This window comes from Zingiber officinale, chromosome 1B (genome assembly GCF_018446385.1).
Source record: "Zingiber officinale cultivar Zhangliang chromosome 1B, Zo_v1.1, whole genome shotgun sequence".
In the NCBI taxonomy this organism is placed as follows: Eukaryota; Viridiplantae; Streptophyta; class Magnoliopsida; order Zingiberales; family Zingiberaceae; genus Zingiber; species Zingiber officinale.
This window is the reverse complement of record NC_055986.1, coordinates 76,873,309-77,017,487: the sequence shown is the minus strand read 5'-3', so window position 1 is coordinate 77,017,487 and position 144,179 is coordinate 76,873,309. Positions and strand designations below refer to the sequence as shown.

Below are 144,179 nucleotides of genomic sequence, written 5' to 3'. Positions count from 1 at the left end.
TAGGTGGCGCTACGAGATACTGAAGAGGCACTAGTACGGATGTGAAGCAACCGATCCCTAATCGCCGGCGCTGGTACATAATAGGTACTTGAGGGGCACAGCGCCACGATGCCGGTGTAGGCCGGTGGGCGGTGGTGGTACTAGCAAGATCGAGCTGGAGCTGGTGTCGGATATGCTAATGGTATCCCTGGTGGTACCGGAAATACAGGCGCAGTGGATACTGTCGGTGCAGCTGAGGTAGGCACCTCTAAGGGAGCCATCGGAGTCTGAAGGCCCGCCGCACTCGCAGTATGCTGAGTCTGTCCCTGACCGACAGGCTCAGCCTCGGTAGGCATCTCTGGTATATCCAGAGATCCTGCAGTCCTCGCACGTGCTCGTCCAGCACCACGTCTCGCGGCAATACGCGTAGATCGCCTCATATCTGTTAAATTATATTACAGATATTACTACAGGTATAAACAATTACCAAAATGACACCATACCTAATTGCTGTCTGGAGATGTTCCGTCGCTGTCCAGCCCCCAAATTGACCTCGGAATTCCGTACGAGAAAAACAACACTGGAAATCCATATAAATCAATAACGGAAATGCATAACAAAATCGAAACGGAAAATCCGTGCAACCCAAAATAACTGCCCAGACTAATCTGTCTCGCAACTAGGGCTAGTATAAAAATGTCCAAAATACCAAACGCAGGTATCACACCCTGCTCTGATACCAATGAATTGGTATCAGATAAATACCGAAAATCCAACACACGGGAATCAAATAAATATCGCCAAACTTTGGCGCATTGATACCCAATAAACTGATATCAGATTATTCAAAGTATCCATAATACGAAAACAAAGATCGTATAAATCCAGAACACAAAGCAAGTATCGTATACCTGCTCTGATACCACTAAATTGTCACGCCCCAGAGGAGTCTCTGTCCGAAGAAATTTCGGCAGCATCTCCCCTGTACGGCGGACAATATGAAACTTTCTACATATCATATATACATCAGCCACAAGCGGCTGAAATGATAACAAAAATAAAAAAAAATAAACACCACGCAGTTTATAAAGATATTCAGCCTCTGGCTGTCACAACCACGCAGTTAATAATAGTAATCAATAACAATAGGACTCTGACTCGAAATCCACCCTACTCCACTACACTCATAAAGCTCAAATCCAACGAACTCACCTCTTCTGCCGTCCAGGCAGGCACGTAGTAGAATGAAATCCAATATCATATCAAAAATCCATCAAAAGGTATCACTCCATACAATATCCATAGGAAAAATCCAAACACAATACTAAAACAAAGTCTGATATAGAAAAAGGCAAATAAAAACAAATAACGAACTAGTAGAGAACTGGCTCTACGTGCAGATGGGGGGCCAGCGACTGGAACTGCTCCGGACAGCCTCAACCTGAAAATATCAACAATGGAGGCGGGGTGAGTCAAACACTCAGCAGGTACAACTGATATGTATAATAAAACAAATAACAGACAACACTAATCATGCGTACAGTCTCCTGAATACGAGAAGGAATAAATGCAACTGAAACGAAACCAGGAGATAACTGTACTAACCGGAATCAAGGTACAAAGGTAACAGGTCGTTAGACTGAAGAAATCATAATCCTGTATGCATGTCAATCAAATACATCCATACAAATGCAGCATATAAGTGCAGCAATCACAACAATAAAATGCAATAAATGCATATGGTGACCGTGCACTCGGACATCACTGCTCCTGACAGTGACTGAGTGGACGGAATGCTGTCGGAGTACTCCTGTCCTCTGGCCCCAAATCATAAATGGGGGAGCTCAATGCTCTCATCTCCCGGTACACAATGACGGGGAGGAAAAATCTCTGCCGGCTACCACGCTGAGTCACACCGTCTGCCGGCTACCACGCTGCTACACTAAATGCCAACGGAGCCAAACAGAGTGGAACTGACTGCCGGCTACCACGCTGAGTCACCTGACCAACGGAGCCAAACAGCAGAACCGCCACACACCTGCCTGATATACCACTAATCCATAGGTGGTGGTGGTGTGTGCAGTACATGTAACTGGCGATGGGCTCAACCATAGTGGAGCCGACAATCGCACAGCATGCAAACATGATGCATGATACTAAGCATGACAATCTCATGAATAACATAGCAAGATCCATACATAAATAAAAGGTGTACCACAAGTCAATGTATCAGATGGAAGGTACACAAACAGATAGGGTATTATATAAACCCTAGGTCCTGAACATGATGTATCACATGGTTGGGTCACTACCGAAAGCATGTATGGTCAGATAAATAATAACATGCAGTGCATAATAAATAAACAAACAACATGTAACAGATCATGTAGTGACCAACCGAAATCAAATGGAAACACAATTCTTGCTATATGTTAAACACTTTATTATGCATATCAAAAGACATAAGTCAAAGTACCCGCCTCCAATAAAGTGGTCCAATCCGGTAATCAAGATACTCGTCGAGATACCGTCCCGAATCAAAGTCCTGTGTCGAACATATAGATATATTTTATTTAGCTACAATTCAAATGAATTTAAATAGCTTAATAAAATCCACGAAACTAATATCAGGGAAAGCCCTAATTAACATCACCAATTGCCTACCCAAAATTAATTCTAACCATTGACTAAGGTTAATGGTCTTAACCCTAATCGTTCCATTAGATTCATTTAAAACCCAACTCAATCTACAATAAGGATCCGCCATCAATGTATCATCCTATAACCAAATTATGTATGTATCATTTCATACCTAAACAACATGTATCAAAAGCGTGCCAACTCAATCCATAAACTAAACCCTTACCTTACTGCCGCTGGACCAAGATGCTGCTGGAAAACAAAACTTACTGCTAGCAAAGATAAATTGCTGCTGTAAATCAAAGGGTTGCTCAACCACAGTCGCTATGGCTCAATAGCAAGGATCGTTGCTGCTGAAGCTTTAAAAGCTTTGCTGCTAAAATCCACTTCACAGATTCTGTCCAGAACAGAATCAAGAACGATCAACCATTAGTTGGGAATGATTTACACTATTCGAATCAAGAACAGAAAATGGAAAATTCGACATTCCAAACTTACCTCAACCGGAACCTAGGACACAGAAGAAGGCTCGGCCAAATTTAAACCAGACACGACACAATAAAGGAAGAAATGGTGCTCTGCCGTGGGGAGGAAGGGAGGCTCGGTCGTCGGCACAGAGAATCGGAGAGGGGCGATGGCGCTAGGTTAAACCTAGTGGCCGGCGAGGTCTCGGGAAGAAGAAAAGAGGGAGTCGCGGTGGCCGGCGCTGCTTCGATCCAGAGAGGGCAGCGGCGCAAGAGGGCACAGCGGTTTCGGCAGGGCTCAACGACGGCCGGCGGATCATGTGCGGCGGCGAAACCGTGCGGCGTCGGTTAGGGCTCGAGAGAAGAAAAGAAAATGCACAAGGAGAAGAGGCTCGGGCGCAAAGACTTCGACGAGGAGAAAAGAAGAATATAAAATAAAGGAAAAGAAAAGTAAAAAGGAAATGTAATTATAAACATTTCCTCGCTTAAACGGGTCGCCTAAATAGGCTTTTCCGGGCCCCGTATTTATCCCCACTAACTCGTCCGTACGAGCTCCGAAAACTTTCCGAAAAATTTCCAAAAATTCCGGAAAATTCCCTTATTAATATTCGCCTATTTTCGGTATTTTACAAAAGTTACAAATTCATTTAAGAATTGTGAGTTGGTTGAACCGAAAACAATATCGTCAACATAAACTTGGGCTATGAAAATGTCTGAATTAAAAGTTTTTATAAAAAGTGTAGGATCAATTTGCCCTTCTTTAAACCCTTTAGATTTTAAGAAACTAGACAATCTTTCATACCAAGCCTTAGGTGCTTGCTTTTTTAGCTTAAAAACATCGGTTGGGTTTTCTATATCCTCAAAATCGGGTGGTTGACTTACGTAGAATTCTTCCTTAATGTAACCATTAAAAAGGCAGATTTAACATCCATTTGGTATAACTTGAAATCTTTAAATGCTGCATAGGCAAGCAACATTCTAATTGATTCAAGCCGGGCAACCGGGGCATAGGTCTCATCGTAATCTAGTCCTTCGACTTAACTGAACCCCTTGGCTACTAGATGTGCTTTATTTTGTAGAATTTCACCTTGATCATCTAATTTATTTCTAAATACCCATTTGGTGTCTATATTTGTTTTTTTTTTTTTGGTGGAGGTACTAAATCCCAAACTTGGTTGCTTTCAAATTGATTTAACTCTTCTTGCATTGCAATAATCAAGTCAGGGTCTACTAATGCATCACTTATGGTTTTAGGTTCAATTTTAGATATTAATGCTATTTGACTTAGATTTTGAAAGGCAGATCTTGTTTGAACCCTTAATTCAGGATTTTGTATGATTTGATTAACTGGATGATTAGGGTTAGATTTTAATATTCTTGGATTAGAAATTTCAGGTTGTTTGTTTTTTGTTAATTTATCTTCTTCTTCTTGATTAACTGGATGACTAGAATTGGATCATGTTCATTGATTGAAATATGATCATTTTCATTAAAGGTTACATTGGTGGTTTCTTCAATTTTCAAAATAGATTTATTGTAAACTCTATAGGTTCTACTTGTAGATGAGTACCCAAGAAAAATTCCTTGGTTAGTTTTTGAAGTAAATTTGCCTAAGTGATCTTCAAGATTCAAGATGTGAATATTACAACCAAAAACTTTAAAATATTTTATGTTAGGAATTTTATTAAAGTAAATTTCATAATATGTTTTATTTTGGTCTTTGTTAATTATAATTCGATTTTGGACATAACAAGCTGTATTAACAGCTTCAGCCCAAAAATATTTTGGTATATTATATTCATTTAACATAGTGCGAGTAGCTTCTTGTAAGGTTCTATTCTTACGTTCAACTAAGCCATTTTGTTGTGGAGTTTTAGGGCATGAAAACTCATGGTGATAACCATTTTCTAAACAAAAAGTATTAAAGTTTTGATTTTTGAATTCACCTCCATTATCACTTCTTATTTTCTTAATTTTAATTTCTTTTTCATTTTCTACTTGTTTACAGAAATGTTTAAATGTTTCAAAAGTTTCACTTTTATTTGATAAGAATTTTACCCAGGTAAATTTAGAGTAGTCATCAATGATTACTAAGCAATAAAGATTTCCATTTAAAGATTTTATTCCATGAGAATCAAATAAATCTAAATGTATTAGTTCAAGTATTCTATTTGTTCTATTTTGATTTGTAGGTTTATGAGTTGATTTAATTTGTTTTTCTTGTTGACACGAATTACAAAATTTATTTATAGGATTTCCTAGTTTTGGCAAACTTTTTACTAAACCATTTTTGCTTAAGTTTAATAAATTTCTAAGGTGGGTATGAGCTAATCTCCTATGCCATAACCAAGTTTCATCATTATTAGTTAGAAAACATTTGGATATTGTTTTAGGTAGATGAATAGAGTATATATTTTTATCTCTAAAGCCTTTTAGTAATATATTAGTTGAGTCATTGTAATTTATTAAGCATTCAGAAGATAAAAATTTAACCTTAAATTCTGAATCATAGAGTTGACTTATACTAAGCAAATTGTAATTAAAATGTTCAACAAGTAAAACCTTTTTAATTGAAATATTGGACTGCAATTGAATTTCACCTGTGCCGATTACCTTTAGCTTGCAATTGTTTCCAAAGGTAACTGATCCTAAGTTTTTGAATTCAATGATGATACATTTGTGTTGATCCCCAGTCATGTGTCTGGAGCAGTCGATGTCCAAGATCCATTTATCCAGAGCTTTGGATGCCTACACAATGTAGGATTAAACCAAAGTTTGGTTAAAGGATGAAATTGAGTTGTTTATGAAGTTGGTTGAAGTGTATTTATGGTTTTAGATTAAATAATTTTTAAGATGATTAAGTTTAATAAGTTTTAAAATAATTTTTAATAAGTGTAAAATAAGTTTGAAATAATTTTTAATAAGTGTAAAATAATTTTTAATAAGTTTAAAATAATTTTTAATAAAGTTTGAATTTAAATTTGAATTAAGTTTGAATTAAATGAGATTAGAATTAATTAAGTTTGAATTAAATTTGAATTAAGTTTGAATTAAATTAGGTTAGAATTAATTAAGTTTGAATTAAATTTCAATTAATTTTTAATTTATTGAACCCATGTTAGATTCAAACTTAGCTTTGGGTTAATCAAGCAGGCATCCTAAGGATAAGTTTCAGTTCAGTGGCGAGGCATATGACCTACTTGAATATCATTAGACCACTTGCTGAAGACTTTCCAAACTGCTTCTGCCCAAAAAAACTTAGTACTAAATTTTGGTCTAACTAGCCCATGTTTGACTGGGGTAGCTTCGGTCATATCCACTAAGTCTAGTGCACCAGGTAGAATTTCATATTCAGCCTAGACATGCCTTCGACAAAGTTTCCTTGACGTACTATCATCCCAATTCATTCCGATGCTATGTTGTAGGGTTTGGTAAACCTTTTTCATCTAACCGTTCTAAGCAGAAAAATAATCCTAAGCCTAAGTATTGAGTTTGGTTTAATCAAGTTGGTTGGATTGATTTTCTATTTGCTCCCCCTGAGTCATATCTTAGATAAGGTCTATCTAAGTGATGGATTTAACTCTTAGGGACCAAGTAGAGGTTTGGTTCAATTTGTTTGGTTAAAAGTTTTGTTTGAACCCATGCTTGGAGTTGACTTCTAGTATTTTGACTGATTAAGGATAAGTATGATTTGTTTGTTTGTTTGGGTTTGTAACCAAGTCTTGATTTGTTGTACATGGCTCGTTGTGATCCAAGTACCATATTTAGACATTTGGATCCCATTTTGAACCTTTCCAACGTTTTCTTGAGTCGCTCGACTTGACCTTTCAAATCAGAATTTTCTTCCTCAAGTTTTTCAACTTGAGTTGAAGTTCCGATTTGAACTTGGTTAGTTAAGTCACTCAAGTTAACTTGTTGCTTAAGGTGGTCTATTTCCTTAAGTAACAAGTTATTTTATTTTTCTGATTTTGATAATTTTTTAAACAAACATTTAACTACTTTAAGCAAATTAGACTTTGAATAAATCGTTACCATATTTGAATCTTCCGATCCGGGGTTTTTCTCGGACTCGATGTCGATCTCAGATTCGTACTCTTCGTCGGACTCGGACCCGGAATCTTCGTTTCTTGCCATAAATGCAAGGTGGCTCGAGTGCTTCGTTTGCTCCTCGTCGGAAGAAGTTTCGTCCCATGTCGCTTGAAGAGCCTTCTTTCGTCTTGTTGATTTGGGTCTTTCTTCTTTCCGATTTGGACATTCATTTTTGAAATGCCCCTTCTTGTTGCAGACATAACAGATCACTTCTGATTTGTTTTAGATCTGATTTGGTGGGGTCTTTTTGGTGCTTCTTCTAAACTTCTTTTTAGTCAACAACCTTCGGACCATGTTGACTAATTCTTCTTCGTTTATTGAGTCTGAGTTTGGTTCGCTTTCTGACTCGATCTTCTTTTTTGATTTTGTTTTCTTGCTTGAACCTGTATACAAAGCTACACCTTTCTCGACATGGCTTGTGTTAGACTGTTCGTGTAATTCCAATTCACAAAATAACTCATCTAAATTAAGAATTGAAAGATCCTTGGAAACTTTGTATGCATCTACAATTGATGCCCACAAAGCATTCCTCGGAAAGCGTTCAGAGCGTACCTTATTGTGTCGCAGTTTTCAAGACTATGCCCGATCAGGTGGAGGCTGTTTAAGATGTCCTTCAGTCGAGCGTGTAGTTGCGAGGCCGTCTCTCCGGGAAACATTTTTATATACAATAAATTATTTAAAAGTAAATCTCGGTTGTTTACCTTTGAGTCGTCAGTTCCTTCGTGTAGCTTGACTAGCGAGTCCCACAATTCTTTGGCGTTGTCGTAGGGACCAACTCGGTTCAACTCCTCCATAGTAAGCCCGCATTGAATGGTGTTGATCGCCTTGTAGTTCAATTGTGCCTTCTTGATCATTTGGGGAGTCCATTCTTCTGGTTCTAGTGTTGTTCCTGTTAGTTAGAGCCCTAGAGCCAATCATTTGATGATTGTTGTATGGACTCGTTGTATCATATTCTTGTATATAAATAAAGGCATTTGTTTTCGGTTATTATACTAACTTGTATTGGTGCCAAATAACTAAGTATAATAGCGTCCTTAAGTAGAAGGTTCTTACCTATATCAATCGGTTAGTTGAATTGATAGTGAGATGATATAGGAAACACTACTCTTAATCATTCCTAGTCAAGTATTAGCATTCAAGGACAATGTTAATGCGACGAGACTAGCATGTAGTTCAACTCGATGACTTGATCTCACAAGTCATGGATATGGAGATATCAAATTGACACATGGGTATGCATTGGAGAATGTATACTGAATGACCCGCCATGAGAAAGTATCATGGATCATTATATGAGTGTCATATACTTTCTCATGTGGCTATTAGTATGACTATTAGTCATTGGACCTGAAGTCACCATAGTTCCCTACATAATGAGTTACATACTTTTGCTTCGTCAAACGTCACCCATAATTGGGTGGACTATAAAGGCGATTACTGGGTATGTAACAAATTATGCGGAGGGATATGAGTGATGTAGATGTGATATATCCCTCCTATATGACGGGAGTGACATTGATATTCTTGATAGAGTGAGACCACAAAGTGCATGGCTATGCCCAAATGAGTCAATATGAGATGTTGAGCTCATTTGATTGAGTGAGTCTACTTGGGATTCAAGATTTAGATTGATTAGAGGATGACACAGTCTATGCCTCACATTGATCAATATAGATGTCAAGGATAGAAGGGCACTTGTCATATATTGTGAAGAGTCACAATTAGTAGTCACAATTTGATGTTGGATCTCAACATTCTTATAACTTGGGTAGTAATGATGTGTTGCTAGATACCGCTCATTACTTATGCTTCTAAATGGGTTTAGGAGCATTGCCAATATTATAAGAACCTATAGGGTCACACACAAAGGGCAATTAGATGGAGATTACGTTCATTTGATGAACCTAAAGGATTAGGTTCATGTGATGAACCAAATTAGATTAAGAGTAATCCAAATTGAGCTAATTGAGTTGGACTCAATTTGGTTCATGTGTTAAGTGAGTCTAATTTGGACTTAGACTCATTTAATTAATTTAATTCAATGAATAGAGATTCATTAAATTAAAATTGACTTGAACCAATGGTTAGATTAGATCAACCAAGGGAGAGAAGTGGTCAAGTTTGACTTGACTTGAAAGGAAAATGAAGGGTCAAGTTTGACTTGACCATTTGCCACCTCATTGGTGAGTTGGCAAAGAGTGGGTCAATGATGATGCTCTACATCATCATGGTTGTTTAAGTGGGATGCCACCTCATGGGAGTTACCAAGAGTTATGACTCTTGGCATTCCATGGAGGTTATAATCCCTCTTAATGTGGCCGACCACATCAATTCAGGTGTAAGTTTCATTTTGTGTTGAAACCTCCTTCTTCTTCCTCAAGCTCTCAACCTATCTCCCTCTCCTCCTCTTTGGCCGAACCTTTCAAAGGTGCTAGCACACCTTTTTGTTAGGTTTTTCCATCTCTTGCTTGTGTGGATACACATAGAGGAGCATCTACTTTGATACTCTCGAGATCCGGCGAACCTTGGACGAGCGGGATTAAGTGAAGGGCTTCGCATCAAGGGTAAATTCTTATCTTGTAGATCTAAAGTAGATCTAGGCTTAGAAAACTCGTACCTGAAAGTTTTTATGAAATTTTAATCTTCGTACGGATCCGGTGGAATGGGAATTTCAGGGTTTTCGCAACACAAAAAGCGGTTTTTACGGCCCGAAAAATCCAACAGTTCCGTCCTTTGTTGGGGGAGTATATCCTTTCAAAACGGTGAACTAGAGCTCGATATCAGACTTCAAGTAACACTCCATCCTATTCTTCCAATAACTAAAATTTTCTCCTTTGAATAGTGGAGGTCGGATAGTACTATTATCCTTCTTGATACGAGTTCGTCATCCTTGCAAGACAAAAATTAAAAAATTATTTCCAAGACTTTCGTCTTGGGATTAGTAGTCCTTGAAGAATAAATAATAAAAATATTCTAAAGGAAAAGAAAAGAAAGTTTTTAAAAAGATGCTTTGAAAATCGGTTAAGAAATTTCATAGCTAACCCGTTCTGATACCAATTGATAGATCGATTTAAGCGATAGAGGGGGGGTGAATATCGCGCGTTTAAAAACTATTCTTTTAATCTTTTGAAACCAAAGTCGTGCAGCGGAAATAAGAAAAGAGACAATGTTTTTTTACTTCGTTCGGAGCCTAGCTCGACTCCTACTCGAAGGCTCGCGGTCCTTGACCGCACCGATGGGCAAAACACTATAATCTTTCTTTCCGAACTCCTCGGAAAGAAGTGAATTGTACAAGTACAGATATATAAGATAGTAACACTTCTACTATCTTATAGAATTAAAGTACAGTGCAAAAAGTAAAGCTATACCGACAAAAGTAGTAGTAAATCGTAGCTCAGTCGGCAATCGTATGAAGTTGCTTGCAAAGTTGATGATGACTTGTCGCATGAGCAGCTTGTAGAAGTACACAGGAGTCGATCAGAAAAGTTCTTATTGCCTCTTACTTCGAGCCTTAATTTATAGGAGTATGAATGTAACGACCCGACCCTTTTATTGCCTCTTGCAATAAAAAGGCGCCTTTTTATTGTAACGACCCGGCCCTTTGGCCTCTTGGGCGGCCCTTGCAGCGGCCCAACTGGCGGCCCTTATGTCATCGGCCCATTTAGCGACCTCTCATGTCGTCGACCGATGACTCTCGGCCGTGCCGTTACTCATTAGAACTTCCCACCCCTGGCCAGTGAATTTTTGCCTCCCCTAGGATTCGAACTCTAGACCTCCAGGCTTAAGTACTAGAGTTTATGAATCCTGGTAGCCAAGTGAGTGGCGCTCAATGCAGAATCCTGGCTACCAGGATTCATAAACTCTAGTACTTAAGCCTGGAGGTCTAGAGTTCGAATCCTAGGGGAGGCAAAAATTCACTGGCCAGGGGTGGAAAGTCCTAGTGAGTAACGGCACGGTCGAGGGTCATCGGTCGACGACATGAGAGGTCGCTAAATAGGCCGATGACATAAGGGCCGCCAGTTGGGCCGCCGTAAGGGCCGCCCAAGAGGCCCAAGGGCCGGGTCGTTACAATGAAGGTTCGGTCAACTCAAATTATGGCACCAATAGGTTTTGGGTTCCTAGGAGCATTTTCTCTACCCCATAGATGAGTTAGAGAGTGTCAACTCAAATTGAAAGGGTAGTAAACCTAATCATGATGAAGTTGACACTCAAGGAGCATTTTCAAGGTTATTATTAACCTTTGAAAATGAAAAGGAGTATCATTTACTCTTAATTGGAGTAATATGTGCCATAATTTGAGCATTTGGATATAATTATAATTGGCACAAAAAAAAATCAAGTCTAAAGAAATGCCAAGTTGGGAGTTTGACATTTTATTAGAGACTTAAGGGCAATCTAGGACTTAAATTTTAAGTTAGCCAAGGTTTTAGGATACTTAGATAGGTAATCTAACTATTTTATTTATGTTAAAACCTGCCATGATTGTTTGCCTTTTATATGTCATGACATCATATTTATTTACTTTGACATTCATGCTTTATTATGAAAAATACCATGTCATGTCATACATACATCATGTAGTCATAAGAAATTTTCTTTAGAAAATTATTTATCTTTGATGTATGTCATAACACATCATGCATTATTTTAATTCCTTGCAATTAAGGACCAAATGACATTTGTTAACAAGTAACACCCTTGGTGGATGTTCACAACCTCAAAAATGCTAGGTAGATATGCATGATCCCTAGACTAGGGCAAAATCAAAATTTTACATCTCACACAAACTATAAGGTGACTTGTGTGTGTTTTCGTACACATTAGATACAAGTGAGATGTTAGGATGATGAACAAAACTCAAGATGTTGATTTAATGCATTCTTTTGAGTTTTTAGGTTCATCAAACACATAGTTATGTGTTTTCCAATCATTGGGAAAGCTAATGTACAAGTCATGTGCATTGAGCCCAAGGAACATGGTTGGATATTGGTTTTGAAAATCATTTTAAAATACTTTTGGAAAACCTTGGTGAAAGCTATCTTTTGATAGTAATCATCATTGAATAGTTGTGCACAAACTTGAAGAAAACACTGAAGTGTTTACAAGTTTTCAAGTTTGTGTCAATTTTTGAAAATATGAAGTATTTTCTTAGAAAACTATTTTCCCATGATACTATATGTCATAAATAATGTCTACAACGATTTTTATGATTTTTGGAATTTTATAGATTTTTCTAGGGGTTTCTGAAATTGACTGAAATGGAATTTTAACTTTTTCAGAGCTTCAATCGATCACTCGATCGATTGAAGGGTCTCAATCGATCGGGCGATCAATTGAGAGCAAGCTTCTCGCGAACAGATGCTTCCTGGATCGATCCACCGATTGATCCAGCCCTCCTGAATCGATCAGTGGATCGATTCAAGCAGGTTCAATCGATTGGGACCCAACTCCAATCGATTGGGAATGCTGATTTTGGCTGGTAAAGCCTGATTTAAGCATTTTGGACCATCTTTAGTCTAGGTAACCATTCCTAACCTCTCAAAACATATTTATACACATTTAAGGGGAGTTTTCATGATGAGAACAAGGATGGATTGGTTAAGGAAGACTAAGTCGAAGTTTAGGTTGAGGTTTGGTTTCATTATTGAATTTATGAACCTTAAAACTTCTAATTTTGGGTTTCCTAAAGGTTTAGGGATTCCAAGTCATTGTTGGTGCAATGACAAAGGTTTCGTGCATGTCTTTAGGGGGAGTTACTCTTTAAGGACATGAAAAATACTTTTCATATACCTTGGAAGGTGGTTAACCTTCTTTCGCGGAAATGCTCAAGGTTGAGCATTTGAAAATAATGGAGAGTGGATATTTTTGTTATTCAAGGGGTGTCTGTTCAAGGATGAGCATTTAATGATAGTGAAGGGTGAAGGGTATGAGACCTTTGTTATCGGGTTGTGAGCAACAAGTGAAGTTGTGAACAACGTTAGGTAACTCTTTAGGGGGAGAGTTTGCTTATTTTGATGTGTGCCAATAGGAGGAGAATGAAAGAGTTTAAGTTAGGCCTTCATTATCTAAGAGGGAGTTTGCCCTCTTAGGGGGAGAACGTAGGATTTAACTTACGCCTTCATTGCCTAGTGGCATGAAGGGAGTTGAGGCTATGGGATTAACCTAACTTAAATGTGGTATTGTTAAACATCAAAAAGGGGGAGATTGTTGGTGCAATATTCCTCAGGTCAAGGTTGACCAAGTTGACTGAGCTTGGACTAAGTCAAGCTCGAGTCTTGATGTTTGGGTTTCGATGTTTGACAATACATGTAAACAACACATGGAGATTGCAGGGGCAATTGTTCATGTGGGGAGATTGTGAAGAAGAGTCAAGTAGGTCAAGGTTGACTGGATACTTGACTGGAAAATCCTGAGTGAAGCCAGGTGAAAGACCTAGTGAGTGAAGCTAGGCAGTATGGGAAATCCTGGTGAGTGAAGCCAGGTGAAAGACCTAGTGAGTAAAGCTAGGCAGAAGGAAAATCCTAGTAAGTGAAACTAGGTGAAAGTCCTGGTGAGTAAAGCCAGGCAAATGAGAAGTCCTAGTGAGTGAAGCTAGGCAGAAGGAAAATCCTAATAAGTGAAACTAGGTGAAAGTCCTGGTGAGTGAAGCCAGGCACAGGAAATCCAGATGGATCAAGTTTGATCAGACATCTGGTGTTAGGAAGTCCAAGTAGGTCAAAGGGATTGACCGAATACTTGGCACGAAGAAAAGTCCAAGTGGATCAAAGGGATTGACCGGACACTTGGTGAGCGAGTTCTAGCAGGTCAAGGGTGACTGGATGCTAGGCATGATGTACCAACAGGTCATAGGTGACCGGATGTTGGTTTAGGGGGCTTTAGGCTTGATTTTGGGCAAAATCAAGGAGCTGGATCGATCAGCCGATCAATTGGCTCATGCCCAATCGATCGGCCGATCGATTAGGTGAGTCCCCGCGACAAGCTTCCTCCCAATCGATCAGTGGATCGATTGGGAGAGGCTCGAAATCGCACAGAACAGCACTGGATCGATCAACCAATCGATCCAGAGCTCCCAATCGATCGGGCGATCGATTGGGAGGTGCGATTCTGCGCAATAAGCCCTGGATCGATCTGTGAATCGATCCAGGCATTTTCCTAGAGCACAGAGGCGCTCTGGATCGATTGACCGATCGATCCAAAGCCTCCCCGATCGATTGGGAGCAATCCAATCGATCGGGATCAAACCGTTGGCGCAGGATATAGCTATTGGCGAGCGCTTCTCTCGAAAAAACTCACGGCTTCCATCTCTGATCCTCACAGTATCTCCACAACATCTCTCTCAGGTTTAGATCGCCAGTTCTTGAAGGTTCTTGGAGGCTTGTGCTGGTGCACGTCCAAGTCAAGAGGCGAGGAAGAAGTTAGGTTAGGGTTTCGTGTGCAAACTTGTAAGCTTTTGCTTGTATCTTGTTTTCCCTTTCCTTCTTTTTGTACTGAGAGCTTGTAAGGCTTCTCCGCCTTCGGTAGTTACCGTAAAGGAGGGTTTTTATTAGTGGAGGGTGTGTGAGTGTGTGGATCCATGGATTAGTCACCTCTTCTTGAGGTGGATACCAAGTAAATCCTTCGTGTTAGCGTTGTATGTTTTGTTTCTTGTATTTCCGCTGCATATCATTGAAGAAACAATCAACGAAGAGCACGAGGAGCATGCCGAGCTATTAACCCCCCCTCTAGCTACATATTTGGTCCCAACACTTTATAATGATCAAGTCACAAAGACTAGAGCATAAATTAATTAGTCACAAAGACCAAATAAGAACATCCTTCATTTTATACATTAGGGAAAATGGTTCGTGTGACAACAAGCACAGTAAGCATTCAATTTCTAAGAAGATTGTCACACTTTACGTAGCTTCTCCACTGAACGAATCAAAGATATCAAAACTTGCTTTTACCCCATATTAAATTATTTACATCAATATGAACATCTCTAATCCCTCATATTTACTATTATGTCAAGAGCATGTTCACTATCTCCAATCAAACATAGTATTCACAATTACATATTATGTACTGAACTAAAAATATGACTGGTATAGTGAATAAATGTCACAGATGTAAATCAATCTTAATCTTCCTTTTTACTAGAATCTATTCATTGTAACCAGTCACTTTCCTAGTTATGCTCTATAGACCGAATCATCCATAGCCAATAGAAAACAAGCTAAAGTAGCAGACACTAATCAAAACTTCAAGTAGATAGTTAAATAGTCACTTGGGGTAAGAATAAAATTAACTTATAATCTTAAAGGTCACACATAGTAGAGAAGCAGGGATCCATTATTCTACTACCCTTCTTGTTGCCATAGCACATATGGTATAAATTACATGCTACGATGTTATTCTCTTTACTTAAAAGAATGCATGTTTTTTCAAAATTGAACATCGTACAAATTTCGATCTAGACATACCTAATATCTAATCCTGAATTCAACAAATGAATTCCAATCTGGTCTTAAGCAGATTCAGTAAATAGTTGGTGCATTTACTCTGATCATTACATAAATGATCTCATCTTGACACAATTATCAAAGCAACCTTAACTACGGGTATGTCTCTATTCATAGCTACACAAGTTGTCCCATAAGCAACTATCTTACCTCTATTTGTACTTAACAAATAGAGATGATTGTTCATGTGAGTGGATCAATCTCAATCTACTAACATGCTTATCGAGACTTTTATTCAAATGTAACAAAGACAAATATACTGAATAGATCATGACACTTTTCATTTATCAAAATGTTTATACAATAAGTTACATTCTTCGAAGTCCCAAAGACTTCACATGTCTATGAAATGACTCTTTAGTCAATGGCTTAGTAAAAGGATCAATAAACATATTTCATATAGGGATGTACTCAAGAATTATCTTTTTCTTGTCAACAATATCCCTTACAAAATTATACTTAATTTCTATATGTTTACCTTTGCTATGATATTCGGGATCCTCGAAAAAAGTTATTGCAGCTTGGTTATCATAGTATACACTGTAACAGGACTCCCACTGTCCTTAGCAATCTTCAGATGCTTCAGGAACTTTCTTATCCAGATAGTCTTGCACAACCACTGCACAAGTCACATACTCAGCTTTCATTGTCAACAAGGCTACACAAACCTACTTCTTGCTGTTCCATGAGATGGCGCCACCACTCAGCAAGAAGATATAGCCAGATGTGGATTTTATGTCGTCAAGGTCCCCTTCTGAATCTGTATCTGTGTAGCCACTTAGGCTCATATATGATCCTTGGAAACAGAGGCAATAATATGTTGTTCCTTTGAGATATCTAAATATTGTCTTCACTGCTTTCTAGTGTCTTGATCCTGGGTTTGACTGGAAACGACTAACTAAGCCAACAACATAGCTTATATCAGGATGAGTACACAACATAGTGTACATTAAACTACCAATAGCACTGGCATATGGTTTTTTCTTCATTTCGGCTATTTCCTCAGGAGTCTTGGGATATATACTTTTGCTCAAGACAACACCTCTCACTATAGGCGTCTGTTCAATGTTGCAATTTGACATATTATTATGTTGTAGCATCTTAATGATATAAGCTTCTTGAGACAAACCCAAAAGCTTTTTTGATGGATCTCTAATGATCTTCACTCCTAAGATATACTCTACTTCTCCCATATCTATTATGTCAAATTGTGATGAAAGCCAGAATTTGACTTCTATCACATATTTTATGTCACTTCCAGCTATTAGCATATCATCAACATATAATGATAAAATGACAAACTTTCCTTTTTCTTTTCTTAGGTAAACACAATGATCCTCATTGATCATTTCAAAACCATAAGATAAAATAACTTCATTAAATCTTATGTTCCATTGTCTTGACACTTGCTTTAGCCCATAAATAGACTTCTTAAGTCTACATACTCTATTTTCTTGGCCTTCAGCAACATACCTTCTGGTTGTACCATATAGATTTCTTCGTCAAGATTACCATTAAGGAAAACCGTTTTTACATCCATCTGATGTAATTTCATGTCAAATTGTGCTACTATAGCTAAGATGATATGTATTGACACAAACTTCACAACTGGGGAAAATGTCTCTTCAAAATAAATACCCTCCATTTGGGTATATCCTTTTGCAACTAATCGAGCCTTGTATCAATTAATCGATCCATTTGCTTTCCTCTTTATTTTGAAAATCTACTTATTCCCAATAGCCCTTCAGCCTGAAGGAAGATTGACTAAATTCCAAACTTGATTCTTTCTCATTGACTCCATTTCTTCATCTATTGCAACTTTCCATTCTTTTCTAATTGATCATCTCAAAGCTTCCTTAACTATTCAAGGTTTCTCATCGTCAATTGGGAGAATCATCGATGTCTCATTCTCAATATCAAACATCCTCTGAGGAATAATCTGACGACTACTTCTTCGTATGTTAGACTGTTAAAAAACTGACTCATTCAGTCGCAAATTACTCCCATTAGGTTGACTAGATTCAGGCATCTCCCGATTTGTTGATAAAGAAACATAATCCTCCTCCTCTATCTCATATAAAGGAATTATCTTATCAACTTTACCTCATGTTGGGAACTCAGTTTAAAGAAAAGTAGCATCTCTTGACTCTATTTCAGAGATGATTCCATCTTGTCGCTCACCAATAAAAACATAACCCTTAGAAGTCTCAGAATATCTTATAAAGATACACTACTTACCTCTGGATCCTAATTTTCCATGTTCATGAGTCTTATCATGAACATAGGCAGCTGACCCCCAAGGTCTCAAATTACTCAAATCCGGCTTTCTACATGTCCAATGTTTATATGGGTAGATGGAACTGACTCTGAAGGCACTTTGTTAAGTATATAGGCCGCAACTAATAATGCATCTCTCCAATAGAAGATTGGCAAATTAGCCTGTGTCATCATATACCTAACCATTTCAAGAAGAGTCATATTTCTTCTTTTAGCAACCCCATTTTTCTGTGGAGTTCCAGGGATAGTTAGCTGTCTAATAATCTCTTTCTCATTACACATTGTCTAGAACTGATCAGACAAATATTCACCTCCACGGTCAGTGCACAAGGTTTTAACCTTACGTTCCAATTGATTCTCAACTTCGTTCAAGTATGAATGAAGCAATTTAATGCTTCAGATTTGTGAGAAATCAGATACACATGACCAAAGCGTGTGAAGTCATCAATAAATGTAATGAAATAAGAACTCTCATTTCTAACCTTCAGTTCATTAGATCACAAATATCTGAATGAATTATTTGCAATGGTGATTCATCCTAATAGCCTTACCAAATGGTTTCCTAGTTGTCTTTCCAGCAAGATAATGTTCACATATAGACAAGTTAATCTTAGCATGAGTGCCTAAAAGGCCCTCCTCCGTAGCTAATCTATTCATTCATTCTTGTCATATATGTCCTAGTCTAGTATGTCAAATTTCATCATTAACATCAGCATTATTAGTAAGAGAAATGTTTGAAAAACAACCATAATTATTATTTGGTTCTACATCAAGAACCATAAAATCATTTGTTACATAACCATTCCCAATTAACACTGAGTTAATTCGAAGTTCCATACAACGGCTATAAAAATTTACATAATAACCTAAATCAAGAAGACAAATGATAGAAACCAAATTTCGTCGAATCTCAGGAACATACAGGACATCATGTAGAAACAAAGTACACCCACCACGTAGGTTGAGCTTGCAAGTGCCAATTCCTTTGACTTTAATTTTTACATTGTTTCCTACATATATCCATTTGTTGCCAGCTAGTACCTGACAGTACTCCACATATGTAGCTCGATCACGAGCTACATGGTTCGTTGCTCCTGAATCTACAATCCACAAAGGATAAGAATCAGTTAACAACACTGAATTTGCAACATAATGCTCATGGAAAGAAGTTAAAGATGGATCTACCTTTTTAGGTTCAGTACAGTCTCGAGCAGAATGACCATTCTTGCCATAGTTGAAGCAAGTCAACTTGCTTCTAAGTTTTTGTCTATATTTCTTTCTTTTCTTCTTGATTTGGTTTTTAACAGCAACAACACTAGCCTCCTTTCCTTTCTTAAACCATCTATTCTTATTCTTGGAACCAGAACCTTCAGCTACAAAAGCTTGACCAGAAATCCTTGCAAATTCAATCCTCTCCCCTCAAGTTCTACATGGTGTGAGATATCAGTGAAAGTCTTGATACTCTCACTGTGGATCAGATTCTATTTCATCATTTTTCAAGAATCAGGAATGGAACAAATAACTACCTAAACTTGTTGTTCATCGGTCAACGCATGACCAGTAGTCTTAAGCTCTCGAACCATGTTACACATCTCCCTGAGATGTTGGGTCATTGTAACATTCGAGCATTTTTTACAACTATCAAACTTGATTGTTAGCTGATGAAGCTTACTCAGACTTACTCCACTGTACTTCTCTCTAAGGACTACCCAAACAGCATGAGCCGATAGTAATGGCTCATACACAAATACCAGGTCATCAACCATTGAACTAATTAATATTCCCTTAGCAATGGAATCCTTCCTTTTCCATGCCTTATAGGCATCAAGGTCACGTCTGTGCTGTGCTATAGAACCATCAGCCGGTTCCTTTATGATTTGATTTATAACCTCTAGAACTTCTTGTTCCTCAAGAACGTATTGTATCTTGATATGACAGATTTTGTAGTTATCCCAATATAATTTCTCTCCCTTATTGAGTTCAGCTATGATATTTTTAATTTCCATAATCTACAATAAATAAACATATTATTTATTATTTCAGTGTAATTCATATGCATGTAATTAATTATTGACTCACTGTAAATTAGAATTAGTTTACAAAATCAAGTGATAACTATGTTTCCATTCATCATTTGTATGTTTCAATCTAATCAACATTGATCAATTATATTACACACATCCCATCAAATGATATGAACTAATCATATGGATATATGAACTAATCATATTCACTTGAACTAAGTATGAACAAGTTAGTTAACACATAACATAACTATTTTTATAACATAACTCTATTCGTACATAACGACAGAAATTATTACATGACTCAAAAATTAAATGGACTAATACTATTCGTACATAATGACAGTAAATAAAACACTAGTAACATAGATAAGATAGCACCACTCCCACTAGGATAAATGCTAGAGCAATGGGAAAATGTATTTTATTTATCCCGAACTTTATGATGGGTGGATCAACCTCAGATATATCCATCAGATTCATTTCTAGATCTTCTATACACTCTTCAAGATCCTCCTCTGACTCTTCCAGATATATCTCTAGATCCTCCTCAGGATTCATCTATGGATCTTCCTCAAAATCTTCAGGATCCATTCTGGATCCTCATCAAATTCTTCGAGGTCCATTTCCGAATCGTTCTAAGATTCTGCGAGACTTGGATCCTCCTCAAAATCTTCAGGATCCATTTCTAGATCCTCCTCAAATTCTTCAGGACCATTCCATTTGAAGTAATTATCTGCACATCTCTGAATATGAGATGTGCCCTTCAGAACTATCCCATAGCAAAAATGCTATATCTACCTAAGATATTTTGATAGTGAATAAACCAGAACCCATCTTCTTTCTTTGTCCTGGACTGAATACCTTTCTTGCTTGAGTTTCCAGAACAGCTAATTGAGCCGACCAATAAGCCAACCGACTCCGTGATTCGTGTCATATTCTAGCTTATTGATCTCCTCCCAAAGCTCATGCTGTCATTTATAGTGGCCAGTCATCATGTATATTGTTTGTGAAATCTAGAATTGAAAATCGATCATATTCAATTCTCATATATAGAACAAATATATACAAAATACACAAGCAAATAAGAAAAACAAATTTTCTTTATTTAGGGAGTCTCATGTGACTGACACATTGGATCTTTTGACCAGCTCCTGTGATCGGTCTATTTTTCAGTCAGAACTAATCTAATTGGAAAGGGATGTTTTATCTATGTTTGTTCTGACCCATTTAAGTCAATCTCAGACTTATTGATCAAACTTAGGTCCGTTTGATCAATCCAATGCCTATTGGATTAAGTCTAACTCATTAGAACAAATCTAATCTTTTTGATCAAATCTGACACAATAGAACTAATTTAGTCATATTCGATCATCCCAACTTATGTAATCAAAATCACCCCAACTAATTCAATAATAAACCGAATTGGTTAAACCAATAAATAATTTGAACCAGATCTAGGTATCATTGAATTAAATTGATCTGCTTAAATCAACTAATAATTTAATTCAGACCTGAGTTTGATTAGATAAGTTGATCTTATTCAATTTTTAATTAATTAAATATATATTTATTAATTAATAATATATTTTTATATACATTTAATTAATAAATAAATATATTTAATTAAATTTTAAACATGCAAAGTGTTCATGCATGGTTTTTCTCAAAACACACTTAGTGTTCATGTCGTTTTTTTTTCTTAATCGATTGAAATAATAGATTAAGATTTTAATTATTTTCTCAAACAGTATTGGCAGATAAACCGTACTTAATTCATTTAATCGATTACTTTGATCGATTAAAATCTTTTAATCGATTACAACTATACTTTAATTGATTACATCAATCGACTACTTACTGTGCTTCATCAGTTTAATCGATTACACAGACTTTAAATCGATTAAGATCTATTTTAATCGATTAGTTTAATCGATTAAACTTCTTCTCCTCTGTCGCGACCGCGACACTCTCTTCCTATGCCATGACGAACACGGTTGCTGTGATTGTCGATTGTCAGCCTCACGACATGGTCGTCGACACTCTCCGGCCACAGAAGCCGATAGCCAGCAACTCTCGGGGCTCGACAATGGTAGCAAATCGCGACCTAGTCGTGATCTTTCCTAGCGACGGTAGTAACAGCAACAGAGGCATTTTTCAGATGAAGAGACAAGTTTCATGCATTAGACATCGCTCTGATACCATTGTTGCCTATTATGTGCATGAAATAAACAGGAAATAAAAGCGATAACAACTCACATTGATCTCCCGAGAAGAAATCGAAGAAAATGTCAATGGATGTCGCTGTCGTCGGAAGCGCGATCACAGATAAACCGAAAAGCTCTTCAAGTTTCATGAGCCAAATCTCTTTCCTCTCGGATGTTCTCATTTGTTCACCATCGCTTCCGCTGTGCACACTGATCACCGTCGCACACACCCATCTTCCTTCCTTCCTTCCTTACTGATTGCTCTTGGACGCCATTTTAAATAGGAAGCAAACATCGGTTACTAACCGATGTTTTAATGGCTTTCAATGGAGAAAGATGAAGGTGAATGAACACCCCTTCATCTTCCTAAAGTTGCTATTGATGCAATCTCCGGCCTACAAGTTAAATTTATAAATTAGTTTACTTTAGTATTATATTATTATTTAAATAGATGTCTAATAGTTTGGTTTTAATCGGGAAAGTAAATACTTACCTAAATAAATTAAAATGGGGGCATGAGAGAAGAAGAGAGATAATCAAAACATAGGATGGTATATCAAAATTTATATCGTATATTGTATATTGTATATTGTATATTGTATATTGTACTGAAATATTCAGTATATAAAAAATATATCGATACCTTACTAATATTTTGGCATACTGAATTTTCAGTATGGTTAAGTTGTATACCATTTAGAATAAAATTTCGATATCAATATCATATACTGAAAATTTTGATATAAATGTTTATACCGATATCAAAAATTTAGATACGATATTATATTGTATTGAAATTTTTGATATATTGTCAAATCAGTATAGTTTAGTACAGTAAGTACGGTATACTGAAAATTTTGATATTTTTCCCAATCCCTTAAAAGAAAAATATTTTGGACTAAATCTTAAACTCAAATATTCTTAAATATACGAAAACTTGAAAATCCTAAATGACGCGAACCAAAAATATAATTGAACCAAACCAAAATCATCTAATTGGTTTAATCATAACTTATCCAAATCAACACGAATAATTTGATTTGATTTAACCTTAACTTATCCAATTTGAGTTTAATTTGAGCCCAATTTGATTCAAAACAAGATTTAATCACTTTCTAATGTTTTGATTTTTTTTTTTTTGAAATATAATAGAACCAAACTGTTACACGGTCCTAAACTTGTCTAAATTGGAAAGTCACATAGTGTGTGTGTGTGAGAGAATTTAGATCAATATAAGTCCATGTAGTTGTTTTAGGCAAAACTTATGCATGATTCTAAAACTAGTCTAAATTGGAAAAGAAGGGCAGTCTATAACAACTTTATAGGGTTTAGGGAAAGCATAAAATTATTTGTTTGTGAATTTAAATTAATTTAGATTCATAAGATAGTTTTCAATAAAATTATTAGATGTCTCCAAACTCGTTTAAAATAGAAAAAGAAAACATATACTAGCTCCGTAAATCCATGGAATAGTGCTTGTTCGTAAATTTATAGTAGTTTAGGTCCATATAGCAATTTTACCAAAAACTACTAAATGGACCTAAATTGGTCAAAATTTGAAAAAGAATACATATAACACTATTTCTTATGAATTAAGGAATATATAAATGTATTTATTTGTGAAATTAGACTAGTTCAAGTTCATATAATAGTTTTGTCCAAAACGGCGTAATATATCCAAAATTGAAAAGGAATATAATCTTTTGATAATTATTTTAAAAGTTGGAAATCATCTAGTAGTTTTTAAAAATTGATGCTAGAATTTATATCACTTTGTTATTTATTATCTTAATATATATATTTTTTAAAAATTTACAAGTTATATAGTAATGTCAGTCAAAATTACTATATGAGTTTATTTAAAGGCATGTATTAAATCAGCTAGATATTAATTAGAGTGAATGAGTTAAGGGTGGCTGCAATGTTGAGTTTACAAAATCCAAAAAGTTGGATTTTGTAAATTCAATAGCATTGCAGCTTTAGTAAATTTAGAACCCAACATCTAAAATTGGATGCTGGGTTCAGAATAAAGGCGGTCAACCACTTTTTTTTTTTTTTTTTTTTTGTTGTCAGCCATTTTTTTTAATAAATAAATATAATAAATAGAGATAGTAAATATAAAATATAGATAATGATGTGTGAATTAGTATGACCCAATATAAAATTACTTTTGGGTTTATGATTGTAAGATGAGATTTATAGATGTTATGAGTTTTTTATTTTTGATGTGACGATGATGTGACATGATAGGTCTCATAATAAAATTGGGTTTATAGATTCAGGATTATGATTATCCTAAGATGCCATGGATTTAAAAGGATAAATTTGATAAAATCAAATGAAACATTTTAAGTTGAAATTTTAATGATATATAATGTCGCAATTATTCTTAAAAAGAAACCTTTTGATTTTGAAAAAAAAAAATCTACATGAAGAATCTGCTTTCATTGTCGAAAATCTTAATATAGGAGCATGGGGCGTAATTAGCAAGTGAGTTGGCTGTAAACAAAAAACAAAAAACAAAAAAGTTTGGTCCACGCGTATTCTGTTTATACCGGGGATTTATTGTACTTTTACCATACTTTATAAAAGATTATTCTCGTGATTCTAGCTTGTAACTTTTAAATAATCTTATAATAATTTTGTTATTAATTATTTTATTTTTTTTTAATTAGCCTCAGGTATCTTAGTTATGTCTATTTGATTTCATGAAAATTTTCTATTAAATATCAAGATAAATCAAGAAGTGCTCGTAATGAATGATCCATCAATAATATTCTTAGATCAACTGTCTATTAAAAAAAATAAAATGATTAATTCATCAAAATTTAAATTCAATCCTTAAATATCTAAATTGAGAAAATGTCTGTCACTGTACAATTTCCCAAATAGTGATTATTGTTCCACTTTGAATCTAATTGTGATGTTTTAATTGTGGGCCTTGTGTTTGCCCAGCAATAACTAGAAATCTGGGGGCTAATAAAGGCTGGAAATGAATTCCAAGTATAACTCTAACCACAACAACATATTTTATATATATATATATATATATATATATATATATATACACGCGCGAGACACACACGAGGAAACCAACTTGTAATGAATTCCATGTCTATCTCATAATTCGATACTCCACCTTCATCGTTATTTTCCTCTAAAGTATTTCCCCCTTTATCGATGCTTATCTCTGATGAGCTTTTTTTATCTTTATCTTTTGGTAACTTATCATTAGTGCAAGTCCAACGTATGCTTCGATCTCTGATTTGAATGGCGATGATTACGTCACCTTATAGTTCTTGTGCTTCATTTGTGTTAGCATTTTGCCCTTGTCTTTTTCCTTCAGTTTTGGATAGTTGTTTTTTATGTGTCCTTCATTGTAGTTGTAACACTTATTCTCCTTTTTTCTTGAAGAGGTTTCTTGGCATGTGACTTGTTAAAACTATTAGACTTAAAAGAATTTTGAATATTTTCTTTTTTCTTCATCGAGGGATGTGTCAGAATTTAGTTCGTCCTTCTTGCTTGTAAAGTTAGGTTCTGATTTGGCTCCTTTCTTTGTCGTACACACCGAGACTTGTATAATTTGAAAGTAGAAAATAGACTTTCTAGAGTACTTACCTTGAGATCCTTGAATGTATAGTAGGAGTCTACTATAGACGTCCATTCCAGTGTTCTCGAGAACATATTTAAGGCATACCTTTGTGAGTCCCGATTAGTTATCATTGTTAGGACCAAAAGTAGCTAGAGGGGAGGGGGGGTGAATAGCTCGTCGCGTGCCCGGTGCTTCGCGTTGCTTGTTTCTTCAAGGATGCGCAGCGGAAATACAAAGAAACAAACACAAACACGCTAACACTTGGATTTTACTTGGTATCCACCTCCAAGGGAGGTGACTAATCCAAGGATCCACACAACGCACGCACCCTCCACTAATGAAACTCTCCTTTATGGTAACTACCAAGGGCGGAGAAGCCCTACAATACTCAATACAAGAAGAAGAAAGGGTAGTAAAGAAATACAAGCTTACAAGCTTACAATGAGTGCACAAACCCTAACCCTAGTTTCTTCTTCTTGCTTTGATCCGCCTCTTGACTTGGAAGAGCCTCCAAGAACCTTCAAGAACTGGCGATCTCGAGCTTGAGAAGAGCTGTGGAGGAGCTGGTGAAGATCTGAAATGAATCTGTGTAGAGATGCCGAAGATAACGCTCGCCTGCGGCTCAAATACGACTCAACGGTCGGATCTCAATCGATTCGATTATTCCCAATCGATCGGGGAGGCTTTGGATCGATCCACGGATCGATCCAGAGCGCCTCTGTGCTCTGGAAAAATGCCTGGATCGATCCACGGATCGATCCAGCGCTTATCGATCCACGGATCGATCCAGCGCTTATCGCGCGAAGCAGCAGCGTCCCAATCGATCCACTGATCGATTGAGACCTCTGGATCGATCCACTGATCGATCCAGAGGCTTTCTGTTCGCTGGGAAAGGTCTGGATCGATCCAGCACTTGGTTTTTGCCCAAAACCAAGTCCCAAACCTCCCAAATCAACATCCGGTCAACCTTAACCTGTTGGTTCGTCATGCCTAGCATCTAGTCACTCCCTTGACCTGCTAGGACTCCCTCACCAAGTGTCCGGTCAATCCCTTTGACCCACTTGGACTTTTCTTTCATGCCAAGTATCCGGTCACTCTCTTGACCTACTTGGACTTTCACCTAGCTTCACTCACTAGGGTTTTCAATCTGGCTTCACTCACCAGGATTTCCATCTGCTTAGCTTCACTCACTAGGACTTTCACCTGGCTTCACTCACCAGGATTTCCATCTGCTTAGCTTCACTCACTAGGACTTTCACCTGGCTTCACTCACCAGGATTTTCATCTGCCTAGCTTCACTCACTAGGACTTTCACCTGACTTCACTCACCAGGATTTCCATCTGCCTAGCTTCACTCACTAGGACTTTCACCTGGCTTCACTCACCAGGGTTTCCTTCCAGTCAGGTATACCTACTTGACTCTTCTTCATTCACACTGATCAGTCCCTCATCAGAATCTTCCCATATGAACAACTGCACCTGCATTGTCCATGTGTCTACATGTATTGTCAAACATCGAAACTATGACCAAGACTCAAGCTTGGTCAAACCAGTCAACCTTGACCTAAGGAATATTGCACCAACAATCTCTCCCTTTTTGATGTTTGACAATACCTTTAAGTTTGGACCATTCTGAGTTAAGCTAATCCCATAGCCTTAACTCCATTCATGCCAAAGTATGAATGTTGGTTCCCTTCATTCTCCCCCTATTACCTCCCCCATAGGTAATGAAGGCCTAACTTAAACCACACATTCTCCCCCTATTGGCACACATCAACCCATCTTTGAGCACACATCAACCCGTGCCTCAATTTTGGGCACACTTCAACAAATGCTCCATTGTTGAAAAACTCTCCCCCTGAAGAGTTGCTCATCGTTGTTCACAACTTCACTCGTTGTGACCAACACGATAATGAAGGACCCATTCCCTTCATTTTCAAATAATGCTCGCTCTGGAGCATTAACATGGTCTAATGACCCAAATGAAGGTCCCATACCCTTCATTTATCCTTAACCCTACATTCTTCCTCAATGTAGGCAAATGCCCATCCTTGAGCATTATCCACTTAACGGAAGGTTAACCACCTTCCAAGGTTCATGAAAAATAATTTTCATGTCTTTAAAGAGTCTCTCCCCCTAAAGACATGGTGGTAACTTCTGTCATTACACCAACAATGACTTGGAATCCCTAATCCTTTAGGAAACCCAAATTTAGAAAATTTGAGGTTCAAATATTCAAAATTTGAAACAAACCTCAACCTAAACTTCAACTTAGCCTTTCTTAACCAATCCATCCTTGTTTTCCACACGAAAACACCCTTTTTATGTATACAAATGTATTTTGTGGGGTTAGGAATGGTTACCTAGACTAAAATAGGTTCAAAATGCTGAAAATAAGCTTTCCTAGCCAAAATCAGCATCTTCAATCGATTGGAGTTGGGTTCTAATCGATTGAACCCTGCTGAATCGATCCACTGATCGATTCAGTCTTCTTGGATCGATCGGCTGATCGATCCAGCGAGCTTCTTCTCGCGAGAAATGCCTTCTCAATCGATCGGCTAATCGATCGAGGCACTCCAATCGATCCACTGATCGATTTGGAGGCCTGAAATTGCTGAAATTCCATTTCAGCCAATTTCAGAAACCCCTAGAAAATTCTACAAAATTCTAAAAATCGTAAAAATTTGTGTAGACATTATTTAGGGTATACTTTATCATGGAAAAATAGTTTTCTAAAAAAATACTTCATATTTTCAAAAATTGACACAAACTTGAAAACTTGAAAAAACTTTAGTGTTTTCTTCAAGTTTGTGTCTAACTATTCAATGATGATTACTATCAAAAGATAGCCTTCACCAAGGTGTTCCAAAAGCATTTTAAAAATATTTTCAAAACCAATATCCCACCATGTTCCTTGGGCTTAATGCACATGACTTGTACATTAGCTTTCCCAATGATGGGAAAACACATAACTATGTGTTTTGATGAACTTAAAACTCAAAAGAATGCACTAAATCAACATATTGAGTTTTGTTCATCATCCTAACATCTCACTTGTATCTAATGTGCACTAAAACACATACAAGTCATCTTATAGGTCTTTGTGAGATGTGAGATTTTGGTTTTGCCCTATTCTAGGGATCATGCATATCTATCTAGGCATTTTAGTGATATTAGACATCCACCTAGGATGTCACTTGTTAATAAGTGTTGTTAAATGCCATTTGTCCTTAATTACAAGGAATTAAACTTAATGCATGATTATGTTATGGCATACATCAAAAGAAATAATTTTTCAAAAGAAAATATCCTATAACTACATGATGTATGAATGTCATGACATGGTATTTTTGGATTTTTCATAATAAAACATGAATGCAAAAATAGACATGATGTCATGGCATATGATGGGCAAACAATCATGGCAAGGTTTAGCATAAATAAAATATACCTAGATTTCCTATTTAAGTATCCTTAACCACTTAGCTATTTCCACTTGTTTTAAATTAAAACGTTAAACCTAGATTGCCCTAAATGCTTCAAAGAAGTGTCAAAACCTAAATTGACATTTCTATTTCTCTTGATTTGTTTATGCCACTTAAAAATTAAGCATATCCTCAAATGTTGGCATATTCCATTTTCTCTCAAGAGTAAACACATAAATCAAGGCCCGGATTGCCTTAAATTTTTAAGAGAATACCAAAATTCCAACTTGGTATTTCTCTAGGTTTTCTCAATTTATGCCATTTAAGATAAAATCAATTTTTCCACCATTAGGCACATTTTACTCTTTCAAAGAGTGAATAATAATTCCATTTCATTTTCAAAGGTTAACTGTAACGACCACCCTCCTTACTACTCCTCTAAGGGTGACCGCTACTGAATCTACTATCTACACATAACTTGTACTACTTACTTTAACACTAGAGATACTTTAAACTATTTGAAACATATCGCATATCAGAACATGTCTCTAGATAGCAGCATAAAATTTCTTGATACATTTTTTTTTTCTTGTTTATCTTTTTTTACAGGATCAAACATGCAAATAAGTGAAGCAACAAGCAAGTATAACATATAGACAAATGAAGCTTAAGTATCTCTACTGTTTGCTACATCCTTTAATATCTTGCATTCATTTTATTCTACAACCGAACAGAAATAAAAGGAAGTCAATTAAACCTACTGCTCATTTATTGCACACAATTGTAACGATCACAAGACATATCAGAACATCACTGCAAGCAACTACTATTGTTCTGATATGCATTTCGGTGGAGCTTCGATCCCTACAAAAATGCATATCAGAACATCACATGTACTACTACTCCTTCCATAAAACAAGAATGCATGTGATGTAATCCGAACATCACATGTTTTCCTTCCATAAAACAAATACTTCTACAAGAATGCAGATTTCTAGCATGCAAGCAGTTATCAAAAGAATAACTCCCAACTAGCAGTAACCAAAAACTAGCATGTACATAAGGATACTGAGCATATAACAAACCGAACCTCCCATGCAATTTCTTCCATAAAACAAAACTCATATAGAATACTAGCATGCACATAAGTTTACTGGGCATATAACAAACCGAACCTCCCATGCAATTTCTTCCATAAAACAAAACTCATATAGAATACTAGCATGCACATAAGTTTACTGGGCATATAACAATCCGAACATCCCAACAGATTAAAATTTCAGCAGTGATAAAGAAGTACTGAGCATATGAATTTGCCAATTTATTGATTCTAACACATAAACGAAGCAATTTAAAACAAATCCTTAGCATTGAAAAATAATTCCCTTTTAGCAGTAATCAAAAGAACACTAGCAGTAACATTTCCAAAATCTTCCAATAAGGTTCCAAGCTTCCATTATCAGCCACCACACACACACAATCAACGTCTCCTTGTCGCCTTCCTCTATAACACTTTAACTTTTCCTTTATTCTTATCTATATCTGCAGTAGGAGGAAAAGTAGTATCTATAAGCTAAAAGCTTAGTAAGTGCTTTCTACTCACAAAATCCGATAAGGAATGCATAAACATAAAAGAAAGCAGGGGGTACATGCTCAACATGAAAATAGCAAATAGAACTACATCATGCATCTCTAAAGGAAACAACCATTTAACTTGCTAGAATTTGCAACTGAGAAAAAAAAAAAGCTTGTTCTGTTTGTTTCCAAATTAATACTTTTATACTTTAAAATAATATTCAACTTTACTTGGGCCCGGCATTGTACCACTTTGCGTGCCTTTCTTAATGAGAATTGAGGTAGCTAATCCCAAAACCATTAAGACACTTCTAGACCTTATGTCTAGGGGCAACTTGGAGCCCATCCCTTGGACCTTGTGTCCGGTACATGCCCTTTAAAAGTAAAATACTTTTCTTTATATCCTTCTTTAAATACTTCTTCTAATAAAATGCCTTGGCATTTATTTAAGCACTTAGTGTGCTTTGATTCTAAATTCTGAAATTTAGGATCAACTTGTGACTTTAGTCTTGCTTGCTTGTACTTCTCACATATATACATTATACAAGGGGTTCTAAAACCATATTCCACTGATGTATAACAGTACATATTCAAAACAAAGCTCAACAGCAATTAAAAACTACTTGGTCATAGGAAATGAATTTGGTCAAGCCCACGGCAGCAACAAATTCCGAACAGCAAGATTGTAAAACCAACTTATTTCTGAACCTTAACAGTCCTTTGATCATGCTGTGACTTGAAGGAAATATGACTACTTAGACATGTTTGAAATGCAAGGTAAATACATTTAAATTAACATGTTGTAACACTCAAGGAAGACATTCTGTCCATGCTCTCTAAAAAAAAACATTCTGTCCGTGCTAAAAAAAATATCAAAAGAACATGATCCAAGTCTTAAACCGAGTTGTTAGAGCAAGGCTTAAAATCAAAACCATATGCTAGAATGAAAAGCTGCTCTTGTTCATTACACAACAACAAAAACGCAAACGAAAACCCCGGAAGCTACTCCTACCGCAGGTGAGAAGCACTTACATTGGGTTCTTGGACTTACAACCGGAGAAAGCGATCTAGGGTTCGGATGAGGTGAAGGTTTCGGCGTTCCCTTCCTATCCGCGTGTTCTCCTTGACGAGGAGACCACGAATCCGCGAACAACTCCCGGAAAGAAGTCCTCGCCGGCCACCGGAAACGAGCCCTAGCGCCGTCGCCCCCTTTTCGCCCGAGAAAGAAAAATCGCGCCGTCGGGAGAGAAAAGGAGAGGAAAGTTTTGGTTTAGGTCACGGGAAAAACTCTTAACCCTTTATAACCTAGTTTTAATCCGATCCCAACTATTCTTTAATTTATTTCTCCCCATACTTAGTTAACAAAGCCCATATAGCTCAGCTGGTTGAGCCGTGTCCGGTTGGGTCAGTCCAACCCGAGGTCGTGGGTTCGAGCTTCGGTTTTGACAAATTTTTTTGTCAACTTCCTTTCGTTTTGTAAAAATATCAAACGACCTCCAAAAATTACGTAAAAATACTCTAAAAATTCCTAAAAATCTCTAGAATATTTTAAAAGTATTTCCAAATATTTTTATGGACATTTGGAACTCGAAATAAGGAAAATTGGGTCGTTACAATTCCCCATACCTTATAAAAAGTTCGTCCTCGAACTTAGAATAGTTCCGGATATTTCTGTCTCATACTGTCCTCCCGCTCCCAAGTGACTTCCTCGTGCTTCTGGTTCTGCCAGACGACCTTCACTAGTGGTACTTCTTTGCTTCTTAGTCTCTTGACTGCTCTGTCCACTATCTGTGTAGGTCTACTCTCAAAACTAAGATCCTCTTGGATCTGCACTGACTGAGGCTCAATCACTTGGCTAGGGTCATGGAGGCACTTCTTTAACATGGAGACATGAAACACATTGTGTATTGCTGACATGTCTTGTGGTAATTCCAGCTTGTAAGCTACCTTCCCAATCCTGTCCGTAATTAGGTAAGGTCCTACATAGCGAGGACTTAATTTGCCCTTCTTGCCAAATCTCATCACTCCCTTCATAGGAGCAACTTTAAGAAAAACTGAATCTCCTACTTGAAATTCCAGTGGTCTACGGCGTGTGTCAGCATAGCTTTTCTGTCTACTCTGGGCAGTCTCAATCCTCTGTCTGATTTTCTGAATAGCCTGAGTGGTTTCTTCTATCAGCTCTGTCTGAATGCCCAGCTCTACCTCCATTTCCTTTCTTTCACCTGCTTCTTGCCAGCATATAGGTGATCTGCATTTCCTGCCATACAACGCCTCGTAAGGAGCCATCTTGATGGTGGCTTGGTAGCTGTTGTTGTAGGCAAACTCAGCTAAGCACAGATACTTGCACCAACTACCCTTAAAATCTAGTGCACAAGCCCTGAGCATATCTTCTAAGATCTGATTTACTCGCTCTGTCTGTCCATCAGTCTGAGGATGGAAAGCTGTGCTGAACTTGAGTTTGGTGCCTAGTGCAGTCTGAATACATTCCCAGAAGTGAGAGGTGAAGCGCTCATCTCTATCAGAAACAATAGATTTGGGAACTCCGTGAAGTCTGATCACCTCTTTAACATACAGCTGTGCCAACTGCTCTATAGAGTGAAACACCTTGATGGTTAGAAAATGGGCAGACTTGGTCAATCTATCCACTATTACCCATATTGCATCATATCCATTCATAGTTCTTGGGAGACCTGTTATGAAGTCCATAGAGATGTCTTCCCACTTCCACTCTGGTATAGAAAGAGGTTGTAGCATCCCTCCTGGTCTCTGGTGTTCTGCTTTGACTCTCTGGCATGTCAGGCAAGTACTGACATATTTAGCTACATCTCTTTTGAGTTCAGACCACCAGAACCTCTGTTTCAGATCTTGATACATCTTGGTGGATCCAGGATGCATAGAGTACGGTGTACTGTGAGCTTCTTCTAAAATTTTCTTTCTCAGCTCTTCATCATTGGGAACACAAAGACGACTTCCCTGATAAAGAATTCCACTATCTGATACTCGAAATTTTGAACTTCCTTCCTCTTGTATCCCTTACTTGATCTTTTGAATATCTGGATCTTCGCTTTGCTTTTTCTGTATATCCTCAAGCAGGGTTGACTCTAGGGTCAATGCAGAAAGTTGCCCATAAATAATTTCATGTCCGAAATCTGACAACTCCTTCTGTAGTGGCAGGGCTAATGATGATAAGGACATCAAGGATGCACTGGACTTTCTGCTTAGTGCATCTGCCACTTTATTAGCTTTACCTGGGTGGTAGAGGATTTCACAGTCATAATCTTTGACCAACTCTAGCCACCTGTGCTGTCTCATGTTTAAGTCCTTCTGAGTGAAGAAGTACTTAAGATTCTGATGGTCTGTGAAGATTCTGCACTGGACTCCATACAAGTAGTGTCGCCAGAGTTTCAGTGAAAAGACTACAGCTGCCAGCTCTAGATCATGAGTGGGATAGTTCTTCTCATAGTCTTTGAGTTGTCTAGAAGCATAAGCTATAACTTTTCCTTCCTGCATGAGTACAGCTCCTAAGCCCATCTTGGAAGCATCACTGTAAATGTCAAAACTCTTGTCGCTCTCTGGAACAGTCAGTATAGGAGCACTTGTCAGTCTCTTCTTGAGTTCTTGAAAACTCTGCTCACATTTCTCTGACCATTCAAACTTCTTGTCCTTCCTGGTGAGGGCTGTAAGTGGAGAGGCTATCCTGGAAAAGTCCTCCACAAATTTCCTGTAGTACCCAGCTAAACCAAGGAAGCTTCTGATCTCCCTGACATTCTTGGGTCTTTTCCAGTTGCTGACCGCTTCTATTTTGGCTGGATCCACTTGAATGCCTTCTTTAGAAACGATGTGACCTAGAAACGCCACCTGCTCCAACCAGAACTCGCACTTTGAGAATTTAGCATAGAGCTGCTTTTGCTGAAGGGTCTGCAGGACTATTCTCAAGTGCGTGTCATGCTCCTCTGAAGTTCTGGAATAGACTAGAATGTCGTCGATGAACACAATGACAAACTTGTCAAGGTACTCTCTGAACACTCTATTCATCAAGTCCATGAAGACTGCAGGCGCATTAGTCACACCAAAAGGCATGACTACGAACTCGTAGTGTCCGTATCTGGTCCTGAAAACCGTTCTGGGTATATCCTTTTCCTTCACTTTCAACTGATGATACCCAGAGCGCAGATCTATCTTGGAGAACACTGTTGCCCCTTTCAATTGATCAAATAAATCATCGATCCTGGGCAGCGGATACTTGTTCTTGATGGTCACCTGATTCAGAGCTCTATAATCTATGCACATCCGCATAGATCCATCCTTCTTCTTGACAAACAACACAGGAGCTCCCTAAGGTGAGTGACTAGGGCGAATGAAACCCTTGTCAAGTAGCTCCTGAAGTTACTCTTGTAACTCTTTTAGCTCTGCTGGAGACATGCGATATGGAGCTTTTGAAATTGGACCGGTACCAGGAACCAGTTCAATCTCAAACTCCACTTCTCTGTTGGGAGGTAGTCCAGGTAGCTCTTCTGGAAATACCTATGGATACTCACAGACTACTCGAACTTCCTCCTGCTTAGGTCTTTCTTCTTCTTCTGTACTCACAATGAATGCAAGAAAACCAGCACACCCTTTAGCTAGCATCTGGTGAGCTGTGAGGGAAGAGAGAAATTTCTAAGTCTTCCTCTTTGGTACTCCTGTAAATTCAAAGGATGGTTCACCTTCTGGACTAAAAATCACTTTTCTTCTGCGGCAGTCAACTGAAGCACTGTACTTGCTAAGGAAATCCATACCCAAAATGATATCGAAATCCTGCATGGCGAGAACTACTAGATTAACACATAGCTCTCGGTCTGAAATTCTGATTGGTACAGACCGAAGCCACTGACTGGATTCCATGACCTCCCCAGAAGGTAGGGTTGTCAGGAACCTGGAATTCATGCTTTCTGTAGGTACCTGTAATTCTTTGGCAAAAGGTATGGATACAAAAGAATGGGTCGCCCCAGTATTAAATAGTGCAGTAGCTATATGCTGAAAAATAACTACTTGACCTGTTACGACCGTGGAGGCACTAGCAGCTTCCTCTTTAGTAAGGGAGAATACTCTGGCATTGGCTGGAACTGGTGGAGCTTCCAACCTTCCTTGACTGATCTGAGGTCCTTCCAGAGTTGCAGGCATGTAATGTAACTGAGGCTTGCCTCCATATTGTATTGGCTGTGGCTGAGGTGCTTTGAACTTGTTAGGACACTGTTTAGCCATGTGTCCTTCCTGATCACAAGAATAACATCCAGTCTTACCCAAAAGACAGACTCCTAGATGTGTTCTCCCACATTTAGGGCAGGGAAGGAGCTTAGTCTGTTTGGTTTCTGGTCCTCCCTTCTGGTTACTTCCTGAATCCCACTGCTTTCTTTTAGTGCCCTTGCCTTTCCAGTTCTGAATATTTAACTGGGATTTCTGGTTTCCCCCAGTCTTGGTCTCCATCTTGATTGGCTTGTGCTGCTCTCTTTGTGCCTTCATGCTGTTCAGGTAGTGCTCAGCTACTAAGGCTCTACTGACCAACTCTTCTCCAGTCAGGGGCTGATGAGTCCCACTGCTCACATTAAGTGATATCACAGGCTTCAGCATTCTAAGCATTAGTCTGACTCGCTCCTTCTCTGTACTTACTAGTTCTGGGCAGAGACGAGCTAGCCTGTTGAATCCTTTAACTGCTTCCTCCACTGTCAGATCCCCCTGTCTGAACTCCATAAACTCCTCGTAGTGCTTATTGGTGATCTTTTGGCGAAAGAACTCGTCGTAGAATTCTGTCTCAAAATCAATCCATCTCATCTGATTGATTGCCCTCTTGCTCTTTACTCTCTCCCACCACATGCGTGCGTCTCCAGTCAGGCAGAAGGAGGCACACTTAACTTTCTCGACTTCTGGCCAGTCAAGAAGCTCCATGGTGCTCTCCAATGTTTTGAACCAAGCCTGGGCATCCCAGGGCTCAGTTGTGCCTGAGAAACTCTCTGGTTTCAGTTTCAGCCACTGAATGAGGTAGGATTCTTGTCTCTGGGGTGCTGTGACGACTCCTTGGGCAGCTGGTGGAACTTCAGTTACCACTGGAGCCTCCACAGTTACTGTTTGAGGAGTAGGAGGGACTGGTTGTTGATTTGCCATCAGATTGGCAATTACTTACTGCTGTTCAGCTACTTGTTTCTGAAGTTGGGCAACAACTTCAGAAAGATTGGGCTCCGTTGAGCCTGGCACCTCTTTCTCCTGTACTTGGTCCTCAATACGAGCGGTACGGGGACGTCCTCTTCTCGACATCTAGTTAAACAAATAAGAAAATTTGATGATTTCTCTACCCTTTCTAAACATACCCATTTATATATTAAGAAAGGAAATAGCTAAAAAAAAAACTCTTATCTTACTCATTCACTTATAACTATCCATCCATACTGCAAATAATAATGTAAATAAAGGAAAGCAATAAAGAAAGAACTTAAATACTTTCTTACATGAAGACGGCAAGGATGATGCTGATGTGTGTGTGTTGCTGGAAAATGGACCTGCTCTGATACCAACTGTAACGACCACCCTCCTTACTACTCCTCTAAGGGTGACCGCTACTGAATCTACTATCTACACATAACTTGCACTACTTACTTTAACACTAGAGATACTTTAAACTATTTGAAACATATCGCATATCAGAACATGTCTCTAGATAGCAGCATAAAATTTCTTGATACATTTTTTTTTCTTGTTTATCTTTTTTTACAGGATCAAACATGCAAATAAGTGAAGCAACAAGCAAGTATAACATATAGACAAATGAAGCTTAAGTATCTCTACTGTTTGCTACATCCTTTAATATCTTGCATTCATTTTATTCTACAACCGAACAGAAATAAAAGGAAGTCAATTAAACCTACTGCTCATTTATTGCACACAAATCCGAAGATCACAAGATATCCTTCCATAAACTACTGTTCTGATATGCATTTCGGTGGAGCTTCGATCCCTACAAAAATGCATATCAGAACATCACATGTACTACTACTCCTTCCATAAAACAAGAATGCATGTGATGTAATCCGAACATCACATGTTTTCCTTCCATAAAACAAATACTTCTACAAGAATGCAGATTTCTAGCATGCAAGCAGTTATCAAAAGAATAACTCCCAACTAGCAGTAACCAAAAACTAGCATGTACATAAGGATACTGAGCATATAACAAACCGAACCTCCCATGCAATTTCTTCCATAAAACAAAACTCATATAGAATACTAGCATGCACATAAGTTTACTGGGCATATAACAAACCGAACCTCCCATGCAATTTCTTCCATAAAACAAAACTCATATAGAATACTAGCATGCACATAAGTTTACTGGGCATATAACAATCCGAACATCCCAGCAGATTAAAATTTCAGCAGTGATAAAGAAGTACTGAGCATATGAATTTGCCAATTTATTGATTCTAACACATAAACGAAGCAATTTAAAATAAATCCTTAGCATTGAAAAATAATTCCCTTTTAGCAGTAATCAAAAGAACACTAGCAGTAACATTTCCAAAATCTTCCAATAAGGTTCCAAGCTTCCATTATCAGCCACCACACACACACAATCAACGTCTCCTTGTCGCCTTCCTCTATAACACTTTAGCTTTTCCTTTATTCTTATCTATATCTGCAGTAGGAGGAAAAGTAGTATCTATAAGCTAAAAGCTTAGTAAGTGCTTTCTACTCACAAAATCCGATAAGGAATGCATAAACATAAAAGAAAGCAGGGGGTACATGCTCAACATGAAAATAGCAAATAGAACTACATCATGCATCTCTAAAGGAAACAACCATTTAACTTGCTAGAATTTGCAACTGAGAAAAAAAAAAAGCTTGTTCTGTTTGTTTCCAAATTAATACTTTTATACTTTAAAATAATATTCAACTTTACTTGGGTCCGGCATTGTACCACTTTGCGCGCCTTTCTTAATGAGAATTGAGGTAGCTAATCCCAAAACCATTAAGACACTTCTAGACCTTATGTCTAGGGGCAACTTGGAGCCCATCCCTTGGACCTTGTGTCCGGTACATGCCCTTTAAAAGTAAAATACTTTTCTTTATATCCTTCTTTAAATACTTCTTCTAATAAAATGCCTTGGCATTTATTTAAGCACTTAGTGTGCTTTGATTCTAAATTCTGAAATTTAGGATCAACTTGTGACTTTAGTCTTGCTTGCTTGTACTTCTCACATATATACATTATACAAGGGGTTCTAAAACCATATTCCACTGATGTATAACAGTACATATTCAAAACAAAGCTCAACAACAATTAAAAACTACTTGGTCATAGGAAATGAATTTGGTCAAGCCCACGACAGCAACAAATTCCGAACAGCAAGATTGTAAAACCAACTTATTTCTGAACCTTAACAGTCCTTTGATCATGCTGTGACTTGAAGGAAATATGACTACTTAGACATGTTTGAAATGCAAGGTAAATACATTTAAATTAACATGTTGTAACACTCAAGGAAGACATTCTGTCCGTGCTCTCTAAAAAAAAACATTCTGTCCGTGCTAAAAAAAATATCAAAAGAACATGATCCAAGTCTTAAACCGAGTTGTTAGAGCAAGGCTTAAAATCAAAACCATATGCTAGAATGAAAAGCTGCTCTTGTTCGTTACACAACAACAAAAACGCAAACGAAAACCCCGGAAGCTACTCCTACCGCAGGTGAGAAGCACTTACATCGGGTTCTTGGACTTACAACCGGAGAAAGCGATCTAGGGTTCGGATGAGGTGAAGGTTTCGGCGTTCCCTTCCTATCCGCGTGTTCTCCTTGACGAGGAGACCACGAATCCGCGAACAACTCCCGGAAAGAAGTCCTCGCCGGCCACCGGAAACGAGCCCTAGCGCCGTCGCCCCCTTTTCGCCCGAGAAAGAAAAATCGCGCCGTCGGGAGAGAAAAGGAGAGGAAAGTTTTGGTTTAGGTCACGGGAAAAACTCTTAACCCTTTATAACCTAGTTTTAATCCGATCCCAACTATGCTTTAATTTATTTCTCCCCATACTTAGTTAACAAAGCCCATATAGCTCAGCTGGTTGAGCCGTGTCCGGTTGGGTCAGTCCAACCCGAGGTCGTGGGTTCGAGCTTCGGTTTTGACAAATTTTTTTGTCAACTTCCTTTCGTTTTGTAAAAATATCAAACGACCTCCAAAAATTACGTAAAAATACTCTAAAAATTCCTAAAAATCTCTAGAATATTTTAAAAGTATTTCCAAATATTTTTATGGACATTTGGAACTCAAAATAAGGAAAATTGGGTCGTTACATTAACAAAAACCTTGAAAATACTCCTTGAGTGTCAATTTCTTCAAAGTTAGGTTAACTACCCTTCTTCTTAGAGTTGACACTCTCTAACCCATCTATGGGGTAGAGAAGATGCTCCTAGGAACCCAACACCTATTGGTGCTCCTTGGATGCTCTAGGTACTCACTAGGGATAACTTCCCTAGATACATTCCTCGTGACCTTGTTGGGCTTCTTAGAAGCCTTGGTCACATTTCCTAGGTCAACTCTAGGGATAGCCTCCCTTGTGACCTTGTTAGTGACTTTCTTAGACTTCTTAGAAGTCTTAGTCACTTTGGTTGCAAAGATACTTCTAGGGATATCTTCCCTTGTATTTTTGGCTTGCCCACTAGACTTAGGGCTTGTTCCATAACTATATGGAACCCTATGATAACTAGACACATCCTTTTTGGCTTTGGGTTTGTATCCCAAACCTCTATGGCCATTGGATGGCTTTTGTACCCCCTAGACCTAGGCTATGCTCATTTTGCCCTTTTAGGATATTTTCCATCCTTTTTAGGGCCTTTTCCATTTTATCAAGCCTTGACCTTAAGACTTGATTTTCTATCACTAAGTCCTTAGTCTTTGGTTTTCCATTAAATTTATGAGCATTTTTATTTCTAGGCTTGTAGCTAAAATCCTTAGAGTTTTTGCCTAGACTTTTACCTACATTCCTAGCCCTAGGTGTAGTGGTTTTAGCATGAAAAGCTATATGTTTTTCCTTAACGCTATCATGCTTCCTATTTTCATGGTAAATAACATTAAAATGATATAAGTTAGAACTATCATGCTTTTTACCATAATTTAAAGGGGTAGGCTCAATAAAAGTTACCTTCCTTTTTACCTTAGAGGCTCCCCCTTGACTTGAGCTTCCTCCTTGAGCCTTGACCATCTTCTTCCCCTTAGGGCATTGACTCCGGTAATGCCCCTTTTGATTGCAAGAGAAACACACAATGTGCTCCTTGCTCTTCTTTGTTCCGGGGATGGTCTCCTTGGGCTTCACCTTGCCCTTTTGTGCCACTTGGCCCTTCTTCTTGGCCAATTTAGGACACTTGCTCTTGTAGTGCCCATGTTCCCTACATTCAAAGCATATAATATGATTTTTATTATTAATTGAAATATTTATACCTTTGCTTGTAGGGGTGGCATCTTTTCCTTTGGATCCGGAGGTGGAAGCTTCCTCTTGATCGGACCTTGATTCCCCTCCATTTGATTTTTCTTGACTTGTGGAGGTAGAATCTTCTTCCTCCTCTTCGTCTCTTGACCCGGATGTAGAGGCTTCTCCTTCTTCTTGATCTGGCGTCACCAAGGATCGCTCCCCCTCAATCCTAGAGGTGGAGGCTTCATCATCTTGAATATGAAACAAGGAGTATGCTCCCTCCTTGTTCCCTTCGATGCATTCCCTTGAGGATGAAGCTTCTTCTTGGACTTCTTCTTCGGAGGTTGAGCATCTCTCAACCTTGGAGTCCTCCTCTTGGTCTTGCTCCAAAGAGTCACCCTCTCTGGATACTTCTTGCTCTTGTACAGTGGAGAGGATCTCTTCATGAAGCTTGGCCAATTTGCTCCATAAATCCTTTGCATCTTCAAATTCTCCAATTTTGCAAAGGATGGTGCTTGGCAATAAATTTACCAAAAGCTTGATCACTTTATCATTGGCCTCGCACCTTTGGACTTGCTCCGAGCTCCATTTGCTTTTCTTGAGAAGCTTGCCCTTGGAGTTTGTTGGAGCCTTGAAGCCTTCCATAAGAGCAAACCATTGCTCTATCTCCATCATAAGAAAATTTTTGATTCTTGATTTCCAAGAATCGAAGCTCGTGGAAGTGTATGGTGGAGCCACCCTCGTGTCGAATCCGAGCCCATCTCGGAATTCCATTGTAGAAGTTGAGCTTTTGAATTTCTTTGACTTTGACAATTTTGCTTCAACTTCTTCACCCTCTAGCTTTGCTTGTTATGTTTGCCCCTTCCGGCGATGATTCCGGTGAAGAGCAACCTTGCTCTGATACCACTTGTTAGGATCAAAAGTAGCTAGAGGGGGGGGTGAATAGCTCGTCGCGTGCCCGGTGTTCGGCGTTGCTTGTTTCTTCAAGGATGCGCAGTGGAAATACAAAGAAACACGCTAACACTTGGATTTTACTTCGTATCCACCTCCAAGGGAGGTGACTAATCCAAGGATCCACACAACGCACGCACCCTCCACTAATGAAACTCTCCTTTATGGTAACTACCAAGGGCGGAGAAGCCCTACAAGACTCAATACAAGAAGAAGAAAGGGTAGTAAAGAAATACAAGCTTACAAGCTTACAATGAGTGCACAAACCCTAACCCTAGTTTCTTCTTCTTGCTTTGATCCGCCTCTTGACTTGGAAGAGCCTCCAAGAACCTTCAAGAACTGGCGATCTCGATCTTGAGAAGAGCTGTGGAGGAGCTGGTGAAGATCTGAAATGAATCTGTGTAGAGATGCCGAAGACAACGCTCGCCTGCAGCTCAAATACGACTCAACGGTCGGATCCCAATCGATTCGATTATTCCCAATCGATCGGGGAGGCTTTGGATCGATCCACGGATCGATCCAGAGCGCCTCTGTACTCTGGAAAAATGCCTGGATCGATCCACGGATCGATCCAGCGTTTATCGCGTGAAGCAGCAGCATCCCAATCGATCCACTGATCGATTGAGACCTCTGGATCGATCCACTGATCAATCCAGAGGCTCCTGGATCGATCCACCGATCGATCCAGCACTTGGTTTTTGCCCAAAACCAAGTCCCAAACCTCCCAAACAAACATTCGGTCAACCTTAACCTGTTGGTTAGTCATGCCTAGCATCTAGTCACTCCCTTGACCTGCTAGGACTCCCTCACCAAGTGTCCGGTCAATCCCTTTGACCCACTTGGACTTTTCTTTCATGCCAAGTATCCGGTCACTCTCTTGACCTACTTGGACTTTCACCTAGCTTCACTCACTAGGGTTTTCAATCTGGCTTCACTCACCAGGATTTCCATCTGCCTAGCTTCACTCACTAGGACTTTCACCTGGCTTCACTCACCAGGATTTCCATCTGCCTAGCTTCACTCACTAGGACTTTCACCTGGCTTCACTCACCAGGGTTTCCTTCCAGTCAGGTATACCTACTTGACTCTTCTTCATTCACACTGATCAGTCCCTGATCAGAATCTCCCCATATGAACAACTGCACCTGCATTGTCCATGTGTCTATATGTATTGTCAAACATCGAAACTATGACCAAGACTCAAGCTTGGTCAAACCAGTCAACCTTGACCGAAGGGATATTGCACCAACAACCATTTCTCTTAGGTTTGTTAATCTGTAAAATATCGAAAAATAGGAGAATATTAATAAGAGAATTTTCTGAAATTTTTGGAAATTTTTCGGGAATTTTTCGGAGCTCGTATGGACGAGTTAACTGGGACAAAAACGGGGCCCGGAAAAGCCTGTTTAGGCTACCCCGTTTAAGCGAGGAAATGTTTATATTTACATTTCCTTTTTCTTTTATTTTTCTTTATCTCATTTCTTCTCCCCTGCCGAAATTCTCACCCAACCCTTCTCGCGCCGACGCCTCCCCCTCGCGCCTCTCTCTGCCCTAACCGCCGGCCACGGCGATTAGCCCTCACAGCACTGACGATCTTCCTTCCTGCGACGCCAATCGCCGGCAGCGCATGTCATCCGCCTCGGTGCCCTAGCATCTCCGCCAGCCAATTTCTTCTCTACCGTAGTCGTCTCAACCACCACCACCTATTCGACCGATTTCTATGCCCTAGTTTTGGATTCACAGCCGTTCACGCCGAAGACTGTCTTCTCCTCTCTTTTGTCGATGCTATCTTCACCGGCCGACGAGAGCCAACCGAGGGTAGTCGTTTCTCTACACTAGTTCTCCTCTGATAACCTCTGTTCCAGCCACAGTAGCGTGCCCTAGTCGATCTTGGGAGGTCACAAATTGGTGAGGAAGTGGGGCTGTAGTGTTATTTGATCAGCAACAAAAGTGTTATTTGATCAGCAATAGAGGACCTTAGTCCACAGAGGTGAGGACTGTGAATTGAAGGAAGAATTACAGCGGGTTTTTGTGTGCTGTGGATCAAGATACAATTGCTTGTTCAAATTCGGCAGCAAGCAACCTTTCACCGCAGTCACTTAGCTGTGAATTCAGGTAAGATACTGGGTTTTGGTCTTAGTAGTAGATCTTAGTGTAATTTGATTATTTTAGATCGTGAGACATGCTGTAGAGAATTTGATATCTTACTGTAAGAACTCCTGATTGATTTATTTTGGGATTTGTTTTCTTCTGGATAGCAGTGGGCGATTGGTTCGAAGTTGTTGGATTCCAGCCACCACAACACAGAATGGCTGGTTATTTTCTTGATCACCAATTTGATTAGATCAGTGTAAGTGTTTCGGCCAATGAATTTCTGTTATGTAGATTGGATTGTTAGTTGTGTTAGAAAGAGATGTTTATGTAGGTTGATTAGGATTTTATCCTATTGGTCATTGAGATTTTATTTAGCTATTCGTTGAGTTCTAGCTAAATAAATGTATGTATATCGTTTGACACAGGACTTTGACGCGAGACGAGTATCTCGGAGTCAGAATTGGACCTTTTCTTTTGTCGGAGGCGGGTACTTTTGACTTATTGTCCTTGATATGCTTAGTAATGAAATTAGCATGTTGCATTAATTGTGTTTCTTATTTGTTCGGTTAATCACTGCCCAATACATGTTACCTGTTTGATTGGTTGTTTGTTTGCATCTCGTATTGATCTCGTACCTGATTTTTCATGCTCATGGGTAGTGATATAACCATGTTTCACATGTTCAGGACCTAGGTTTGATACCTTATTGATCAGTATATCTTGATATGATTTATTCACTATGGTGCCCATTATTATATGTCCAGAGGTTGGTTTAGTATATTACCATGCTTAGTGACATGCACCATTTGCATGATCGCATGCTATGCGATAGGTTGCTCCATTATTGTTGAGCATATTGCCAGTTTCATCACTGTTCGGTGCTCCATTGTGACGCTCATGGGTAGCGTGACATAGCGTGGTAGCACGTCAGTTTGGCTCTTCCGGTGCTCCGTTGGTCCGCTCATGGGTAGTGTGACGCAGCGTGTAGCACGTTAGAGATCCCTCCCCGTCATAGCGTACCGGGAGATGAGAGCATTGCGCTTCCCCATTTATGATTTGGGGTAGGAGTACGTGTGTACTCCGACAGCATCCCGTCCTCTCAGTCACTCTTTAGGAGTAGTGATGCAGAGTGCACGGTCGTCACAGCCCTACCCACTCGGTCCCACTTCTGTTGGTGTCAGGGGTGACCATGACATTGACATCATATGCATGATGCATTTATTGCTTGTGTTTGTGTTTGCTGCATTTATATGTTGCATACTGTTTGGATACCTATGTTTGACATGCATACAGGTCTTTTATACCTTTCGGACTGTTTGTCCTTATACCCAGGTCCTGGTTAGTACAGTTTCTGTCCTGTTTACTTCGGTTTGCATTTACCTTTATTTTTATCAGGAAACTGTACGCATGATTAGTGCTAGGTGTTATTTCTTTACTTTGCATATCAATTGTACCTGCTGAGTGTTGGACTCACCCCGCTTCCATTGTTGATATTTTCAGGTTGATGCTGTCAGGAGAGAGTTCCAGTTGTTGGTCCCTGCAGACCTCGAGGATATGATTGGTTTTCTTTTGTTTTTTTTTTCTGTTCTAGACTGTTTTGAACTTGTTATGTTTTGGATTATTTTACTTATGGACATTGTATGGATTTTATTATGTCGATGGATTTGGATTTATTCTACTACATGCCTGCCTGGAAGCAGAAGAGGTGAGTTCATCGGATTTGAGCTTTACGAGTGTAGTGGAGTAGGGTTGATTTCGAGTCAGGGTATTATCTTTCTGTTTACTTGTTATATAAACTGCGTGGAATGTGTGGTTGTATTTTTATTGTTTTTATTATTCCAGCCGCCTGTGGCTGAGGTATGTGAGGATGTAGAAAAGTTTCAGATTGTCCACCGTGCAGGGGAGATGCTGCCGAAATTTTCTCGGACAGGGACTCCTCTGGGGCGTGACAATTTAGTGGTATCAGAGCCAGGTTACGATACTTTCTAGGTGTTCTGGATTTTTTGGGATTTATCTGATACCAATTTATTTGGTATCAGAGCGGGTTATGATACCTGCTTTGGTGTTCTAGATTTTTGGATATCTATTTCAGTTTGTACGGATTTCCGTTATGGTTATGTTTCAGATTTCCGTTTCGGATTTATATGGATTTCCGGCGATTTTCTCGTTCGAAATTTTGAGGTCAAATTGGGGACTGGACAGCGATGGAACATCTCCAGACGGCATATAGGTATGATGTTTAATTTTATAGTTTATGACAGGTATTAGCATTTGTTTTTTATTTAGTACCTGTTTGGTTGTTGTGGCACATATTACATGTGATGGGTTAGCCATTGAGCATGGTTGACCTTAATAGAGATCAAGGATTATAGTCTCTGGTGATTTTTCTTATCATACCATCAGTAGTTTTAGCTTCTGTTACTACTCGTAGGAGATGGAGGCACATACCAGCCTCTGCTATTGTTAGCTAGGTAGTGGATGATACCTACAGACTCCTGTTGACTTAGCCAGTAGAGTTTTTATACTCATACCTTTTGGATATTAGGGTACCCGATACGATGGGAATTGGTCATTGAGGGTTATCATGTTTGATCATTGTTGAGAATGGTTTGAGGTTGAGGAATATTGTGGGATCAGATATTGAGATGTGTTGATTTCTAATGATTTATGAGAGTAAATGTTATGTGGTTGTCTGATGATCAATTACTAGATATTTATTTTGATAATCTATTAGTGGATAACTATTTTGATGATTTATATTTGGGATGTCGTTGATGGTGACATAATGAGTGTCATGTATGATATTTACAGGTTTGATGATTATAGTTGGTGCTCAGATTATAAATCGGGTGCTAGAGAGTTTATGGTTTAGTGTGCCTATGCGATTTTAATAAATCTGGTTAGTTGTGGTTAGTTAACAGGATGATAAAAATTGATATTTGCTTCCTCTGATATTGGATTATGTGGATAAATAATTATTTGATGTTTCGAATGTTAACTTGCTCTCATGAGGAGTAGAAGACTGATTTATGTTTGTCGAGTTGGGTAGTTGTGGTTTGATATACCTTAGTTGCTTGTGGAGGATTAAGGTATTCTTGATTAGTTAGTAGATGAATGATTTAGTTTTGTTGGTTAATCAGTAGAGGATTGCCATACTCTATTTTTAGAGGTTCGAACCTTTAGGATATTTGTGCTTAGTTATGTATCTAAAGCACATTTGAGTACATGTTTTGTACTGACGTGGAAAGGACTGATTTAGCCATATATCACTGACGACTTGGATATGTTATAGAGGATCGATGTATCCTATTCCATGAAGACTTTGACCGTGGACTGTATATACCTGGTGGAATAACTTAGAGGGTGCATTGGGATATGTGACCCTGCTGATGTAAGGAAGTGTAGAGCTAATTGCTTAACACTTATGGGATACAATCGTTACTAGTGTATACTGGGAGAGTACATTTAGATTTATGATGATAAAATTTTCCCCATTAGATATGGTGTTGGTAGTGTATGACATTGACTTAGAATGTTATACCATGGTGTGTATATCTTTCTTGTCCGATATTAGTTCCTTTGAACCTAGAGCAGGGTTGTTACTGGATAATTAGACTGCTTTATTTTGGGTTGCCTTTGATTGATGTATTCATGCTTGATACATATGCATGAATTTTGTTTAGATATACCCGTAACCCATGAGTGTTGGTAGCATAAGGTTGGTCTTTTTGGTTGAGCTGGTATGCTGATTTTGCATGTCTATGTTGCATGTATATTATGATTGTTATGTGTTGTAGGAGTCCTATGGTAGACTGTCCATTTGCAAGTAGTATATGTATCCATGTTCTGATATGGTTTGAAGGTTCCTTGTGGATCATGGATATGTAGTTCGGCGTATGTATCTGGATGTATTATTGAAGATATCTTGTCGATTAAATCCAAGTTGTAGTATAAGTACATCGGTGGTGTTTTGATGGAGGCATTTTGTCGATTTAATCTGAGTTGTGATATGTACATATGTGTTTGGTGTGGTATCTGAGGTATCTTTTTGATTATATTTGATTGTGAGTGCACCTGGGTTTAGTATGTTTTATTGGAAGTATATGTTGGTTATACTATATGTTATGTGAGTGTTGTTTGAGGTGTATTGTTGATTTTACCTATGTTGATTTTGCACACGGGTTCGGTATGCATTGTTGGAGATATCACGATGATTTATACCTATGTTGTGAGTATGTTTGGTGTGTACTAATTGGAGGATTATGTTGATCATACATATGTTGTGTGAGCACGTGTGCCAGGTATATATTGGTAGCAGCATGATGATTCTACTTATGCTGAATGCAGAATGTGGAGTGACTGCATTATGTCATTTGTTGGATTAACTCATTAACTAATTCTCCTATCAGTGGATGACCTACTAGGATGTTGATAGAGTTGATGATGGATTTGATTAGTTTACTAGGTTGTTATAGCCTAGGCTAACCACAGTGATTTGTGGTAAAGAGATCTTGTACAGTCTCTAGCTGGATAGTTAGGTGCCTTGGGGTACTTATGTATTATTTTGTGGTGGAGCGTTGCTCCCACATATTACGGATTGCTGGTAGCGAAGCATTGCTCCTATATTTATTGCGCTACATATTCCAGATTATTTGTAGTGGAGTGTTGCTCTTACATATTGAGGATTTCTTGTGGTAGAGCGTTGCTCCCACATATGTGGTGTTTCCTGTGATGGAGCGTTGCTCTCACACTGGATAATTTATTCTTTGGTGATTTATGTTGTTGATGATCATATTTTTTTTTGATTTATTATTGGAGATCTTATGGATAAGAATGTCTGTGATACGGACATTATGTGTCTTGGTTTTTTTTTGGCCATATAGGTTTACAGTGCCTTAGATGTTTTCAGTGACATGATGGTTTTGGTATTCCCAGGATGATGGGATCGGTTTTCATTGTCTTTGTTAACGATGTTGTGGTCTATTTCGGATCCACGGTGAGTCACGCACATCATCTTTGCATAGTTCTAGAGATGTTTCGATGGAAATGTCTAGATGTGAAGATCAGTACTGCGTATTTTGGTTGTCTTCTGTGAGATGTTTGAGACACATGGTCACCAGTAGGAGTATACCGTGGTCCCACAGGAGATCGATGTAGTTACCGTTGGGAATAGACGGAGTCTATAGAAGAAGCTCGCAACTTCCTATGTTTGACTCGATATCTCCGGAGATACGTTGAGGGTTTCTCACGGATTGCTATGCTACTTACACGCTTGACCATGAAAGGCGTGAAGTTTACTTGGACTGAGGATTGCAAGACCAGCTTCTAGGAGCTGAAGCGGAGACTAGTGTCGGCTTTGATTTTTTTTTGGTTTTTACCTTCTGGAGAGGTCGGATTTGTCCTCTACACCGACGCGTCTCTACAAGGTATGGGTGCTGTTCTGATGCAGCACGGTAGAGTATTCTCATATGTTTCTCGATAGTTGAAGGAGCATGAGAAGAAATACACAGTTCATGATATGGAGTTGGCCGCTATTATTTTTGCCCTGAAGATTTGACGGCATTACCTGTATGATATTACATTGAGATTCTCACTGATCATCGAATCTCAAATATCTGTTTTACTTGGAAGGAACTTAATCTTCGACAGAGGAGATGGATGGAGTTCCTGAAGGATTATGATTGTACCATTAGCTATCACCCGGGAAAAGCTAATGTGGTTGCCGATGCACTTAGCCAGAAGTCCAGAGGGATTTTAACTTGCTACCGAGTTGTGGTTATAGACTTGATTCAGGGTTTCTCTGTGTTAGACCTTGAGGAGCAGGGACAGACCGAGCAGGGTAGTCTTGTTACCATAATTGCTCAGTCGTCGATCAGGATGAGAATCCGAGAGGCCCAGTTGTTGGGACCTCATAGAGCTCAGCGAGGCAGAGTGGTCCTTACTATCGGACGGAGGATGTCAGAGGCATAAGACTGCTGGAAGTGTTATACTGACCGGAGTCGGAGACTCTTAGAGTTCTTCATATACGACCATGTATTTTTGTGAGTTTCACTCACGAAAGGGGTGAAGAGATTGGCCTCAAAGGTAAGCTAGCTCCGCGATATATTGGACTTTTCCAGATCTCGGAAAGGATTAGAGCGGTAGCTTACCGGTTGGCACTATCGCCATCTTTGGCAGGCGTCCACGATGTATTCCACGTATCTATGCTGAGGAGATACGTACCTGACCCGACACATGTGCTGACAGATATCTCAGTTTCCGTTCAGCCTGACGTCACTTATGAGGTGATTCCGGTATGGATTATAGATCGGAAAGAGCGTCAATTGCGGAACAAGACTATCCGGCTGGTTAAATTCGGATGGTAGCATCATTCGGATGAGGAGGCTACTTGGGAGCGTTTGGATACGATCCGAGCTCGATATCCCCATCTTTTCACTTGAGGTATGTGATTTATTTACCGTTCAGCATATATACTCTATATCTGTTGTTAGTACTTGCTGATGGTAGATAACGAAATTTGGAGACCAAATTTTTATTAGTGGGGGAGGATGTAAAATACCGAAAAATAGGCGAATATTAATAAGGGAATTTTCTGAAATTTTTGGGAATTTTTCGGAGCTCGTATGGACGAGTTAACAGGGACAAAAACGGGGCCCGGAAAAGCCTGTTTAGGCTATCCCGTTTAAGCGAGGAAATGTTTATATTTACATTTCCTTTTTCTTTTATTTTTCTTTATTTCTTTTCTTCTCCCCTGTCGAAATTCTCACCCAACCCTTCTCGCGCCGACGCCTCCCCCTCGCGCCTCTCTCTGCCCTAACCGCCGGCCACGGCGGTTACCTTCTCCCTCTCCTCGCCAGCGACGCTCCTCTTCACTGCCGTCGGGATGCCAAGCGCCACCTCACACAGCCGACGCCGCCGGAGTACTGCTGACCCAGCGACGCCGTCCTTGTGCCCTAGCGAGCCGCGAGCCTCCAATTTTGTTCTTATCTCCCGAGCCCTCACAGCACTGACGATCTTCCTTCCTGCGACGCCAATCGCCGGCAGCGCATGTCATCCGCCTCGGTGCCCTAACATCTCCGCCGACCAATTTCTTCTCTGCCGTAGTCGTCTCCACCACCACCACCACCTATTCGACCGATTTCTGTGCCCTAGTTTTGGATTCACAGTCGTTCACGCCGAAGACTCTCTTCTCCTCTCTTCTGTCGATGCTATCTTCACCGGCCGACGAGAGCCAACCGAGGGTAGTCGTTTCTCTACACTAGTTCTCCTCTGATAACCTCTGTTCCAGCCACAGTAGCGTGCCCTAGTCGATCTTGGGAGGTCATAGATTGGTGAGGAAGTGGGGTTGTAGTGTTATTTGATCAGCAACAGAAGTGTTATTTGATCAGCAATAGAGGACCTTAGTCCACAGAGGTGAGGACTGTGAATTGAAGGAAGAATTACAGCGGGTTTTTGTGTGTTGTGGATCAAGATAGAATTGCTTGTTAAAATTCGGCAGCAAGCAACCTTTCACCGCAGTCACTTAGCTGTGAATTCAGGTAAGATACTGGGTTTTGGTCTTAGTAGTAGATCTTAGTGTAATTTGATTATTTTAGATAGTGAGACATGCTGTAGAGAATTTGATATCTTACTGTAAGAACTCCTGATTGATTTATTTTGGGATTTGTTTTCTTCTGGATAGCAGTGGGCGATTGGTTCGAAGTTGTTGGATTCCTGCCACCACAACACAGAATGGCTGGTTATTTTCTTGATCACCATTTTGATTAGATCAGTGTAAGTGTTTCGACCAATGAATTTCTGTTATGTAGATTGGATTGTTAGTTATGTTAGAAAGAGATGTTTATGTAGGTTGATTAGGATTTTATCCTATTGGTCATTGAGATTTTATTTAGCTATTCGTTGAGTTCTAGCTAAATAAATGTATGTATATCGTTTGACACAGGACTTTGACGCGAGACGAGTATCTCGGAGTCAGAATTGGACCTTTTCTTTTGTCGGAGGCGGGTACTTTTGACTTATTGTCCTTGATATGCTTAGTAATGAAATTAGCATGTTGCATTAATTGTGTTTCTTATTTGTTCGGTTAATCACTGCCCAATACATGTTACCTGTTTGATTGGTTGTTTGTTTGCATCTCGTATTGATCTCGTACCTGATTTTTCATGCTCATCGGTAGTGATATAACCATGTTTCACATGTTCAGGACCTAGGTTTGATACCTTATTGATCAGTATATCTTGATATGATTTATTCACTATGGTGCCCATTGTTATATGTCCAGAGGTTGGTTTAGTATATTACCATGCTTAGTGACATGCACCATTTGCATGATCGCATGCTATGCGATAGGTTGCTCCATTATTGTTGAGCATATTGACAGTTTCATCACTGTTCAGTGCTCCGTTATGACGCTCATGGGTAGCGTGACACAGCGTGGTAGCACGTCAATTTGGCTCTTTCGGTGCTCCGTTGGTCCGCTCATGGGTAGTGTGACGCAGCGTGTAGCACGTTAGAGATCCCTCCCCGTCATAGCATACCGGGAGATGAGAGCATTGCGCTTCCCCATTTATGATTTGGGGTAGGAGTACGTGTGTACTCCGACAGCATCCCGTCCTCTCGGTCACTCATCAAGAGTAGTGATGCAGAGTGCACGGTCGTCACAGCCCTACCCACTCGGTCCCACTTCTGTTGTGAGTTGGCTGACTGGCGTCAGGGGTGACCATGACATTGACATCTTATGCATGATGCATTTATTGCTTGTGTTTGTGTTTGCTGCATTTATATGTTGCATATTGTTTGGATACCTATGTTTGACATGCATACAGGTCTTTTATACCTTTCGGACTGTTTGTCCTTATATCCAGGTCCTGGTTAGTACAGTTTCTGTCCTGTTTACTTCGGTTTGCATTTACCTTTATTTTTATCAGGAAACTGTACGCATGATTAGTGCTAGGTGTTATTTCTTTACTTTGCATATCAATTATACCTGCTGAGTGTTGGACTTACCCCACTTCCATTGTTGATATTTTCAGGTTGATGCTGTCAGGAGAGAGTTCCAGTTGCTGGTCCCTGCAGACCTCGAGGATATGATTGGTTTTCTTTTGGTTTCTTTTCTGTTCCAGACTGTTTTGAACTTGTTATGTTTTGGATTATTTTACTTATGGACATTGTATGGATTTTATTATGTCGATGAATTTGGATTTGGATTTATTCTACTACATGCCTGCCTGGATGGCAGAAGAGGTGAGTTCATCGGATTTGAGCTTTACGAGTGTAGTGGAGTAGGGTTGATTTCGAGTCAGGGTATTATCTTTCTGTTTACTTGTTATATAAACTGCGTGGAATGTGTGGTTGTATTTTTATTGTTTTTATTATTCCAGCCGCTTGTGGCTGAGGTATGTGAGGATGTAGAAAAGTTTCAGATTGTCCACTGTACAGGGGAGATGCTGTCAAAATTTTCTCGGACAGGGACTCCTCTGGGGCGTGACATAATCCGGTGATTAGCTCCTTAATTCTTGAGTGTAGATGAGCTACTATCTCTTCCTTTTTCATCCGGAGGTTCCTGAGTTGATTCCAAAGCAGGTCTTGTTTTGTAAGTTTAGCTTTCAAGGTCCCTTTATACAGCTCTAGGAACTTCTCCCTGAAGGGCGCTGAAATTCCGTTCTGTTTAAATTTCTCGTACAAAAAAATTGTACAAGTACAGAACTATTCCTAGCAACCCACATGTTCGATCAAACATGTGTTTGATTAATCAAACAAGTTCTTGAATGATCAAAGCACACGTTAATCGAAGTACTAGATCACTGGTCTCTTGTGTTGGTATTCAAAACCGATATCCAAAATCGTCACAAAGAAAATAAAACCAATTACGCAGCGGAATTAAAGAACTACTTGTACCTTTCTTCGTAGCTAAAGTGTTGGTCCCTTTGGAGGTCGGCAAGAGGAGAGGGGTGAATTGCCCTGCTAAATATAAACCACAAACCTTTCTCGGATATTCAACTTATTTAAAAGAACTTGTAATTAAAAAAGCAGAGACTAAATAAACAGAAATCAGACACAGAGGATTTACTTGGTTTGCAAGCAGGGGATTGCTAATCCAAGAAAGTAAGCGCACTATCTGATGATCTCCTTTGGGCGGAGTAGCCTCTTTACAGCGTTGAAAGCACAGACAAAAAAGTAGAAATGAAAGAACTGATTACAAGTTGATGTTCTGAATGAATTGATTAGCTTATGGACCAAGGCTATATTTATAACCTTGGTCGGGGCGCCTGGAAGGGTTCCGAGTGCCCTGGGGGGATAAATTTTATCCTCCAACGTTCAGATCGAGTCAAACTTTGATCCTGGTCAAAATCCACTTCCGAGCGCCCGGAAGGGTTCCGGGCGCCCCGAGCCTTAAAGTCAACAGAAGTTGACTTTTTCATCTCCGGTTCAGCTCATCTCGGTCCGGGTCTTGTTCACTCCTGCTCCACTAGCTTGGGTGATCTCGGCCATCCGGAATAGGGCTCACCCGAACCCAAGTTCCGACCTTCTCCTCGAGCAACCTTCCTTCCTGATTTCTCGTCCCTCGAACGCCGTACACGTTCTTCTCGTCCACCGGTGTACTCTTCCGCGGTCACCTCGTCCCTCGAACACACCGAGCCCGTCAGCTCTCTCCTCGTGTCGTCCTTCTCGCTAGCCGCGTCTTCCGCTTGACTTCCTGTGTTCTAAGCTCCTGCACACTTAGACACAAGGGTTAAACAATGCAGGACCTAGCTTAACTTGTTTGATCACATCAAAACACCTCGGGGTTCCAACATAAAGATCTCTTGATCTTCTGTTGTATTCCTCTCCTTTTCTTAGACGTCGTATGGGTGACGATCTACCCAGACAACATCACCCTTCTTCTCTTCTTCTAAAATCGTCGACCACAAAAGGAGGCTCTAGGATGGGACACCTTCTAATCTTCTTCCTTCTCTTTTTCTTCTTCTTCTTCCTCTTCTTCTTCTCCAAGTCGTCGGCCACCAAGGAAGATAAGCTAGAGCCACCGGCCCCTAACAAGGAAAGGGGAAGTGGAGTCGGCCCTAGTAAGAGGTGGATGCGCTGGCCCTTGTATGGAGGAGGTGGCACCGCCTGCTCTTTGCAAGGGAGAAGGGCGCAGGCCTTAAGCAAGGAGGAGGGCGCCAACCTTAAGCAAGGAGGAGGGGAAGAGTTGTGCTGCCGGCCCTAAGCAAAGGAGAGGGAGAGGTGCCGACCACAAGGAGAGAAGGAGTTTGTGGAAGAATTATAAAATTAGGTTTTAGGGGCCACATCCTACTCCTTTTTATAGACTTACCGTCGGTTACAAGGAAAGAAAAATTAATAAAATTTTGTTTAGAAAAAATCTAAACAAACTATGTTAAACTAAACCAAGTTAAGTTAAACTAAACCAAGTTAAGTTAGACCAAACTAAGTTAAGTTAGACCAAACCAAGTTAAGTTAAACCAAACCAAGTTAAGTTAAACCAAACTAAGTTAAATTAAACCAAACCAAGTTAAACCAAACCCGGTTATGGATGGGTGGATGTGAGGCTTTATATATAAAGGCTACAATAGGGACCTAGAGGAGGAATTGGTTTAGGCCTCCCGATGTGCTTGGGTTTCCCGTGTTTGCCCTGAACACCCAACTCAAATCCATTAATAATAACCCATACCACTAAAGGGTCATTATTGAACTACCGCACCAATCTCATATTACAATATGGGCTCCTACTTATCATGAGTGCATTAATCTCCCTGTGTTTATGTAACGACCCGACCCCTCGGCCCCTTGGGCGGCCCATTTGGCGGCCCCACTGGCGGCCCAACTGGCGACCCCTTATGTCGTCGGTCATCGACCGACGACCCTTGGCCGTGCCATTACTCACTAGGTCTTTCCACTCCTTTCAAAAGTCTTAGATTTTTATTGCAATAAATGTATATACCGAAATCGTGAGTGATTATCAATAATGGTAATGTAGTTATAACCTCCTTATGCTTCAGTTGACATCGATCCATATACCTCAGTATGTATAAGGCCGAGCAACTCTCCCACTAGTTACTTTTTTCCAAAATAGACAACTTAGTCATCTTACTTTTTAAGCATGATTCACAAGTATTAAATTAATCCAATTCAAATGATCCCAAACTATCAACCTTTTGTAGTTCAGTCATGCATTTCTTGCTTATATGACCAAGGCGACAATGCCATAAGTAGGAGATTAACTGATCATCCATTCGAGCATATTTGTTCCTCGCTTTAATATTGAATGCTTCATTGGATATATCTAATATGTAGATACCATTACATAATGTTTCAGCTCCATAAAGAACATCATTCAAAATTATGTAACAACAATTGTTACTAAAAGTCAAATAAAATCCTTTCTATTTAAGCAAGAAATAGAAATAATATTCTTTATCAATGCAGGAACAAAATAGCACTTATCTAACTCCAAGACTAGTCACTAGGAAGATGTAACAGATATGTTTCGATAGCTACAGATGTAACTTTTGCTTCATTACCAACTCACAAATTTGATTCTTTCTTGACTAATTTTCTACTATTTCTTAACTTCTGTATGTCATTACATATATGTGAGTCACACCTAGTATTTAATATCTAGGTGTTAGAGGAAATAGTATGACATTCAATAACGAAGACAACTGAAGCAGATAGGGCATCAAATGTCAACTTCTTCTTCAAGGACTCAAGATAAATCTTATAGTTTCTTCACCAGTATCTAATCTTTCCATAACGGTTCTACTATCTTTGCCTTTTTCTTCCCTTTGACTTGATATTTTGACCTCCTCTTAGAACCTTTCATCAAAGAGTCAACTAACCACACGACCTTCTATTTTTCTTAATAGATAGCTTCACAGTCTTGAGCATGTTGATCATTTTTAAAATTGTGGATTTAATACAGTTCATCTAATAGTCATTACAAAATATAACTAATTATCAAACAAATTGTGCAGAATTAAGTCAATACTTAATTTATAATCCATCACAAAATCAAGTGATCCCAATCGCTCAATGTACCGGTTCATCTTTAATACATGTTGTACTGCAAATGAACCCTCTTGCATCCATGAGAGAAAGAGGACCTAGAGACATGAAACCTTTTGGATCTCGCTTGCTCATCACATAACTCACAAAGGTGATAAACAAACGTATAAGCATTCATATGCTCATGTTGTTTCTGTAGTTCGAGTGACATTGAGGCTAGCATGATGCAAATGGTCAATTCTGAGTCAGCCAAGTGCTTCTTATGGACCAACTTTTGGTCATCAAAAGCATCATCTACAAGAGGTTTGGGAAGAAGTTCTTCGAGAACATAGGCAAGCTTTTCAAACTTGAGAATAATTCTCAAATTTAGATACCAGTCTAGGAAGTTCGACCCAGCCAACTTGTTTGTGTCCAAAATCGAGAACAAGTTTAAAGCCATCATGCGTAATCTATTTACCTAGGAATACACAATCGACCAAATATGAGAGAGATGATTTTACAATGTAAATGTAAACAATTGACATATATTTAAGAATCTCATTTATTTATTGAATTCAAGAGCCCTTACTTTGAATTTAGAAGATTGTAGGTTTTTCCCAAATGGGTTATCCACTATAAATAAGAACAACCTTGGAGCAAGTCCAACAAGTCATTCTTATCTATAGTGGTAAGTATTAAATATATCAACTATGTATCACTTATACATAACTATCATATTATGCTATCAACTAATTGATATTCATATAAACATTGAGTTGTTAACACATTAACACGTATATATCACATATATATCACCCAACTTCACCTCTATCCACATTGATCTTAGAGCGAGTCCAACAAATCAACGCTTCAAGTTAAAGTTGGCTCTTTAATCATAAGATCATATCTTAATTGTTCGAACATATCTAATTTTAGGATGAGCATGAAGTGAGTCCAACAACCCAAACAAGAAATCAAACTATAGTTCTCACCATATTAACAGAAGGTGTATGTTTTAATTATTTTGTATGGGATTTTCTGTCTCATCCTCTTTTCAGGCAAATAATTAAATTAACTACATGGCATGACATAACTCATCACGACATATGACATGATATAATTAATGTAACTAATCATGACTTAATCAATATCATAGTTGTCATAAATTTTATTTGAAAATAAAATATGATAAAGAATCTGATTTTCATAAATCAAAATTCCTTAATTAAATTAAGAAATAATTTCTAAATCTAATTATATATTTTATTCAGAAAATTATTCTTAATCAAGAAAATCTAATTGATTAGATAATAATATTCTTAATTTGAAATCTCTTAATTGAATAGGAAATTTTCATAATTAGTATTTCTTAATTAAATTAAAATATTTTAAAAATTAGATTTATGACCAACTATGACTCGTAAAATAATTTTACAATTATGTCTAAGCTTGATCAAACTCTGATATCACTATTGGGGAGCCTGATGTGTTGCTGGCATTGACACGTTTCACAAACATGTGCAAAGGAAGATAAATAATAATTATGATAATTATTACAATACACAACACACGCATACATGATACAACATGTGTAAGACATAACTGCATAATAAAATTTTACGAAATAACTTTTATTCTAGTTATACCTGACGGATGACCTAGAGTGGGAATGATATCAACCGAGTGAAGCTGTCAAGCCTCACCTCTATCTGTATCCATGCTTAGCTCTCGTCAAGATGACTTCCAAAGCCACGAGTCACGTCTCTATCTTCAGTAATAACCGACGATTAGAAACAAGTTGATCTGAGAGAGGATGACTCAAACGTTTTTGTATTCGGTGATGTAAGCAACCAAGACAATACCAAACGTGAAGGTTACCCACTCACTTCGATGCCTGGTGTCATTCACAACCCAACGACATGAAGCAGATGAACGACAATTGTTCAAGGCTGGAGTGCAAATCTATCAACACTAATGTTCTAGCAGCAATAATTTCTTACCGGAATAGTGACTAAAGGTAGTGGATGGGGCTGTCAGCGGCTAGGAGCTTGCGACATCAAGCAAGGGGAACCCTTCTCCTTGTTGTTCAGCACCCTTTGTGGCTGCTAGATGGCCAGCGGTCATTGTACGACCAGAAGAGGCCAACGAAAATAGGATAGCCATTTTGACAACAGTAGGTTACTGCTATTCACAAGTTTGGATGCAGCTACCAGTGTCCAACACCGGTTGAGCTTGGCACCAAATGGTGGTGGCTGCTACCCGAGGAGGTCGGCGATTACAGGAGCTTCGGCAACCGGTGGGTGGCGATGGTCCTTCTCTTTAGTCTAGCGATGGTGGGCAGTAAACTGGTGGTGCACGGGCAGCAACTGTTTGATGCTGCCACTGCTCAGAAGAGGAGCTGCTATGCTACAACTTCCTTTTCGCTGGCAGAGTGGTGGCTGTCAGAGTAGGTGGGGTGGCGCTTCTTCCTTGGGTGGCTGGCGTAGCATGGTGGTAAAAAAAAAAGCAAATACGCTCGCCCCCAGCGCCCCTGTCAACCCGTCACAGGGCCAACACGGAAGAGGTAAATCACGGGCGGCTACTAGCCTTTGAAATAGTGACTAATACATAAGGGAGGCATTTACCTCGACTTTTGCCAAGATTCGAACCCCATACCTCATGGTGGTAACACCTTATGTGCTAGCCACTAGACCGTTCCAAGGGGACGGGTCGCTGGCGTAGCATGAGAGACTAGCTAGAGGAGAGAAAAAAGATGTGTTCAATTAAAACCCTAACACATTAGGATTTAATCAAAAGCAATTAAAACCTAACTCTTAGGTTTAATCCAAGCCATCTATTTTCTCTCATTCATATCTTATATATGGACCTCCTGTTGAATTTGAATCCAATGCAAAACTATATCAATTAGCCCAAAACCTAAATCCATTTTCCTTAAGTTTGGTTCATGACCAAACCAAGTTAGTTCAAAACCAAATCATTTGGTTCAATAATCAAACCTCCTTTAATTAAAACTAAATTAATTTAGTTTATAATTAAACTAAAGAGGCTTCATTTTGTCTTCAAAAGATGTAACTCATCCATGCTTCCATTTGAAAAAAATATCTTCCATATTTATCTTTCGTCTAATTCAACCTAACTCAATCTTTCTCGATCTGGGAATCTAATCTCAAACTCGTTTTAAATCTTTCAGATAAACTTATAGTGCATGTGACCCAATAGGTTCCCAGTTATGTTGGTCATTAGTAATTAACCATTAATTATGAATAGATCATGAGTGACACTAGTAGTATATCATGATCTCCAATTGACTGAAAAATTAATGGTTGATCTCTTAACAAGTTTCTGAATCCTTCAGCAGCTACACTAAATTGTGTCTTGTTCCTTTCATCATCTTATACTCACTTAGTTTAAAACATGGTCTATGTGTTAGTCTTTACTACGTTGACTGCATCACACCTAGCCCAAGTCTTACTTTCTTATCCTATGGATTCAAATTACTCAGACATGTGTCCAGGAGTATCATACTCTTGACATGTAATGTGTTGGCTATAGACTTCAAGTAAAAATTTTGACAAGCGGCCGCAGGGTATACATCTTCTTTTGTAAGGAGTGGTGAATCTTTTATTTGCTATTCAAACACCTTCAGACACTTTGACTTATAACCAATCATCCCAGGTTCACACCTATAAGGAGATGTTTGCTTAAGATGTCAAAGTATAAGTTTCTATGACCAAGATAACTTGAACACCTTAAGTCAAAGGAAACTCGCACTTAATCTGCAATAAGATCTTTATTGACATATCCATATATATATATAAAACCATATGAAGTCTCATGGTAGGTCATTCCAATGAACTTGTTACCCTCTAGTATCCACTTATAACTTTCGACATCTCAATATCTCCAACTAGTAAAGAACAACTCCTTGGGTAAATTAGGGAGTATAGCACGTGTCAGTCTCACAGAATCAATAATATACGAACTCATGAATTCATCGACTAGGAATTAGTTTAATATATTTTTAATTACACATGTAGATGTTAGTAAGAGCCCTAGATCCAATCATATGATGATTGTTGTATGGACTCGATGTATCATATTCCTATATATTTATAAAGGTATTTTCTTTATGGTTATTATACTTACTTGTATTGGTGTCAAATAACTAAGTATAATACCGTCCTTGAGTAGAAGGTTCTTATCTATATCAATCGATTGGTTGAATCGATAGTGAGATGATATAGAGAATACTACTCTTAATCATTCCTAGTCAAGTATTAACATTCAAGGACAATATTAATGCGACGAGACTAGCATGTAGGTCAACTCGATGACTTGATCTCACAAGTCATGGATATAGAGATATCAAGTTGACACATGGGTATGCATTGGAGAATGTATACTGAATGACCCGCCATGAGAAAATATCATGGATCGTTATATGAGTGTCATATATTTTCTCATGTGACTATTAGTATGACTATTAGTCCTTGGACCTGAAGTCACCATGGTTCCCTACATAAGGAGTTGCATACTTTGGCTTCGTCAAACGTCACCCGTAATTGGATGGACTATAAAGGCGATTACTGGGTATGTAACAAATTATGGGGAGGGATGTGAGTGATGTAGATGGGATCTATCCCTTCTATATGACGGGAGTGACATCATCATTCTTGATAAAGTGAGACCACTAAGTACATGGTCATGCCTAAATGAGTCAATATGAGATATTGAGCTCATTTGTTTAGAGTGAGTCTACCTGGAGTTCAAGATATAGATTGATTAGAGGATGACATGGTCTATGCCTCAATTTGATCAATCTAGATGTCTAGGATAGAAGGACATTATCATATATTGTGAGGGTCACAATTAGTAGTCACAAGGTGATGTTGGATCTCAACATTCTTGTAACTTGGGTAGTAATGATGTGTTGCTAGATACCGCTCATTACTTATGCTTCTAAATGAGTTTAGGAGCATTGCCAACGTTACAAGAACCTATAGGGTCACACACAAAGGGCAATTGGATGGAGATTAGGTTCATATGATGAACCAAGAGGTTTAGGTTCATGTGGTGAACAAAATTGGATTAACAGTAATCCAAATTAGTTTAATTGAGTTGGACTCAATTTGATTCATGTGTCAAATGAGTCTAATTTAGACTTGGATTCATTGAGTCAATTTAATTCAATGAATATAGATTCATTAATTTAAATTGAGTTGAATCAAATGGTTAGATTTGATCAACCATGGGAGATAAGAGGTCAAGTTTGACTTGACTTGAGAAAGAAGATGAAGGATCAAGTTTGACTTAACCATATGCCACCTCATTTGTGACATGGCATGGGGCCGGCCAATGATGGTGTTCCACATCATCAAGGCTATCTCAAGTGAGTTCTACCTCATGAGGAAAACCAAGAGCCATGACTCTTGGTATTCCTTTAGTGGCCGGCCACTTAAAGAAATGAATTAGCATTTGTGTGATTATTCAAGGCAATTAAATTGCTTCTTCTTCCTCCTCTCTTCCTCTCTTCTCTCCCTCTCATCCTTGCCGTGACTTCTAAGGGTGCTAGCACACTCTTAGTTGTTCTCTCCATCTCTTGTTCGTGTGGATACTTCTAGAGGTGTGTCCACTTGAACACACTTGAGATCCAAAGAACCTTGGACGAGCGGGATTTGCGAAGGGCTTCACTTCAATGGTATATCCCTTGTCATGTAGATCTAAAGTAGATCTAGAGTAGAAAACTAAGTACACGAAAAATTTTTATCTTCACACGGATCTAGTGGCTAAGAACTTCGGAGTTTCCACAACGCAAAAAGCGGTTTTTGCGGCCCGTAAGTTCTAACAGTGGTATCAGAGCCACGTGCGAAGCGTGTACTTGTTTTGTTTTTGTTTTTATGACAAAAATTCAGATCTGTATATTTCTGTAACTTTACTATTTTTATAGATTTTATGGGTATTTTTCTCGTAGAGGCGAAGCAACAAGTGCTAGGACACTTGTAGGCTTCGATTACCGAGAAAAATTTTCCAAAACGGCAAAGTCTCACCCAAATTGTTTTGGGACGGCGACTTAAGGCGCTGTAAGATCATAGTATGACACTCGTGAGACTTATTTCGTGAGAAGGGGCGCTGCCCCTAACCCCGCAAGGGGCATTGTCCTACGATCGCGCCCAAAAATCGCTAAATGGGACCGCCGGAAAATTGTGACTCATAAAATTGTAAAAACAGTAGTAAAAATTATAGAAATTATATAAAATACATAATTTAGAATTATGTATGATTTTGTAATGGTCATGGCCCAAAAACCCAATTTCATTGGACAAATTTGTATTGTAATTCATAATATGGCCTGCGCGCCATTTTGTGTGATGTGCATGTTGTATATGTTATGCGACCTGCGTGTCATGCATCCCTCATTTTATTCCTGTTGTAAATAGTTTTTAAACTCGAATGTAACTGGAGTTTCATATTTTTAATGTACAAAAATGGAGCGGTGGAAGGTCCACTCGAGAAGGAACGACGAGGAGGGTGCGAGCAACACATGGTGGTCAAAAGGAGGAGCTTGAAGAAGCTGTTGACCCTAGGTTGACCGTCCGATCTTCTCATTGGCTTGAGAAGATCATAGTAGGGTAATGACCTAATCAAAATTTAATTATTCATTGCTTGTGTGTATGTGATGCATGCTAGTATAGGATAATTAGTGCCTTGATGCGTATAAGATGCGAATCCACGATTAGATTAGATCTTAATCGAGTCAACTCCAAATGCCTACCAAGTCTTGATACTCATCTCCACCTCGATCATTTGTTGTTGTTGAATCTGCCAAAGCAGAGCAACGCATATTATCTTGGTAGGGTGCGGATGGACAATCTTGGTCCCGCCTATCAAGGCTTGGGTGAGTACAAACTCAATTAGATTGAGTACAACTAGTTAACTCAATTTGATCGGGTATAACTATAGGCATTTTTCAACGGTTGGACAATAGGATAAAAATCACATTTATACTAAACCTTGGGCAATTTAGCTAAAGCTAACTCAAGTTTTAATGTAAATGAGATTTTTGATCCTATAAACAAAAGTTACATAGAGATGTAATTGATAAATTCGTTATCTACCGATCATACTAAGTCTTGGGCAATTTAGCCAAAGCTAACTCAAGTCATAGTATGATGTGGATCTTGTCCCAGGAAAATTATAGCGAATTGGTATGAATCTAGTAGTGTGGTTTAACCACATCCATGACTTGATTCTACAAAAGCTCTATAATTCAGTGGGAGCATCATTTAATTAAAGACCTAATTAAATGATTAGTGGAATATGATATTTATTTTCTACATTTTTCTGTTGTAGATTGTCATGTCGACAAACACGAACACCTTCTCCCTGCGTTCTGTCCTTGATAAGGACAAGCTCAATGAAGCTAATTTCCTGGACTGGTACATGAATATGAGAATTGTTCTCACTCAAGAAAGAAAATTGTACGTCCTAGAGCAGCCCATTCCTGAGGCACCTCCTGCCACTGCCACGCGAGCTGACCGAGATGCTTATAAGAAGCATCAAGATGACGCATTAGATGTGTCATGCCTCATGCTCGCAACCATGAATTCTAAGCTTCAGAAGCAACATGAGTTGATGACTGCTTATGATATGGTTGAACATCTTCGTCAATTATATCAAGGACAAGCGAGGCATGAAAGATTCGAGATCTCCAAGGCACTGTTTCAGTGTAAGATGCAAGATGGAACTCTCGTAGGTCCATATGTGCTCAAGATGATTGGGTACATAGAGAACCTACTGAGGTTGGGATTCCCACTTGGCCAAGAGCTGGCCACTGACTTAATCTTGCAATCCTTGCCAGAGAGCTACAGTCAATTCATCATGAATTACAACATGAATGAAATTGACAAGTCACTGCCTGAACTGCTAAGCATGTTACGAACTGCTGAGCTTAACCTTAAGAAGGTGAAGCCTAACTCCATTTTGATGGTGCACAAGCATAAAGGCAAGGGCAAGCCTAAAGGTAAGGGAATGTCCCAAACCAAGGGCAAGGGCAAGGCACTGAAATCTAAAGGAGGGGTTGCCAAGGATGTTGTTTGCTTCCACTGCAGTCAGACCGGGCATTGGAAGAGAAACTGCAAAGTATATCTGGAAGATCTTAAGAAGAAGAGAAGTGAGACTTCTACTTTAGATATATATGTTATAGAAGTCAATCTATCTATTTCTTCATCATGAGTATTGGATACCGGATGTGCTTCTCACATTTGTACTAATGTGCAGGCGCTGAGAAATAGCAGGGCATTGACAAAGGGCGAGGTGGACCTACGAGTAGGCAATGGAGCACGGGTTATTGCTGTTGCTGTAGGAACTTACTTTCTATCTCTATCCTCTGGGCTTGTACTAGAACTAGATGAATGTTGTTATGTGCCTGCTCTGACTAAGAACATCATTTCAGTTTCTTATTTAGACAAGAAAGGTTTTTCGCTTATAATAAAGAACAAATGTTATTCCGTCTATTTAAACGATATGTTCTATTGTAGTGCACCTCTGATAAACAGACACTACATTCTAGACTTAGAGAGCCTCATCTATAACATAAGTACCAAAAGGTTCAAGTCAAATGAAATGAATCAAACATATCTTTGGCATTGTCGCTTAGGTCATATAAATGACAAACGCTTATCCCAGCTCCATAAAGATGGTTTGCTGGACTCATTTGATTTTGAATCATATGAGACATGCGAGTCATGTCTACTGGACAAGATGACCAAAACTCCCTTTAGTGGACACAGCAAAAGAGCGACTGACTTGTTAGGACTTATACATAGTGATGTATGTGGCTCTTTCAATGTCGCTGCCAGAGGTGGTTATAGGTACTTCATTACATTTACTGATGACTTCAGTAGATATGGTTATGTGTATTTGATGACACATAAGTCAGAATCCTTTGAAAAGTTCAAAGCATTCAAGAATGAAGTACAAAATCAACTTGGCAAGAGTATTAAGATACTTCGATCAGATCGAGGTGGTGAATACCTTAGCCATGAGTTTCGTGACTATCTAGCTGAGTGTGGGATTCTATCCCAACTCACTCCTCCTAGAACACCACAGTGAAATGGTGTATCCGAAAGGAGGAATCATACCCTATTAGATATGGTGCGATCTATGATGAGCCACACAGATCTTCCTATATCTCTTTGGGGCTATGCTCTAGACGCAGCAGCCTTCATACTTAACCGTATTCCATCCAAGGTTGTGATAAAGACACCATATAGGATATGGACTGGGAGAGATGCCCAGGTGTCTTTTATGAGGATTTGGGGCTGCAAGGCTTACGTTCGACATCAAGTCTCGGACAAACTGGGACCCAAATCCAATAAGTGCTATTTTATAGGATATCCCAAAGAAATAAAGGGATATTACTTCTACATTCCCAGTCAACACAAAGTAGTTGTGGCTAAGACTGGGGTATTTCTAGAAAGAGACTTTGTTTCTAGAAAAACTAGTGGGAGTACGTTCAATCTTGAAGAAGTTCAAGATATGGACCATAGCACTGAAGCCTTGATGGAAGTTGAACTGGAACCACAAAGTGTTGTGGATGATGTGATTGTTCCACAAAGAGTTGAGGAACAACAGCCAGTTCAAGTAGACTTACCTCTTCGCAGGTCTGATAGGGTACGTCGTCAGCCTGAGAGATACTCATTTCTCTTGTCTGACCATGATGACGTTATGCTCGTTGAGAATGAGCCTACTTCCTATCAGGAAGCTGTGATGAGATCAGATTCTGAGAAATGGCTAGAGGCCATGAGATCCGAGATGGAATCCATGTACACAACCAAGTATGGACTTTGGTTGATCCACCTGAAGGTGTCAAACTCATTGAGTGTAAGTGGGTCTTTAAGAGAAAGACTGACATGGATGAACTTATTTATAAAGGTCGTTTGGTAGCTAAAGGTTTCAAGCAAATTCATAGTATTGACTATGATGAAACCTTTTCTCCAGTAGCGATGTTTAAGTCCATTCGGATCATGCTTGCTATTACAGCATACCACGATTATGAGATCTGGCAGATGGATGTCAAAACAGCGTTTTTGAATGGAAACTTGCTCGAGGATGTGTACATGACACAACCTGAGGGTTTTGTACATCCACAGCATACTGGCAGAGTATGTTGGTGCGGGAAGCATCCGACGATCGAACTCGTGTTTTGATAACGGCAAAGAATTCAAAGTTAAGATGTTTTTTAGTCTAACAAGTCTACTTGAGGATTTCAGGAAAGTCCTAGCTGCGGTTAGGCAAAGGGAAAACCCTAGGGGGCGGTAACCCTAGGTCATAGGGGGTGGTAACCCTATGCGGAAAGTCTTGGCAGGTCGATGGCTTCAGGCAAAAGTCCTAGGGGGTGGTAACCCTAGGTGAAAAGTCCTAGTGTCACGAACCAGGTGAAAGACTGGACTAGCCGGGGAAGCGGATGTCCAGCAGAAAGTCCGGAAGCATCGAGTCGAGAAAGTCCAATCGATCGAGGAACTGGCATCAAGTAAATCTCCGAGTGGAGTAGGTGAGGACGCTTCCGCAGAGGAGCAGTGGGCGTCGGGTCGACCTAGGGCTTCCTACCGAAATCCAAAGTCGACTCGGACGATCCGAATCATCAATTATTATTTCGTGTTTTATCGATTCTAACATGCCTTGCGGGGTATTTTGCTCGGACTAACCTTTGTTTGCGGTGAGGAGCTGCTGGAAAAAGGTCTGGGCGCCGGATGGATCCGGCGCTGGAGTCGGCGCGGAACAGTCCGGAGGGACCAAACTTTATCCTCGCCGACTTCGCCACGTGGAGCATCCTGGTTGGTTGGCCACGTCACACTCCAGGCGCCCGGAAGGGATCCAGGCGCCCGGAACCGCATATAAAAGGAGGGTTGAGGTGCAGCTTCAAAGAACAACGAATTCTAAGTGATCTTTCATCAACACGCTGCTCCAAAAGACGCTCTGAAGTGCTACTACAAGTGCCCGACGACCCGAATTAGCATTTCTTGTTGTCGGTATAATTTTTTATAGCTTTTATTTGTACTCATAATTGTAATCCTTTAACGAGCTTATAGTTGTTGCCCACCGGAAGCGATCAAGGATCGCGGGCCTTCGAGTAGGAGTCGACTTAGGCTCCGAACGAAGTAAAATCGACCTGTCTCTTTGTGTTGTCTCTTTATTTTATTTCTGCTTATTCAGCTGCACGTTTACACTCCGATAGTTTTCCGATAATCGAACAAAATAGCCACGAGCGCTATTCACCCCCCCTCTAGCGCTTCTCGATCCAACAATTGGTATCAGAGCGGGGTAGTCTTGAATCAGTGCAACCACTATTCGAGACAAGTTTTTCGTGGTTTTGTTCGGAGTCGATTAGAATTTAGCCTCATAGCTATATTCTAATCTCTTTTTACGAATCGATTTTCTGCTCAAAGCTGGTCAATACCACTTGAGCCTGTTATTTTTTCCTTCCTCCCGCACTACTAATCCAAGACTTAGTCTTGGAATAGATCTTGTTGTTTCTGTTTTTTTTAGATCTAAATGGCCCAACAAGAAGGATTTAGCACCGTTCGTCCCCCATTATTTTCCGGAGAAGACTTCGGATATTGGAAGGGGCGAATGGAAATTTATCTAAAGATCCAGTTCGACACCTGGATGATCGTCAAAACAGGATTACAACTACCAACTGGTACAGACGGTAAGCCTACATCCTGTGAAAACTGGGAGCCAGCATTTATCAAAAAGGTGGAAGCCGACGCCAAAGCCACCTGCACAATCCAGTGCGGCCTTACCAAAGAAGAGCTCAACAGAGTCGGTCCATTCTCCTCCGCAAAGGAACTATGGGAGAAACTGATCGAACTACACGAGGGCACCTCAGAAACCAAGGTGAGTAAACGTGATTTGTTACTAAATAAACTATATAATTTGAAAATGCAAGAAGGCGAGACGGTAAGTTCTTTGCACGCCCGAATTCAAGATATTCTGAATTCTCTACATGGAATCGGACAGAAGGTAGAAAACAGAGATATAATAAGGTATGCCCTTAACTCATTCCCTAGGAGTACACTATGGGCATCAATGGTAGATGCCTATAAAGTCTCTAAGGATTTGTCCTCCTTGAAATTAGACGAATTATTTAGCGAATTCGAACTCCATGAACAAACTAATGCACAGCCATCCGAGAAAGGGATTGCTTTGGTTGCAGGAACGAATCAGACACGGGAATCAAGAGGACGGCGAAAAATTGAATCGGAATCAGAAGATGAACCTGACTCAGAAGATTCAGAAGATGAACTGACCAGCGAACTTGTGAATCTTGTAAAGAAGCTCTACAAGAAGAAGAAGGGCTTCAACAAGAAAGATCTAAAGAAGGCAGTCCAATCCAGGGAGGCCCAACAAAACTCAAAGGTAAAGTTCGAAGTCACATGTTACGGGTGCAACCAGAAAGGGCATATCAAGGCCAACTGTCCCAACCAAAAGGAGGCCAAAAGCAAAGAAGAAAGAAGGCCCTAAAGGCAACTTGGGACGAATCTTCTTCGGAGGACGAAGACGACGAACTCGACCAAACTAGTTTACTCACATTGATGGCCCGGGACCAGATCATCGAATCCGAAAGCGAGTCAGAAGCCGACTCCGAGCAAAGCCACGGATCCGCATCCGTTTCCGAAGGGCTAGACTCCGCTGTAAGTATTCCTAGGCTTAATAATTTAGTCAATTATTTACTTCGCAAATTAGCCAAGTCAAATTTGAAAATTAAGTCACTTTTAAAAGAAGTAACCATTCTTAAAGGAGTAACTAACTCAAAATCTTTAACTGAATATTCAACTCAAGTACAACAACTTGAGAAAGAAAATTCAAATCTGAAAAATCAGTTAAATGATTTAAAAATTACTTTAGAAAAGTTCTCTCTGGGCTCCAAGAATTTGGATCTAATTCTTGGAACACAAAGAGCCGTCTACAATAGAACTGGGCTAGGATATAAAAGTAAAAAGAAATATAAATCTTATTTATCCTTAATAAACAAACAAAGTAGTAAATCAGTCCAAGCATGGGTCCCCAAGTCCAAATTGATAAATCAAATTGGACTTGGCCAATACTGGGTTCCGAAGGATCAAATATACTTCCTCGACAAACCATATCGAGGCCGTGATCCAGGGAAAGCTAAAATGAAAACGATCGTAAGTTAAAATTCGAAATTAAATTAAAAATCTAAAATCAAATTCAAAATTCAAAATTCAAAATTCAAAATTAAATTAAAAATCTAAAATCAAATTCAAAATTCGAAATTAAATTAAAAATCTAAAATCAAAATCAAAATTCAAAATTCGAAATTAAATTAAAAATCTAAAATCTAATTCAAAATTTGAAATTAAAAATTTAAAATCTAAAATCAAATTCAAAATTCCAAAATTTGAAATTAAATTAAAAATTAAAAATTAAAAAATTAAACAAATCAAAATTATAAATGAAAAATAGAAGGAGGGTCCAAACTAGCTGGCACCTCCAACTGAACTACCCGACAGGGTAACTGAACCTAATTTACCCGGAATGGGTAAAACAAGAATGGATTACCCGGCAGGGTAGTTAAGGTTAGATTAAAACGGGATAAGTTTAACTTGAACCACAGTATTGGTGAAGTTTTTGGATGATAGTACGTTAGGGAAACTTGGGCATCGCATGTCTAGGAAGATATGGCTTCGACCTGGTGCATTTGGCCAAGTGGAACTGACCGAAGCTACCCTTAAATGGATCCTAACTAGTTAGACCAAGTTTTAGTATTAAGTTCAATGGGTAGGACTATTTGGAAACCTCGAAGGCATGGTTACTTTAATGAGCTCCTTGTGACTCACCATAGCCCAGAAGTTTATCCAAAAAATGCTTACTTGTTGAATCCAAAACTAAACCTGAATCTAACACAAGACTAAACAAAACTCTTAAATTGAACCTCAATTCATCTCACAAAAAATTATAGGATTCCCTGATTGAGAAATTAGATCGGGTGAGATGACTAAGTAATTTAAAAACTTAAATTTCATTTCAAAATTTTAAAAAAAAAAAAAACTTAAATTTCAAAATTATTTTAAAAAACTTAAATTTCAAAATTATTTTAAAAAAAAAACTTAAATTTCAAAATTATTTTAAAAACTTAAATTTCAAAATTATTTTAAAAACTTAAATTTCAAAATTATTTTAAACTTAAATTTCAAAATTAGTTTAAACTTAAATTTCAAAATTATTTTAAAAACTTAAATTTCAAAATTATTTTAAAAAACTTAAATTTTAAAATTATTTTAAAAACTTAAATTTCAAAATTATTTTAAAAACTTAAATTTCAAAATTATTTTAAACTTAAATTTCAAAATTATTTTAAACTTAAATTTCAAAATTATTTTAAAAACTTAAATTTCAAAATTATTTTAAAAAACTTAAATTTCAAAATTATTTTAAAAAACTTAAATGTCAAAATTATTTCAAACTTAAATTCCAAAATTATTTTAAACTTAAATTTCAAAATTATTTTTATCTTGAAAACAATATAATAGAAAATTTAAGGAGACAATAAACATAGTGTCTGCTTCAATCATGCTATCTTTAATCCATTAAAAAGAAACCAATTCAACTACTTCATGTGTAGGAATTGGATCAATGGATGTTGGATAGTGGATGCTCCAGACATATGACTGGAGACAAGTTGAAGTTTACCAAACTCAAGTACAAGAGTCTAGGATCAGTTGCATTCGGCAACAACGGTAAACTTAAAGTAATCGGAAAAGGTAATATTGAACTTAGTTCTGATTTCGTTATTCGAAATGTTTTATTGGTTGACAATTTTAACTTTAATTTACTAAGTATAAGTCAATTGTGTGACAGCGGATATCTAGTTAATTTCGATAAATCTGGATGTCTAGTTAAAAATATTGAAAATCCAGAAATTAAACTTAAGGGACTTAGGAAAAATAACATCTACACAATTAATTTATCAATATCCTCTATAAAGTGTCTTCTGACACAACAAGAGGAAACCCAACTGTGGCACAGAAGGCTGGGTCACACACACACAAGACTTATTTCAAAAATAAGTCAAAATGGTCTAGTTAGAGAGTTTCCCAAATTAAAATTTATTGAAAATTCAATCTGTGATGCATGTCAAAAAGGAAAACAAACCAAGTCAACCCATAAGTCAACTAACCTAGAAAGATCCAACACCATACTTGAGCTCCTTCACCTTGATCTATTTGATTCACATGGAGCCAAATCACTAAACAAGAACCAATATTGCTTAGTAATAATTGATGACTACTCCAGGTACACTTGGGTAAAATTTCTAAAAACAAAAGATGAAACCTATGAAATATTTAGTAATTTTTGCAACTTAACGGAAAATGAAAAAGATACTAAAATTAAAAGAATAAGAAGTGATCACGGAGGGGAATTTGAAAATCATAAGTTCACCCAATTTTGTAAAATAAATGGATACCAACATGAATTTTCATGTCCTAGAACCCCCCAACAAAATGGACTAGTAGAACGTAAAAATAGAACACTACAAGAAGCCGCTAGGACAATGTTAAAAGAATATGAGTTAAGTCACCAATTTTGGGCTGAAGTAATAAATACGGCAAATTATATTCAAAACAGAATTTTAATAAACAAATATCACAACAAAACACCGTATGAACTCTACTATCATAAAATTCCCAATCTAAATTATTTAAAAGTATTTGGTTGTAACGTTCACATTTTAAATACTAAAGATTACTTAGGAAAATTTACACTCAAATCTAACCAAGGAATATTCTTAGGATACTCCTCTACCAGTAGAGCCTTTAGAGTATATAATCAAAATACATTGAAAGTTGAAGAAACAACTAATGTAATATTTGATGAAGAAAACAACTTACCTAATATAAATGCAAATATTAACACTAATCCAAGAGATGTAGATGATGATGAAATCCAAACTAATCTTAATGAGTCTGAAGAACCAGTTTCTGACTCACAAATAAGACCAACTAGAATAAGCACCTCTCACCCACCTGACCAAATTTGGGTGACCCAAACCTAGGAGTCAGAACTAGATCGTCCTATAGAAACCTTAGTCAGATTGCTCTAATTTCTAAAATTGAACCTAAAACTATAGAAGAAGCCCTGCCTGATCCAGACTGGATCATTGCAATGCAGGAAGAATTAGCCCAATTTGAGAGAAACCAAGTCTGGGACCTTGTACCTAAACCCATAGATAAATCAATAATAGATACTAAATGGGTTTTTAGGAATAAGTTAGATGATCACGGTGATATAGTAAGAAACAAGGCAAGATTAGTAGCCAAAGGGTTTAGTCAAGTCGAAGGCCTAGACTATGATGAAACCTATGCTCCAGTAGCTAGACTCGAGTCCATTAGGATGTTATTAGCTTATGCAGCCAATAAAGGATTCAAATTGTACCAAATGGACGTTAAGTCAGCTTTTTTAAATGGGTTTATCAAGGAAGAAGTCTACGTAAGCCAACCTCCAGGGTTTGAAGACATAGACTACCCTAATCACGTTTTTAAATTAAAAAAGGCACTATACGGACTAAAACAAGCCCCTAGAGCATGGTATGAAAGATTATCTAATTACTTAATATCCAAAGAATTTAACCAAGGACAAATTGATCCTACTTTGTTCGTGAAAACTATAGGAAAAGACATCTTTATAGCCCAAATCTATGTTGATGACATAATTTTTGGCTCAACTAACTCAAAATTCCTAAAAGAATTTATTAAGTTAATGGAAAGTGAATTTGAAATGAGCATGGTTGGGGAACTCAACTTTTTCTTAGGCTTACAAATAAAACAAACCAAAGATGGAATCTACATTTATCAAAATAAGTATGCTAAGGAGTTAATCAAAAAATTCAGCATGAAAAACTCAAAAATTATTAATACTCCAATGGCAACCAACATAAGCATTGACTCTGACCCTGAAGGAAAACCTGTAGACCCAAAATACTATAGGAGTGCCATAAGGAGTTTACTTTATCTAACTGCAAGTCGACCTGACATACTGTTTGCAGTAGGTATGTGTGCAAGATACCAATCCTGTACAAAAGAGTCACACCTAACATATGTTAAAAGAATACTGAGATATATTAAAGGAACTCTAAATGTAGGACTTTGGTATCCAAGAACTTGCACTTTTGACCTTTATGGCTATTCTGATTCAGACTATGTCGGGTGCAAGCTAGACAGAAAAAGTACAAGTGGTGGCTGCCAGATTCTAGGTCAGTGCCTAGTAAGTTAGAAAGCAACATTGTGTTGCTCTATCCACTACAGAAGCTGAATACATAGCTCTAGGAGAATGTGCATCTCAATTGTTATGGATGATGCATACACTAAAAGACTATCAACTAGACTATAAAATTACTAAAATCTTTATTGATAATATCAGCTCAATTAATCTGACCAAAAATCCTATACACCACTCTAGGACCAAACACATAGAGGTAAAACACCACTTTGTAAGGGATCATGTAGCTAAAGGTGAAATTGCACTCAACCACGTTAAGTCCAAATCAAACCTAGCTGACATTTTTACAAAACCCTTACCTGAACTTGAGTTCAGTGGACTTAGAAGGCAAATAGGAATGTGTTGGGTAGAATAGATATCTTACTACTATTATTTTGTTTTTAACTTCTAGGCAAAACAGTTTTCAAAACTCCAATTTTACTAGACTTTCAAAAATTGGGTTTAGTCTAGGATTTCCCCCTAGATATCATGTTCCCCTAGAATTAAGTCAGAGCATCTCACAAAACACCTAGGTTTACCTTGATTGTAGTTAAAAAACATAGAATGGCGTGAGATGCATAGGGTATAGCCTGGACTCAAGAATGCTTATATCTGTGCATCAATATGAGTCTGGGCGTTAAATATGCAATAAACATTAATCAAGTTAAAGTTCTCCAGCTCTAGTCAAGTCTATCTGGACCTAAATAACTTAACTTGACTAACCTGGTAAAAGCTATTGTCCTATAGACAATCAGCAAGTAGCTAAAGTTAGACAGTTGGCAAAGGATACTCAATTTCTTTTTTAAGAATGTTTTGTTCTCTATGGCTCTGATACCTAATATATAAACATGACTTGTCCTTGGACTTAAGGACCAACTGAACTTAAAAGAATAATCTTGTTCTAAAAACTTAAATTCCAATTGACCTTAAACTTCCAACTCTGTTGAATATTGCTAACTTTAATCATGTACAACTCTTTATACATTGCCCATTTTTTTAATTATGGCAAAGGGGGAGAGTAGCAAAAATGTAAACATAAAAAAAATTCAAGTTAAAAATTAAGGGGGAGCAAAAATTAAGGGGGAGCCAAAGTTAAGGGGGAGTATATAGGGCAAAATTTACTTTAGTTACCTTGTTCATCTATACTTAGCAAATTTTGCCTGTGTTTAAAATGACTATCTATTCGCTTGTTTACTTAACTTCGAATTCGTGTTGCCATAATTAAAAAGGGGGAGATTGTTGGTGCGGGAAGCATCCGACGATCGAACTCGTGTTTTGATAACGGCAAAGAATTCAAAGTTAAGATATTTTTTAGTCTAACAAGTCTACTTGAGGATTTCAGGAAAGTCCTAGCTGCGGTTAGGCAAAGGAAAACCCTAGGGGCGGTAACCCTAGGTCATGGGGTGGTAACCCTATGCGGAAAGTCTTGGCGGTTCGATGGCTTAGGCAAAAGTCCTAGGGGTGGTAACCCTAGGTGAAAAGTCCGTGTCGCGAACCAGGTGAAAGACTGACTAGCCGGGAAGCGGATGTCCAGCAGAAGCCCGTAAGCATCGAGTCGAGAAAAGTCCGGTCCGATCCGGAGGATCGACTGCACAAGTAAATCTCCGAGTGGAGTAGGTGAGGACGCGTTCCCGCAGAGAGGAATGAGGCGTCGGTCGACCTAGGGCTTCCTAGAAATCCAAAGTCGACTTTGACGAAATCACATCGCAATTATTATTTACTGTGTTTTATCAGATTCTAACACTGTCTTGCAGGGTATTTTGCTCGGACTAACCTTTGTTTGCAGGTGAGGAGCCTGCTGGAAAAAGGCTGTCCGGGCGCCCGGGATGGATCCGGGCGCCCGGAGGTCCCGGCGCCCGGAGGTCCGGGCGCCCGGAACAGGTCCGGGTGCCCGGGACCAAACTTTATCCCTGCCGCGACTTCGCCACGTGGAGCATCCTGGTTGGTTGGCCACGTCACACTCCAGGCACCCGGAAGGGATCCAGACGCCCGGAACCGCATATAAAAGGAGGGTTGAGGTGCAGTTTCAAAGAACAACAAATTCTAAGTGATCTTTCATCAACACGCTGCTCCAAAAGACGCTCCGAAGTGCTACTACAAGTGCCCGACGACCCAAGCTTCAGAATTAGCATTTCTTGTTGTCGGTATAATTTTTTATAGCTTTTATTTGTACTCATAATTGTAATCCTTTAACGAGCTTATAGTTGTTGCCCACCGGAAGCGATCAAGGATCGCGGGCCTTCGAGTAGGAGTCGACTTAGGCTCCGAACGAAGTAAAATCGACCTGTCTCTTTGTGTTGTCTCTTTATTTTATTTCTGCTTATTCCGCTGCACGTTTTAACTCCGATAGTTTTCCGATAATCGAACGAAATAGCCACGAGTGCTATTCACCCCCCCCCCCCCTCTAGCGCTTCTCGATCCAACAGATTATGCAAGATGCATAAGTCCATTTATGAGCTAAAGCAAGCTTCTCGAAGCTGGAATCTTCGATTCGATGATACGATCAAACAGTTTGGTTTCATCAAGAATGAAGATGAATCCTGTGTCTACAAGAATGTTGTTGGGAACACAGTTGTCTTCCTTGTATTGTATGCGGATGACATACTACTCATTGGGAATGACATTCCTTTGCTACAGTCTGTCAAGACTTGGCTGGGAAATTGTTTCTCAATGAAGGACTTAGGCGAAGCAACCTGCATTCTAGGCATAAAGATCTATAGAGATAGATCTAAGAGATTTCTTGGCCTAAGTCAGAGTACATATGTTGACAAGGTATTACTATGGTTTGCCATGCAGAATTCCAAGAAAGGATTTCTACCGATGTCACATGGTGTGAGTCTTTCGAAGACTCAAAGTCCCTCTTCTAGAGAGGAAAGAAACCTCATGGATAAGATCCCGTATGCTTCAGCCATAGGATCTATCATGTATGTCATGCTATGTACTCGTCCTGATGTTTCGTATGCTTTGAGCATGACGAGCAGATACCAGTCAGATCTAGGTGATTGTCACTGGATAGCGGTCAAGAATATTCTTAAGTACTTGAGAAGGACTAAACAATATTTCTTGATATATGGAGGCGATGACGAGCTAGCTGTAAAGGGTTAAAGTGATGCCAGTTTCCAAACTGACCAGGATGACTATAGATCGCAGTCTGGATTCGTGTTTTGCTTGAATGGTGGTGTTGTGAGCTGGAAGAGTTCGAAGCAGGACACAATTGTTTATTCTACAACAGTGGTCGATTATATTGTTGCATCAGAAGCAGCAAAGGAGGCAGTTTGGATCCGCAAGTTCATTACTGGGCTTGGGGTGGTTCCTAGCATAACATATCCTATTGAGCTCTATTGTGACAACAATGGAGCAATTGCACAGGCTAAGGAACCTAACTCACACTAGCGGACCAAACACATACTACGACGCTTCCATCTCATTTGAGAGATCATTGATAGAGGAGATGTGAAGATTTGCAAAGTACCCACAGAAGCTAACGTCGTTGATCCCTTGACCAAGGCTTTGGCACAGAGAAAGCATGATGGTCACACTAGGTCATTGGACCTTAGAGTCTACACTGATTGGCACTAGTGCTAGTGGGAGATTGTTAGTTAAAGCCCTAGATCTAATCATATGATGATTGTTGTATGGACTCGATGTATCATATTTCTATATATTTATAAAGACATTTTCTTTATGGTTACTATACTTATTTGTAATGGTGCCAAATAACTAAGTATAATAGCGTCCTTGAGTAGAAGGTTCTTATCTATATCAATCGATTGGTTGAATCGATAGTGAGATAATATAGAGAACACTACTCTTAATCATTTCTAGTCAAGTATTAACATTCAAGGACAATATTAATGCGACGAGACTAGCATGTAGGTCAACTCGATGACTTGATCTCACAAGTCATGGATATAGAGATATCAAGTTGACACATGGGTATGCATTGGAGAATGTATACTGAATGACCCGCCATGAGAAAGTATCATGGATCGTTATATGAGTGTCATATATTTTCTCATGTGACTATTAGTATGACTATTAGTCCTTGGACCTGAAGTCACCATGGTTCCCTACATAAAGAGTTGCATACTTTGGCTTCGTCAAACGTCACCCGTAACTGGATGGACTATAAAGGCGATTACTGGGTATGTAACAAATTATGCGGAGGGATGTGAGTGATGTAGATGGGATCTATCCCTCCTATATGACGGGAGTGACATCATCATTCTTGATAAAGTGAGACCACTAAGTACATGGTCATGCCCAAATGAGTCAATATGAGATATTGAGCTCATTTGTTTAGAGTGAGTCTACCTGGAGTTCAAGATATAGATTGATTAGAGGATGACACGGTCTATGCCTCAATTTGATCAATCTAGATGTCTAGGATAGAAGGACATTACCATATATTGTAAGGGTCACAATTAGTAGTCACAAGGTGATGTTGGATCTCAACATTCTTGTAACTTGGGTAGTAATGATGTGTTGCTAGATACCGCTCATTACTTATACTTCTAAATGGGTTTAGGAGCATTGCCAACGTTACAAGAACCTATATGGTCACGCACAAAGGGAAATTAGATGGAGATTAAGTTCATATGATGAACAAAGAGGTTTAGGTTCATGTGGTGAACTAAATTGGATTAAGAGTAATCCAAATTAGTTTAATTGAGTTGGACTCAATTTGATTCATGTGTCAAATGAGTCTAATTTAGACTTAGATTCATTGAATCAATTTAATTCAATGAATATAGATTCATTAATTTAAATTGAGTTGAATCAAATGGTTAGATTTGATCAACCATGGGAGATAAGAGGCCAAGTTTGACTTGACTTGAGAAGGAAGATGAAAGGTCAAGTTTGACTTGACCATATGCCACCTCATTTGTGGCATGGCATGGGGCCAGCCAATGATGATGTTCCACATCATTAAGGCTAGCTCAAGTGAGTGCCACCTCATGAGGAAAACCAAGAGTCATGACTCTTGGTATTCCTTTAGTGGTCGACCACTTAAAGAGATGAATTAGCATTTGTGTGATTATTCAAGGCAATTGAATTGCTTCTTCCTCCTCTCTTCCTCTCTTCTCTCCCTCTCATCCTTGTCGTGACTTCTAAGGGTGCTAGCACACTCTTAGTTGTTTTCTCCATCTCTTGTTCGTGTGGATACTTCTAGAGGTGTTTCCACTTGAACACACTTGAGATCCGAAGAACCTTGGACGAGCGGGATTTGCGAAGGGCTTCACTTCAAAGGTATATCCCTTGTCATGTAGATCTAAAGTAGATCTAGAGTAGAAAACTAAGTACATGAAAATTTTTATCTTCACACGAATCCAATGGCTAAGAATTTCGGGGTTTTCGCAACGCAAAAAGCAGTTTTTACGACCCGAAAGTTCTAACAGTAGATATGTTCACTAATTATGATTTAATCACAAGTTCTCTCATGCTATGAATTGTTTATAGGCATTCAGTAAATAAGTTCAAAATCTAATTATATACCCCGACAATGTGTATTCAAATAATGAATTTCTATTTATCGAATAAATAAAACATATCATAAGACTATTGCATTAAAATATCTCTCAAAAGATAGTGGGTGATATCCTGCACACTCCCGTGGGCGCTCAAGCTGCGTGCCTGAGTATAGTTGGATACTTGGATCACTCTCGGACGCCTCACCTGTACTCAAACACTTAGTGTGTGTGTATACATGATTTTTGTCTACCGTTTGCCCCCTGATGCACGATCGTGTGCCCCCTAATGCACGAAAATGATTAAATAGAGATGTGGAAATGAAATATAAATTAAAGACAAACATATGACTATTCTTCTATGGAAAATCAAGGATTTATTATCATATTTATAAATATAATGAGAAGAAGATTGACCAGGAAATCAACTTACACACAGTTCTATTTTTATTTGATGGAAATAATAGTGATTGTAATTAAGTTTCTATAATGTTTAATTTCATGGGTCCTTTTCAACGGCCATTGTTGGAGACTATGTTTTTTTGTTAGGAGAGGACTTACTTTTTATAATGGCAATAATTTGTAATAGGGAATGACTGAGGTGTGACATTTTAGAACTAAAATTGACATAAACCTATTAGTATGTGGTCTTCCAGATAATTACATATTCTAAATTATAGTTGGACGTCCAATCTACCCAAAACGTCAAGATGTCTTTATATGTCTTATCTGTAACGTGTTGACCGAGCAACAGTTGTGAATCCAGTGACTCGGAAAATAATATCTAAATATATTACAATATGCAATTAACTTTAATCACATTTACTAAAGTGCATTATAGTTCACGATTCAGACAAAGCTACAGAAGAAGCCTTTCAGAATAATAGCGAACTATTAATTCTCCGGTAGAAAAATGAAAAATATATGCTTGATATTTCATGCACATCACATATGTATGGACAATGCGTGTATACAATTTAAATAAAATAAATAACAAGTAGAAGATTAAAATAATGATATAATGAAAAATTAAGTAAGGATTTAAATTAATTTCTACAAATTATGTTTTAATTTCTTTAACTGAAACGATAGTAATTGGTCTGATCACAAATCTCTTGGAGTCAAGTCCATGCTGACATATTATTCAATTCAAATTAAATATGCATTATCCTTATTCTTTGATCAATGTTAATTCGACGGAGCACAAGACTCTCTCGATCTCTATATAAACAACCTAGATCCAACGGGATGATTGTACTTTTGTTGGAGAAACAGGCTTTAATCAATCAAGTGATCAGTTGGCTACCAAAATTTGACGGAGGTCAGTATTTTCTCTTTGCTTCTCTGTCTTATTTCACCGATATTATTTATTCTAAGCTAGATTGTGTTTAGTACACATACATACAGTTCTCAGCGCATCTCATTTAATTTCCAACTATCTTACAAATTCAACCAATTAACCATCTTGTAAACTATTCCAAGCTCTTCAAACAAATTCCAATCAATAATATTTATTTTATATATATTCTCATGCTTCTTCCTATGGAACTAACAATTCCATCCAACCCCATGGATTGAGACCGTTAATATAATTATATAAGTGGTTATTTCAATAGATATTTGACTCAATTTCTAACGGATACAAAATGTCCTATTGGATATCTGATCTCCTCCCACATGCAAAGGGTGCTAGGGCAAAATATCTTCCGTGATTTATCTGTCTGAATTTAGCCGAGAGCTAATGATATTGGGACATCTGGGGTGAATGTTTTTACCTTTTGCTCCAACCGCTCCATCTAAAATTGTGTGAACAAATGAAGTAGTTTATATAAGACTTGATTTGTTAAGTGAAGTCTTAAGCATTTTTAGACTTATAATCGGGCATATCAAGTTAATGGATTCTCTAACTCTTCTAATGACTTAATCGTTGATAAGGCTTTCTCTATTTGCTAGTTTACTTATTGAGCTTGACCAATTGGATTGAATAGATCGATTGAGTCAATATTATTAAGTTGGCCAATCTAAATGAATAAATGAAACTCATGAACTCAATAAATTATGAAAATGATATTCACTTTATTTAATGGGATAATAAATTTAGGATGTTAGGTTGTTGGGTCATCCGTTGTGAGCACTTTCAAATTTACTCTAATGGCCAGTGAAAATTTTTTATAGAGCCAAATTGTTTATCTCCAAAATTAGTTGGTCTAAAGGGTTGGATATCTAGTGCTAGCTAAAAAAAACAATGAAATTACGTGGACTAATGAAGGAGTTTATATGAAAGACTTAATTAGATGAGCCAAGTCTTATGAATTTCTTAAGTTACATACACATACTTTGTTGTATAATTACATACTCTCACTATTCACACAGTACACAACTAGTTAAAGTTAGTATACACACCCTGGGCATAGCGCAGACAATGCGTTCATGATAATTTTTGATGTAGAAGTCAAAAGTTGAATCTCACAAGAACTCACAACTTTAAATTCACCCCACCAAGTGTCTTCTGCCTGTGTAACTGAATTTACCTCCTTCCATACCATGGGGCTGACTCTAGGGGCGGCTGAGGTGGCGGATCCAACTTTTTTTTTTTTTGAATATACACAATGAATAAGATGTCTTGTTGTTTGATAATAAATGAGATTGACATACTCGATCAAATTTATTAAGATAAAATTAATAAATAATTGCAGCCTGTGTGATTAATAAGTTGCATAATCCATACTCATATATATCTAGAGGTGGTGCGATATTTATATATACATGAACTATCCTACTTTTTCTTGGAGTAGTTGTTTTTTAATTAATGCATATATACCTATATTAATTATCAATAATTTAACTCCTTTTTTTATTATGTATTTTTTTTTATTGATAGTTGATTTGTAGGAACATAAAATGGAAGTCACTAGGATATTGCTGCTACAAATTGTCTTATTGATATCAATATTGGAGGGTTGTACAAGTTGGCTAATGGAAAATAAAAATTTTACTCTCCTTTCCGATTGTCCCAACACATGCGGTGATATACAAATTGAATATCCTTTTGGCATTGGCAATAATTGTTCTTTTGGTGTTGGATTTAATCTTACTTGTTCACATGACTCGGATTCTCCAAGACTCCTTTTAGGAGATAGCAATATCCAAATAAGAAATTTTACAAAAGAAGGGTTGGTCAACATTGAATCGCCATATGTCACATTGAATGCAGATGAACAATTCAAAAACACTACATTGATCAATCTTAAGAATCTGTCTCTCTCTTATGGCTTACGTTTAGCTGATTGGGAAGACCCATATGGATATGGAGATACAGGCGGCAACAACATTTTGCTTGTGGTTGGCTGTGGTGTTATGGTTAATATTGTTAATCTTGTTACCAATAGTTCGGTAGATAGTTGCTCTACAATATGCCTCACTGCCAATATATCAAATATCAACCGTACATGTTGTACCTTTTTCTTGGAGAGTTCAAAATATAGCCAGCTTTCATGGGCTATTCAATTAACTCGATTCAATGAGAATGTGGATCAAATGATCAACAATAACAACTCCAACGTCATGGCCATCATATACAACGACCACTTCATTAATGATGATGACTACAACGAACACTTCATTAATGATGATGACTACGAAAGATTTATAAACAATAGGAATAGAACTGGAATGATGGCATCTCTCGCTTGGTACTTCAATGACCATTCAACGTGCAAAGAGGCCATAAAGAGTTGCGACACTTATGCTTGTCGTAGTAACAAAAGTGAATGCCATGATGTCCTTTTTGACGATGCATCATATTCGAATGAAACCATTGGTTACTTTTGTCGATGTTCTTTTAATCATGTCGGCAACCCCTACCTACCTGATGGCTGTCAACTAGGTGATGATTCTAAATCCCTTCTATATATATTCTCTTGTAAAATATGCATGCTAATTAATTAACTTAAATAAATTAATGATATATCATTTTATTATATATAGAATTTTTAAATATTAGAGCTAGCTAATCATTCGTGAGTGCATGTGTTAACAGATAAAAATTTTACATTCACTCCTGACAAAGATTGTCGAACCAAATGTGGAAATGTTACAATTTCCTTCCCCTTCGGGTTAAAACAAGGTTGTTATCGAGATGAATACTTTGCTCTAACATGCAATGAGACTTTTCATCCGCCAGCTCTTCTATTTCTAGACGATTATGTAGTGAACAAAATTTCATTGAAGGAAGGGCAACTGGAGTATAATCCTGATCCTCTTCATTATTATATTCACCTATCGTCTACGCATTCACATTTCACTATTTACAATGCTACAATAATCATGACATGGGTAATCGCCAATCAATCCTGTGAGGATGCTGCAAAAGATAAGAGCACCTTCGCATGTGTCTATCAAAACAGCTCTTGTTTGGATGTAAAAAACAAAGGGTACATATGCATATGCAAAGATGGCTACGATGGAAATCCTTACCTTCCTGATGGATGTCAAGGTACTAAAAACATCTTTAATTTCTCACTTTTTCAAGATATGCATTTTATATGTAAAAGAAAAAAAAAAATGTAGATATTAAATAGTATATAGCTGTATTATATATATATATATATATATATATATATATATATATATATATATTGATTAGTAATAAATATTAATTCTTATTTTACACATTAATCAGTAAAAAAAATATACATTTTTCATGAAATGCGCCGTTTAATTTTCATGATTTTTTTCCTTCAAATGTATTATTTTACACATTTGTTTTAATAAAATAATAGTTTTTCTTTAAATAATAATTATTTTAAGACCCAAGAAATAATGAAAAAATAAATAGTAATTGATTAGTGATATAAAATGTTCACATTTTTATTTATTTAAAGTCTTAATATCATACAATATTTTCAATTATTTATTTAATATTACAAATTAATGTACTTATATACAATAATAATACTAATATATAGGTATATAATATTTATTTATTTTATATAAAATACTGATAGAATTGTAATAATTGAATATATTCGGAAAGCTGCAAACGGCTTTTAAACTTTATCAATGGAAACTTAGGTATATATAATTAAAACATGTGATGTAATGTATTGACAAAGTGTTATGGAATTTTAGATATTGATGAATGTAATTCTACTACAAAAGTTTGCACCGGAGATTGTATAAATACAGAAGGAAGTTACAGGTGCACATGTCCTAGGGGAACATCTGGTGATCCTATTGGAGGAACATGCCTCCCCGACAGAAGGATTGCTCTTATATTGGGTAAATCCCTAGTTTTAAATACATTTTATTTACATAAGACTAACATTTATATAATTATATATATGTACAACTAAATTAAAATAAAAGGTAATAAATCAATTTTGTGCAGGTGTCATCCTTGGTGCTAGCATTGGAACAAGTCTCTTGCTCCTCTGTGTAACATTGGTCATCGTAGGAAAGAAATGGAAGCAAAGAAATCAAAAGAAAATCAGACAAAGGAATTTTCATCAAAATCATGGTTTACTGCTTCAACAATTAATCTCTACAAGTGACCATGTTGATGAGAGAACAAATATATTTTCTCTTGAAGAGATAGAAAAGGCAACAAACAATTTTGATGAAACTCGAATACTTGGAAGGGGAGGACATGGTACCGTATACAAAGGGATTCTATCAGATCAACGAGTTGTTGCCATAAAAAAGTCAAAGATGGTTAAAAAAAGTGAGATTGATCAATTCATAAACGAGGTTGCGGTTCTTTCTCAAATCAATCATAGGAACGTAGTTAAGCTTTATGGATGTTGTTTGGAAACTGAAGTTCCTTTGTTGGTTTATGAATTTATCTCCAATGGAACTCTTTCAGATCATCTTCATGTTTCACAAGGTGAATCCAAATTATCATGGGATGATCGTCTTAGAATTGTCACAGAATCTGCCGGAGCACTTGCCTACTTACACTCAGCGGCTTCTATATCTATTTTCCATAGGGATGTGAAGTCATCAAATATTCTTTTAGATGATACATTTAAGACGAAGGTATCAGACTTTGGAGCATCAAGATTTATTCCTCTTGATCAAACACATATAACTACTGCTATACACGGTACCTTTGGGTACTTGGATCCGGAGTATTATCAAACTAGTCAGTTGACAGAGAAAAGTGATGTCTATAGCTTTGGAATTATTCTTCTTGAACTTTTAACAGGAAAGAAGCCTATATACTCAATTAATATTGAGTCACAACAAAATCTAGCAATGAATTTCTTTCAAGCAAAAAGAGAGAACACATTGTTTGATTTGGTAGAAGAACGTGTTTTGCAAGAAGGGACAGAGCCAGAGTTTCTTGAAATAAGTAGTTTGATAGAAACATGCTTGAGTTTGAAAGGTGCAAAAAGGCCTTCAATGAAGGAAGTTGAGTATAAATTGCAAAGTATGAGAAAGACTAGAATGAAAAGGAAAGGAGTTTGTATACCAGAAGGCAACGAGGAAATTGAATGTTTACTCACTATGTCATCTCAATCTTCCTCAGAATTGATGAATCACATAAGTCAAGGAAATTCTAGGAATTATAGCTATGAGAAGGAGCTCATGTGGTCACAAAATTGTGCTAGGTAATTTGTTTTATGTATGTAAGCATGTGTAATTTGCATCTTTTTTGTTATCTCTTGAACTTTGTACAAGTAATTTTATAGACATTAATATATGTATATTGTGTAATGTACATTTTATCTCTATCTATATATTTATACAAATGAATTCCTAAGTTTATGAAACTAGAATACTAGTTTGAAGACCGTATAACTCTTATATTTTCAGCAATTATATTGCTCACTATAAAATTTTAGTTTCGTTCTTTTTTCACTACAGTTAGGATATTTTATTATGTTAATATATTAGCTTCTTGCCATGATTTTCCTTATTTCATTTTCTTAAAAATTCATTGCAAAGTTAATTGGGGACGAATTTTAAAAAAAAATTCGTTGTAAAAATTTTTGGGACAAAATCAGGGACGAAAATTTTTTCGTCCCAAACTGGTTGATGCCAGCTTTTGGAACGAAATATGGATTGTTGCAAATTTAGGAACGAATTTGGGGACGAATTTGGCGACGAATAAAATTTTCGTCCCCAAATTCGTTGCAAAAAAGTATACAAATTTGCAACGAAAATAGTTTTTGTTGCAAACTTAGGAACGAATTTGGGGACGAATTCACATGGGTAAATTTGTCTCTATCTTTGCAACAAATTTGGGGACGAATTCGGTGACAAATTATATTTTGTTGCCAATTTTGTCCCTAATATTGCAACAAGTTTGGGGACAAATTCGGTGACAAAATTTTTTTTTTTGCCATTTTTGTTCCTAAATTTGGAACGAATAATAAATTTGTTGCAAATCTGGCAACGAATTTGGCAACAAAAATTGTCCACGATTTTGAAAATCGTATGATAAATTTTCTTCCCAGAATTCGTCCCAAATTCTGGGACGAATTTTGGGACGAATCCACAAAATTCGTCCCAGAATTCGTCCCAGATTCTGGGACGAATTTTGGGACGAATCCACAAAATTCATCCCAGAATTCGTCCCAGAATCTGGGACGAATCCAAATTCGTCCCAGATTCTGGGACGAAAATAATTTTGTCCCAAATTACGATAAAATTGGCTCAAATAATTTTCGTTGCCAAATTCGTCCCTATATCAAATATTTTTTCCAGATTCAATTTATTTCTACAATACAATCCATAAATACATAAACAAATTCAAATAACAATAATATGCATTCAACACATCCTAATTTAACATTTCAACACATCAACTCATAATTCAAGAAATATAAAGATTCCATGAAGTTTACATTTCAACAAAGTTTACAAGATCCATCCAAGCTAACTAGAAAATATGATACAAAGTTTACAAGATCCATCATCCATCCAAGCTACTAGAAAATATGATACAAAGTTCAACAACCGAATGTTTTAAAAGTCCATCAGCCATCCAAGAACACTAAGAATACATATAGTCATCTTCGTGTGCCACAAAAATCTTTGATCCCCATCAAATCTCCTTTGCCTACATAATAACAAACAAATAAACCAGATCAAGTGTAACATGAAAGCTTTTAAAAATTATACGATATGACCATGTAACAAGAATAATTGGAAACAAGACCCATGATATGCATAGTTTACATTAATTAACACAATGTTTTACTGTGTAAACATGGACATATCATACTTGTAGTATTCATGCAGGGCACCAGTTCTTTTAAGATTTGTTATCATATTTTTTTAATCATACACATTTTGAGAACAGACCCATGATATGCATGCATTGTTCAAAGGTCATGAAATTTATTTATTTCGCACTCCATTGGCTAAGTGAGGTCTTCGTCAATCAATTATCAACTTGAATTCATTAGAGGATAATGAATTCATGTTCACAAGATCAAAACAATTTTTCATCTTCCATTTTGGCTCTCCAAGCTTATACAGTCAGATTCTAAGAGCAAGGTGAATCAAAAGAAAAACATATTTTTCTAACAGAAATCGTAAGCCTCACCTCCGCCGCCACCGAGTGCGGCATCCACCGAGGCTTACTAGTGTGGTTGGGAGCTTCACTTTCATACTTTTTGTACGCTGTCTATGACAAAGCTCCCTGTTTACGAGTTACTGAGAACTTGCATTAAATGCCTAATTAGATGTCAGTATATCATACACAAAGCTCCCAATGAGCTCAACTACTCAACTTTTCAGTGTTTTTGGTTTTTATTCTCGTGCACAATTCCTGTTTGACTTCATTTCTGATCACGTTACAAACAATGAGGGGTCCGGCCAACTACTGCACCAACTACCTTTCTCTTTCATCCGAGGAGCTCTTATTGTACTCGTGTCTAGTGGACTCGTACCATATCAAATAGGAAGGTAATGCTAGCATTTGACTAGTTAAACTACAGTGCACTCACATGAACCAATGAAGGCAACATTGTTCTTCTTGGAGCATTTCTCCAGTAACAACAAAAACAGAACAGCTGAACTAGAATTGCAAATTGATTCATGGTAGACAAATCAAACACTTGGCCCAAGAATATGTTATATAAGTTAATCAACAGACTACTTTGGATGTCTATAAGCTCAGTAATATTAAGAGCAAACAAGAGCTCAATATAATTAACCGAAAAAGGAATCCATATACTGTAACTGCATATTGCTGATTAAAAGTTGTAAAAGATATATTGTGAATGGCTAATTCAAGACAGTTGATTAAGTTTACCTGACACTTTGATGACTCCAATGCATCGCTTTGAAGTTCTTCCCTTTCCAATTCGCCACAGGATTCCTTGGGAAAAATAAATCTAGGATATATCAAAATTCAGATTGTATTTTTGCAAAATAAATATAAGGCAAGGCAAAGAGAGATCTTCTTCCCTGTATAATTCGATCCTCCAAAGTTTTAATCAAGCAACAAAATCAAAGTGTCAAATGTGGACTAGAGATCTGCATAACTTGGCTCAACCAACTTCGAAACTGTCAGACAGCCACAATAAACAAGTCCTATTTCTTCTTGTTTGGCATAAAAACTCCAACGTCGTATGGCCAATTTTATCTGCCACAATGGTCTCAATACATAACTTTGATCCTTTACAGAAGAAACGGTAGTCCATTTAATTGCCGGCAATAAACTTTCGGCACCAATTTAATCCAAACCAATCCTGTGTACGTTCTCCCCACCACCCCCATTCAATGCCTCCAATAATGAAACTCTTCTTTTCATACTTCTTTGTTGAGATGACTCATTAGCTCCCGGCGCCGGCCAGGCAGCGCCTGCCCGCGCCCAGGCAGCCGTGCCCGCGCCCAGGCAGCCGTGCCCGCGCCCAGGCAGCGCCGGCAAGCAGCCCTACGACGGCGAGAGGGAGAGATCCGAGGGCAGAGTGCTTACCCGGAGATCAAGCGATCGTCGCAGATCACGCCGTCGTCGGTCGGAGATGTGGCCGAAACGTGGAAACCGCAGCTTGGGAAGGGGGAACGGGGGAGAGAGAGGGGAAAGAAATGAGGGAAGGGAAAAAGTATCGGGTGAGTTTTAGATCTAGGTTAGGAACAAATATATTTTGTTCCCAAATTTGTCCCTAAGTTTGGGACGAATTCATGGATTCGTCCCAAAATTTGGGACGAATCCAGAATTCGTCCCAAATATTTAATTGTTTTTAAAAAAAAAAACAAAATTGGACGGCTTAAATACGGACCTAGAGACATCAGAATTTGATGAAACAAGTTTCTATGTGCTCATCTCATTGTCATGATCATAAATCTATCAATAAAAATATTTTTTACCAAATATATATATATTTGGAATTTTTTAATCCCAATTTGACCTAATTTGGTGTTAAAAATTCAAATCACTGAAAATAAAAATTAAAAATTATGGATGATGACGTATTTACGATCAGCTCAACGATATGGATGCATAGAAACTTGTTTCATCAAATTTCGAGATCTCTAGGTCCATATTTAAGCTTTCGGACACTAATTTACAACCGTTTAGTACACAACACATTTTTAGTTAGTATCAATCTATAGATGTTTTAAAAAATATCTACATAGAGACATCGGAATTTGATGAAAAAATTTTCTATGTGCTCGTCTCGTTGTCCTGATCGTAAATCGATCAATAAAAATATTTTTTACCAAATATATATATATTTGGAATTTTTTTAATCCCAATTTGACCTAATTTGGGGTTAAAAATTCAAATCAATGAAAATAATAATTAAAAATTATGGATGATGACGTATTTAAGATCAGCTCAATGATACAAATGCATAGAAACTTGTTTCATCAAATTCCGAGGTCTCTAGGTCCATATTTAAGCCTTACGTGTTTCATTTTATTTATTTAAAAATAATTTTAGGTTTGGGACGAATTCCGGATTCGTCCCAAATTTTGGGACGAATCCAGGAATTTGTCCCAAAGTTTGGGATGAATCTCTAGATTTGTCCCAAAATTTGGGACGAATCCAGAGATTCGTCCCAAAAATTTAATTATTTTTTTAAAAAAAACAAACTTGGGCGGCTTAAATACGGACCTAGAGACATCGGAATTTGATGAAACAAGTTTTTATGTGCTCGTCTCATTATCATGATCATAAATCTATCAATAAAAATATTTTTTACCAAATATATATATATTTGGAATTTTTTAATCCCAATTTGGTGTTAAAAATTCAAATCACTGAAAATAATAATTAAAAATTATGGATGATGACGTATTTACGATCAGCTCAACGATACGAATGCATAGAAATTTGTTTCATCAAATTCTGAGGTCTCTAGGTCCATATTTAAGCCTTACGTGTTTCATTTTATTTATTTAAAAATAATTTTAGGTTTGGGACGAATTCTGGATTCGTCCCAAAAATTTAATTATTTTTTTTTTAAAAAAACAAACTTGGACGGCTTAAATACGGACCTAGAGACATCGGAATTTGATGAAACAAGTTTCTATGTGCTCGTCTCATTGTCATGATCATAAATCTATCAATAAAAATATTTTTTACCAAATATATATATATTCGGAATTTTTTAATCCCAATTTGGAGTTAAAAATTCAAATCACTGAAAATAATAATTAAAAATTATGGATGATGACGTATTTAAGATCAGCTCAACGATACGAATGCATAGAAACTTGTTTCATCAAATTCTGAGATCTCTAGGTCCATATTTAAGCCTTACGTGTTTCATTTTATTTATTTAAAAATAATTTTAGGTTTGGGACGAATCCAGGAATTCGTCCCAAAGTTTGGGACGAATCTCTGGATTTGTCCCAAAATTTGGGACGAATCCAGAGATTCGTCCCAAAAATTTAATTATTTAAAAAAAAAAACAAACTTGGACGGCTTAAATACGGACCTAGAGATATCGAAATTTGATGAAACAAGTTTCTATGTGCTCATCTCATTGTCATAATCATAAATCTATCAATAAAAATATTTTTTACCAAATATATATATATTTGGAATTTTTTAATCCCAATTTGACCTAATTTGGTGTTAAAAATTCAAATCACTGAAAATAATAATTAAAAATTATGGATGATGACGTATTTACGATCAGCTCAACGATACGAATGTATAGAAACTTGTTTCATCAAATTCCGAGGTCTCTAGGTCCATATTTAAGCCTTACGTGTTTCATTTTATTTATTTTAGGTTTGGGACGAATTCGGATTCGTCCCAAATTTTGGGACGAATCCAGGAATTCGTCCCAAAGTTTGGGACGAATCTCTGGATTCGTCCCAAAATTTGGGACGAATCCAGAGATTCGTCCCAAAAATTTAATTATTTAAAAAAAAAAAAAAACTTGGACGGCTTAAATACGGACCTAGAGATATTGGAATTTGATGAAACAAGTTTCCATGTGCTCGTCTCATTGTCATAATCATAAATCTATCAATAAAAATATTTTTTACCAAATATATATATATTTGGAATTTTTTAATCCCAATTTGACCTAATTTGGTGTTAAAAATTCAAATCACTGAAAATAATAATTAAAAATTATGGATGATGACGTATTTACGATCAGCTCAACGATACGAATGCATAGAAACTTGTTTCATCAAATTCCGAGGTCTCTAGGTCCATATTTAAGCCTAATGTGTTTCATTTTATTTATTTAAAAATAATTTTAGGTTTGGGACGAATCTCTGGATTTGTCCCAAAATTTGGGACGAATCCAGAGATTCGTCCCAAAAATTTAATTATTTTTTTTTTAAAAAAACAAACTTGGACGGCTTAAATACGGGCCTAGAGACATCGGAATTTGATGAAACAAGTTTCTTTGTGCTCGTCTCATTGTCATGATCATAAATCTATCAATAAAAATATTTTTTACCAAATATATATATATATTGGGAATTTTTTAATCCCAATTTGACCTAATTTGGTGTTAAAAATATAAATCACAGAAAATAATAATTAAAAATTATGGATGATGACGTATTTACGATCAGCTCAACGATACGAATGTATAGAAACTTGTTTCATCAAATTCCGAGGTCTCTAGGTCCATATTTAAGCCTTACGTGTTTCATTTTATTTATTTAAAAATAATTTTAGGTTTGGGACGAATTCTGGATTCGTCCCAAATTTTGGGACGAATTCTGGATTCGTCCCAAAAATTTAATTATTTTTTTTTAAAAAAATAAACTTGGACGGCTTAAATACGGACCTAGAATATCGGAATTTTAAAAAACAAACTTGGACGGCTTAAATACGGACCTAGAGATATCGGAATTTGATGAAACAAGTTTCTATGTACTCGTCTCATTGTCATAATCATAAATCTATCAATAAAAATATTTTTTACCATATATATATATATTTGGAATTTTTTAATCCCAATTTGACCTACTTTCGTGTTAAAAATTCAAATCACTAAAAATAATAATTAAAAATTATGGATGATGACGTATTTACGATCAGCTCAACGATACGAATGCATAGAAACTTGTTTTATCAAATTCTGAGGTCTCTAGGTCCATATTTAAGCCTTACGTGTTTCATTTTATTTATTTAAAAATAATTTTAGATTTGGGACGAATACTGGATTCGTCCCAAATTTTGGGACGAATCCAGAGATTCGTCCCAAAAATTTAATTATTTAAAAAAAAAATAAAACTTGGACGGCTTAAATACGGGCCTAGAGATATCGGAATTTGATGAAACAAGTTTCTTTGTGCTCGTCTCATTGTCATGATCATAAATCTATCAATAAAAATATTTTTTACCAAATATATATATATTGGGAATTTTTTAATGCCAATTTAACCTAATTTGGTGTTAAAAATTCAAATCACTGAAAATAATAATTAAAAATTATGGATGATGATGTATTTACGATCAGCTCAATGATATGGATGCATAGAAACTTGTTTCATCAAATTCTGAGATCTCTAGGTCCATATTTAAGCTTTCGGACACTAATTTACAACCGTTCAGTACACAACACATTTTTAGTTAGTATCAATCTATAGATGTTTTAAAAAATATCTACATAGAGACATCAGAATTTGATGAAACAAGTTTCTATGTGCTCGTCTCGTTGTCCTGATCATAAATCCATCAATAAAAATATTTTTTTACCAAATATATATATATTTGGAATTTTTTAATCCCAATTTGACCTAATTTGGTGTTAAAAATTCAAATCGCTGAAAATAATAATTAAAAATTATGGATGATGACGTATTTAAGATCAACTCAATGATACGAATGCATAGAAACTTATTTCATCAAATTCTGAGGTCTCTAGGCCCATATTTAAGCCTTACGTGTTTCATTTTATTTATTTAAAAATAATTTTAGGTTTGGGACGAATTCTGGATTCGTTCCAAAATTTGGGACGAATCCAGAGATTCGTCCCAAAAATTTAATTATTTAAAAAAAAAACAAACTTGGGTGGCTTAAATACGGACCTAGAGACATCGGAATTTGATGAAACAAGTTTTTATGTGCTCGTCTCATTGTTATGATCATAAATCTATCAATAAAAATATTTTTTACCAAATATATATATATTTGGAATTTTTTAATCCCAATTTGGTGTTAAAAATTCTAATCACTGAAAATAATAATTAAAAATTATGGATGATGACGTATTTACGATCAGCTCAACGATACGAATACATAGAAACTTGTTTCATCAAATTCTGAGATCTCTAGGTCCATATTTAAGCCTTACGTGTTTCATTTTATTTATTTAAAAATAATTTTAGGTTTGGGACGAATCTCTGGATTCGTCCCAAAATTTGGGACAAATCCAGAATTCGTCCCAAATATTTAATTATTTTTTTAAAAAAAAAACAAAATTGGACGGATTAAATACGGACCTAGAGACATCGGAATTTGATGAAACAAGTTTCTATGTGCTCGTCTCATTGTTCTGATCGTAAATCCATCAATAAAAATATTTTTTACCAAATATATATATATTTGGAATTTTTTTATCCTAATTTGACCTAATTTGGTGTTAAAAATTCAAATCACTGAAAATAATAATTAAAAATTATGGATGATGACGTATTTACGATCAGCTCAACGATACGAATGCATAGAAACTTGTTTCATCAAAATTCAAGATCTCTAGGTCCATATTTAAGCCTTACGTGTTTCATTTTATTTATTTAAAAATATTTTTAGGTTTGGGACGAATTCTGGATTCGTCCCAAATTTGGGACGAATCCAGTATTTGTCCCTAAATTTGGGACAAATTCTTTTTTCGTTCCAGATTTGGGGACGAATTTAGCAACAAATTATTTTTATGTTGCAAACTTGAAACGAATTTTTTTTGTTGCAAGTTTTGTTGGTTATTTGGGTTGAAATTTATTTTCGACCCTAAATTTGTCCCAATTTTGGGACGAATTTTTTTCGTTCCAAACTTTTGTCCCCAAAGTTGTATTTTTTTGTAGTGTTTAATTAGAAAGATATGAAATTTATAATCGTTTAATCAAACTCAACAAGTTCACCTCATTAATGCTATCTAACTTCATCTCTCTGAAGTAATGATTATCTCTATCTATCGAGGCAATTGATGTAATTTATCTCCCCAAGGAACACTATGTTGGTTATTGATTTTTGTTAGAGAACATCATGGTTATCACAGGCAAAAGAATGTTAATTAATAAAGCATGCACAAGTTTTGACCTTGGTTCAGGTGCACTTGGATTGGTCGTATTATATTACTTAAATATGTGGTAAAAGATAATTCTCTCGTCCTAACGTCCCTGTTAATCTGTCTTTAGACCAACACGAAGAAGATAAATCACAAGTAATTACTAGCCATTAGTACAAGTGGCAAGGAATGAGGGAAGGTATGCTCGGAGATGCCGAGTTTCGACTCCAATACCTCATGTGACAACACCCCATGTACTCAAATAGACTTTATTAAGATTTAAGTAATGTTGAGATTCCATCTTGATCTTGTAGGTCTTTCTCCACATATAGTCAATTCTTCATGTATACATACCTATCATCGAGGCTGCAATGCAGCAGAAAGGCGCCAAGTTATTACTCATGTATCCACGGTTTGATCCTCAGCTACAGCATATTTATAGGATTTTTCATCCAAATGGGGTGTGCAACCATGTGATATTAGGTTTGCTTTCCGATTTATCCTGACGATCGATGTGAAACTTTTTTAGAATCAAATCAATCGCCCCAAATTCGATGTTACTTGATTCATTTTTTTCCCATGTATACATACCTCTCCAATGCATCATACTTAAAGGGTCTCTTCTTCTTGTTAGGAGACTATCTTATTGATTTGTTATAGCAGAAAAACTCGAAGCAATGCTAATACCCATGTTTACTTAGTATCCATCTCCTTGAGGTGATTAATCCAAAGATCTACACAGTGCACACACTCTACTATGAAAAATACTCATTCTCAGAAATAATCCAAAGGTGAAGAAACCTCGTACAAGCTCACAATAAAAAAAATACAACAAAAAAATGAATATACAATACAATAAACACCTTGCTCGATCTCTTGTATCTTGTAGATGTCTCTTGATCATTGGAAACTACAGTAATACTTGTCTTCCAAGGGCTTAAGACTGGCGGAGAGTGTGCGAGAGAGATTTCCTTCAAACCCTCACGAAAACCCTTTTCTAGGGTTCACTCGATGCCTCTAATCGATTAAGCTTTTCCCTAATCTATTCTCAGGTCTTTCAACCATCCAACAACCTGCAAAACAACTCTTTTTTCGAACCCCAGTCGATTGGTGAGTCATCTCAATCGATTCAAAAAGTCTTAATCGATTACCCAATCAATTCCTAAACTCTCTGTGCTCTCACGAAAGACCTTAATCGATTATCGCAATCGATTAGTATGGTCTTAATTGATTGCCTCAATCGATTCCCTTTCTCGCAATAAAAACACTGTCTAATCGATTGACGCAATTGATTGGATGTGGCTGAATCGATTAGGCCAACTGATTTAGCCATTATTTTCACAATTTCTCTTCATGAAACTCCCAATCGATTAGAAATCCATCCTAATCAATTGGAGCAGCCCTAATAGATTTATCAATGGATTCGGGTCTTTTCTATGTTCTCGCAAGAACCTCCTAATTGATTAGCTTAGGACCTATCGATTGCCCTAATCAATTGTCTAACCCTAACTTGCTTAATCCAAGTCTAGAATTTTCTTGCCCAACATTCGGTCAATCCTAACTTTGCTGGGACTTTTCCACCAAGTATCTGGTCAATTTTTGACTCACTTGGAGTTTGTCAACTTCTTGTTGAACTTTCGATCACCAAATGCGGTCCTCCTTGATCCACTTGGATTTTCTTCATGCCTAACCGTAATTTGGACTTTCCTCTTGCCAACGTACGATTCTCCCATACCCACTTGGAATTTCCTTTGTCTAACTGCAGCTAGGACTTATCTTTTACCAACGCGTGATCCTTCTAGATCTACTTGGACTTTCCTTTACCAACGTGTGGTTCTCCTTGACCGATTTGGACTTTCCTTTGTCTAACCTTTAAGTTAGAATTTTACTTTTACCTAACCTCCCATTAGGAGTTTCCTAGTCAAGTATATGGTCAAACCTTAACTTGACTTCTTCTCATCTATTATCCAATAATATATTATTTAAACATCAAAATTTAAATTTAAATCCACTCAAACTTGTCAAACAGATCAACTTTAATCAAAAAATAATTAGACCAATAACCTCCCAACCCTCCTTATTTAAAATATTCTTATCTACACTAAACTAAGACTCGAACTTTACTGCAAACATAGAAATTATTAATATATCACGAGCAATGATACTTTAAATAAGGTAAATCAATACATGCTTTTTCCACCGATCCAGTATGATTAACTACCTCTTTGTAATTTTCTAAACTATCAAATGGGCATGGGTAGAAATTAAGCCCATTTATCGTAAATATTGCAAAAAAGGGCATTGCTCATGTTGAGCATAAGGTTTAGGGCCTGCAATAAGTTTCCAATCCCTACTATAAGTTTAAGTTTCTAATCCATCATCTACATTTTATTAGAGTTTTTTAATAACAGAATGGTTGGATATGCATCTTTTGTGTGCCATGACATTTTACAAACTTTATTATGTGAATGTTTAGAGGGAATCCTTTTTTTTTCTATTCAATATTTTGCTTATCCACAAACTAAATTTTTTTAGGTTATTCCATAGCCATCTTTTAGGCTATGTTTTGTATATTGAGGAGCCTATTGTGATACATTACGATAGGATATGAAAGAACTGGTTTGAACAATATTACATGCATTTGCAACCTGTCAAGTTATATCTTATATGTTCTTTTCTCCTAACAAGGTTTACGAATGTATAATTAATATTTATTTTATTATTCTATTAGTCATTTTTATACCACTAAGTTCATGTTTAATAATTATTTTCTCTATTGTCTGATTTTTATAAGTCTCTATGGATCTCGTTGCAGTTATTTGCTTTTGATACTACTAAGAAAATTTCGACTCCCAAGGAAGGTGAACAGCCGAAGTTTCTGATTCCCCCCTCATTGGTTGCTGGGGCATTTGCTGGAGTCAGCTCAACCCTATTCACATATCCTTTAGAGCTACTAAAGACATGACTAACGATACAGGTCAGTGAAAGTCATTACAGTAAGTATCTCATCTTCATCTTTTATCTTTTATCTTTTATCTAACTCTTGTTTCCTATGCAAAGATGTGTGTATGACAATCTTCTACATGAATTTGTGAAAATCATACAAGAGGAAGGTCCTATAGAGCTCTTCAGAGGTCTCACTCCAAGCCTAATAGGAGTCGTGCCATATGCCGTCGCTAATTACTATGCTTATGACTCCTTAAAGAAACTTTATAGGAAGGCCTTAAGAAAAGATGAAATAGGAATTGTTGCCTCACTTTTGATTGGTTCTGCCACTGGTGCTATCTCAAGCTGTGCAACTTTCCATCTCAAAGTTGCAAGGAAGCATATGCAAGTCGGAGTTGTCGGCGATAGGCAGAACTAGATATGTCTAATATTACTTAGTCTCGATCAAGTTTCTTCCATTTGTCCGAGTAAACCCAAAGAATGTAGATCTTCCATGTTAGCCACAAACATAAAAGTTTCATAGAAAGTTAACACAAATATGAAAGTTTCACAAAAAGATTCCACAACTAGTGCTCTTATGCTTTTAGAAAACCTTCATTCATAATTATAGTCTTCTCATTCATTTTGTTATTGAAATTAAATTATTAACTTTCTACTACCAGTTTTGCAATAGGCTCCCCTACAACTGGATGGAACAAATGTGATTTTTTCATCCTGCAATATATGAAGGATATTATTGAAGGTGCCACATCAATTGAAAAGGCTTCACTATGGGCTATAGTAATATTAGACATATTTTCAAATTTTCTTATTGAAACCTATTGATGAAATAATTTGTGCAATTAACATTTTCACTCATTTATTCACATGAAGTTCACAAAATTAGTGATAGCCACAAAAGAAATTGACGAAGTACGTTTTGAATGGGTAGATTGCATACAAGACCATATATTAGATGAGTAGAAAATTTGGGTATTGAAATTCTTTTGGTTAGGTCTTGTAATCTATAAGTGTTTTGGATTATGAACTTTTGGTATGAGCATCTAATCTGTACAGTTTTACTATAAGTATTGTATATATGTTTGTAAAGAATTATCATGTGATCATGAGTTTGTACTTTATATTGCTACAAGTGCACTTGTATATATGTTTTCTACAATTTGTTAGATTCAACATGAAAAGCATTCTCCAAGAAGAAGGTTCGTGTGATCAACCAAAGTATATTATGAAGATCTTCTTTTCTTGTACATTACCTGATTAGCAATTTTCAAAATCCAACTGAATTATTCTCTTATTTGACTCATCTGAATTTTATTGACTTCTTTGTGTCCCTTTATTTATATAATTATTTTTTGATTGAATAATTTTGTATGATTTTGGTATTTTATTTATGCGGGTGGTATGAAGTTCAAGGCCGACCAAGATCAGTGATCTTCATATGCTGCCATGCTTGCATCATAAGATGTTGCACAGAGATGTAAGGTCTGACATTTAGCAGTTATGTTCTCTATATTAGATATGCTTATTTTACTTTCTTGCTTGATTTTTTTTCTTCTCACTTGTTGCTGTAGGGATTACTACTTTGCACATTAAGTTACATGCTACTGGAGGTAATAAGACCAAAACACCTGGTCCTGGTGCTTAATATGCACTTAGAGTTCTTGCTCGTGCTGGGATGAAAGTTGATCGCATTGCTGAGTTGATTATTTGTTTGTAAAATTTATGATTATAGTAGGTAAATAGTAATATACTGTTGAATTATTTCATAGAGAAAACAAATCCCAAAGGTAATTTGATGATAACATCTTTTAGTTTTGAGTATCCATGCTTTGTCAATTTTTAGACGTATCTACATAGCTCTTAGCACATTGGTTGTTATTGACCTGACTGAATTCAAGACATTATCCCAACTTTACTTTATCTTTTACTTGTGTTTTCTTATCCTTTACCTCTTATTTTGATCATATCTCCAATACTGGATGCAGTCAACATGACAAGTATAGATAGCTCTTTTTTTCTACTTTTATTTTTCTATTATCTTCTATGATCTTGTGTAGTTGTGTACAGGAAACATAGGGAATATAGCTCTTGTTTTGATTGTTGCTCTATGTTGGGACAAATCAAATCCCTTTGGTGATTTTGCCAAATGTAGCCAAGATGGAAATGCATACATATGTCAGGTCAAACCTTTTATGGAGCAGAAGAGGCAAAGCTTCTAAATAGCCATCTTTTGGAGAACTCTGAAAGTTCCATTGCTAATTTCAAGAGAGGCTGATTCTACTAGACTTGAGAAATGACAAATTAATATTTGTAAGAAGTATTGTATATATGTTTCGCTACAAATTTGTATATATATTTGTAAGAAGTGATCATTTAAAATGGGATGATATATGTTTGCAGATAATGATTTATTGTATATATATTTATAGACAATGGTTTATTGCTCTTTAGTGTGTGTGTTGAGAATGACAATGGTTAAACGGTTAAAATGATAATATTTCAATACAAATGACAACGGTTAAAAATCATTGTCTAAGACCCAAAAAATTATGATAGTTCAATTTGTTGAGAAAAATAGGGTGTTCAAAGATAAGGTTACAATCCGTGGTCTTTGCACTTGAAATAAAACGTTTAAAAACTATTGTTAAAGATCCAAAAAAAATCGTGATAATTGACGTGTTGAGAAAGATAGGGGCGTTCAAAGACAACAGTTAAAAATCATTATTATTTTAAGGAAATAACTGTTGTCTTTTCACTCAAAACACAACAGTTCAACTTAAAATACAATGGTGAAAACTATTGTGTTTCAGGTAAAGAGACAATGATTTTTAACCGTTATCTTTGAGTGCTTCTTTCTTTCTCAATGCGTCAATTTATAATGATTTTTTTTTTGATTTTTGACAATGATTTTTAACTATTGTCTTTTAGCATTTTTGTTGTAGTATTGGGTGGGTGTTAATCTAAAACTATAGAAAACTCACTAACAAAGCTCCTTCTTCAACAAGGTCGGAGGCAAAGTAGTCGCTTATGTTGTTGCAGCGGGGACCGCTCCTTGTCCCAAAAAATTATGATAGTTCAATTTGTTGAGAAAAATAGGGTGTTCAAAGATAAGGTTACAATCCGTGGTCTTTGCACTTGAAATAAAACGTTTAAAAACTATTGTTAAAGATCCAAAAAAAATCGTGATAATTGACGTGTTGAGAAAGATAGGGGCGTTCAAAGACAACAGTTAAAAATCATTATTATTTTAAGGAAATAACTGTTGTCTTTTCACTCAAAACACAACAGTTCAACTTAAAATACAATGGTGAAAACTATTGTGTTTCAGGTAAAGAGACAATGATTTTTAACCGTTATCTTTGAGTGCTTCTTTCTTTCTCAATGCGTCAATTTATAATGATTTTTTTTTTGATTTTTGACAATGATTTTTAACTATTGTCTTTTAGCAGTTTTGTTGTAGTATTGGGTGGGTGTTAATCTAAAACTATAGAAAACTCACTAACAAAGCTCCTTCTTCAACAAGGTCGGAGGCAAAGTAGTCGCTTATGTTGTTGCAGCGGGGACCGGCAAGAGGGGGGTGAATTGCCTGCAATAAAAAGTAAACCCTCCTCAAGGCTTTCAACTCAAAAATAAAAGCAACAAGAATAATAAACGTGATTAACAGGAAAGAAAAGAAACAACTCAGCAGTTTGACTTGGTTACAACCAAGATGGTTGTAAATCCAAGGCGGTGGAAAGGCGCACTAAAAGAGTCTCCTTCTCTGAAGGCGGAGAAGCCTTTTTACACTTTAAACGCTCTTACAAGTTGCTTGGAAAATGAGTTACAGAGTTGATTTCCTTGTCTCGAAAGGCTCTTCGAGACCCCTTTATATAGGGGTTCCAAGATTTATCCAGTTCACCTGATCTTTGAGATCAGGATTGACTTGAGAGGGATCGATCGACCGATCCCCAAGTTCGATCGACCGAAACTGATAAACTTTCCCAACTTTCCATTTGGATGCAGGCTCTGTGGATCGAGCTTAGGTTCGGTCGACCGATCCTTGTGTTCGGTCGACCAATCAGCCAACGGTCTCTACTCGATCTGACCCGATCAAATTGCTCGGCCAAGTCTGTGATTATCTTCGGTTCGGTCGACCGATCAGAAGGTTCAATCGACCGATCAGCCATTGGTTGCTGACGTGGCTGCTGACGTGTCTCCAACGGCTGGCTTCTGATGAAAGGGGTTCGGTTGACCGATCAGAGGGATCGGTCGACTGAACACTTGTTAAGTCAACTTCCTGGTTGACTTGCTTTGGTTTGGCTTGCTTGGGTGATTTCAGCCATCCGGAATAGGGCTCACCCCAACCTAGTTCCCAACCTTCTCCTCGAGCAGTCTTTCGTCCCGGCTTAACGTCCCTCGAATGCCGCACACGTTCTTCTCGCTCATCGGTGTACTCTTCCGCAGCTCTCTCATCCTTTGGACGCACCGAGCCCGTCGGCTCCCTTTCCGTGCCGTCCTTCTCGCTAGCTATGTCTTCCGCTCGACTTCCTGTGCTCCTAAGCTCCTGCACACTTTGACACAGGGATCAGACAGACAGGACCTATCTTAAACTTGGTTGATCACATCAAAATAATCACGGGGTCCAACAGCAGGAAGCTTAAAATGAGATTACATAATTGAATTCAAGTGTGTTACTTTACAACTAGTTCTAGGACAATATTTATAGTGCACTGGTCAACATGATCATCTTGCTAACATGGCAATTCAAGAAGTCTCGGTTGATTGAGGGTGCCTCTAACTAGCAAAAGTTTATCCTTATCACAACCAACGTTTAGCTGTTCTGGCATGTTGAAGGTGTCTTGGTTCATCAAAGGTGCCTCAATTTAGTAGATGTGGATTCTATTGCTTATCTCCACGACAATGACTCCATCCCATTGGAGGCACCTCGGTTCATCGGAGGTGCCTCAAGTTCTGCAGCTGACAATAATTATTCGCTACATGTGAGGCACCTCAAATCCACTAGAGGCACCTCAATTCTTTACTGTAGAATCGTTACACACGTGAGGGGGGGGGTGAATTACATGGTTTTAAAAATCTATCTTTTTTATTTTAAAAATGAGTATGTAGCGGAAAAACTAGGTAAAATAGAAATCGAAAAAGCATAGTACGCGAAGAGTTACTTGGTTTAGAGTCTTTAGTGACTCCTACTCCAAGACCCAGGTCCCGCGGATCTATTAATGGATATCCACTAATAACCTCTTCTAGAACTGCCAAAAGAAGGGATTGTGTAAAATACCGGAAATAGGCGAATATTAATAAGGGAATTTTTCGAAATTTTTGAAAATTTTTCGGAACTCGTATGGACGAGTTCACGGGGATAAAACTGGGCCCCAGGAAAGCCTGTTTGGGTTACCCCATTTAAGTGAGGAAATATTTATATTTCCTTTTCTTTTTATATTTTCTTTTTCTTATTTTTTTTTCTTTCTTCTCCCCGAGCCTCACTCGCGACTGTGCCCTAACAGTTGAGGTGGTTTCCCTCTCCTATTTCTTCTTCTCCTCTTTCGAGCATCGGCAACCGGTAAAAGTTCTCTTTCCTAGCTTCTCCACCGCCGCACACCCCTTTCTCTCCTTCTCTGCCGAGTCGGTCTGTGCCCTAGCCATCCCCGACGCCACCATCCAAGCCCTAGCGCCGGCCGAGCCACCCTCCCGATTCTGCCTCCTCGCCGAGCGACGGCGCCGATCGCCAGCCACACCTCCCCTGTGCCTTAGCTTGTGTTCACCGCCGTGTCCTCTTGCGCTGCTGCTTGCCTCGACCCTTTTTTTTTTGCCGCGCCGACCTCCGATCACCATCAACGCTGAGCCTTAGACCCGGCTAGCCGCGGCACCCTTTCTGCTTCGGCTTCCTCCCCACGGCAGAGCACCCCGGCAGAGCACCACTTCTCCCCTTACTGTGTCGTGCCCTAGTTTAGGTTCGGCCGAGCCCTTCCTCTGTGTCCTAGGTTCCTGTTGAGGTAAGACTGGGTTATTATTGATATATTTGTAATCTCTATCGTGACTTCATCTTGAAACTGAATCGTAGGGAAGGATTTACAGTAGGTTGTTGTGTGTTGTGCATCAACATTCAGGGGTTGTGAGGAAGAGGAAGGCTTTGCTGTGAAATATTCTAACAGTAAACTTTGGATTTCCGGTGAAAAGCACGGCTGCGAACCGAGGTAAGGGGGTAGAGACCTGATATGTTTTGTAGTTAGACGATCGTGTATATCTTGATTAGAGGTATGAATTGAATTAGGTATAATTTGGATTTAATTTAGGCAGGTTGAGGAGGTTGGTTTAGGGTTTTTCCCTAAATAGTTTTAAGAATTTTGTTTAGCTATTTATGTAAATTGTAGCTAAATAAAATATATTTATTTATATATGACTCAGGGTTGTGACGCGAGACGAGTATCTCGACGTCGGAATTGGACCGGATACGATCCTTTCTTATTGGAGGCAGGTACTTTGACTTATGTCTTTTGATATGCATAATAATGTGTTTAACATATAGCAATGATTGTGTTTCTTCCATTTGTTTCGGTTGGTCACTACAAGATCTATTACATGTTTGTTTGTTTACTTATTATGCACTGCATGTTATTATTTACCTGATCATTCATGCTTTTAGGTAGCGACACAACCATATGAGATATTATGTTCAGGATCTAGGGTTTATTTGATACCCTATCTGTTTGTGTACCATCCATTTGATTCATTGTCTTGTGGTATACATTTTGTACTTATGTATAGAGCATGTTATGTTATTCGTGATATTGCCATGTTTAGTGTCATGCATCATCTTGCATGATTGCATGCTGTGCGATTGTCTGCTCTATTATTGTTGAGCACATCGCCAGTTACATGTATCTGTACACACCACCACTCATGGGTTAGTAGTATATTAGACAGGTGTGTGGCAGTTCTACTGTTTGGCTCCGTTGGTCTGGTGACTCAGCGTGGTAGCCGGCAGATAGTTCCGCTCTGTTTGGCTCCGTTGGTTTAGTGTAGCAGCGTTGTAGCCGGCAGGCAGTTGAACTTTGTTTGGCTCCATTGGTCCGCTCATGGGTAGTGTGACTCAGCGTGGTAGCCGGCATAGAGTCCTCCCTGTCCATCGTAACGGAGATGAGAGCATCAGCCCCCATTTATTATTTCGGTAAGAGTATGTGTACTCCGATAGCATCCTTCCACTCGGTCACACATCGAAGCGGTGATGTCGAGTGCACGGTTATCACACTACCCACTGGATTCACTATTGTGTGAGATGGTCGATGCGTGGGTGACCATGTCATTGGCATCATATGCATGATGCATTTATTGTTTGTGTTTGCTGCATTTATATGAATGCATATGATTGACATGCATCTGAGTTATGACACTCTCGCCACCACATTACCTTTATACCTTGGTCCTGGTTAGTACAGTTTGCTCCTGTTTTTGTTTCAGTTGCATTTATTCTTCTCATATTCAGGAGACTGTACGTATGATTAGTGTTGTCTGTTATTTACTTTATTATGCATATCAGTTGTACCTGTTGAGTGTTGGACTCACACCCTCCTCCGTTGATATTTTCAGGTTGAGGCTGTCCGGAGCAGTTCCAGTCGCTAGTCCCCATTGCACGTAGTGCTAGTCCTCTGCTGATCACAAGTTGTTGTTTTAGTTTTCTCTATCAGACTATGTCTTGGTCTTGTAATGTTTTACTTATGGATCTTGTATGGATTCTTATCAGACATGCCTGCCTGGACGGCAGAAGAGGTGAGTTTGTCGGATTTGTGTTTTATGAGTGTAGTGGAGTAGGAAAAATCGGATTTGAGCTTTACGAGTGTAGTTGAGTAGGGTTGTTTTCGAGTCATCGTATTACTGTTCTATTTGTTTACTACTTAACTGCGTGGTTGTGTCAGCCAGAGGCTGAATTTGATATTAACTGCGTGGTGATTGTTTTATTATTGTTATTATTCCAGCCGCATGTGGCTGAGGTATATGATGTTGTAGAAAAGTTTCAGATTGTCCGCCGTCCAGGGGAGATGCTGCCGAAATTTTTTGGACAGAGACTCCTCCGAGGCGTGACAATTTATTGGTATCAGAGCTTAAGTTTTACGATCTTTGTTTTCGTATTTTGGATATTTGGGATAACCTGATACAAATTTATATGGTATCAGAGCACTAAAGTTTGGCAATACTTGTTTGATTTCCGTGTGTTAGATTTTCGAGATTTATCTGATACCAATTTATTAGTATCAGAGCAGGGTGTGATACCTGCTTTTAGTATTCTGGATATATTGTGCTAGCCCAAGTTTGCGAGTCAAACTGGGTAGTTATTTTGGTTGCATGGATTTTCCATTACGTATATGTTTGGACTTCCGTTTCGGATTTTATTATGGATTTCTGATGATTTTCTCGTATGGAATTCCGAGATCAATTTGGGGACTGGACAGCGACGGAAGATCTCCAGACAGCAATTAGGTATGATGTTATTTTGGTAATTGGTTATACTGGTAGTAATATCTGTAATATAATTTAACAGATATGAGGCGATCTACGCGTATTGCTGCGAGACATGGTGCTGGACGACCACGTACGAGGACCGTGGGATCTCTGGATATGCCAGAGATGCCTTCTGTTGATGAGCCTGTCGCCAGGATGACTCAAAGATGTCAAGGGTGAGTCGGGCCTGACTCGATGGCTCCCTTAAAGGTACCTACCTCAGCTGCACCGACAGTATCCACTCTAACAGTACCATCCGGCCCAGCCTACGGCGTACCCGGCACCACCGCCACCTGCCTACTGTGTACTCGACACCAGTGGCACCTGTGCTCCCAGTACATACTGTGTACCCAGCAGCACTGCATTAAGGGTACCGATTGCTCCACATCCGGTACCATTGCCTACCGTACATCCAGCCGCGGCCACCTATGTTCACCCTGAGTACCACCGGCGGCTTATGCTCCAGTTTATACAATAGCACCAGGAGCTCCTACTCCGGTTTATTCAGCGGTACCACCTGGAGCATCAGATCCAGTGTTTCCGCCAGTTCCTGCAGCCGTTCCTAGACACCTCACTGACTTTGTCGCGGCACGAGCCCGGATCCCAGCATTGGCAGAGTCGATGAAGAGTCGATTCACACTCTTCCGAGGAGAGACTAATCCGAGTGTGGCCCAGTCCTAGATAGAGACTATGGACCAGACCTTCTTTTACATGGCTTGTTCCGAGTGGGAGATAGCAGAGCTGGCTGCTTTCCATTTACGGGATGAGGCTGACACCTGGTGGGTTACGCAGCGTTCTGTCATAGGCGAGCAGAACATCACTTGGGCCAGATTCAGAGAGGCTTTTGAGAGCCGTTTCTTTCCACGAGCTTATCAGATGGCTCGCCGGCAGGATTTCCTGAGTCTGCGACAGAACAATTGGACAGTGACTAAGTATAATGCAGAGTTTGATAGATTGGCCAGATTTTGTCCAGAGCTTGTTGCTGAGGATAGTTCGCATATGCAGCAGTTCATTCAGGGGTTGGATGGACATTTGCAAGTAAGAATTGCCGGTCTTGGTACCACTTCCTATCTGGAGACTTTAGACAGAGCCCTATTGATTGAGTCAGCGCAGTAGAGAGTGTTCCTGACAGAAAAAGGAAACAGCCTGGTCAGAATCTGGGCAGATCCAGCAGCCTCAGACTACACCACAGCAGAGCAAGCGTAGTCGGTCAGATCAGGGTACATCTGGGGTATCACGTAAACCTCAGAAATCAGGGAAGTCTTCTTCAGGAAGTTTCCGGTCTCCCCAGCAGAATCGGAAACAACCCGCCAGCGACATTCGCTGTTTCAGATGTGGGTCCAGAGATCATATCACCTCAACCTGCTCTCTGGGACAGTCAGTTTGCTTTCATTGCAAACTGCCTGGGCACCAGAGCCGAGATTGTCCGCAGAAGACTTAGCATATGACTTCCGGAGGGTCTGATCATGGAGGACAGTCCAGTCAGTCCGGAACTTATCGAGGAGGGCGAAGAGCCCAACCTTCGCATGGCCAGCAGCGGAGTGCTTCACCTGCAGCAGCGGCATTTGGCATGCTTGGACAGGAGTACTCCAGTGCTTCCATAGCACCCCAGAGTTCTGTTCTGGGATTTTATTAACCGACGCTGGGACAGTCACCATCCTCTCAGTCTTCTCTGGCACATTATCCAGCATCGCCTCAGTGGCAGGCTTCTGCCCAGCCGCAGCAGCCGCTGGCAGTGTTACCCCCTCCTCCTCCGCCAGAGACTGGACGTATACATGCGATTACCAGAGAGGATGCGCAGCGAGCCGACGGATCCGTTTTCCATGGTACAATTTCCATTTATGCATTTTCCGCTGATATATTGATTGATACTGGTAGCTCGCACTCTTTTATATCCTGTACCTTTATGCGAGAGATTGGTAGATTACCTACTTTTAGACTGCAGCGATTGACCGTCTCCCTACCGTCCGGTGATACTTTAGACGTCACCCAGGAGGTCAGAGGTTGCTCGTTAGATTTTGGCAACCTAATACTTACGGTGGATCTTTTAGTATTGGAAATGGTTGATTTTGATATTATTCTTGGCATGGATTGTTTGTCAGCATATCATGCCACAGTTGATTGCCAGACGAGGGTGGTCACATTTCGTCCTCCGAATCAACCCTCGTGGGATTTCACTGGCATTAGAGACGACGGCATATCGATCATTTCGGCGATTCAGGCTCAGAAGCTGCTGTCGCATGGTTGTCAGGGTTTTCGGTTATCTTTGATCAGTACTGAGGACAGCAGTAGTTCGCAGCTCTCCGACGTTCCTGTAGTCCGGGAGTACCCAGATGTATTTCCAGAGGAGTTGCTAGGTTTGCCTCCCAGAAGGCAAGTGGAGTTCGCTATTGAGCTGATTCTGGGGACCGCACCAGCATCGAAAGCTCCTTATCGTATGACACCAAAAGAGTTGAATGAGCTGAAGGTTCAACTCCAGGAGCTTTTGGATAGGGGATTTATTCGCCCTAATGTTTCTCTATGGGGTTCTCCAGTGTTATTTGTCAAGAAAAAAGGCGGCACAATGAGGTTATGTATTGACTACAGACAGCTGAATGCAGTGACCGTCAGAAATAAATATCCATTACCACGGATCGAGGATTTGTTTGATCAGCTCAGAGGTACATCAATGTATTCTAAGATTGATCTGCGATCCGGATATCATCAGCTGAGAGTCAGAGATTCTGATATCCAGAAGACAGCTTTCCGTACCAGATACGGTCATTATGAGTTTTTTGGTAATGTCATTTGGGCTTACCAATGCTCCAGCGGTGTTTATGGACTTGATGAACCGCATCTTTCTGGAGTATTTGGATCAGTTTGTTATCGTCTTCATTGATGACATATTGGTCTACTCGCGTTCCGAGGAGGAGCATGCACAGCATCTTCTCACAGTTTTGGAGATTCTTCGACGACATCAGCTGTACGCGAAGTTCAGCAAGTGTGCGTTCTGGCTATCCTCAGTCGGTTTTCTGGGACACGTGGTCTCTAGCAGAGGTATTTCAGTAGACCCTCAGAAGATCGAGGCTGTCACCAGTTGGGAGCAGCCGAAGTCAGTTCAGGAGATCCGTAGTTTTCTGGGATTGGCCGGATATTACCGACGTTTTGTCGAGGGTTTCTCACGTATTGCTATGCCGCTGACACGCCTTACCAGGAAGGGCGTGAAGTTTACGTGGACAGAGGATTGCGAGACCAGCTTTCAGGAGCTGAAGCGGAGATTAGTGTCGACTCCAGTTTTGGTTTTACCTTCTGGAGAGGACGGATTTGTACTCTACACCGACGCTTCTCTATAGGGTTTGGGTGATGTTCTGATGCAGCACGGCAGAGTAGTCTCTTATGCTTCCCATTAGCTGAAGGAGCATGAGAAGAACTACCCAGTTCATGACCTGGAGTTAGCCGCCATCATATATGCTTTGAAGATTTGGCATCATCATCTATACGGTATTACATTTGAGATTCTCATTGATCATAAGATTCTCAAATACATTTTCACTCAGAAGGAGCTTAACCTCCGACAGAGGATATGGATGGAGTTCCTGAAGGATTACGATTGTACCATTAGCTACCACCCGGGAAAATCTAATGTGGTTGCCAATGCACTCAGCAGGAAGTCCAGAGGGACTTTGGCTTGCCACCGAGTTTTAGTTACAGACTTGGTTCAGGGTTTCTCCGAGTTAGACCTTGAGGAGCAGGGATCTACAAAGCAGGGTATTATGGTTACCATGGTTGCTCAGTTGTCGATCAGGACGAGGATCCGAGAGGCACAGGCTGGTGATCAGCATTTGCAGTTCATTAGTAGTCAGATAGCTTCCGGGCAGCAGACTGAGTTTACACGAGACGAGGAGGGTATTATGTACTTCCGAGGCAGATTATGCGTACCTCAGTCTCATCCGGTCTTACAGGAGCTACTTCAGGAGGCTCATCGCTCTCGATTTGCGATCCATCCAGGCGGGACCCGTATGTATCGAGACTTGAGGTGTTCCTATTGGTGGAACGGTATGAAGAAAGACATCATAAATTTTGTAGCTAGATGTTTTGTCTGTCAGCAGGTGAAGGCTGAGCATCAGAGACCTGCCGGGTTACTTCAGCGGATTCCTATTCCTGAGTGGAAGTGGGATCACATTACCATGGACTTTGTGGTGGGTTTGCCTAGGACACGACGAGGTCATAACGCGATTTGGGTAATTGTTAATCGATTAACCAAATCTGCGCACTTCTTAGCGATTCGAAGGACTGATTCCCTGGACCGATTGGCAGATCTGTATTGCCGAGAGATCATCAGATTACATGGTGTTCCGTTGAGTATCATTTCGAATAGAGATCCACGATTTACGTCACGTTTCGCGTAATCAGAGGTGCCTTGGGCACACATCTCCGCTTTCAAGATGCCTTTCCATCCATGCATGGATGGACGATGAGCGGACCATTCAGACTTTAGAGGACCTCACGAGGTCATGTGTTATGGATTTTGGAGGCGGTTGGGATCTGCCGTTGGTAGAGTTTTCTTACAACAACAATTTTCATTCGCCATCCGATGGCACCGCTTGAGGCGTATGGTAGACCTTGCCTGACACCCGTCCTCTGGGATGAGGTTGGAGAGGCCCAGATGTTGGGACCTCATAGAGCTCAGCAGGATGCAGAGTTGGTCCATACTATCAGACGGAGGATGTCAGAGGCGCAGGACCGCCAGAAGAGTTATGCTGATCGGAGACGCAGACCACTAGAGTCCTCTGTTGGCGACCATGTATTTCTGCGAGTTTCACCCACGAAAGGGGTGAAGAGATTTGGCCTCAGAGGTAAGCTGGCTCCGCGGTATATTGGCCCTTTTGAGATCTTGAAGAGGATCAAAGCGGTAGCTTACCGGCTGGCACTACCACCGTCCCTGGTAGGCGTCCACGATGTATTCCACGTATCTATACTGCGGAGATACGTGCCCGACCCGACGCATGTGCTGGCAAATATTCCAGTTCCAGTTCAGCCTGACATTACATATGAGGAGGTTCCGGTACGGATTCTCGACCGAAAGGAGCGTCAGTTGCGGAACAAGACTATCCGACTGGTTAAAGTCGGATGGCAGCATCATTCAGACGAGGAGGCTACTTGGGAACTTGAGGATACAATCCGAGCTCGTTATCCCCATCTTTTCACTTGAGGTATGTGATTTAGTTTACCGTTCAGCATTTATACTCTTTACCTGTTATTAGTACTTGCTGATGGTAGATAATAAAATTTGGGGACCAAATTTTTATTAGTGGAGGAGAATGTAAAATACTGGAAATAGGCGAATATTAATAAGGGAATTTTTTGAAATTTTTCGAGAATTTTTCGGAACTCGTATGGACGAGTTCACGGGGATAAAATTGGTCCCCAGGAAAGCCTGTTTGGGTTACCCCATTTAAGTGAGGAAATATTTATATTTCCTTTTCTTTTTATATTTTCTTTTTCTTATTTTTTTTTCTTTCTTCTCCCCGGGCCTCACTCGCGACTGTGCCCTAACCGTTGAGGCGGTATCCCTCTCCTATTTCTTCTTCTCCTCTTCCGAGCATCGGCAGCCGACAAAAGTTCTCTTCCATAGCTTCTCCACCACTGCACACCCCTTTCTCTCCTTCTCTGCCGAGTCGGTCTGTGCCCTAGCCATCCCCGACGCCGCCATCCAAGCCCTAGCGCCGGCCGAGCCGCCCTCCCGATTCTGCCTCCTCGCCGAGCGACGGCGCTGATCGCCAGCCACACCTCCCCTCTGCCTTAGCTTGTGTTCACCGCCGTGTCCTCTTGCGCTGCTACTTACCTCGACCCTTTTTTTTTTTACCGCGCCGACCTCCGATCATCGTCAACGCTGAGCCTTAGACCCGGCTAGCCATGACACCCTTTCTGCTTCGGCTTCCTCCCCACGGCAGAGCACCCCGGCAGAGCACCACTTCTCCCCTTACTGTGCCGTGCCCTAGTTTAGGTTCGGCCGAGCCCTTCCTCTGTGTCCTAGGTTCCTGTTGAGGTAAGACTGGTTATTGTTGATATATTTGTAATCTCTATCGTGACTTCATCTTGAAACTGAATCGTAGGGAAGGATTTACAGCAGGTTGTTGTGTGCTATGCATCAACATTCAGGGGCTGTGAGGAAGAGGAAGGCTTTGCTGTGAAATATTCTAACAGTAAACTTTGGATTTCCGGTGCAAAGCACAGCTGCGAACCGAGGTAAGGGGGTAGAGACCTGATATGTTTTGTAGTTAGACGATCATGTATAGCTTGATCAGAGGTATGAATTGAATTAGGTATAATTTGGATTTAATTTAGGCAGGTCAAGGAGGTTGGTTTAGGGTTTTGCCCTAAATAGTTTTAAAAATTTTGTTTAGCTATTTATGTAAATTGTAGCTAAATAAAATATATTTATTTATATATGACTCAGGGTTGTGACGCGAGACGAGTATCTCGACGTCGAAATTGGACTGGATACGATCCTTTCTTATTTGAGGCGGGTACTTTGACTTATGTCTTTTAATATGCATAATAATGTGTTTAACATATAGCAATGATTGTGTTTCTTCCATTTATTTCGGTTGGTCACTACAAGATCTATTACATGTTTGTTTGTTTACTTATTATGCACTGCATGTTATTATTTACCTGATCATTCATGCTTTTAGGTAGCGACACAACCATATGAGATATTATGTTCAGGATCTAGGGTTTATTTGATACCCTATCTATTTGTGTACCTTCCATTTGATTCATTGTCTTGTGGTATACATTTTGTACTTATGTATAGAGCATGCTATGCTATTCGTGATATTGTCATGTTTAGTGTCATGCATCATCTTGCATGATTGCATGCTGTGCAATTGTCTGCTCTATTATTGTTGAGCACATCGCCAGTTACATGTATCTGTACACACCACCACTTATGGGTTAGTGGTATATTAGACAGGTGTGTGGCAGTTCTGCTGTTTGGCTCCGTTGGTCTGGTGACTCAACGTGGTAGTCGGCAGACAGTTCCGCTCTGTTTGGCTCCGTTGGTTTAGTGTAGCAGCGTTGTAGCCGGCAGGTAGTTGGACTTTGTTTGGCTCCGTTGGTCCACTCATGGGTAGTGTGACTCAGCGTGGTAGCCGGCAGAGAGTCCTCCCCGTCATTGTGTTCCGGGAGATGAGAGCATTGCGCTCCCCCATTTATTATTTCGGGGTAGGAGTATGTGTGTACTCCGACAGCATCCCGTCCACTCGGTCACTCATCAGGGGCAGTGATGTCAGAGTGCACGGTTATCACAACCCTACCCACTCGGACTCATCATTGTGTGTGAGATGGCTGACTGGCGTCAGGGGTGATCATGTCATTGGCATCATATGCATGATATATTTATTGTTTGTGTTTCCTGCATTTATATGAATGCATATGATTGACATGCATACAGGATTATGACACCCTTGGTTTGACGACCCTGTTACCTTTATACCTTGGTTCTGGTTAGTACAGTTTGCTCCTATTTTTGTTTCAGTTGCATTTATTCTTCTCGTATTCAGGAGACTGTACGCATGATTAGTGTTGTCTGTTATTTACTTTATTATGCATATCAGTTGTACCTGCTGAGTGTTGGACTCACACCCTCCGTTGATATTTTCAGGTTGAGGCTGTCCGGAGCAGTTCCAGTCGCTAGTCCCCATTGCACGTAGTGCTAGTCCTCTGCTGATCACGAGTTGTTGTTTTAGTTTTCTCTATCAGACTATGTCTTGGTCTTGTAATGTTTTACTTATGGATCTTATATGGATTCTTATCGTTGATGGATTTTGGTATGATTTAGATATGTTTTACTCCATGCCTGCCTGGACGGCAGAAGAGGTGAGTTTGTCGGATTTGTGTTTTATAAGTGTAGTGGAGTAGGAAAAATCGGATTTGAGCTTTACGAGTGTAGTTGAGTAGGGTTGTTTTTGAGTCATCATATTACTGTTCTATTTGTTTACTACTTAACTGCGTGGTTGTGTCAGCCAGAGGCTGAATTTGATATTAACTGCGTGGTGATTGTTTTATTATTGTTATTATTCCAGTCGCATGTGGCTGAGGTATATAATGCTGTAGAAAAGTTTCAGATTGTCCGCCGTACAGGGAAGATGCTGCCGAAATTTCTTCGGACAGAGACTCCTCCGGGGCGTGACAGATTGAGTACAAAAAAAAAGGATAGGATAAATGTGGCAAGCTACACTTTCTTTTATGCTGTAATTAAGTACACAAAGAGTTTCATTACCTAACACTTGTAGATCTAATGGATCAAGCTTGGTGTTGGATAGCTTTTCAGCAGTAGTTAAACATAGCAAAGTTGTAGAAGAGTAGCAGCACGAAGTTAGAGCAGTCGAAAGTCACATGATTACGTAGAAACTCATAGAAGAAGTGTGTAGAATGCACTAAATGAAACTCTCTTTTATTGAGCATTGATGACGCCTTCCATGGTACTGGAGGCACCTTCCATCCACAAAATTTTATCCCGAGAAAATAATGCCTTATCGTCAACAAAACCTTCTACCTTATTTGACTGAAGGCACCTTCAAGCCTCTCCAAGGAGCCTTCCATCACCCAGCTCAAGGTACCTTCCTTCGCATGGAAGGTGCCTTGTGTACTATTCATCTAAGGTAATTTGTGCTTTTTCACCCTGTAAAATATGTTAGTCCAACAAAACAAAGTATACCCTACAAGATGAAGTTAGCACAATAGAAATAAGCAGTATTAATTAGATCATGTCTATCCGAGACCATAATCTACTTAAGGTCTTAATTTAGGTTTCCAAAGTGAACCTAAATTGGACATGCGCCTAAAGTTCCCAAATGGGACTCATCCTCATTGGAACACTCTCCTCCAGTAACTTACCTTACTTACCATGTAAAATCGTTTGACTCTACTTTGGTCCACCAGGCCTTCCAGCCAGTTGTCAGGTCCACAGACCTAATTGGACTTCGATTAGCTCTCAGGTCCCGCGAACCTAGTCAGACTTTCCTCCAAATATTGGGTCACTCCTTACCTATCTAGACTTTTACACCAGCTATCAGGTCCTTCAGACCTAGCTAAATTTTATCCTGGTGTCAAACCAGTCAAGTCTTGCACACTTGGTAGAAAAAGTTATATCACAACACATCTAACTTTAATCTGCTTGTCATTCATCAAAACTTAGGTTTGATCATTGGTGTCAAATACACCAACAATCTTCCTAATTTTGATTCAATAATAACCTAAGTTAAAATTAGAAAAAAAAAATAATGCAATAGACATAGCAAAAAAAAATTGATTTAAGAGACATAAAAAATGATTTTGGTTGTGTTTATTCTCTTAATCATTTTTAGGGTTAAGTTGAAAAACTCTTCTTAGTTTCCTTTTTCTTACATAAACCCTAACTCTCTCCCCTTGGCATTCATAAAAAATTATCCATATAAGTAAGTATAAACAAATAGAAGGGAGGATGTAGAAAAACAAGTAGGCATATCAAGCAATAAATTTTTCAAAGATAAAGTTTTTCATAAAAACTTGCAGGTGTATTTCAGGGAAGAGTTAATGATAAGAAATATTTTCAAAGTATTTAAGAAAATTTTGAAAGGAATTTTCAAAATTTGTAAAGAGGTTTTCAAAATTTTGGAAATTAAAATTTTCAAAAATATAACATTTTGCAAAGATAAAGTTTACAAAGATTTTGCATACCATTTTTCAAGACAAATTTCAAAACACTTTTCAAAAGTAATTTATAAAGTTAATTGTTCAAAGCAACTTTTGAAAGGAGTTTTTCAATTTATTGTTCTAAAATATTTTCAAAGCAATTAGCTAAGGAAACATTTTATAAGGCTTTTTGAAAATAATTTTCCAAATAATTTAAATATATATATATTTTTAAAAAAGTTTCATAATATATATTTTTTTTTCTTTTTTAAAGCACTAGTTTGTAAAAAGTAGCAAGAAAAGATTTTTTTTAAAAAAATAAGATACTTTGAAAGCAATTTTCAAAGATCCTCTCCTGAACCTGATATTACTTTAAAAATTATATTCATCTATAAATTATCCTTAAATATCTAACCTTTAGTTACTAACTAACTATTAGAAGAAAACATCACTTACTTAGTTAGTCAAGTTAAGTAATAATGTCCAGTTAGAAATTTACTGAATAGGGACTGCTCAACTTGATCAATGTACTGTTGTATTTTTCTCCCAAACTTATGTTTGTTGGAACCCCAAGGTGTTTTGATATGATCAAACAAGTTTAGTTAGATCCTGTTTTGTCTAACCCTTGTGTCTAAGTGTGCAGGAGCTTAAGAACACAGGAAGTTGAGCAGAAGATGCGGCTAACGAGAAGGACGACACGGGGAGAGAGTCGACGGGCTCGGTGCGTCCGAGGGACGAGGTGACCGCGGAAGAGTACACCGGTGGACAAGAAAACGTACGCGGCATTCGAGGGACGAGAAACCGGGAAGGAAGGCTGCTCGAGGAGAAGGCCGGAACTTGGGTTCGGGTGAGCCCTATTCCGGATGGCCGAAATCACCCAACCTAGCGGAGCTGGAACAAAAGACCCGGACCGAGACGAGCTGAACCGGAGCAGTGGAACCGGACCACAAAAAGTCAACTAGGTTGACTTAAGTGGTCCCGGCGCCCGGATCCATTCCGGGCGCATGGAAGTGGATTTTGACCAGATCAAGGTTTGACTCGATCTGAATGTTGGGGGATAAAGTTTTATCCCCCCAGGGCGCCCGGGACCCTTCGAGGCGCCCCGACCAGTACTATAAATGTAGCACTGATTTGCACAGATTATTCATTCAACTTGTAATCCACTTTCTTTGTGCTCTTCTATTCTTTTGTGCTGTCAACACTGTAAAGAGGCTACTCCGTCCAGAGGAGATCGTCATATGTTGAGCTATACTTTCCTTGGATTAGCAATCCCCTGATTGCAAACCAAGTAACTCTTTTGTGTCTGCTTTTAATTAGTCTCTGTTCTTTTTTATTACAAGTTTTGTTATCTAGTTAAAAATCCGAGAAAGGGTGCTTTATTTTTCAGGATAATTCACCCTTCCCCTCTTGCCGGCCTCCAAAGGGACCTACAAGTGGTATCAGAGCAAGGCGCTTCAGGAGGACTAATCGCCGAACGAAGCAACGAGATGGCCGGACCAAGCATTGTTCCACCAAAATTCGAGAGGGACTTCGCACACTAGAAGCGTCATATGGAGGTATTCCTAAAAACTGATTTTGAAATTTGGTTAATTGTAAAATATGGTTTTGTAGCTCCGACGAATGAGAATGGAGAAGAAAAAGAAGAGAACCTTTGGACAAAGAAGGAGCAGAATGATTCTGTAGCAAATAATCATGTGGAATATCACCTGCTGAGCGTGTTGCCGCCTCAAGAAGTCAACCGCATCGGAAACTACTCATCAGCCAAAGAACTCTGGGAGAAGTTCTTAGAACTCCACGAAGGTACGTCCGAAGCGAAGCTCGCCAAAAGAGACATCCTTCGAAACAAATTGACGAACATCCGTCTGGAAATAGGTGAGAAGGTAGCCGATCTACATGCGAAGGTAAAGGAATTGATTACTTGTCTCAAGAACCTTGGTGAAATGATAACCAACCGAGACACCATACGATACGCGCTCAACCCGTTTCCAAGAACTCCAGAATGGACATCAATCATCGACGCCTACTATATTTCAAAAGACCTGGAGGTAAGTACTTTAGAAGAATTATTCTCTACTCTTGAATTATATGAAACCAGGTGTGCAGGGACAACAAAGGAATCAAGCCGGATGATCGCACTAAACGCAACCAAAAAGGATAAACCTGAGTCAGATTCAGAAGAGGATCATGAAGCGTATATGGTAAGAAATTAAAAAAAAAAGATCTAATAAATTTAAAGAAATGTAGAATAAAAAGAATCCAAGAAATAGAAGAAGGATGCGTTGCTACCAGTGTCAAAAGGAAGGACACTTAAAAGAAGATTGCCCAGAACTCAAGAAGGACAAAGTCAAGATACCCAAGAAGCATAAAAACCTAAAAGTCACTTGGGACGACACTTCATCATCTGAGTCCGAGATACAAGAATATGTCAGGATAGCACTGATGGAAAGCTATGAAGGGCAAAGTACATCAGAACCCAGCATCGATGATGGGGGAGCGACCTCAAATGAATGCAGCGAAGCAGGGGGAGAGTCGGGCTTCAAGTCTCATATGGTAAGTGAGGTACCTCCTGATCAACTTTATTTCGGTATTAAGGCTATGGCTAAGTCTATGTACAAATTAAAAAGTAAAAATACTGAATTAAAAAATAAAAACTTAGAAATAAAAAGAACTTTAGCAAAATCATATCTTATAGAAGATTTTGATAAAATAAAACTTGAAAATGAAAAATTAAAAGAAGAAATTGAAAATTTGAAAAATTCTACCTGCTCAAATATTTCTACTTTTAGAAATTATAGAGGTTTAAATTGGTACTATAGGTTTCATCAAAGTCAAATCAGAAAAATATCAAAAGCCTATATACCTAGAAAATATTTAATTAACCATGTAGGAAAGAACCTCTATTGGGTTCTAAAAACTTGTTTAATATAAAAAATTAAAATTAGACTTAGCATTTTCAGCAAGGAAATTAAACATGTAATTTCTTTATGCGGCTTTGTCTAGAAGTGATTGTTATTCCAATAACCAAGAAGGCCTAGTACCTCGCCACTAACTAAAAGCCAAGTATCGAAATAAGAGTTTAATTGACTAACTGAAAAAGTATTTAAAAAATGCTTTAAATGGTTATTCAATTTGTTTTAGAAAATATTTTAAAAAATATTCATGTTTGAAAAAAAAATAGAAAACTATTATTTTTGGAAATTAGGAAAAAAATTTAACTTAGAATTTTTTTTTTGAAATTGTTTAACTTAAATTGAATTTTTTTTTTGAAACTTAAAAATTATGTTTTCAAAAACTTTGAAAATTTTTATTGCAATTTGTCTTAGAATTTTTTTTTCACTTATGAAAATTTTCTCTTAAACTTAAGATTTTGATCACTTAGAAATTTTCTAACTTAAATTTTTAACACTTAAAACTTTTTTTAAGTTAGAATTTACCTTAGACTTGTTAAAAGGAACCCCAATTTTTTATGTGATCAAAGGGGGAGAAGTATGTTAAGTCTAGGGAGAGGTATAATAATTTGAAAATTATTAGCAAATTAATTGTTTTTATTGTATTTGTTTACCCTAGCTTAACTTGGGTTGCTCACATCAAAAAGGGAGAGATTGTTGGAACCCCAAGGTGTTTTGATGCGATCAAACAAGTTAAGTCCTTTTTTGTCTAACCCTTGTGTCTAAGTGTGTAGGAGCTTAGGAACACAGGAAGTCGAGCGAAAGACGCGGCTAATGAGAAGGACGACACGGAGAGAGAGCTGATGAGCTCGGTGCGTCCGAGGGACGAGGTGACCGCGAAAGAGTATACCGGTAGAGGAGAAGAACGTACGCGGTGTTCGAGGGACGAGAAACCGAGAAGGAAGACTGCTCGAGGAGAAGGCCGGAACTTTGGTTCGGATGAGCCCTATTCCGGATGGCCGAAATCACCCAAGCTAGCGGAGCCGAAACAGAAGACCCAGACCGAGACGAGCTGAACCGGAGCAGTGGAACCGGACCACAAAAAGTCAACTGGGTTGACGTAAGTGGTTCGGGTGCCCGGAGCCATTCCGAGCGCCCGAAAGTGAATTTTGACCAGATCGAGGTTTGACTCGATCTGAACATTGGGGGATAAAGTTTTATCCCCCCAGGGTGCCCGGAACCCTTCGAGGCACCCCGACCAGTGCTATAAATATAGCATTGATTTGTACATATTATTCATACAACTTGTAATCCATTTTCTCTATGCTCTTCTATTCTTTTGTGTTGTCAACGCTGTAAAGAGGCTACTTCGCCCAGAGGAGATCGTCAAATATTGAGATATACTTTCCTTGGATTAGCAATCCCCTGATTGCAAACCAAGTAACTCTTTTGTGTCTACTTTTAATTAGTCTCTGTTCTTTTTTATTACAAGTTTTGTTATCTAGTTAAAAATCCGAGAGAGGGTGCTCTATTTTTCAAGGCAATTCATCTCTCCCCTCTTGCCGGCCTCCAAAGGGACCTACAATGTTGACGCACTGATATAAGCATATGAAATCTAAGCAAGAGGCCTACACATCTCACGTCATTCTATGTTTTTGAATACACAATCAAGATAGACCTAGTGTGCTTGTGAGATGCTTGTTACCGAGATCTATAGGATCATGCTTTCTAGGGGTTCATCCTAAAATAAGGCTAAAATAAATTTTGAAACACTAGAGAAAGGGGAAATTTTTAAAGAAATATAAGTAAGAGTAGCCTAGTATTTGCAAATCATTTGAAAGTTTAATTGAAAATAAGAGTCCTAATATATAGTGCATATTCCCAGTTTTCTTCTTAAGTTACTAAATTAAGATTCTGGTAGTGGATTAGTGGAGATGTCAGTCAAATTTGACTTGGACTCAACATAGTTGAGTTCAATATCTCCTTTGGCGACATGATCTCTAGTGAAGTGCTTGATTTCCATGTGTTTAGTTCTTGAATGATGCACTGGATTCTTAGTTAAGTTAATGGAACTTACATTATCAATATAGATTTTTATATTTTTATGCTTTAAGTTAAAGTTTTTTAATGTGTGCATCATCCATAACAATTGTGTCACATACTCGCCAATTCCTATGTACTCTGCTTCAATAGTAAATAAAGTAACACAATGTTATTTTCTATAGTTGATTAATGATCAATATAGATTTTTATATTTTTATGCTTTAAGTTAAAGTTTTTTAATGTGTGCATCATCCATAACAATTGTGTCACATACTCGCCAATTCCTATGTACTCTGCTTCAATAGTAAATAAAGTAACACAATGTTATTTTCTACTAAACTAGCTGATAAGTGATGGTCCAAGTAGTTGACATCAATCATTTGTACTTTTATGATCTAGTTTATAGCCAGTATAATCTGAGTCAAAGTAACCTAGAAGTTCAAAATTAGGTGTTCTAGGATACTTAATTCCTATATTTGGTGTGCCTTTCAAGCACCTAAAGATTCTTTTTACATTAGTTAGGTGGATTCCTTAGCACAGGTTTGATATCTAGCGCACATACTTACTACCAATAAAATATCAGGTCTGTTGGAACCTCAAGGTTGTTTTGATATGATCAAACAAGTTAAGTTAGGTCCTATTTAGTTTAACCCCTGTGTCTATGTGTGCAAGAGCTTAGGAGCATAGGAAGTCGAGCGTAAGATGCGGCTAGCTAGAAGGATGACATGGGAGAGAGCTGACGGGCTTGGTGCGTCCGAGAGATGAGGTGCCGTGGAAGAGTACACTGGTGGACGAGAAGAACGTACGCGGCGTTCGAGGGACGAGAAGCTGGGGAGGAAGGCTACTCGAGGAGAAGGCCAGAAATTGAGTTTGGGTGAGCCCTATTCCGGATGGTCGAGATCATGCAAGCAAGCAGAACCGGAGTGGAAGAACCGGATCGAGACGAGCAGAATCAGAACAGAGGACCCGGATCGAAAAAGTCAACTATGTTGACTTTTATGGGTCCGAGTACTCGGAACCTCAATCTTATCAAATTCGACATGTCCGTTGACTGACGCTTCAGGGATAGAATTCTATCCCACTCTAGGTGCCCGGAACCCTTCCAGGCGCCCGAAACAGTGCTATAAATATAACTCTGTTTTTAGTAGTTCAGACAACAACTTGTAATTCTTTTCTTTCTGTTCTACTATTGTGTGCAGGCTATTAACGTTGTAAGAGACTACTCCGCCCGAAGGAGATCTTTAGAAAAGTACACTTCACTTTCCTTGGATTAGCAATCTCCTGATTACAAACCAAGTAATTCTCCTTGTATTTCTGTCCTTTTAATTAGTCACTTTTTTTTTATTATTACAAGTGTTCTTAATTAAGCTATAAAGTCGAGAAGGGGTTGAGTTTATTTTTGCAGGGCAATTCACCCCTTCCCTCTTGCCGGCCACCAAGAGACCAACAAGGTTAACCTGTAGTTAAGTACAAAAGGCTGCCTATGACACTCCTACAATATTTTAGATCTACTAGTTTTTCATTTGAATCATTATCTAAAGTTGTGTTAGTTGTCATTGGTGTTTTTATTTCTTTAGTATTTTCTATTCCAAATTTTTTAAGTAATTCTTTTGTATATTTTTATTGATAAACATAATTTCCTTTATTTATTTGTTTAATTTATAAACCTAAGAAATAGGTTAGTTTACCCGCTAAGCTTATTTTAAATTCTTGTTCCATTAAGGTTATAAATTCTTGAAAAAATTCTGAGTTGGTTGAACCAAAAATTATATCATCTACATATACTTGAGCTATAAAAATATCTTATTTAAGTGATTTTAGAGTTGGATCAATTTGATCTTGGTTGAATCCTTTGAAAATTGGATAAGAGGTTAACCTTTCATACCAGGTCCTAGGTGTTTGTTTAAGACTATACAATACTTTTTTTAGTTTAAACACATGGTCAAAATGATCGAGATTCTCAAACTCTAGTAGTTGACCTACATAGACCTCTTCGTTTATTAGCCCATTTAAGAAGGTAGATTTAACATCCATTTGATAAAGTTTAAATTCTTTATGGGTTGTATAGTTTAGTAACATTCTAATAGACTCAAGTCTAGTTACTGGAGCATAGATTTCATCATAGTCAAGTTCCTCCACTTCACTAAACCCTTTAGGTACTAGTTTAGCTTTGCTTCTAACAATTTCTCCATTTTCACTTAGTTTATTTCTAAATACCCATTTTGTTTCTATGACTTTTTTATGATTAGGTAATAATACTAAATACAAGACTTCATTTCTTTCAAATTGGGCTAGTGCTTCCCACATGGCTATAATCTAGTCTGGGTCAAGTAGGGATTCTTCTACTATTTTAGGTTCAATTTTAGAAATTAAGGATATTTGACTTAGGTTTCTAACTGATGATATTGTTTGAACTCTAAGGTCTGGGTCACCTATTATTTGTTCAACTGGGAGGTTTGAGCTAACTCTTATAGTTCTAGATTTAGTTTGTGTTTACTCATTTCCTTGTGTTTGATTTTGTTCATCTTCGTGTTCATCTATTTGATTTAGGTTTTCACTTGCTCCCCCTAGTTCCGTGCTAGACCTAACAAAGTCTATTGGTTGGTATTGAGTTTGGGTTGTGTTAAATTCTTTAGAGTTAGCATTTTCACTGAATTTCACATTCATTGTTTCCTCAATTCTTAGTGTAGTCTTATTGTAAACTCTATAGCATTTACTATTTAGAGAGTACCCTATAAAGATTCCATTGTTTACTTTTGAGGTAAATTTTTCTAAGTGTTCTCTTGTATTTAATATGTAAACTAGACATCCAAATACCTTAAAGTATTTAATGTTTGGTATTTTATTATAATATAGTTCAGAGGAGGTTTTGTTATAATTCTTGTTTATTGTTACCCTATTTTGCACATAGCATGCTGTATTTATGGCTTCAACCCATAAATATTTGGATAGTTGGTATTCATTAAGCATTGTCAGAGTTGCTTCTTGTAGGGTTCTATTTTTTCTTTCAATTATTCTATTTTATTGGGGTGTTTTAGGACATGAGAATTCTTGATGGTATCTATTTTCTAAGTATAATTTAGTAAATTTGTGGTTTTTAAATTCTCCATCGTTGTCACTTCTAATTCATTTGATTTATAAGTCCTTTTCATTTTCTATTTATTTTCAAAATTCACTAAAGGTTTCAAATATTTCAACTTTATTTTGTAAGAATTTTACCCAAGTGAATCTAGAATAATCATCTATTATTACTAGATAATATAGGTTTCCATTAATTGATTTAAGTCCATGAGAGTATAATAGATCTAGATGTAGTAATTCAAGTATTGATTTAGTTTGTGTTTGATTAGTTGGTTTGTGAGTTGACTTGATTTGTTTTCCTTGTTGACAAGCATTATAAATTGTTGAATCTAAGTTAGGTAATTTTGGTAATCCTCTAACTAGGTCATTTAGTTTAGTGAGGTTTTTTAAATGAGTGTGAGACAACCTTCTATGCCAAAGCCCTTCTTGGTTTTGTGTTAAGTGGCAAATGGATGAGGAGCTAGCTAGGTTGATTGCGTAGATATTGTTGTGTCTAAGGCCTTTAAGTCTTATTTTTGGGTTATCTGTGTGTTTTATTAAGCATTCATTTGATGAAAATCTAACCTTATAGCTAGTATCAGACAATTGACTTATACTAAGTAAATTGAATTTAAAGTTTTCAACAAGTAAAACTTTGTGAATAATAAAATTTGATTCAAGTTCTATGTTACATATTCCAATTACCTTAAGTTTGTTGTTGTTTCCAAAGGCAATTGTTCCTAGTCTTTTAAATGTCAATTTTGTAAATATTGTTTGATCCCCAGTCATGTGTTGGGAGCAACCACTATTTAATATCCATTTAAATTCTTACAAAGAATAGGAGTGATTGTTTGATTGTGAAGGCATTAAGTATGCTTTGGGTTTTGTTTAGGATAGTTTACCATTGAAAAGAAATGTCTAGTTAAAAGAAAAACCCTTTTAATTTTAATTTTAAGTTTAATTTAATTTTAAATGTTAATTTTTAGGTTTAATTTTAAATTTTATTGAGTTAAGTTAGACTTTTAGGGGTTAGTTTAACTTGTGTTAGATTCAAGTTTAGCATTAGGTTAATCAAGCAAGCATTCTTTGAATAAATTTCTAAGTTGTGGTGAATCACATGGACATCATTAGAGTAACAACGTGCTTCAAGATTTTTCAAATAGTTCTGCCCAAAAAAATTAGTACAAAACTTTGGTCTAACTAGTTTAGATTGATAATGAGTAGCTTCAGTTAGTTTCACTAAGTCAAATGTACCAAGTTGAATACATAAGATTCTTCCTAGACATGCATAAACAGAGCTTCTCTAACCTACTATCATCTCAAACTTTTCTAGTACTGCTTGCCAAGTTAAATTAGTCCCTAATTTAACTAGTCTTAATTACCCAGCCGTGTAAACTATTATTTTATAGGTGTCAACTAGTTTAGTGCCTCCCCCTAAATTATTGAACTTGGGTTTATTTTAAGTTTTAGGTTTATGTTGATTTATTTTATAGTTATAATAAATTTTATTATAGTTTGAGTTTAGATTGAATTTATTTGATTTAATTTTTTTATTTAAATTTGATTTACTTGATTTTATTTTGTATTTTAGGTTTGGATTTGTGTTTGAATTATTGATTTTGTAATTATTGTTTAGTTTATTGAGATTATTCAGGGAATTATTTGTTTTGATATAATGGATTTCATGTTTGGGTATATAAAATCGCTTTTGTCCATTCTGTTTTAATGGGTAGGCTTGGGGTACCCAAGCTTTGACTTGGTTTTTAGTCTAACAAAAAAATGATGTAAATATTTTATTAGAGTTGTTTTTATATCCAAGTCAGGATTTGTTATAAACTTCCCTTTGTGATCCAAGAATAAGGTTAAGATTTTTAGATCTTGTTGTAAACTTTTCAAGTAAGCTCTTAAGGTTTATTATTTCAGATTTTAGTGTGGAATTTTCATCTTCAAGTTTTGCAACTTGAGTTAGATTTCCAAATTGAACTAGTTCAGTTGTTGAGCTTGATCCTAGTTATTCTTTTAGATTTTAAATTTCAATAAAGAGTTGATTAATTTGAGTTTCTAATTTTTATAACTTTCTATTCATGCATGCTATAATTTTAAAGAAGGTAGTAGACAAGTTAGAAGTTACCTCATTGGGACCTTTGAAAACAAGTATGGGCTCGTAGTTTAAATCATATTCGGACTCGTTGTCTTGATCCACCTCTCTTTCTGATTCTGGTCTAGATGCCATTAATGCGAGTTAGTTGTGTTGCTTTGGTTCTTTGGCATCTGATTCTTCCAAAGACGACTCGTCCCAAGTTGCTTTGAGTGTTATCTTTCTTTTGGTTGTATTGGGTTTGCTCTCCTTTATTTTTTGGACACTCATGCTTGTAGTGTCCTTTCTTGTTACACCCGTAGCATGTGACGTTGACCTTGTTGCTATTGGAGGTAGACTTTATCTTATACAGATCCTTTTGGAGAAATCCTCCTTTTTCCTAGTGAATATTTTTCTTATCAAGTTTACTAGGAGTTCTTCAGTATCTGTGTCTGAGTCTGATCTAGCTTTTGGTTTAGGTTTTTCTCTAGACTTGGATTCTTTGGATGAACCTGCAAGAAGAACGATTCCTTTCTCAGCCGATTTGGAGTTAGGTTGCTTGTGTAGTTCTAATTCACAAAATAACTCGTCTAATTTTAATTTTTAAGAGGTTCCTAGAAATTGTATAGGCATCTACAATAGATTCCCATAATGCATTTCGAGGAAATGAGTTTAGAGTATACCTGATGACGTCTCGATTTTCCATCTGGTGGCCAATCATGTGGAGTTCATTGAGGATGTCCTTGATCCTCGCGTGTAGTTGGTTAGCCATCTCTCCTTCCTGTATTTTGATATTAAACAACTTATTTAACAAAAGATCGCATTTTGTTACCTTAGCATCAGTCGTTCCTTCATGTAACTCGGTGAGTTTGTCCCATAGTTCTTTTGCGTTCTCGTGTGAGCTGATGTGGTTCAGTTCTTCTTTCGTGAGTCTACATTGAAGTGTGTTTACGGCTTTGAACTCAATTTGTGCCTTCTTCATCATCTCTGGATTCTAATTTTCAGGTTCGAGAGGTGCCTTTGTAGCTTTGTCCATTAGCGCATTGTATCCTCATCGAATTGAGAGCCACTGCTCGATGCTAGTCTTAAGGTACACTTCCATCCGCTTCTTCTAGTATGAGAAGTCGTCTCCATTGAAGAGCAGGAGATGAGCAGTGTTGTATCCTTCGCTTTCGGTCATGTTATAATTGAGGAAAAAGAACTAAACAAATACCAAGACTTAGTCTTGGGGTAAGCAATATGAGAGAAGGAAGAACAATAGAAAAAACTCAAGGAAATTAAAGCAAAAAAATAATAGAAAAATAAACCCCCTGCTTGATTGGCGGTTGCACCAATTCAGAGCTAACAGGGCTTTGATACCACTTGTAAGATCATTACGCATTTAAGAGGGGAGGGAGGGGGTGAATCACATGGTTTTAAAAATCTATCTTTTTCAGTTTTAAAAATGAGTACTCAATGGAAAAACTAAGTCAAATAGAAACCAAAAAAGTACAGTACGTGAGGAGTTACTTGGTTCAAAGACTTCGACGGCTCCTACTCTAAGACCTAGGTCTTGTAGATCTATAGACGGATAATCCACTAATGACCTCTTCTAGAACTGTCGGAAGAAGGGATCGAGTACAATAAAAAGGATAGGATAAGTATAATAAGCTACACTTTTCTTTATACAGTAATTAAGTACACAAAGAACTTCATTACCTAACACTTGTAGATTTAACGGATCGAGCTCAGTGTTGGATGGCTTCTCAGCAGTAGTTGAACATAGTAGAGTCATAGCAGAGTAGCAGCAAGAAGTCGAAGTAGTCGAAATGTCACACGATTACATAGAAACTCGTAGAAGAAGTATGTAGAAGGCACTAGCTGAAACTCTCTATTATTTAGCATTGAAGGCGCCCTCCATGGCACTGGAGGAGCCTTCCATCTGCAAAGTTTTATCCTGCAAAAATAGTGTCTTATCATCGATGAAGCCTTCTGTCTTATCCTACTGAAGGCACTTTCAAGCCTTTCCAAGGCGCCTTCCATCATCCAGCTCAAGGCTCTTTCCTTCGCATGGAAGGCGCTTTGGGTACTATTCACCCAAGACAATTTATACTTCTTTCGCCTTGTAAAATGTGTTAATCCAACAAAACAAAGTATACCCTACATAACGAAGTTAGCATAATAGAAATAAGCAGTATTAATTAGATCTTGTCTATCCAAGAACAGGATCTAGTCAAGATCTCAATTTAGATTTCTAAAATGAACCTAAATTGAACATGTACCTAAAGTCTCCAAATGGGACTTGTTCTCACTGGAATACTCTCCTCTAGTGACTTATTTTACTTAATATGTAGAATCATTTGACTCAACTTTGGTCCACCAGGTCTTCTCGCAAGTTGTCAGGTTTGCAGACCCAACTGGACTTTGACCAGTTGGCAGGTCTTGTGGACCCAACAGAATTTTTTGCTAAATATCATGTCACTACTTGACCTATCTGGACTTCTACACCATCTATTAGGTCCTCCTAACCTAGTTGAATTTCATCTTAGTGTTAGACCAGTCAAGTCCTATACACTTGGTAGAAAAGAATATATCACAACACATCTAACTTTAATTCACTTATCATTCATCAAAACTTAGGTTTGATTATTGGTGCCAAATACACCAACATTTACTTCTTCAGGGCATCTTCGATCAATTGAAGGCAACTGGGATGGTCAACTTTCGAGTTGACCATCCACTTCTTTGTATGCTTGGGTGATGCTCCGACTATCCAGAGTTGAGTTCACTCGAACTCAACTCTAATCTTCTTCTCAAGAAAAATTCCTTCCGGCTTCTCATCCCTCGGACCGCATCCTTCTCACTCCGTCAATGTATTCTTCCCCAGTTCCTCATCTCTCAGATGCACCGAGCTCATCGACTCCTTTCTTTTGTCATCATTCTCATTTACTACGTCTTCTGCTCGACTTCTTGTATTCCTAAGTTCTTGTAAACTTAGATACAAGGCATTAAAACACACATGACCTAACTTAATTCTGTTGATCAACATCAAAACTAACTAGAGTACATATAGAATCAAGTTTAAGATATTTTCTATAAATGCCAAAATTAATAACGCATTTGATTTGCTAGTAATAAACTCCCTTTGAGATCTAAAGAATGTTATGTTGGTGCAATCATTCCCCGAATTTGTAGTTTTGATATTTGACTATATTTAAGTTAAGATGAATAATGTGATATTTCATCTTCATGTTAAGTGTACAAGGAAAAGTCCTTGCAGGTTAGGTGACCAAATGTAAGGAGTGAAGTCCAAGACAACTGGAGGCTAGATTCTTGCCAAAGAGAAAGTCCTTGTAGGTTAGGTGATCGGATGCAAGATGATAATGTCCAAGGAGGCTAAGGTTGAATTCCTAGTAAGAAGAAAAGTCCAGGTAGATCAGGAGATCAGATGCAAGGCAAACAAAGACTTGGAGATACAAAGTTTTTAAGCACAGGGATAGGGTTCTCTGACACTATGTAAATGAGAGTCGAGGGTAGATGAAGTCTAGGCAAACTCAACCATTAAAATGATTGAGAATAGGGCAATAGTCAACTAATACAAGTGTATCAATTGATGATGGACTATAAAACAAAAAGGAGATTTTTTGTTCAAGGTTTAGGGTTTGCAAAAATATAAATCATGTTGAAGGGTTGACAATAGTCGACTAATGCACAACATTAATCGACTGATGTGTCAAACCCCCAAGAAGATTGAAGGTTTTGCATAATAACCCTAACAATGGAGTCATTTAGTCGATTAATTGGATGATAAAGAAAAAAATACTTTTTAATCGACTGACCAACTCGACTAATCTATATTAGTTGACTGATCATATGTATCAAACGATTGATATCAATCAAGAATCAAATAGAAATATTTTGGACCGACTACCAAACTCGATTGATCAATATCAGTTGATTGATTATGATCAGAAGCTAATAGAAGGTTTTTGGATTGATTGTTCAACTTGACTAGTTTGTATTATTCAACTATTATTACTATTGAAGTGAACAAAATGCAAACAATTCTATTATTATACTCGACTGATTGATATCAATTGATTGATAAATAATAACAATCAACTATTATTTGAATTATTGACAAAATCAAATAAGGTTCAAAGATCATTTCAACAAATCAATTATTTGTCATAGACTGAATCAATTGATTGGTAATCATCTCCTAGGAAGTGCAAGTCTAAGATGATTGGTATAAGTTAATATACCTAAAAGTATTTAAATAACTCATAGAATATTCACTACTCCTTTTATAAGGAGACATCCTTATGTCCTATTTTTAGGATTATTACTCGTAAGTCTTTGGCCAAAACAAAACATGTCAATAGAATGATCTTTTTAGACACGTGTTTGAGTAATTTGAATCCACAAGAAAAGGAACTATTACATGGGCTAGGTGTCACATAGTAAGCCTAGTGGAGACTAACATATAGATCATGTTCTGAACTAAGTGAGTATAAGATGAGTAAAAAAGAATAGATACACTAATAACTATAGTTGCTGAAGGGTTCAGAATTATTTTGGGATCAACTGTGATTATTTAGTTAATTGAGAATCATGGTGTACTACTAGGTGTTACTCATGATTGATCCATAATTAATGGTTAATTATAGGCGATCAATATAAATCAATTAATTATAGGTAGACCATAATTAATGGTTAGGTCTTCTCCACCTCTCACTCTCCCTTGTCACCTATTTCGGCATTGATGCCTCTTTCTGTCGATTTATCATTGACGCCTTTTACCATCGATTTCAGTGTCGACACCACAGTCATTGGCAGTCATTCATGCTCTAGATAGTAGCTCCCCTTGCCACTGAATTCCATGCCACTGAATTCGGTGCCATTGATTTTGGTGTCATCGACAACTAGTTTCCATTGTCGTCGCCCACCAAATCGTGTCATGGGGTTCTTTTTTGAATCTCTTTGTCTTCTTCCTTTGGTTAGTACCAAAGCAGAGACACGGCTTGTTGCTCATGGAGTTATCTTGAAGGTATCACGGCATGGATACTAATAGAGGTTAGCCTTGTGAGGTTAGCTACATATTGTTCGATTACTAACTCGATGGTATAATCTCTAAACGAGGCTTTTCTACGATTATATCTACATATGTGTATCCTTGTTATTGTGTGCGATGTGTGTTATAATAATTTAAAAAATTATTATTCTTCTGTTGTGTGTTTTTTGAAAACATATTCTTGTACACGCATAGAAATACCCAACAACAGCCATAGTAGCAACCATCATAGGTTAATTCCAATGCCTCTATCAGATGTTATCAATGTGGTGAACATAGACATAGGGTGAACCAATGCTTGAAACCTGCGATCACTGATCCGAAGAACAAAAAACTACTAATCGAGGAAGACATTATAGAAGAAACAATAGTAATTGGTGAACCAATGTATGAAGTTAACGATATGTTATATGGTGATAGGCATGAGATTTTGGTTGTGTGCAAGAGTATATTGACTCCCAAAGGAAAATTAGGGAATAAGTGGTTGAGAACTAATATTTTTCACACTACCTACACTGTCATGGATAAAGTCTGCAGGATCATCATTGACAATGGTAGTTGTGAGAACATAGTGTTTGAGGAAGTTGTCCAAAAATTATAATTGAAGACGGATCATCACCCTAAGCCATATAAGTTGTCATGGCTAAATAAAGATAGTGAGGTAATTATAGACAATGTCTCATACCTTTTTCAATTGGTAGCAAATATTAAGATAGTACTTGGTGTGATGTAGTGATCATGGATGCATGTCATGTACTATTAAGACAACCTAGTCAATATGATCACAACATCATCTACGATGGACAGAAGAATATTTATACTCTTTACATCAAGCAACAAAAGATTGTGTTGTCTTATGGCGAGAAGAAACCACTCCAATCCAATAGCCAAAACTACTAATCTCCTTTCCATTTCCAGGTTTTTAGATGAGATAGAGCAAGTCGACATTGTCTATTCTTTTGTTTCCATGCTAGAGTGATATCCAAGCCACAAACACAGAGCTACCAGCTGAAGTGTAGCAATTGCTAACAAATTTTGATGAGTTGATGTTAGAGGATCTTCCTTCTGGGCTATCACTTATACGAGATATTCAACATCAGATTAATCTTGCTCTATAGTTGACTCTAAATAATTGACCAACATATCACCTCAGTCCTAAGGAAGGTGAGAAATTACAACATTAGATAGTGGAGTTGCTAGAAAATGGTCACATCCATGAGAGTTAGAGCGCTAGTGTTGTTCCTACCCTACTAGTGCCGAAGAAGGGTGCTCGTGGCATATATGTGTTGACAGCCAAACCATCAATAAGATTACAATGAAGTATAAGTTTCCAATTCCACGCTTGGATGACATGTTAAATCACTTATCCGATTCTAAGGTTTTCTCAAAAATTGACATTAAAAATGGATACCACTAGATTAGAATAAGGTCAGAAAATGAATGGAAGATAATATTCAAGATGCAACATAAACTTTATAAGTGGATGGTCATGCCTTTTGGATTGTCCAATGCACCTAGTGTATTCATGAGGTTTATACATTAGATCTTGTGGCCTTTAATGGGAAAGTTTATGGTGATTTACTTTGATGACATTCTCATCTACAGTTTGATATAGGCATCATGCTTTGATCACCTCTGTGCTATTTTAATAAACTAAAAAAAAGTGTTTATTTGTCAACAAGAAGAAGTGTTCTTTCGTTACTACATTAGTAACCTTCCTTAGTTTTATTGTGTCTACTGATGGTGTGCATGCATATCAACTGAAAATAAACATAGTCTTGGAGTGGACTCAACGGATAACCTTGCATGACGTAAGGAGTTTCCACAGCTTGGCTCCTTTCTACCGTTGATTCATTAAAAATTTTAACACTCTGATTGATCCCATCACTAAGTGTCTAAAAGTACAATATTTCAGGTGGTCTGAAAAAGTAGAGACTAGTTTTCAACTAGTTAAGCAGAAGATGACCGAACTTCTAGCTATGGCACTATTTGATTTTGACCAAATGTTCATGATCAACAATGATGTATCCATCATTGGTACAGGGGTGTTTTAAGTCAGTTTGGGTGATTGGTTGCTTTCTTCAGTGAGAAGCTATCTGGATCCAAGAAGAATTATTCTATCTACAACTTGGAGTTTTATGTCATATTCAATCCTTAAAGCATTAACGTCACTACCTAGTACCAAACGAGTTCATTTTGTTTACTAATCATGAACCATTGAAGTATATCAATGGTCAATACAAGCTGAGCAGGTGGCATGCCAAGTGGGTGTCTTACTTACAGAAGTTCACCTTTATGCTGAGACACCAAGCCGAAAGTCTGAATCATGTTGCAAAAGCCTTGAGTCGTCATTCTTCATTACTCACCACCATGAGTATCTGTTGGGTTTTTCGGGCCGCGAAAACCGCTTTTCGCGTCGCGGAAACCCCGAATCACCCAAAGCCGTAGATCCGTGCAAGGAAAGCCGAACAAAAATTACGAGTACGAGTTTTAAATATCTAGATCTACTCCTAGATCTATGTGTTAAGAAGTATACCTTGAAGCGTGCCCTTTCGCATTCCCGCTCGTCCAAGGAATTGCCGGATCTCTAGATCGTCAAGTGTCGGTCCTCTAGAAGTATCCACACGGACACGTAGGTGGAGAAAACCTCACACAAAGATGTGCTAGCACCTTGGTGAGATTCGGCCAAGCAAGGAGGAGAGGGAGAGGGAGAGCTTGAGGAAGAAGAAGGAGTAATGCCTTGAATAAAATCAAATTTCATTCACCACTTTTGTGTGGCCGGCCACACCATGGAGTGTAACTCCCATTCCACATTAATCACAATTAATGTGAAGCCATTAAGAGGTGTTGTGTAACTCTTATGATGTGGCACATCATGAAGATGTGGACCATTACCATTGGTCCACATCTTGCCACCTCACAATGATGTGGCAAATGAGTAACCTCCACTCATTTAATGTGGCCAACCCACATTAAATGCAATGGAGGCTTGTAACCTCCATGAGGTGGCAAAGCAAGATGATGTGGAACAACACTATTGGTCCACATCTTGCCACCTCACTCATGATGTGGTAAAGAGTCAAGTCAAACTTGACTCTTCCTCTTCCTCTCTAGTCAAGTCAAACTTGACTCAATCTCTCTCATGGTTGATCTAATCTAACCATTTGATTCAAGCCAACTTAATATAATGAATCTAATTCATTAAATTAAATTGATCTAATGAGTCATAATCTAAATTAGACTCATTAAATACATGAATCAACTTGAGTCTAACTCAATTAGCCCAATTTGGATTACTCTTAATCCAATTTGATTCATCAAATGAATCTAATCCTCTTGGTTCATCGTATGAACCAAATCTCCATCTAATTGTCCTTAGTGTGTGACCCTATAGGTTCTTGTAACGTTGGCAATGCCCCTAAACTCATTTAGGAGCATAAGTAATGAGCGGTATCTAGCAACACATTATTACTACCCAAGTTACAAGAATGTTGAGATCCAACATCACCTTGTGACTACTAATTGTGACTCCTCACAATATGTGACATTGTCCTTCTATCCTAGACATCTAGATTGATCAATGTGAGGCATAGACTGTGTCATCCTCTAATCAATCTAAATCTTGAACTCCAAGTAGACTCACTCGATCAAATGAGCTCAACATCTCATGTTGACTCATTTGGGCATGGTCATGCACTTAGTGGTCTCACTCTATCAAGAATATTGATGTCACTCCCGTCATATGGGAGGGATAGATCTCATCTACATCACTCACATCCCTCTGCATAATTTGTTACATACCCGGTAATCGCCTTTATAGTCCACCCAGTTACGGGTGACGTTTGACGAAACCAAAGTACATAACTCCTTATATAGGGATCCATGGTGACTTCAGGTCCAAGGACTAATAGTCATACTAATAGCCACATTAGAAAGTATATGACACTCATATAACGATCCATGATACTTTCTCATGGCGGGTCATTCAGTATACATTCTCCAATGCATACCCATGTGTCAACTTAATATCTTCATATCCATGACTTGTGAGATCAAGTCATCGAGTTGACCTACATGCTAGTCTTATTACATTAACATTGTCCCTGAATGTTAATACTTGACTAGAAATGATTTAGAGTAGTATTCCCTATATCATCTCACTATCGGTTCATATAACTGATTGATATAGGTGAGAACCATCTACTCAAGGATATTATTATACTTAGTTTATTTGGCACTAATACAAGTAAGTATAATAACCGAAATCCAAATGCCTTAATTAATATACAAGAATATGATACAATGAGTCCATACAATCATCAAATGATTGGCTCTAGGGCTCTAACTAACAATCTCCCACTAGCACTAGTGCCAATCAGTATAGGCTCTAAGGCCTAATGACCTAGTGTGACCATCATGCTTTCTCTGTGCCAAAGCCTTGGTCAAGGGATCTGCGATGTTAGCCTCTGTAGGTACTCTGCAAATCTTCACATCTCCTCTATCGATAATCTCTCGAATGAGATGGAAGCGCCTTAGTATGTGCTTGTTCCGCTGGTGTGAGCGAGGTTCCTTCGCCTGTGCTATAGCTCCATTGTTGTCACAATAGAGCTCAACTGGGTCAGCGATGCTAGGAACCACCCCAAGTTCAGTGATGAACTTGCGGATCCAAACTGCCTCCTTTGCTGCCTCTGATGCGAATATACTCGACCTCTTGTAGAATCACTCGTATCCCGCTCGAACTCTTCCGGTGACAGCCACCGAATGCAAAATACGAACCCATCGCGATCTATAGTCATCCTGGTCGGTCTGGAAGCTAGCATCACTGTAACCCTTTACAGCTAGCTCATCATTGCCTCCATATATCAAGAAATATTCTTTAGTCCTTCTTAAGTACTTAAGAATATTCTTGACCGCTATCCAGTGACTTTCACCTGGATCTGACTGGTATCTGCTCGTCTTACTCAAAGCATACGAGACATCAGGTCGAGTACATAGCATAGCGTACATGATCGATCCTATGGCTGAGGCATAAGGGATCTGATCTATGCGGTCTCTCTCCTCTCTAGAAGAGGGACCTTGAGTCTTCGAAAGACTCATGCCATGTGACATCAGCAGAAATCCCTTCTTGGAGTTCTGCATGGCAAACCGAAGGAGTACCTTGTCAATGTATGTACTCTGACTTAGGCCAAGCAATCTCTTAGATCAATATCTATAGATCTGTATCCCTAGAATGTGGGATGCCTCACCTAAGTCCTTCATTGAGAAGCAACTCCCTAGCCAGGTCTTGACAGACTGAAGCATAGGGATGTCCTTCCCAATGAGTAGTATGTCATCCACATACAATATGAGGAAGACAACTATATCCCCTACAACCTTCTTGTAGACACAAGGCTCATCTTCGTTCTTGATGAAACCAAACTGTTTGATTGCATCATCGAATCGAAGATTCCAGCTCCGAGAAGCTTGCTTTAGTCCATAAATGGACCTATGCGCTTGCATACTGCTAGTATGTTGTGGATCTACAAAACCCTCGGTTGTGTCATGTACACATCCTCGAGCGTTTCCATTCGTAAACGCGGTTTGATGTCCATCTGCGATCTCGTAATCGTGGTAGTCGCATAGCAAGCATGATCCGAATGGACTTAAACATCGCCATCGGAGAAAAGGTTTCATCATAGTCAATACCATGAATCGCTTGAAACCTTTAGCTACCAAGCGACCCTTATAGATAAGTCCATCCATGGTCTTTCTCTTAAAGACCCACTTAAACCCAATGGGTTTTACCCTTCAGTGGATCAACCAAAGTCCATACTTGGTTGGTGTACATGGATTCCATTTTGGATCTCATGGCCTCTAGCCATTTCTAAATCTGGTCTCACTTCTCGATAGGTGGTAGGCTCATCTTCTATGAGCACAATGTCATCATGGTCGACAAGAGAAATGAGTATCTCTCAGGTGACGACGCCTATCGGACCTGCCAAGAGGTATGTCTACTTGAACCGGTTGTTGTTCCTCAACTCCATGTGGAACATCATCCACAACACTTTGTGGTTCCAGTTCAATTTCCATCGAGGCATCAGTGCTATTGTTCGCATCTTGAACTTCTTCAAGATCGAACGCGCTCCCACTAGTCTTTCTAGAAACAAAGTCCCTTTCTAGAAAGACCTCAGTCTTTGCCACAACTATCTTGTGCTGATTGGGAATGTAGAAGTAATATCCCTTAGTTTCCTTGGGATATCCAATGAAATAGCACTTGTCGGATTTGGGTCCTAATTTGTCTGAGACTTGACGTCGTACGTAAGCCTCACAACCCCAAATCCTCATGAAAGACACCTGGGCATCTCTCCCAGTCCATATCCTATATGGTGTCTTTATCACGGCCTTTGATGGAACTCGGTTGAGTATGAAAGCTGCCGTGTCTAGAGCATATCCCCATAGATATGTCGGAAGATCTGTGTGACTCATCATAGATCGTACCATATCTAATAAGGTACGATTCCTCCTTTCGGATACACCATTCCACTGTGGTGTTCCAGGAGGAGTGAGTTGAGATAAAATCCCACACTCAGCTAAGTAGTCACGAAACTCATGGCTTAAGTATTCACCACCTCGATCTGATCGAAGTACCTTAATACTCTTGCCAAGCTGGTTCTGTACTTCATTCTTGAATTCTTTGAACTTTTCAAAGGATTCGGACTTATGTGTCATCAAGTACACATAACCGTATCTACTGAAGTCATCAGTAAATGTGATGAAGTACCTATAACCGCCTCTAGCAGCGACATTGAAAGGGCCACATACATCACTATGTATGAGTCCTAACAAATCAGTCGCTCTCTCGCTGTGCCCACTAAAGGGAGTCTTGGTCATCTTTCCTCGTAGGCATGACTCGCATACCTCATATGATTCAAAATCAAATGAGTCCAGCAAACCATCCTTATGGAGCTGGGATAAGCGCTTGTCATTTATATGACCTAAGCGACAGTGCCAGAGATTGGTGTGGTTCATATCGTTCGATTTGAACCTCTTGGTACTAACGTTATAGATAGAGCTCTCAAGGTCTAGAATATAGAGTCCGTCCATCAGAGGTGCACTACAATAGAACATATCGTTTAAATAGACAGAACAACATTTGTTCTTTATTATAAACGAGAATCCTTTCTTGTCCAAACAAGAAACTGATATAATGTTCTTAGTCAATGCAGGCACATAACAACAATATATTGGGTTCTTCGGGCTGCGAAAACCGCTTTTTCGCGTCGCGGAAACCCCGAGTCACCCAAAGCCGTAGATCCGTGCAAAGATTTGTAAACAAAACTTTTCGAAAAACCTTTTCTTGTACGAGTTTGTAAAACCTTTAGATCTACACTAGATAAGGGTTATACCTTCGAAGCGTGCCTTTCGCTTATCCCGCTAGTCCAAGGAGTTGCCGGATCTCTAGACCGTCAAGCGCCGGTCCTCTAGAAGTATCCACACGGACACGTAGGTGGAGAAAACCTCACACAAAGATGTGCTAGCACCTTGGTGAGATTCGGCCAAGCAAGGAGGAGAGGGAGAGGGAGAGGGAGAGCTTGAGAGGAAGAAGGAGGAAGATTCACCACACTTGAATGAAAATGAATGAAAATCAAATCCCATTCAAAAGTGGCCGGCCACTTCTCATCAAGAATAACTCCCCATTAAATGCAATTAATGTGAAGTTAATAAGAAAATGGCTTTGTAACTTCCATGAGGTGGCACACCATGATGATGTGGAACATCATCATTGGTCCACCTAATGCCAACTCACCAATGAGGTGGCAAAAGGTCAAGTCAAAATTGACCTTTGGTCTTCCTTCTCTAGTCAAGTCCAACTTGACCCAATCTCTACCATGGTTGATCTAATCCAACCATTTGATTCGAGCCAACTTAATATAATGAATCTAATTCATTAAATTAAATTGATTTAATAAGTCATAATCTAAATTAGACTCATTAAATACATGAATCAACTTGAGTCGAACTCAAGTTAGCCCAATTAGGATTACTCTTAATCCAATTTGATTCATCAAATGAATCTAATCCTCTTGGTTCATCATATGAACCTAATCTCCATCTAATTGTCCTAAGTGTGTGACCCTATAGGTTCTTGTAACGTTGGCAATGCCCTAAACCCATTTAGGAGGATAAGTAATGAGCGGTATCTAGCAACACATCATTACTACCCAAGTTACAAGAATGTCGAGATCCGACATCACCTTGTGACTACTAATTGTGACTCCTCACAATATATGACAAGTGTCCTTCTATCCTAGACATCTAGATTGATCAATATGAGGCATAAACCGTGTCATCCTCTAATCAATCTAAATCTTGAACTCCAAGTAGACTCACTCGATCAAATGAGCTCAACATCTAATGTTGACTCATTTGGGCATGGCCATGCACTTAGTGGTCTCACTCTATCAAGAATAGCGATGTCGCTCCCGTCATATGGGAGGGATAGATCCCATCTACATCACTCACATCCCTCTGCATAATTCGTTACATACCCAGTAATCGCCTTTATAGTCCACCCAGTTACGGGTGACGTTTGACGAAACTAAAGTACATAACTCCTTATGTAGGGATCCATGGTGACTTCAGGTCCAAGGACTAATAGTCATACTAATAGCCACATGAGAAAGTATATGACACTCATATAACGATCCATGATACTTTCTCATGGCGGGTCATTCAGTATACATTCTCTAATGCATACCCATGTGTCAGCTTGATATCTCTATATCCATGACTTGTGAGATCAAGTCATCGAGCTGACCTACATGCTAGTCTTATTGTATTAACATTGTCCCTGAATGTTAATACTCGACTAGGAATGATTTAGAGTAGTGTTCCCTATATCATCTCACTATCGATTCAACTAATCGATTGATATAGATATGAACCTTCTACTCAAGGACGCTATTATACTTAGTCTATTTGGCACTAATATAAATAAGTATAATAACCAAACAAATGTCTTTATTAATATATAAGAATATGATATACATGAGTCCATACAATCATCAAATGATTGGCTCTAGGGCTCTAACTAACAATCTCCCACTAGCACTAGTGCCAATCAGTATAGGCTCTAAGGCCTAAAGACCTAGTGTGACCATCATGCTTCCTCTGTGCCAAAGCCTTGGTCAAGGGATCTGCGATGTTAGCCTCTGTAGGTACTCTGCAAATCTTCACATCTCCTCTATCGATAATCTCTCGAATGAGATGGAAGCGCCGTAGTATGTGCTTGGTCCGCTGGTGTGAGCGAGGTTCCTTTGCCTGTGCTATAGCTCCATTGTTGTCACAATAGAGCTCAATGGGGTCAGCAATGCTAGGAACCACCCCAAGTTCAGTGATGAACTTGCGGATCCAAACTGCTTCGCCTCGATGCGAAATGTACTTCGGCTCTTGTAGAATCACCATCGATCCTGCTTCGAACTCTTCCAGCTGACAGCACCACCATTTATGCAAAATACGAACCCCGACTGCGATCTATAGTCATCCTGATCGGTTTGAAAGCTGGCATCACTGTAACCCTTTACAGTTAGCTCATCATTGCCTCCATATATCAAGAAATATTCTCTAGTCCTTCGTAAGTACTTAAGAATATTCTTGACCGCTATCCAGTGACTTTCACCTGGATCTGACTGGTATCTGCTCGTCATGCTCAAAGCATACGAGACATCAGGTCGAGTACACAGCATGGTGTACATGATCGATCCTATGGCTAAGGCATAAGGGATCTGATCCATGCGGTCTCTCTCCTCTCTAGAAGAGGGACCTTGAGTCTTCGAAAGACTCACGCCATGTGACATCGGCAGAAATCCCTTCTTAGAATTCTGCATGGCAAACCGAAGGAGTACCTTGTCAATGTATGTACTCTGACTTAGGCCAAGCAATCTCTTAGATCTATCTCTATAGATCTGTATCCCTAGAATGCGGGATGCCTCACCTAAGTCCTTCATTGAGAAGCAACTCCCTAGCCATGTCTTGACAGACTGAAGCATAGGGATGTCCTTCCCAATGAGTAGTATGTCATCCACATACAATATGAGGAAGACAACTATGTCCCCTACAACCTTCTTGTAGACACAAGGCTCATCTTCGTTCTTGATGAAACCAAACTGTTTGATCGCATCATCGAATCGAAGATTCCAGCTCCGAGAAGCTTGCTTTAGTCCATAAATGGACCTATGCAGCTTGCATACTCTACTAGTATGCTGTGGATCTACAAAACCCTCAGGTTGTGTCATGTACACATCCTCGAGTAGGTTTCCATTCAGAAATGTGGTTTTGACATCCATCTGCCATATCTCATAGTCATGGTAGGCTGCAATAGAAAGCATGATCCGAATGGACTTAAACATCGCTACTGGAGAAAAGGTTTCATCATAGTCAATACCATGAATCTGCTTGAAACCTTTAGCTACCAAGCGACCCTTATAGATAGGTCCATCCATGTCAGTCTTTCTCTTAAAGACCCACTTGCACCCAATGGGTTTTACCCCTTCAGGTGGATCAACCAAAGTCCATTCTTGGTTGGTGTACATGGATTCCATCTCAGATTTCATGGCTTCTAGCCATTTCTCAGAATCTGGTCTCATCACAGCTTCTTGAAAGGTGGTAGGCTCATCCTCTATGAGCACAATGTCATCATGGTCAGACAAGATAAATGAGTATCTCTCAGGCTGACGACGTACCCTATCAGACCTGCGAAGAGGTATGTCTACTTGAACCGGTTGTTGTTCCTCAACTCCTTGTGGAACAACATCATCCACAACACTTTGTGGTTCCAGTTCAATTTCCATCGAGGCATTAGTGCTATTGTTCGCATCTTGAACTTCTTCAAGATCGAACGCGCTCCCACTAGTCTTTCTAGAAACAAAGTCCTTTTCTAGAAAGACCCCAGTCTTTGCCACAACTATCGAGGTAGTGATAGGTATCACGGCACGGTTAGGCATTTAGAGTTGGTTCGATCGAGATCTAATCTAATCGAAAAGGATGCATCTTGTGCACGACTTAGATCTAATCTAATCGTAAGGCACTAATTAATTAATTACATATTAAACATGCATCATATACATAAGCAATTAACTAATTAATCTATTTGTGATTTAGTCATGGCCCTACTACGATCTTCTCAAGCCAATGAGAAGATCGAATGGTCAACCTAGGGTCAACAGCTTCTCCAAGCTCCTCCCTTTGACCACCTTGTGTTGCTCGTGCCGGCCTCGGAACTCCGTCTCGTGTGGACCCTCCACCGCTCCAATTTGTACATTGCAATTTGAAACTCGAGTTACATTCGAGTCTAAATCTAATTTACAACAAGAATATAAGAGAAAGGCACGACGTGCAGGTCGCGGAAAAATAAAAACATACAACACGCGCAAACACATAACGGCACGCAGGCCATATTATGAATTACAACACAATCCAATCATATTGGGTTTTTGGGCCATGACTATCACAAAATTAATATATAATTCAAAATTATATATTTTCATAATTTTCTATAATTTTAAAAATAATTTTTATAATTTTTACGAGTAAAATTTCCCGGCGGTCCCGTTTAGCGGTTTCGGGCGCAATCGCGGAACGGATCCCCTTGCGGGGCCAGGGGCAGCGCCCCTACCCACGATCTAACCATCGCGAGGGTTCATTTGTGATCCAACAGCGCCTAAACCCACTGTCCCAAAACGATTTGGGCCGAGACATTGCCGTTTCGGAAAAATCTTCCCGGCGGGTTCGATTTTAGCGATTTTGGGTGCAATCGCGGAGCAAATTCCCTTGCGGGGTTAGGGGCAGTACCCCTACCCACGATCTAACCATCGTGAGTTGCTCCTTTGCGATCTAATGGCACCCAAGCCCTCTGTCCCAAACGGATTTGGGGCAAAACGAAGCCGTTTTGGAAAAATCTTTCCGGTAGCCGAAGCCTACAAGTGCCGAGACACTTGTGCTTCGCTTCTACGGAAAAATTACCCATAAAACTATAAAAATCATAATTTTACAGAAAATTACAGAAAGTTTAGTTTTCATAAAACCAAAAATTAAACTCGTACAAGCCTTGCACGTGGTTCTGATACCACTGTTGGATTTTTCGGGCCGCGAAAACCGCTTTTCGCGTCGCGGAAACCCCGAATCACCCAAAGCCATAGATCCGTGCAAGGAAAGCCGAACAAAAATTACGAGTACGAGTTTTAAATATCTAGATCTACTCCTAGATCTATGTGTTAAGAAGTATACCTTGAAGCGTGCCCTTTCGCGTTCCCGCTCGTCCAAGGAATTGTTGGATCTCTAGACC

The 144,179-nt window shown here is 38.3% G+C and overlaps 2 protein-coding genes across 2 annotated transcripts; one reads left to right on the top strand and one right to left on the bottom strand.

Annotated features, from left to right (window-relative positions):
- The first annotated feature begins 81,185 nt into the window (after nucleotides 1-81,185).
- LOC121967964 (wall-associated receptor kinase 3-like) lies at nucleotides 81,186-86,650 on the top strand. Its single transcript, XM_042518498.1, has 4 exons — nucleotides 81,186-81,296; nucleotides 84,015-84,470; nucleotides 85,106-85,255; nucleotides 85,365-86,650. The coding sequence occupies exons 1-4, from the start codon at nucleotides 81,224-81,226 to the stop codon at nucleotides 86,588-86,590; spliced, it is 1,905 nt and encodes a 634-aa protein (XP_042374432.1). The 5' UTR covers nucleotides 81,186-81,223; the 3' UTR covers nucleotides 86,591-86,650.
- A 1,187-nt stretch (nucleotides 86,651-87,837) lies between these two features.
- LOC122039003 lies at nucleotides 87,838-127,789 on the bottom strand. The gene is made up of 5 exons (XM_042599014.1): nucleotides 127,637-127,789; nucleotides 127,488-127,585; nucleotides 89,907-90,053; nucleotides 89,241-89,306; nucleotides 87,838-88,040 (listed from the first exon to the last, which is right to left on the bottom strand). The coding sequence occupies exons 1-5, from the start codon at nucleotides 127,787-127,789 to the stop codon at nucleotides 87,947-87,949; spliced, it is 558 nt and encodes a 185-aa protein (XP_042454948.1). The 3' UTR covers nucleotides 87,838-87,946.
- Between the last annotated feature and the right edge of the window lie 16,390 nt (nucleotides 127,790-144,179).

Bases quoted from the DNA above. Each gene is read 5' to 3' on its own strand.
- LOC121967964 (XM_042518498.1), top strand. From the start codon at position 81,224: ATGATTGTACTTTTGTTGGAGAAACAGGCTTTAATCAATCAAGTGATC. The intron at 81,297-84,014 runs GTCAGTATTTTC...ATGTGTTAACAG, and splicing joins GCTACCAAAATTTGACGGAG to ATAAAAATTTTACATTCACT. The intron at 84,471-85,105 runs GTACTAAAAACA...ATGGAATTTTAG, and splicing joins CCTTCCTGATGGATGTCAAG to ATATTGATGAATGTAATTCT.
- LOC122039003 (XM_042599014.1), bottom strand. From the start codon at position 127,789: ATGATGAAGAAGGCACAAATTGAGTTCAAAGCCGTAAACACACTTCAA. The intron at 127,586-127,636 runs GTAACAAAATGC...ATCAAAATACAG, and splicing joins AAGGAACGACTGATGCTAAG to GAAGGAGAGATGGCTAACCA. The intron at 89,307-89,906 runs GTAAGCACTCTG...ATTTTTCCCAAG, and splicing joins GACGATCGCTTGATCTCCGG to GAATCCTGTGGCGAATTGGA.